The sequence below is a fragment of the Schistocerca serialis genome, chromosome 2 (assembly GCF_023864345.2).
Source record: "Schistocerca serialis cubense isolate TAMUIC-IGC-003099 chromosome 2, iqSchSeri2.2, whole genome shotgun sequence".
NCBI classification, from domain to species: domain Eukaryota; kingdom Metazoa; phylum Arthropoda; class Insecta; order Orthoptera; family Acrididae; genus Schistocerca; species Schistocerca serialis.
Window position 1 is genome coordinate 247,857,368 of NC_064639.1, and position 125,907 is coordinate 247,983,274.

General features: G+C 41.1%; 1 protein-coding gene across 2 annotated transcripts; it reads left to right on the forward strand.

The window, feature by feature from the left end:
* The first annotated feature begins 60,542 nt into the window (after nucleotides 1–60,542).
* Nucleotides 60,543–118,899, forward strand: LOC126457003 (transcription initiation factor TFIID subunit 3-like). Of its 2 annotated transcripts, XM_050092971.1 has the most exons (3): nucleotides 60,543–60,967; nucleotides 102,564–103,101; nucleotides 113,743–118,899. In XM_050092971.1, exon 3 carries the CDS (start codon nucleotides 113,839–113,841, stop codon nucleotides 117,025–117,027), a length of 3,189 nt encoding a protein of 1,062 aa, XP_049948928.1. In that variant the 5' UTR covers nucleotides 60,543–60,967; nucleotides 102,564–103,101; nucleotides 113,743–113,838; the 3' UTR covers nucleotides 117,028–118,899. The 2 variants fall into 2 exon arrangements, with proteins under 2 accessions (XP_049948928.1, XP_049948927.1); XM_050092970.1 differs by lacking the exon at nucleotides 102,564–103,101.
* The last annotated feature ends 7,008 nt before the right edge of the window (nucleotides 118,900–125,907 follow it).

Below are 125,907 nucleotides of genomic sequence, written 5' to 3' on the forward strand. Positions count from 1 at the left end.
TCCTGTGTGGCCACTGCTGCATCATCAGCATATATGAACATTCGTGTCCGGCGGCTGATGGGAAGATCATATACGGCTGTAGTATCGCACACAGAAAGTATAAAAGAGCAGTGCATTGGTGGAGCTGTCATTTGTACTCATGTGATTCACGTGAAATGTTTCCGACGTGATTATGGACACACGACGGGAATTAACAGAATCTGAAAACGTGGAATGATAGTTCGAGCTAGACGCATGGGACTTTCCATTTCGCAAATCTTTAGGGATTTCAATATTCCGAGCCCACAACGTCAAACGTCTGCCGAGAATACCAAATTTTAGGCATTACCTCTCAGCACAGATAACGTAGTGGTCGATGGCCTTCACTTAACGACCGAGAGCAGCGTCGTTCGCGTAGAGTTGTCGGTGCTAACAGACAAGAAGTCTATGTAGGACGTACGACGAAATGTAGCGTCAATGGGCCATTCCAGCAGAGAACCAACGCGAGTGCCTTTGCTAACTACACAGCAGCGCCACTCTTAGGCATGGGAACATATTGATTGGACTCTATACGACTGGAAAACCGTGGCCTGGTCAGAGGAGTTCCGATTTCAGCTGGTAAGAGCTGATGGTACAATTAGTGTGTGGCTCAGACCCCACAAAGCCGTGGACATAAGTTGTCAACAAGGCACTGTGCGACCTGGTAGTGGTTCCATGATGGTGTGGGCTGTGTTTACATGGAATGAACTGGGTCCTCTCGTCCAACTGAGCTGATCACTAACTGGAAATGGTTTTTTTTTCTTTATTGTGTGACTTGTAGCATATATTATGTCACAGTAGGAGATTATGTAGAGAATTGGAGGATAGCAATAATGGTTTAGTCGAAGTTGACATATGTCCATCTACAGCGTCAGGACATTTACTGATGAAGGCAATAAAGCCGAAATAAAGTTATATACTAAAATAAAATATCAAGCAGTCCACTGTCTTCTAATTCTCTGGAAATAGTTGTTGGGCTACTTGGAGATCTTTTGTAGCCATGCATGGACTTCATGTTCCCAAGCAATGATGGAATATTTATGGATGACAATGCAGCATGTCCCCGGGCCACAATTAGTTTGAAGAACATTCTGGACAATTCGAGCAAATGATTTGGCCACCAAGATCGCCCGACATCAGTCCCATCGAACATTTATGGGGCATTAACAAGAGATCAGTTCGTGCACAAAATCCTACACTGGCTACAATCGCGCAATTATAGACGGCTGCAGAGGCAGCATGACTCAACATTCCTGCAGGGGACTTCTAACGACTTGAGTCCAGTCCATGCCACGTCGAGTTGCCGCACTACACTAGACAAAAGGAGATCTGACACGATATTAGGAGGCATCCCATAAATTTTCTCACCTCAGCGTATACTGAAGTTTCCTGTATAGTTTTATCTTTTGTAGCACAATTCCTACAGATTGGTGGACAGTTTTAGCAGGTGTAGTAGACGTATACAGGGTGAGTCACCTAACGTTACCGCTGGATATATTTCGTAAACTACATCAAATACTGACGAACCGATTCCACACACCGAACGTGTGGAGAGGGGCTAGTGTAATTGTTTAATACAAACCATACAAAAATGCACGGAAGTATGTTTTTTAACACAAACCTACGTTATTTTAAATGGAACTACGTTAGTTTTGTTACCACATCTGAACATATAAACAAATACGTAATCAGTGCCGTTTGTTGCAGTGTAAAATGTTAATTACATCGGAGATGCTGTAACCTAGAGTTGACGCTTGAAACCTCCGACGTTCAGTTGCGTGTTGTAACAAACACGGGCCACGGTCGGCGAGCAGCATCTGCAGGGACATGTTTACGATGATGACCGTGTTTACGAGTGTGGCTGTAGTGCACTGTTGTGGATTGGTCTAGCTGTCGCAGTGTCCGCATGTAGCGCTTGCTGCTATTGTTATTCTGCATTCGTCTCCGCACGCAGACCAACTGTAGTACACCGTGTTACCAGACGTCTGTGATAGTGTAGTGTTGTAGGAACTGTGACCAAGGTGTATTCGAACTCTGAAAAGGCGGAGATGACACTCATCTATGGCGAGTGTCGACGAAATGCAGCTGCAGCCTGCAGGGTGTATGCAGAACGGCACCCGGACAGAGAGCATCCAACGTGCCGCACATTGCAAAACATCTACCGCCAACTGTATGCAACAGGTATGGTCGTAGCACGCAAACGGGTCCGTAACAGGCCCGTCACAGGAAAAGCGGGTGCAGTTGGTGTGTTAGCTGCTGTTGCCATGAACCCACACATGAGTACACGGGCCATTGCGAGAGCCGGTGAACTGACAAGGGGAGGCCGCCAATTGTGAAATTCAGATTCGATTCGTATTGCGCATAATAAAAGCTCGTGGCCAGATGTGTAATGTGGCAAAGCACCAAGATGCACTTCTCAGCCGCTGTCGAGAAAATCGACAGTTAAAAGAAACCGTTGCCGTGAAATACTCTCTGCGATTCATGATTTCCTACAGCGTCGTGGCGCAGCGGTAAGCGCTCGGGTTCGTAATCCGAAAGTCGCCGGATCGAATCTCGCGCCATTTTAGTATTTGTTTTTTGTAATATATATATATATATATATATATATATATATATCGTGGGGTCTCTACTCTAATTCGAACGTTTGACTTACACTATACGTATTCGTTTCGGAATATCGTTTCTACGTCTTCCGTTAACTACACGTGTAAACATTATCAAGACAATTAATAACATTTGTGAAATACAACTTTGTTTGCGGAAAACATAATCATGTTCGCAGTCGCCAGTTTTTCCACGACAAACGACTTTCAACAACTTATTATATGCATAATTGTAGCAACTGATTGCCGGGAATTTTATATATATATATATATATATATATATATATATATATATATATATATATATATATATATTGTGGCAGTAAGCGCTCGGGTTTGTAATTCGAAGGTCGCCGGATCGAATCTCGCACCATGCAAAATTTTTTTTTTTAGTATTTGTTTTTTGTAATTCAAATATATATATATATATATATATATATATATATATATATATATATATATATATATACTAAAAATACTAAAAAAAAAATTTTGCATGGTGCGAGATTCGATCCGGCGACCTTCGAATTACAAACCCGAGCGCTTACTGCTGCGCCACGACGCTGTAGGATATCATAAATCGTAGAGACTATTTCACCGCAACGGTTTCTTTTAACTGTAGATTTTCTCGACAACGGCTGAGAAGTGCATCTTGGTGCTTTGCCACATTACACCTCTGGCCATGAGCTTTTATTATGCGCAGTATGAATCGAATCTGAATTTCACAATTGGCGGCCTCCCCTTGTCAGTCAAAGTAGTGGCATGCGCATACTGCATCGTCACCGCTTTCACCCGTTTCATGTGTCGCTACATCAGCAATTACATGGTGATGACTTTAATCATCGAGTGCAATTCTGTCAATGGGCATTAACAGAGAATGCGTTGCAGTTCTAACTGTTTACCGATGAACCGGGTTTCACAAACCAGAGGGTAGTGAATCTATGGAACATGCATTACTGGTCCGTGGACAATCCTCGCTGGCTCAGACAGGTAGAGCGACAGCGACCGTGGACTGTAAATGTATGGTGCGGAATCATTGGCGACCAACTCATTGGTCCTCACTTCATTGCAGGGGCTCAAACAGCTGCAACATACATCGCGTTTCTACAGAATGATCTGCCAACGTTGCTCGAAAATGTCCCACTGGAAACGCGTCGACGTATGTGGTATCAGCATGATGGTGCACCTGCACATTCCGCAATTAACACTAGGCTGACCCTTGACAGGATGTTCGACGGGCGTTTCATAGGACGTGGAGGACGCATAAATTGGACAGCCCGTTCTCCTGATCTTTTACCTCTGGACTCCTTTCTGTGGGGTACGTTAAAGGAGAATGTGTACCGTGATGTACCTACAACCCCAGAAGATATGAAACAACGTATTGTGGCAGCCTGCGGCGACATTACACCAGATGTACTGCGGCGTGTACGACATTCATTACGCCAGAGATTGCAATTGTGCGCAGCAAATGATGGCCACCACATTGAACATCTATTGGCCTGACATGTCGGGACACACTCTATTCCACTCCGTAATTGAAAACGGAAACCACGTGTACCTCACCCCTCATGGTAATGTACATGCGCGTCAGCGAAAAAGACCAATAAAAAGGTGTTAGCATGTGGACGTAATGTGCTGTTCCAGTCTCTTCTGTACCAAAGGTCCATCACCGTTCCCTTTGGATCCCTACGTAATTCGGTGCTCTCCGATACACACGATCGAACAGCGGAGGAGTGGTACTCAAGCGTCAACTTTAGGTTACAATATCTCCGAATGTAATAACATTTTACAATGCAACAAACGGCACTGATTACGTATTTGTTTATATGTTCAGATGTGCTAACAAAACTAACTGGGTTCCATTTAAAAAAACGTAGGTTTGTGTTAAAAAACATACTTCCGTGCATTTTTTTATGGCTTGTATTAACCAATTACACTAACCCCTCTCCTCACGTTCGGTCTGTGGAATCGATTCGTCAGTATTTGATGTGGTTTACGAAATATATCCAGCGGTAATGTTAGGTGACTCACCCTGTATATTGAAAGATTCCTTGTAGGTTTATCGTTTGCAAAAGCCTGCATACAAGAGCTGTGATGTTAAAATAGTGATTTAATTGCATGCGTGTTTAATTTTGTACATACAGGGTGATTACAATTAAAGTTAGACGTTCAAACCGATGTAAAAATAACACGACTGGTCAGAATGACGTCAAATTGCAACGGAATATTATCGGAGAAGGGGGAAAACGTATGGCGGAAGTAAATAAATAGTTATAAAATGTAGCAATAGAGGGCGCTGTAAGCATTATAATTTAATACTGTTTAACGTCCCCTTTGAACAATTATACATGACTGTGCTTAACCTGACACACAATATTTTTAGCGCAACGCAATCTGACTTTCAAAATTCCCTACAAAAGAATGGCCCTGACTAACATTAAACTATACCTTTCACAAATCACTTACCTCACAAAAATCTTCGCTGCTCAAGCTACTGCAATACAGCGAGTGCCACTACTGCCAGCTAAATAAAAGATTCAAACTACGGAAGGCACTAACTACTGATAGGGATAGTTAGCAAATGAAAGATATTAATAGAGAACGAACAATGTATTTACCTTGATATCATCATATATAAATATAGCAGTTCATGACAAATTACAAAACTCCGCCATCTCTCTCCCCCACATCCACCACTGCTGGCGGCTCACCTCCAACTGCGCAACGCTACGCGCTGTTCACATCCAGCTGCCGCTGCCCAACACTACAATGGCAGACAACAATGCAAACTAGCCACAGACTGCACACAGCACAGCCAGTGATTTTCATATTGAGCGCTACGTAACGTTGCCAATAAGAAAACATAAACAGCCTACTTACATAGAGAAAACATAAACAGCCTACTTAGAAAACATAAACAGCCTACTTGCATAGAGAAAACATAAACAGCCTACTTACATAGCCCGCATGCTCCCCACAAAAAATTTTACAAATTGGTTTGGGCAGTGGCCAATACAGATTTGAAAAAATTTTTCATAATTACAATAACAAAGAAATTAAATGCACACACTTATTGATACTATGTTGGTCAAAAGCTCAAATTTTCTCACAGTCCATAAAGACAGTCCTGATCATTCATCACAGTAAAATTGCAGTGTTTTTCTCAAAGTCTGAGCAGTAAAGGAAAATGCACACAGAAGTAGTGGATTTCCATGCAATCTTGAAGAAGTAGTGTTGTCCTTCCAACGGAAAGACAGTGCTGACTCGACATGCAGACAGGTAATGGGCAACAACAGAGTAAACCCACAGCAGAGTCAGTCGACGTTTGGAAGAATATTGGTAGGTAGGTCATCACAGAGCAGACCCACTGTAGTCCTGGTAGAGATTACGGTATTGGTGGGCCACCAGAGGTGCAGACCCACTGTAGTCCTTGTAGAGATAATGGTAATGGTGGGCCATCAAAGATGCAGACCCACTGTAGTCCTTGTAGAGATGGCCAGCAGCCATCTGTTGCGATTGTGCAGGTGCACATTCACCATCGAAGAGTCTTGCGGAGAATATAGCAAGTCCATAAACCACCACTTGTGCACTCACAAAGTTTTTGGAATTGTCCTTAGCACCAGCAATGCTGTTATCCAGTCCCTTGCTGAATTATTAACACACGTGCAAACACTAACAGTCCCTACTTCTCACATATTGTCCATATACTATGACCAACAGAAACGTGTGCAGTGAAATGTAACTTACAAGTTAATAATAAGATGAACTGGTGTCAATTACAATTTTATAAATTTACAACATGAAAATACAATTACAAAGGTACAAAATACATCATTAAAGAACATAATAATACAGATAACATTTGTAGTACAGGCTTTACAAAAGAATAGAAATAGACATATACATCAGTGTTACAGGAATTATGACATAAGTAAATACATAAAGATCACAAGAACTTTTGAAACATCACCTTCACATGTGAGCAACAAACCAGAATAAATAATGTCTAAGCATATTTACAAGGTAAATAACATATTATTAATGCAAATTATATTTGAGGATAACAGTATTCCTCATCGTAGTGAATGTAGCTTAATATTAAAAGAAAAAAAAATTCTATGAAACTACACAGAGACAGGAAGAAAACAAATACACAAGGGTACACAAACACATAGTGGGATAACACCAATAGGAAAGGACAGGGTTCGTTTTCAGTGTAACATGTGGTACTGCAGTCCAACCCAAAACTTCATATATCTTTCCTCTTATTTCATCCTTTGTTTCCACCAAAAAAAATTCTATCTAAGCATGCTTTCTGTATTTATATGTTCACACATTTCTTACCTCAACATTTATTTCCAAGAAAATCCTACCTAAACCTGTTTTCTGTACTTTTTTTCGTATAACTTCTCAATGCATTTCTTCCAATTCATCGAAACTCATTCTCTTAGAGGCTACCCCCTCTTAAGCTAACTTAAATCTACTGAGGTCAGATGCTAAACTAAGGAACGAGTCAATGCAGCAGCACAAAATAAGTAACACAAACAACAATGACCAAAAAAATGGAAAATTGCAAAGCAAGCTACAGTAAATCTAAATTATCAAGCAATGCAACATTACAACTAATATGAGCCAATGTGCAGCAACAAGAAAAATAAATGAGTAGTAAAATTGGCTTAGCAGAGTAACACAAAGTCAAATTCAGTAACACTACGCCTGGCAAACAGCAGTAACTTATACCTAAACATGACACAGCTCAAGCAGAAAAAATATTACAGTAAAAACAACAATGCAGATAAGGGAAATGTATATTCACATCTTAATATCTATGTAATTAAAGTGGTGCACCACAAGAAGTTATTCTACCAAAAAGTTACCAATTACTTGAAAAGAAAATTATGAATGCAGTTCCTGTGAAGGTAAATGTCATTTTGTGCTCCCTCATTTTTTTAAAAAAATTATTATTTACTCGATCTGTAGACAGAAAATATTTATATTAGTACATCTATAAAATTTTATTTTAACCAATGCTGCAGTGCAGCTAGAAACTAGATATCAAATGAAATAAGCAACTATGTACAAAGCAAAGCATAAGAACATCATTCAATAGTCATGTGGCATTTCATAAGTAGTAAAAAAATCTCTCATCTAGAAAGACAGTAGTCATAGTCAGGTGTGTAGACAAACTATTTCTTGTCATTTCATTAGGCATTTCAGTAAATATCAGAAAGTACGATATGTTTCCAAGTAATCAGCGTGTCGGATTTGCGATGCTTTCTCTAAAGGAATGACAATGGCCAGGATAATGGCCTCCCTTTTTTTTTTCTTCCTGTGCTCTGAAAGGCACGCGCTAATGGCTTTTTCTCCAGGCGTCCGACACAGCTGGGTGCCCACGACGCATTACGTGCAGGTGGTCACTTAATTTTCTTACGGAAATATTTACGACAACAGTTTCCGCTACAGTGACAGTCTCATATAAAAATATTTCACAGGTCAAGAATTAGCGTTGCAAATCTGTAGAAAAAAAATCCTATAAATATAAGTGTCCAAATAAAATATTCGTCAGCATTGTGATACAGTCACGAATTTATGCACATTTCATAACTCTTAAAGTACGATTCTTGGTTTCCAACAACCTTTTCCACAAATCAGAGTCCCTAAACACTACTCATTATTCCTTACCTCATTATACATATACATATTCGTCAACACTTCTTCAATATTTCATCATGAGAAATACGTAGCATAATAAACATTCCTCAACAACATAATACACATCGTCGTCGTAATAATAACATCATAACACCTCAGTCAAATCTCAAAAACGTCGTAGCTTTCTGCAATAATTTCAAACCCTAAAAAAAAATATTCTCTGCTCATTTCAATAATGTCATCTACCTCAAACGTACTTTAAAATCATGCTCCCTTACCAAATATATCATGCAAAGCTCTCATAGTATCACAATGGTTCCGAAAAAATATGAGCATTTCACAAAGTACAGACAAAATACAATTTCATAAGTGTGAAGTTATCCAACTGTGTAATTGCGTAAACATGTGTCACTGATATAATAAAAAAAAGTTTAGATAGCTGTGTAATTTGTGTGTTAGAGAAATATGGTACCGATGTGTAAAGTTGTATAAGCAAATACCTTATTAGCTAGGGTTCCTTGTGGTTGCCACACACATGGTACACAAAGTAAGCGTGTACCCCCCTGAGGATTAATGTAATTATACCCTCAGGTGTTACAGATTACAGCAATGGAATGAAATGTATCACGGAAAACTTTCTTTGTAATTCAAAAATCTTTAAAAATAAATGTTTCAAGTACAAAATTAATCACTCAAATACGTGTACTGTAGCGCTAAATGTGCGTCTTGTTGCAACATAATCTGTGTGGAAGTGTCGTAGTTATCCTCCTCCGAAAGCTAAGTTCTGCAGAAGTCAATGTACTTACCTCATAATACACAAAAGTGAAATGCTTTGCGTATAAATGTCTTAGTTATTACACTTATTGCCGTGATGAGGAAAGTACTGTGCTGTAACGTATTGTTGTGCTACGGAAAAGGCAGTCTCATTGTAGCTATACCACAAAAGTTACTACTAAAACCTGTTTTACTTTCCAGAATAAAACAGAAAACTGTGTAGATATAAAACAGAAACACTGCAAAAGCAACATTGTAAATGGTCACTCATTAGTAGCGTCGTGATAAAATCGTGTAGCTGTCACATAAACTAACCACTGTGCCATCTGGTATCTCACTGAAAGTACTTAAAATCCAGAATATATTTTCAAGTAAACCAAAATGTTGCATTAAAATCTCATTAGCAGTACTGGTAAATGTTCTAAGTATGTAAGCCTTATAGTCATTCCATAATCGTGCAACTAACAAGCAAAAATGTACACATACAATAACACTGTGACGTCTGTTCACTATAACAGTGCATTCGTCATTTCTGTTTCAATAAGTTCTCTTGGTTCTTGACTGGATATCTAACTTCAAACATTGTTGCATGTTAACAGATTCTAAGTCTGACAAGCATACTAGTAATGTAAAGTGAAAAGTTTTATGGCAATGACAAAGTTAAAAAGCAGATTATCTTTCAATAAACGGTTTTACATGTGAAATGTGGTGTAAACCTTTACTCTTCCTAGTACGCAGAGTTTCAACTTCAACGCAATTATCATGTGGTATACGTCGGATTCTGTAAGGTCCATTGTAAACTAGAAAGAATTTTTTGACTCAAGTGTTTCTTCTTATGTGACAATGAATGACCTTTAATGAGAACTTTCTGACCAATATATAATTTCTTTGCATTTGCTTTACCGTGTAGTTCTCTCCTTTTGTCTGCTGCAGATTTTATATTTTTAAGAGCCAAATCAATTATGTCTTTGTGTCGAAGTTTACGTGTATTCGGGAAAGGTACAAGCTCTCTGATTCTGTTCGGTGGTTCTTCATTCTTCAGTACAAGAGTAGGTGGTAAAGCAGTGGAATCATGAGGCATTTCATTCAGCACATTTTGAAATAAGTGTAAATATCTGTCCCAATGCTGATGCTTTCTGTGACAATAAAGTCTGCAAAGCTTATTGATTTCTTTCATAATCCGTTCAGACGGGTTACAATGTGGTGAGTACAATGAAATAAAAACAGGTTTGATTTTATGATTCCGAAGCATGCGTGACCAAACAGCAGATCTGAATTGAGGTCCGTTATCTGAAATGACTTTGCTAACGTGTCCAACTTCACGTAAGAAATTTTTAACAAAGGCGTTGGATACAGATCGTCCAGTGGCTTTACGTAACGGAGTGAAAGAAACAAATTTTGAAGTAAGTTCAACAGCGACTAAAACGTACGAAAATCCATTAGATGTTCTGACAAGCGGTCCCAAGAGATCAACAGCAGCAAATTCTTTTAATTTAGAAGGAATAATAGGAAATAACGGAGCACGATGTGAGACAGTAGATAGTTTCGCCTTTTGACAAAGTTTACAAATAGACAAGACTCTTCGAATTCTCTTTTCCATATTGTTAAAATAACAAGTCGTTCGAAGAATATGATAACATTTTCGTGGACCAAAATGTGCGTAGCTGAAATGAAGGTACCAAATGAGCTTATTAACAAAATCGTCAGGAATGCAAAGTACCCATAGCTTGTCATCAACAGTGCAGCGTTTGAACAGTATGTTGTTTCTAACCAGATAATAATGCCGACTCTGTGTGTGTGTCTTTTCATGCCATTTGCTCTTGATGTCTTTCCAAATCGGATCTTTATCTTGTTCATGAGCAATGTCCTTTAAAGATGTGGTGATGAAGTTTTCAAAGGCGACTTTCTGAATGTAAAGAATACTGAAATTTTTCTCGAGGTTGCTTTCTGTGGTACTTTTCTCAAGCCCAGCCGGTGCGCGTGACAGTGCGTCCGCAACAATGTTCTCCTTGCCGGGAATGTAGACTATTGTGAAGCGGAATTCTTGAAGAAACAATGCCCAACGTTTTAACCTGTCATGATTTAATTTTGAAGACATAAGAAATTGTAATGCACGATGATCACTGTATACTTTTACGTGCTTACCAGAAAGAAAGAAACGGAATTTGTTAAATGCCCAAACGATAGCTAAAGCTTCTAATTCAGTAACGGAATAATTTTTTTCAGATTTTGTTAGCACTCGGCTAGCAAAAGCAATGGTTTTCTGAATGTTAGTGTCATTTTCTATGGCTTCTTGAAATAAATGGGCACCAAGACCGACTTTAGAAGAATCCGTGCTAAGGCAGAAATCTTGTGACAGATCTGGATGAGCTAAGATTGGCGCGTGAAGTAACGCTTCTTTCAAAGAATTGAATTCCAATTGTGCTTGTTCGTCCCAGTTCCAAATAGTATTTTTTCCAGTGAGAGAACAAAGTTTTGGTGTAACAAGAATTTGCATATTCAGAAAACGACGGTAAAAATTTACGAGACCTAGAAAACTGCGGACTTGTCTTTTTGTGGATGGAACTGGAATGGCTCTGATTGCTTCTAACTTTTCAGGATCCGGCTGAATGCCTTCAGAAGAAATAATACGTCCCAAAAACTTCACCTTTGTCCTACCGAATTCAGACTTTTCCAAGTTAACTGTAATTCCAGATTCTGCAAAAATACGTAACAAACTGTTGAGGATGCGATTATGTAGTTCCCATGAAGCTTCTGCTATTAGAATATCGTCCACATATAAGGTGATGTGACGTTTTAAGAACTCAGGTAATATGAAATTTAGCCCGCGAATGAATGCTGCTGAAGAAATGTTCAAACCAAAGGGAAGTTTCCGAAACTGATAACAAACGCCGAAACAAAGGAAAGCTGTGTATTTTCTACATTCTGGATGAAGTTCGATCTGATAAAAGCTGGATCTGAGATCAATGGAAGACAACACTTTTACACCATTAAAATTTTGAAGAAGTTCTTCCAACGTTTGCGGCCTGTCTGTTTCAGGAATAATGATCGTATTGATTTGTCTCGAATCTAAGACAAGCCTGATCGATCCATTTTTCTTCTCAACAACATGTAATGGATTTTTGTATGAGCTTACTGCAGGCTCAATAATGCCCTCGTCAAGCATAGATTGTATTTCTGTTCTAACACGGTCCCTATAATGTGCTGGAATTACATTTGGTCTAACACAAAATTTCGTATGCTCACGAACACGAAATTGGTATTGAAATCCCTTGATTGTTCCTGTTTTATGAGTAAAAACTGTGGAATGTTCTTGTAAAATCTCAAAAAGGTCCTGCCTATCAGTGTCATTACAATTCTCAATTGTTTGAATTTTATTCTGAATTAACTCATTAATTTCAAATATGCCGTCGATATCATCCCTGTCAGTTCTTGCAGAGTGATTGTTAGTGTCTAGTTCCGTAGAAAATTCCGAACTGTTGTCCAACAGAAGGTAAAGCCGATTGATTTCTTCGTCATGGTTTGAGAGCCAATCTTCAAATTTCAAAGCTATTGACTTACCTTCCTTCTCTAAACTTATTTCAGCATCGTGAAAGTTTAAGATTGCTTTGAATTCATTCAAAAAGTCTACTCCCAATATAATTTCCGTCGACAATAATGGTACAATAAGAAAGTTCGTAGAGAAGCTGTGGCTTTGACAAAAGAATTCTAAGTTGGTTTGTTGGCGTACATCTACACTTTTTCCAAAGATTGCACCTTGTAATTTAATCTTTCGTAATGGAAGTGTGGGGCAATCGTTCGATTTGTTGCATTTGCTAAAGGCTGTTTCACTAATTACTGAGATGGGACTGCCAGAGTCAAGTACTGCCGTAAATTTTACGTCATTTACAGTAATGTGAATCACAGGATATGCAATGTTATTAAGTTTTACGTCGTGTTCCTGGAGTAAGATGTCCCTAATGTCTTCCATTTTTACGTAATTACTAGCTACGGCAGCTGCGTCATCAGTTTCATAAGTACGTTTTGTTGCTGCCAGCGGTGTGAATCATTGCCTATTGTCTCTTTGTTGGCGCGCGTCGTTATTGGGATTTGGAGACCTAACTTCTACAAATTCACCGTGACGAGAGGGCCCTGCTCTGTTTGAATCCCGCCAGTTCTGATGCATTTCAGGTCTGTCGTTACAATCATATTGTCTGTCGTCATGTCGGTAGATTCCATAGTTTCTTTCTTGTCGGTCACATGGTGGAGAATTTCTCCCTGAATCGTAACTGCGCGCTGGTCCGTTGCGTCTAAAGTTAGTCTGTCTCCCTTGATAGTATTTATTTTGGTTCCCATATTGTCTGTTTCTCTTATTGTCTCTGTGATAGTCATTACCACGGAGAGGTGATCTTTCCCTGTAGTTATTACTACTCTGCCAACGGTTGTCATACGGGTGGTGTCTGTTTTGGTCACGATTTGTGTTGTGAGAATAGCCTTGTCGTGTCAAGTTATTACTTCTTTCATCGCAGAATTGCGACGGATGTGACCTGTAATTGTTGTGTTCCTGGTTTCGCATTCCGCGATTGTCAGTGTCAATTTCTAATTCTTGTAAAAGTCCCTGAAATGCTTCAATGTCGTCTTTGCAACGTCCTGCCAAAATAATATGTCATAAATGTTCAGGTAATTTGATTAAGCAAATGCGGATATGTTCTGAGGGGCTGTATGGGCTTGACAGGTACTGATTCTTGTGCAACATGTCTTCAAAATATTTCACAAGACTGGAGAATTCAGATTGTTCGAAATGTTTCATCATTATGATGCCATGTTTTACTCGGTCTTGTGTGGCTTGAGACCAATATGCTGAGAGGAAGGCATGGTAAAATTCTCCTTCACTGTGGCAATCGTGAATGACCGATCGCATTCTTACAGCTGGTTCATTCTCTAAATAGCCACACATAAATTCTAATCTGTGTTCTAACGACCAGTTGGGAGGAAAACAATGAGAGAATTGATGGAGCCATGCTTGTGGATGAATGTCGTTGCCAGAATTCTTAAATGTTTTGAATTTACGTGTAGTAATGAACAGCTTATAGTCAAAATCGTCATGTCGGCGAGTCGCATGTCGGTCATTGTTACTTCGTTTCAGCGGTTCCATCTCAAAATCCAATGCGCCTTGCCAATTTCTTTCATAATTTCCGAAGTGTCCTGTGTTATTATTTTGTGGTTGTTCCGTATTTCTATGTCCCTCTTCCCGTATTGGAGCGCGAGTGTCCTCTGAAATACGTAATTCTTGTATTACCTGCGTCAACTGATCTTGTACTTCCCGGATTTCTCTTTTGTACTGTGTATTGATTTGATTTTGATTTTGTTTGAATTTTCTTATTTGTTCATACTCTTCTGTGTCAGTGAAGGCTACGGGTCTTGTGTCATTCAGATCATCATCTACCTTTGTAGATAAGTTAGTGACCTGATCCGAAAGTTCGGCTACTTTCTCCGATAGTGTACTTATTTCCTCAATGTGTCTTTCTGAACCAATTTTCAGGGTATCTACTGTGTCCTTTAAGTTTTCCTGAGTTCTTGCAAGTTGCGTAACCGAATCGGTAGATGCAACTGAGTCAATTTTAGCTTGCAAGGTCTCATGATTTTCATGAACAATAGTTTGCAGTTCTTTTATGGCTGCTTCGTGATTCTGTAATACATTTTCATGACGCGAAAAAATAGGTTGGAAATGCTCACAAATTTGTGTTTTTACGTCATTACAGACCTTTTGACATTTCGATTCGATGTTATGTAACTCAGTGGTTAAATCTTCACGTGTTTGTTCAAGTGTAGTGTCTAACTTTTGAAGATTTTGTTCCATTGTGTCTAACTTTTTGAGATTTTGTTCCACTGTGTCTAACTTTTTGAGATTTTGTCCCATTTGTCTCTGATTTTGTTCCATTTGTTGCATTAATTGCAATAATAATGTATTAGTGTCTGGAATCTGTTTCTCTACGCTTTTCAGCAGTGCATTTGCACCGGCAACATTCACATTTTGACAAGCAGAAAATGCGTCTTGACTTATTTGAGAAAACGGTGATAACCCAAAACCTGAATCTACAGTATTTGCGAAATTGTGTCCTGTCATTTCGGATTCCTGAGGCGAGCTGTTGCCGACCGATCGATCGATAATGCTTCACTGTTCACTACCTGTTTCACTGTCTACACCATTGTTTGCAGCCCGCTCCATTTCCCTATGCACAATTACCAAATTACTACTTTGAACATCAGTTAATTCATTACTCGGTGGCGCTAACACACTGCTTTCATTTTCACTGTCATTTCTCAGTTTACTTTGGAGCCTAGTATTACGTTTTTCACACGCCATTATTGTCACAATATTTCACACGACAACACAGAAAAGCACAATTTGAAGAGCAAAAATAAGAGAACACATTAACATAACACTGAAAATAATATCTAGTTAATTGCAGCTGCGAAATACTTGGTGCAAATCTACATGCATGCCACAACTGTTTTACTGTACAACAATGAAAGACTGCAACTACAAAGGAGATTTTCTCTACAATTACGCGCTAGCAATAAACAAAATCTACACTAATTACACAAACTACAACAAAAGATCAGAAGATTCCAGTGAGGTATCCTCGGCTAAGGGTCGACATATGTAACGTCCCCTTTGAACAATTATACATGACTGTGCTTAACCTGACACACAATATTTTTAGCGCAACGCAATCTGACTTTCAAAATTCCCTACAAAAGAATGGCCCTGACTAACATTAAACTATACCTTTCACAAATCACTTACCTCACAAAAATCTTCGCTGCTCAAGCTACTGCAATACAGCGAGTGCCACTACTGCCAGCTAAATAAAAGATTCAAACTACGGAAGGCACTAACTACTGATAGGGATAGTTAGCAAATGAAAGATATTAATAGAGAACGAACAATGTATTTACCTTGATATCATCATATATAAATATAGCAGTTCATGACAAATTACAAAACTCCGCCATCTCTCTCCCCCACATCCACCACTGCTGGCGGCTCACCTCCAACTGCGCAACGCTACGCGCTGTTCACATCCAGCTGCCGCTGCCCAACACTACAATGGCAGACAACAATGCAAACTAGCCACAGACTGCACACAGCACAGCCAGTGATTTTCATATTGAGCGCTACGTAACGTTGCCAATAAGAAAACATAAACAGCCTACTTACATAGAGAAAACATAAACAGCCTACTTAGAAAACATAAACAGCCTACTTACATAGAGAAAACATAAACAGCCTACTTACAACTGGTCGACTGAAAATGACAAATTAATCATACAACAATGCCTAAGGTGTACGTTTGACGTTAAACAAACTGTACTACGCAGTGTGCACGGGCGTACAAATGTGATACTGTTAGTTACATAAGCCCATCCACCACAGCGAGATCATATCATATCGAATGCGAAAAATCGGTTTTTAATTATCCTAAGGCCAAAAGCCGCATGAAAAGCATCGCTCACATCCGTTTTTAATTGTCCTGAGGTCAAAATCCGCATAAAAAACATCAATCAAAATCAAATCGGATTTTTAATTTCCATGTGACTGGCGCAAAATTTGTTCAATATGCTGTCCACCGTTTTCTTCAACAAGTTGAAATCGTGAAACAGTTTGTTCCACAACTGATCGAAGTGCTCCCGGGGTCACGTTCAGAATGTGTTGCGCAATGCGTGTCTTCAATGCAGCTAAGTTTGCAATCGGAACATTGAACACAACATCTTTGAGATAACCCCACAGCCAGAAGTCACGCGGATTAAGAACTGGTGATCGGGACGGCCGGGCTGTAGGGAAATGGCGGCTGATAATTGTAGATTATCCGAAATGGCGCTTCAGCAGCTGCTTAACTGGATTTGCAATGTGCGGAGGTGTGCCATGTTGCATAAAAATGATCCCATCCACACATTCAGGCTGCTGGAGAGCTGGAATTACTTGGTTGCGCAAAAGACACTCACAGTGCTTACCAGTGGCGGTACAGGTAACAGGACCAGAAGCAACTGTCCCGTCGAAAAAATGTGGCCCTATGATTTTTGATGCCATAAACCAGCACCACACAGTGACTTTTCAGGATGAAGTGGTACTGGCTGATTTGCGTGTGGATTTTTCGTTGCCCATATTCGACAATTCTGGGTATTGACATATCCTGTCAGAATGAAGTGGGATTCGTCTGTCCACAAAATCTTCCACGGCCAATCATTGGCCACTTCCATGTGAGAAAGAAATTCTTAAGCAAAGGTCTCTCTTGCTAGCAGGTTAACAGGAAGCAATCGTGCACGAGTGTAATTTTGAATGGATAGCAAAGAGGGATGTTTCGAGGGATTTTACGCACCATGCTGATAGGTATGTCCAATGTTCGGGCAACTCTCCGTGCACACAACCACTCGTCTTCTCCTGCATTCCTATAGCCTCTGCTTCCACTGACGTCGAATCAATTCGTTACCTCCCTCTACCAGAATGCACACCAAAAGAACCCATCTTTTCGAATTTCCGAATCATTTTCTCCAGTCCCACGGCAGTCATCGGACCAATGCCGTTTTTCAAACCCTTAAGCGTCCGGAACTTCTGTAGAGCGACGTGTGCACAGTCACACAGTCATCATTCTTGTTACAGCTTTGCAAGCAGAGCGCTATCCTGCACTGAGACAAACATGGCGAACGTCGCAGACGCGAAAGGAGGAAAAGCCGTGTACCCGGCGTGCTTATACCAACTTCAGTGGGTCGTGCCTATGACAGGTGTTTTCATTTACGTATTCTGACACATTCAGCACCATCTATTGATCAATTTTCACACATTTTTTGCCATACGTTTTCCCCCTTCTCCGATAATATTCATTCTGACCAGTCATGTTATTTCTACAGTATTTTGATAGTTTAGCTTAAATTATAATCAACTTGTATATTCCTCAAATTTTAATCTTCTACGTCTGAGCATTGCTTGACTCCTGAGAGTCTGTCGTCCTCAATTTCACCTTTAATTGCACCTTATATAGCCGCTCTTTTGAGTTAGTCTTATTTAGTGCTTCTTTATCCTTAACAAATGTACCGTGGCCCGCACCACAATACTAAGCAGGTATGTTGAGATCAGTTCAGTGCTGAATGTCTGAATGATTCTTGTAAACCATATCTACGAGAACATTTTCTGAGTTTCCAGAAAAGCGATCGTCCATAATAGGTGAAGAGTGCACCCCTCTTCGATTAATACATCACAAGACTTTATTTCATAGTATCTGCTGATTACGATCATACAAACAGCAAAAGCCTCCCTCGACGACTACATACAATCGACCCTCAGTTCTAGCTTTCCAGCAGATATTCGATAGTTATAAAAACAAAACCCCTGCCGAGAATCAGGAATATATTACGAAAATGCAACATGTTTCAGCGCAGTAAGCTGCTATCAGGTACGTGCTCCGGATGCTACGTAGGTAATTAGTACACTCCTGGAAATGGAAAAAAGAACACATTGACACCGGTGTGTCAGACCCACCATACTTGCTCCGGACACTGCGAGAGGGCTGTACAAGCAATGATCACACGCACGGCACAGCGGACACACCAGGAACCGCGGTGTTGGCCGTCGAATGGCGCTAGCTGCGCAGCATTTGTGCACCGCCGCCGTCAGTGTCAGCCAGTTTGCCGTGGCATACGGAGCTCCATCGCAGTCTTTAACACTGGTAGCATGCCGCGACAGCGTGGGCGTGAACCGTATGTGCAGTTGACGGACTTTGAGCGAGGGCGTATAGTGGGCATGCGGGAGGCCGGGTGGACGTACCTCCGAATTGCTCAACACGTGGGGCGTGAGGTCTCCACAGTACATCGATGTTGTCGCCAGTGGTCGGCGGAAGGTGCACGTGCCCGTCGACCTGGGACCGGACCGCAGCGACGCACGGATGCACGCCAAGACCGTAGGATCCTACGCAGTGCCGTAGGGGACCGCACCGCCACTTCCCAGCAAATTAGGGACACTGTTGCTCCTGGGGTATCGGCGAGGACCATTCGCAACCGTCTCCATGAAGCTGGGCTACGGTCCCGCACACCGTTAGGCCGTCTTCCGCTCACGCCCCAACATCGTGCAGCCCGCCTCCAGTGGTGTCGCGACAGGCGTGAATGGAGGGACGAATGGAGACGTGTCGTCTTCAGCGATGAGAGTCGCTTCTGCCTTGGTGCCAATGATGGTCGTATGCGTGTTTGGCGCCGTGCAGGTGAGCGCCACAATCAGGACTGCATACGACCGAGGCACACAGGGCCAACACCCGGCATCATGGTGTGGGGAGCGACCTCCTACACTGGCCGTACACCACTGTTGATCGTCGAGGGGACACTGAATAGTGCACGGTACATCCAAACCGTCATCGAACCCATCGTTCTACCATTCCTAGACCGGCAAGGGAACGTGCTGTTCCAACAGGACAATGCACGTCCGCATGTATCCCGTGCCACCCAACGTGCTCTAGAAGGTGTAAGTCAACTACCCTGGCCAGCAAGATCTCCGGATCTGTCCCCCATTGAGCATGTTTGGGACTGGATGAAGCGTCGTCTCACGCGGTCTGCACGTCCAGCACGAACGCTGGTCCAACTGAGGCGCCAGGTGGAAATGGCATGGCAAGCCGTTCCACAGGACTACATCCAGCATCTCTACGATCGTCTCCATGGGAGAATAGCAGCCTGCATTGCTGCGAAAGGTGGATATACACTGTACTAGTGCCGACATTGTGCATGCTCTGTTGCCTGTGTCTATGTGCCTGTGGTTCTGTCAGTGTGATCATGTGATGTATCTGACCCCAGGAATGTGTCAATAAAGTTTCCCCTTCCTGGGACAATGAATTCACGGTGTTCTTATTTCAATTTCCAGGAGTGTATTTTCGATGAGTAGCTATCACATGGGAGGATATCATTCAAAGCCCGCAAACTGTCAACTCGACATATTTTCGCAGTCTCGCTGCCATACGAATGCACGTTACGGTACAAAAGAGCATGGCGAATAGTCCACAAGTCGAGACACGATGCGCACATTTTCGGGAAAGTTAGCAGGTGTAGTCCACACTAACACACCTGCACAGCAACACAAATGTCTCTGTGGCCAATGAATGGTCATTTTCCTCAATTACAATAGCTAGACATAAGGAAATAACCTTAAACAGAACAGTATTCTGCAGTATTGAAGACACCTCAATTTTCTCCATTTTTCAATATCCGAAGTAAAACCCGTGACTCAGCGAGAGCTCTGGCTTGTTAATGCTCTTCAGGAATGTTGACTTATCGATTCTCGTCTCCCTTCTTAGGGGTACCTTATGCCTTTCAGGCTATACGCGTTACGGAGTGTTCAGCATACGATCGGTATCAAATAACAAAATACGCTACCTAATTCGCAGATTTAGGTAGGTAGTGTCGGAAGTCCCATGCGGCTTTTCGCGGATGATGCTGTAGTATACAGAGAAGTTGCAGCATTAGAAAATTGTAGCGAAATGCAGGAAGATCTGTAGCGGATAGGCACTTGGTGCAGGGAGTGGCAACTGACCCTTAACATAGACAAATGTAATGTATTGCGGATACATAGAAAGAAGGATCCTTTATTGTATGATTATATGATAGCGGAACAAACACTGGTAGCAGTTACTTCTGTAAAATATCTGGGAGTATGCGTGCGGAACGATTTGAAGTGGAACGATCATATAAAATTGATTGTTGGTAAGGCGGGTACCAGGTTGAGATTCATTGGGAGAGTCCTTAGAAAATGTAGTCCATCAACAAAGGAGGTGGCTTACAAAACACTCGTTCGACCTATACTTGAGTATTGCTCATCAGTGTGGGATCCGTACCAGATCGGGTTGACGGAGGAGATAGAGAAGATCCAAAGAAGAGCGGCGCGTTTCGTCACAGGGTTATTTGGAAACCGTGATAGCGTTACGGAGATGTTTAACAAACTCAAGTGGCAGACTCTGCAAGAGAGGCGCTCTGCATCGCGGTGTAGCTTGCTCGCCAGGTTTCGAAAGGGTGCGTTTCTGGATGAGGTATCGAATATATTGCTTCCCCCTACTTATACTTCCCGAGGAGATCACGAATGTAAAATTAGAGAGATTAGAGCGCGCACGGAGGCTTTCAGACAGTCGTTCTTCCCGCGAACCATACGCGACTGGAACAGGAAAGGGAGGTAATGACAGTGGCACGTAAAGTGCCCTCCGCCACACACCGTTGGGTGGCTTGCGGAGTATAAATGTAGATGTAGATGTAGATGTAGATTTGTCCATTTGGAGACATGAAGTAACTGTAGGTTACTAAAAATTTGTCTTATAAAGCACCCAATGGCTACTAAACCGATTCGTATGCCAATAGCATTCGTGGAACCAGAGCTTTACTAAAGAAGCAAGCTGCTACACTGAAGAAATTTTCGAGTGATATAGTGTCCTATCAGCAGAATCTAAACTAGCTGTAATAGAGATTTCTCAAAGGGGAAGGGCACGACGTTGGGATCACGGATTTACTTCAGACTTTGTACACAGTATGCAAATAGTAAGGTGTGCTACACTGACAACTCCGAGAAAATCGTAAGATAAGTTTTACGCGTCTATTATGTAACTGTTGTACTGATGTATGTGTGCCGTCCGTAAGAAATCAGTGTGGTCAAGTGGTTCGCCTTCGCGCTTTGCAAGAAGGTAGACGTGGCGACAGCTCGAATCGCCGTGACATTCCTAACCTGCAGTATGCGAAGATCAGCGAGTCAATTTCATTTTTGTAGTACCAGTAAAAAACTCTTTGATGTTCAAAAAATTTGCATCTACACTAATCGCTTTTGCTACATTAGCAAAGTCTCACCACTGCGCAGGTTAACTGCCACATGGGGCCTGCCTCTGCGTCCGCTGCTCGAAGCGTCGAGGTGCAAAGCAACTCCGGGTACCTTACCAGATTGCATGTATAAATGACTTCGCAAGGCACGACAGGCATCCATTTTCAGGAAAATTCTATGCGTTTCTTCGTTTACTTGTCGATAGTTGTAAATATGTTTGTTCTAATAAATAAATGTAAATAAAATATTAAGTAATCAAATAAAATGAAATCCGCTAAAACCTCATGCAAATAAACGTGGTTTTTTAGTCTCGAATGTCATATAAATTAAATAATATGACCAGTGAAGAAAAAATATAGATCAGTTATTATGTTTTAACGGGAGTCTAACCATCTCCTCAGACACGTTTGCTTTACGAAGCTCGAACGCTGACCACATTTTTTTCTTTTCTTTTTTTTGCATTTTGTTCGTTATCGTTCCATGCATTTGATCGTAGCGGACTTCATATGACATCCGTTGCAGTTCGTTGTTGATCCACTTGACCGCTATGAACTGTAACGCTGAGCACCTACGTACCATGTAATAGACGCGTAAAACTTCTCTTGCGATTTTCTTGGAACTACGAGAGTAGTGCACCTAATTACTTGCATGTTATATTGGTTTAATGGTCTAATAAAGGTGTACAAAATTCGAAGTAAATCTGTAGTCCCCAACTTTGTGGCCTCCCCTTGTTACAACTCGCAGTTTCATGAGTGTTTAAGCTATTATTTTCCGGAATTACTGAATAGCGACGAAGGCATCTTGTATCGCTCCTAACACAGGCCGCTAAATGCTTGATCAACATGGAAAAAAAAAGCCAATAATATGAAGCTCAATTTCTCAACAGTAGGAATTATTCATTGGTCTTCAAGAACAACTATTCACGTTTTCACTTTTATGTATTCTTCAATACGTTCTACGGAAACACCGCGGGAATGCATGCTTGAACTGGTTCCTAGCCAATGCTTTGTCACTAAACTTTGAAAAAACACACTACATGCAGTTCAGAACGTGTAAGGGGTGTCCCACGACTATATGCCTAACATACGATGACAAGCAGATAGAAGAAATGGACAGTGTTAAATTCTTGGGATTACAGCTTGATAATAAATGCAACTGGGAGGAGCACACCACAGAACTGCTGAAGCGTCTAAACAAATCTCTATTTGCAATGCGAATTGTGTCAGACATAGGTGATATAAAAATGAAAAAGCTGGCATACTGTGCTTACTTTCATTCCATAATGTCATATGGGATTATTTTTTGGGGTAATTCCTCAAACCAAGCTAAAGTTTTCCAGGCAAAAAAACGTGCAGTAAGAGTTATATGTGGTGTGAACTTAAGAACATCCTGCAGAAGACTGTTTAGAGAACTAGGGCTACTAACTACTGCTTCCCAATATATTTATTCCTTAATGAATTTTTTTGTCATTAAAAATATATATTCATGGAATCAATACTAGAAATAAGAATAATCTCCACAAGGATTTAAGTCACTTAGTCTTGTACAAAAACGTGTGCATTATTCAGGAACACACATTTTCAATAACTTGCGAGCAGCCATAAAAAGCTTAACAACCAATGAAATTCAGTTGAAGAGAAGCCTAAAGGATTTATTGGTGGCCAACTCCTTCTCTACTCCATCGACGAATTTCTCAGTAGAACCAACTGATTTGTGTGTGTGTGTGTGTGTGTGTGTGTGTGTGTGTGTGTGTGTGTGTAAGTACAATATAAATTCTGCACAACTTCAGTGCAGTAATGTGTTCGTTGTAAATACGAGGGCCGTTCAGAAAGTAACCTCCGGTTGATTTAAAAAAATACACCAAGTTAAATAAAAATATTTTAATATATACATCTTACAACTACATCTTTGCACTATTTTTCTACATAGTCTCCATAGCGATTGAGGCGCTTATCGTATCTCTTCACAAGCTTTGAAATTCCTTCTGCATAAAAATCACCCGCTTGTGCCTGGAGCCAGCCTGTGACCGCATCTTTGAGCTCTTCGTCGTCATCAAACTGCTGTGACCCGAGCAATTTCTTCAAATGCATGAAGAGGTGATAATCACTTGGCGCCAGGTCTGGGCTGTAAGGTTGATGGTTGATAACGTCCCACTTGAAGGACACAAGAAGGGCCGTTGTTCTGCGAGCAGAGTGAGGACGGGCGTTATCGTGCAAAAAAACGATACCGGAAGTCAGCATACCACGGCGTTTGTTCTGTATAGCCCGTCGTAACTTTTTTATTGTTTCACAGTACACGTCTTGATTAATGGTCGTACCACGTTCCATGAATTCAACCAACAACACCCCTTTGGCATCCCAAAACACCGTTGCCATCAGTTTTCTGGCAGAAAAATCTTGCGAGGCTTTTCTTGGTTTGGTAGGCGAATTTGAATGTGCCCACATCTTTGATTGTTCTTTTGTCTCAGGGTTCACGTACTTAATCTAGGTTTCGTCACCGGTCACGATTCTGTTTAACAATGGTTCTCCTTCGTCCTCATAACGTGACAGAAAGTCTACTGCAGAAGCCATTCTTTGAGTTTTGTGGTGGTCGGTAAGAATTTTGGGCACCCATCGTGCACAGAACTTACGGTAACCCAATCTTGCTGTCATTATCTCGTGCAAGAGAGTCTTAGAAATCTGTGGAAAACCAGTAGACAACTCCGACATTGAGAAACGTCGATTTTCACGAACTTTCGCATCAACTGTCTGAACGAGTTCGTCAGTCACCAATGATGGTCTACCACTCCTCTCTTCATCATGAACGTTTTCTCGTCCACTTTTAAATAAACGTACCCATTCACGGACAACTCCTTCACTCATAACTCTTGGTCCGTACACGGCACAAAGCTCACGATGAATAGCTGCTGCAGAATATCCTTTGGCTGTAAAAAACCTTATGACAGCACGCACTTCACATTTGGCGGGGTTTTCTATTGCAGCACACATTTCAAACTGCCACAAAAACTAAACTAGCGCAGGTACGACGTTCACTCGACCACGGCTTGATGCTGACTGACCTGTTGAGTGCGTGAACGCACAGATGGCGTCGCTACTCCCCCCACAACCCGCACTGTGACCAATCGGAGGTTACTTTCTGAACCGCCCTCGTATATATAAAGGGTGTTATAGAAAGGTGCGGCCAAACTTTCAGGAAACATTCCTCACACACAAATAAAGAAAAGATGTTATGCCGACATGTGTCCGGAAACGCTCAATTTCCATATTAGAGCTCATTTTAGTTTCGTCAACATGTACTGTACTTCCTCGATTCACCGCCAGTTGGCCCAATTGAAGGAAGGTAATGTTGACTTCGGTGCTTGTGTTGACATGCCACTCATTGCTCTACAGTACTAGCATCAAGCACATCAGTACGTAGCATCAACAGGTTAGTGTTCATCACGAACGTGGTTTTGCAGTCAGTGCAATGTTTACAAATTCGGAGTTGGCAGATGCCCATTTGATGTATGGATTAGCACGGGGCAATAGCCGTGGCGCGGTACGTTTGTATCGAGACAGATTTCCAGAACGAAGGTGTCCCGACAGGAAGACGTTCGAAGCAATTGATCGGCGTCTTAGGGAGCACGGAACATTCCAGCCTATGACTCGCGACTGGGAACGACGAGGACACCTGCAATGGACGAGGCAATTCTTCGTGCAGTTGACGATAACCCTAATGTCAGCGTCAGAGAAGTTGCTGCTGTACAAGGTAACGCTGACCACGTCACTGTATGGAGAGTGCTACGGGAGAACCAGTTGTTTCCGTACCATGTACAGCGTGTGCAGGCACTATCAGCAGCTGATCGGACTCCACGGGTACACTTCTGCGAATGGTTCATCCAACAATGTGCCAATCCTCATTTCAGTGCAAATGTTCTCTTTACGGATGAGGCTTCATTCCAACGTGATCAAATTGTAAATTTTCACAATCAACATGTGTGGGCTGACGAGAATCCGCACGCAGTTGTGCAATCACGTCATCAACACGGATCTTCTGTGAACATTTGGGCATGCATTGTTGGGGATGTCTTGATTGGGCCCCATGTTCTTCCACCTACGCTCGATGGAGCACGTTATCATGATTTCATACGGGATACTCAACCTGTGCTGCTAGAACATGTGCCTTTACAAGTACGACACGACATGTGGTTCATGCACGATGGAGCTCCTGCACATTTCAGTCGAAGTGTTCGTACACTTCTCAACAACAGATTCGGTGACCGATGGATTGTTAGAGGCGGACCAATTCCATGGCCTCCACGCTCTCCTGACCTCAACCCTCTTGACTTTCATTTATGGGGGCATTTGAAAGCTCTTGTCTACGCAACCCCGGTACCAAATGTAGAGACTCTTTGTGCTCGTATTGTGGACGGCTGTGATACAATACGCCATTCTCCAGGGCTGCATCAGCGCATCAGGGATTCCATGCGACAGAGGGTGGATGCATGTATCCTCGCTAACGGAGGACTTTTGAACATTTCCTGTAACAAAGTGTTTCAAGTCACGCTGGTACGTTCTGTTGCTGTGTGTTTCCATTCCATGATTAATGTGATTTGAGGAAAAGTAATAAAATGAGCTCTAACATGGAAAGTAAGCGTTTCCGGACACATGTCCACATAACATATTTTCTTTCTTCGTGTGTGAGGAATGTTTCCTGAAAGTTTGGCCGTACCTTTTTGTAACACCCTCTATATATATACAATAAAAACACACAAACACACACACAAATTTCAAGCTTTCGCAGCCCGAGGTTGCTTCATCAGGGAAGAGGGAAGGAGTGGGAAAGATGAAAGGATGTGGGTTTTAAGGGAGAGGGTAAGGAGTCATTCCAATCCCGGGAGCGGAAAGACTTACTGTTGTAGCGTAGCAAGACAGCCACGCCACGGAAGTAGCCGAAAGGCACGCGTTTAGTTCACACAGGCAAGAGATAGGTCTGTAACAGCATACGTAATGAATGCTATAAAGAAAAGTACGTAACTTCTGGAATACTTAACTTGAATCCATCCTTGTGGTACATCTGGAGATTGTGGCGATACAAGTGAGACTCTTTAGATACAAGCTATGTAAGGCTAATGGCGCCTTGCTAGGTCGTAGCGATGGACTTAGCTGAAGGCTATTCTAACTATCTGCTCTGCAAAAGAGCGAGGCTTCGTCAGTGTGCATCGCTAGCTACGTCGTCCGTACAACTGGGGCGAGTGCTAGTACGTCTCTCTAGACCTGCCGTGTGGTGGCGCTCGGTCTGCGATTACTGACAGTGGCGACACGCGGGTCCGACATGTACTAATGGACCGCGGCCGATTTAAAGCTACCACCTAGCAAGTGTGGTGTCTGGCGGTGACATCACACTTACCTCTCTGCCTGTGTCTGTATATGTGCGGATGGACATGTGTGTGTGTGCGAGTGGATACGTGTCCTTTCTTCCCCATAGGGTAAGTCTTTCCACTCCCGGGATTGGAATGGCTCCTTACCCTCTCCCTTAAAACCCACATCCTTTCGTCTTTCCCTCTCCTTCCCTCTTTCCTGATGAAGCAACTTTTGGCTGCGAAAGCTTGACATTTGTGTGTGTGTTTTTTATTGTGTCTATCAACATACCATCGCTTTCTCGTTTGGTAAGTTATAGCATCTTTGTCTTTTTATATATATTTTTCTCACGTGGAATTTTTCCCTCTAGTTTATATATATATATATATATATATATTTTAAAATCATTGCACTAGTGCTTGTAAAATGAGTTTTTCATATTGTGCTCATTAAAAAAATGACGATCATTCCACTTGGGACCTGTGGAAGGTACATTAGCTTATTAGTTTCAGCTGTAAATATTTGTCATGTATTATTGTTTTTCTGACATGTTCTACATCCTGGAGGACCTCCTCACTACGTATCAATTGGACAGAAAGTAAATCTAATCTACTCTAAAAGTATAGGAAGATGCTACTCGAGACGGCAGGTTGCGCCGGTGTACTGTATTTGACCACGAACGGCCCTGCAAGTGTCAGTCGTCGTCAGAACAGTGGCGCGTGTAGTTGTGTGTTCTGTCGGAGCTAAGTGAATTCCAGAGTGGGTAAGTTGTTGGTGCTCGTGCAGTGGGTGCTTCCGTAAGCAAGGCATTGTGGGTGAATTGGAATTCCGAAACCACTCATCAGTGAAGCAAATGCCTCTAGGTTCTGGCCGAGTTGACGCCCCAAGAGTGAAACATCGTGATGTTTCAGGGGTGATTTGGCCATCCGTATTGTGGTATATTCCATGGGCCCCATGAATACTCTGCACGGTCTTTATTGCGAAGGATTGTGCGACCATTTTGGCTGATGAGGTCCATTCCGTGCTACTGTGTTGTGTTTGTTCACCAGCTGTGGTGCTGTGATCCAAGACAAGAGGGCCCATGTTCACACAGCTCGCACCGTCCAGGGCTGGTTTTTATTTTAGCATAAGGATGAATCGTCGACTCTCCCTTGACCAGCACAGTCACCATATCTCAATATTATTGAGCCTGTGTGGCCTGTTTTAGAGAGAAGGGTGCGGATCGCTGTCGACTTACATCATCGTTAACTAAATTTGCCACTTTCTTTCTGTAATATCACCCTAGAAATCGCACAGAACCTGCATTTATTCATTCCAAGACGACTGGATGCTGTTTTGAATGCCAACGGTTTCCCTGCACCGTATTATGCGTGGTAACGTGTTGTTTTTTGGTGTTTGTATATTTTTGTCCACCCCCTGCCTTCTATACATTATAAATGCTTCCCTCTGTAAGTCGGTGTCATGCACACATGCTTTCTGCACACACTCAAAAAGAACCATTTTGCCTATTATCTACAGGGGTGGACAAAAATACGGAAACACAAAAAAAAAACCACAATACCATGTCTGATACAGTGTACGAAAACCGTTGTCATTCAAAACAATCATCTTGGAATGGATAAGTACAGGTCCTGTATGGTTTTCAAGAGAATCTTATACCATTAGTCTGCAAAACAGTGGCTAGATCAAGTGGTGACGATGGAGGTGGGTGGTGGATAGCGATCACCCACCATTCTCTCCAAATTAGACCACAAAGGCTTAGTAATACTGAGTTCTGGTGACAGCAGCGGCCGGGGGAGATGCGACAGTTCATCCTTGTGCTCACAAAATCAGTCGCGCACGATACAAGCTGTCTGAAAAGGGGCCCTGTCGTCTTCGAACACAGCATCACCATTGGGGAACAGGCATCGTACCATGGCATGGACCTGAGGAGCCCAAATTGTCCATAACCCTTGATAGTAATGTCACCTTGGGGCCCGTGGAATACGACGATATGGGTACCCAAACCATCACCGAACCACCGACATATTTCACTCTAGGCATCAAGCAGGCTTAGACTAAACATTTTCCATTTGTGGGCATTTGCATTACCGATGTGTGGTGCTTGTATTCCAGATCGCCCTAAATTATGTAGCTCTCTTAGTGTTGTTTGGATGCTGATAGGGGGTTGTGAGTGCGACTTCAGTCCTGTGGTGACTTTTGCAGCTGTCATCCTCTTATTTTCGCCACAGCCCTCTTCAGTGACCGTCCCTCATGGTCACACGACACATACCTTCGACCTTGTTGTGACTTAGCGGTTGATGTTTTTCCCCTTTCACTGTATGCAGTATCTATTTTAGATAAGCTGCGTGCTGAAACACCAAACTCTTCGGCTACCTTGGTTATGGAAGTACCCATGTAAGAGCACCAACAACTTACCCACGCGCCAATTCACTTCACTTATACATACACTGTGGTGACAAGTCATGGGATACCTCCTAATTTCCTGCCACCTCTCAGTGGCCGGCGTAGTGCACCAACTCGACGTGGCATAGACTCAAGTCGTTGGAAGTCACCTGCAGAAATACTGGGCCGTGCTACCTCTACACCCGTCAATAACTGCGAAATTGCTGCTGGTGCAGGATTTTGTGCACGAACTGACCTCGCGATTATGTCCAGTAAATGTTAGATGGGATTCATGTCGGGCAATATGGATGACCAAATAATTCTCTCGAATTCTCCAGAATGTTCTTCAAACCAATCTTGAACAAGTTTGGCCAGGTGAAATGGAGGATTGTCATTATTAAAAAATCCATCGTTGTTTGAGAAGTCCATGAATGGCTGCGAATGTTCTCAAAGTAGCCGAACATAACCATTTCCAGTCAATGATCGGTGCAGTTGTGACCTGGCCACAGTCGTCTAGGGTCCAACTGATATGATCATGAGCCCAAGAGAGGCGCTGCAGGCGTTGTCGTGCTGTTAGCAAAGGCACTCGCGTCAACCATATGCTGTCAAAGCCCATTAATGCTAAATTTCGCTGCACTGGCCTAAAATATACGTACGTCGTATGTCCCACCTTAGTTTCTGCGGTTATTGCACGCAGTGTAGCTTGTCTGTTGGAACTGACAACTCTACGCAAACGCCGCTGCTCTCGGTCGTTAAATGAAGGCGTTGTCTTTGGTGACATAATTCCTATAATTTGACGTTCTCGGCACACTGTTGACACTTTGGACGCGGAATATTGAATTTCGTAACGATTTATGAATTGGAATATCCCATCCGTCTAGCTAGAAGTACTACCCCGTGTTCAAAATTGTTAATCCCCGTCGTGCGGCCATAATCACGTCGCACACCTTTTCACATGAATACGAATGACAGCTCCGCCAATGCATTGTCCTTTTACACCTTGTGTACGCGATACTACCGTCATCTGTATATGTGCATATCGCTATCCCTCAACCACTGTCACCTCACCAACTACACAGACCACTGTTCTGACCACGACTAACACTTGCAATATATTGAGGACATTGCGCAAGTGGTGTTTGTGGTAAAATAGTACAGGCTTGCCCAGGATGTGCATTTATGTTCAAACTGTGTTTCTCGCGGTCTTTCCATATTTCTGTTCCGCCCCTGTTATTCTAACGTGATAAAAATTACTGTTAGCGCTTCGATCGATATACAGGGTGGCGCACGAAATGTGATACCATTTTGTTTTTGAATATAAACTTTATTGTCAATACAATCTGAAAGGAACATATACTACACTGAAGAGACGTCCATGGAGATTTCTTCTAACTCAGCACATGCCCAATATGTCCACCATTTCGTTTCCTAACTTCCTTCAAACGAACACTGAAGTTAGTGATTACCCTACGGCACATGTCTTCCGTAATTTCACTGCAAGCTTGAAGAATAAGTCTTCTGAGCTCCATTAAATCACGTGGACGTTTCGAGAAAATTTTTAGGTACCCCCAAAGAAAAAAGTCACATGGATTGAGGTCTGGACTATTGGGGGGCCAATTTTGTCCGTCATTGAAGCGACCTGGAAACCTGAGTGAAATGATCCGCATGTCGAATTGCTCGTGTAAAAACTCCAACACAGTGTTTGCAGTATGTGGCCTTGCTCCATTTTGCATGAACCACAGTCTGTTGAAGGGCGAGGCAGTAGCAAGAAGCTGTGGAATGAAGCTATTGCGAAGCATGCTCAAATAATGCTCGCTGTTCACAGTTTCTTCAATGAAAAAGGGTCCAATAAGTGCGTGACTGGAAATTGCTGCCCACGCTGTAATCCTCTGAGCATAATGTTGTCGTTCATAAAGTACTTGTGGGTTTTCAGTGGCCCAAAAGCGTACGTTTTGTTTGATAACCACACCGTCTAAATGAAAATGCGCCTCGTCTAAAACCACACGTTGTTGAGAGTTTCCTCCCTATCCACCGCCCACGGAGCAAACAGTAGTCTCTGCTGCTTGTGTTCTTCAGTGAGCTTCTGTGCATAGGTCATCTTGTATGGGTACATATGGAGGTCACTTTTAAGAATGCGTTGAACGGAGCGTCTGGATATTCCCAGTCGCACTGCTGCCTTTCTACACGATTTCCCGGGACTTCTCTGTACAGCAACTCGTACCGCTTCAATATTCTCCGGCGAACAAACAGTCTTAGGCCGAGGTCGCTTCGCTTCCAATACTGTTCCTTCCTGTAGAAATTTATCGTACAGCCTGTGGATGGTCTTCTTGCAAGGGACCCATCGTGTGTTAAACTGTTGTCGGAAACGCCTCTGAGTCACAACAAGGCTTTTCGTTTCATGAAATAGTAACACAATTGCCGATCGTTGGTGTGTCGTCAGTCTTCCATTGTCAGCCATTGCTGCTTACTAGTCTCCTAGCGGCAGCATCGTGAATTACACGTCATTTCGTAACTAATTTGTTTTTCCAAGCTATGCTGGTACTGCTGTAGAGATCCCAGCGGGATATCTAATGTGCGTCGTAAATTTTGGCTCAAATGGCTCTGAGCACTATGGGACTTAACATCTATGGTCATCAGTCCCCTAGAACTTAGAACTACTTAAACCTAACTAACCTAAGGACATCACACAACACCCAGTCATCAAGAGGCAGAGAAAATGCCTGACCCCGCCGGGAATCGAACCCGGGAACCCTGGCGCGGGAAGCGAGAACGCTACCGCAGGACCACGAGCTGCGGACGTAAATTTTGAAAGAAACAATTGGTATCACATTTCTTGCGCCACCCTGTAGAAGAGCTTGACAGCAATAAACCTACTGTACATGAAATACTAAATACTGGAGCCAGCAAACCGAATGACGATTCCGCTGTCGCCGAAGCAGGATGTGTATTCTCTACATATATTAACGTCCGCTCTGGTAGCTGAGTGGCCAGCGTGACAGACTGTCAAACCTGGGCCCGGGTTCGATTCCCGGCTGGGTCGGAAATTTTCTCCGCTCAGGGACTGGGTGTTGTGTTGTCCTAATCATCATCATTTCATCCCCATCGAGGCTCAGGTCGCCGAAGTGGCGTCAAATCGAAAGACCTGCACCAGGTAAACGGTCTACCCGACGGGAGGCCCTAGCCACACGACATTTCCATTTATTACATATGTTAACGTTGCCAGCCCCCACTGTTCCAAATACCACCATTAAACATAGGGCAAAAGATCGAAAACACAATCAAGACGTGAACGACGGTGTAAACTGCTAAATGTTAGGAACGAATTCTCCATCTGGAAGATACGGCTGAAAAACAGTTTCCCGTATGTCACCTTTCGCAGCTACAAAATACGGTTTCCGTTGTTGCCCATAGTGGCTTGAAACATATCTGCGGCTGTCTCAGATGGCGAGAGAAGGGAGGAAGCAGTGAATCACAATATTTTGCACACATTAGAATACACATCACAAAACCAGCACATTTTTACCACTGGGGGAACTTATTGCTAAGTACTTTTAGTAATAGATATGAAAGTAACTAGTATGAACTCGGAACGTTCTCACTTTCAGAGAAAGAGAAAGCAGCAGTAGTTACCAAAACTGCAATGAATGTAACAATTGAAGATAACGAGTTGCTGCTTTAATGTGCGTGCAAGAATGACTACCACAGTCACAATGATTCTTCATCTTTACAATCTTTTTACGGTTTCAGGAGAGTGTTGCTGTAATACTAAATTAATTATTCTGATGTGCGAAGTATGTTTCATTTTGTATATGTAACGATATAACGTTATGTACATGGTTCTCAAACAAACAACCAGATCAATTAAAACTAACTCAATAAACAGATCGAATAAGATGAGGCAAGATGTGACTTATCCGCTCCACTGGGCACAACCTATAAATATGTTTCAATTGTTTAATGCTTAAGAGACACACACAACGATTGTGGATTTGCGGACAGCATTTCTGAAATGAACATGTCCTGGATAGCTCACTTTAATGTTTGGAAGTAATTAGGTACTGAAAACAGCAGCCAGTCACACTATTTCTAAGAAGCATTAAGTTACAGAAGCAAGTATACGGAATGTAGGTTTTCACGCCACAGGAGACTCACCATACTCAGACTCAGTTCGACCACGAAAGTCGACTGACAATCCCAACAGTCGAAACTGGTCACGTTCACGTCCTAGTGTAGTCTCGGAGAAGTGTCACATAGGTGCATCTAGTATCTCCTCACCGTCTTTGGTCATGTTGCCTACAGTGATGGCAAAAGTAATCAAAAATAGTAATTGGATTTAATTACAAGTACTTGGCAAATTATGTGCTCAATGACAATTAAAAACTTCATTTTCAAGAAGAATTGAGTATGATTACAGTTGCAAATTACAATTACTATTCAGCTGGTTGCATTAACGACACAGCTTAAGAATGCTAAGTCGGAAAAACAAATCAGCGCATCAAGAAAGAGTTGTGCGACATAAACATAAGTTGGAAGGCGTGTTTCTACATCTGAAAATGATGTCTGTTCAGATTTCGCGCAAGTTGCATGAGAGTGGCGCCAGTAGCTCCACTATGAGGATGCAGATCAAGATTGCTTTAAATACACGCTGTATTGGTCATGAGCTTTAATTACCTTTGTCATTGGACGTGGTGAATTGATGTTAGTCAAGAATGCCTTTAAGGTGACAAAGATCATAATCAATACCTCACTGAGTTTGAATAAGGTCGTGTAATAGGGCTACAAGTAGCTGGATCTCCCATCTGCGATATTGCAGGACTTGGCAGGAATATTGCCACCGTGCATGACCGGTGGCAGCGGTGGTCACGCTCGCCACATGCCACTGTTGTAGCCAAACAAGCTCTACAGAGCGTCAACAAATGCCTTGGCCTGCTCGATCACCAAATCTGTCTCCAAACGAGCACATGTGGAACATCATCGGATAACAACTTCAACTTCATCCTTAAATGGAATTAACTGTTCCTGTATTGACTCATCAAGTACAGTAGACATGGAACTCCATCCCACAAAGTGACGTCCAGTACTGTTCAATACAATGCATTCAACATTCTGGCGGTTACACCGGTTACTAATATACGGGGGCTGGAACTTAAATAGTGGCAACTATTTATTCACAACCGATACAAAAGTGTTACATGTTTGCACCTGTTATTGTCTTTCAAAGTTGTCACCAGCGTTGTGGAGAACCCGTTGGCAGCGATGTGGAAGGTGTAGTATACCGTTAGCAGAGCCTTTTCTGTTGATGGCGCGAATGGAGCTGCCTACTGCCTGTCGAGTCTCTGGAACAGTTCTGAAGCGAATGCTACGAAGCAAAAACTGAAACGCAAATCCAACGAATGGCATCGTTATGGTTCGCCGCGAAAGTCGAAAGTGCGCCAGAGACCCAGTATGGTGAAAGTTATGGTGATTCTCGTGTACGACTGTGATGATGTTATCCTAACGCATTACGTTCCTTCACGGCAGACCGTCAATGCACGGTATTACTGTTCGTTTTTGGAGCATCACCTGCGACCAGCTTAGCGAAAGAAGTGGCGACACGTTTTGCGCAACCCACCCATCATTTTGCACGACAATGCGCGGGTGCATACAGTGCAAGCTGTGGCTGCTATGTTCGGTTGATGGGACTGGGAAGTACTGTATCATCCACCATAGTCCCCGTACTTAAGTCCTTGTGACTTTGATTTGATTGCAGGACGAAGTGGCCGAGCGGTTCTGGGCGCTACAGTTTGGAACCGCGCGACCGATACGGTCGCAGGTTCGAATCCTGCCTCGGGCATGGGTGTGTGTGTTGTCCTTAGGTTAAATAGGTTTAAGTAGTTCTAAGTTCTAGGGGACTGATGACCTCAGATGTTAAGTCCCATAGTGCTCAGAGCCATTTGAACCACTTTGATTTGATTCCGAAGATGAAGGAACCACTTCGTGTCATTCGCTTCAGAATTGTTTCAGAGATTCGACAGACAGTAGACCGCTCCATTTGCACCATCATCAGAACAGGCTCTGCTAACGGTATACTACGCCTTCCACATCGCTGGCAACGGGTTCTACATAACGCTGGTGACTGCTTTGAGGGACAGTAACAGGTACAAACATATAACTCTTTTGTATCGGTTTTGGCTCTGAGCACTATGGGACTTAACATCTATGGTCATCAGTCCCCTAGAACTTAGAACTACTTAAACCTAACTAACCTAAGGACAGCACACAACACCCAGCCATCACGAGGCAGAGAAAATCCCTGACCCCGCCGGGAATCGAACCCGGGAACCCGGGCGTGTATCGGTTTTGAATAAATAGTTGTCACTATTTAAGTTCCCACCCTCATACCAGCATTTCGCATTTTTATCTCGCACTTAAATTAACCTATGATCTTGCAGTGTTATTCACTTACATATGTTAACTAGACAAATGTATTCCCAAAATTTCATTAGTTATTTTTTGGCGTTGCGATTTTTTTCAGTCAATGTATAAAGACTGCATGGAGCAAACATAAAATCCATTATAAGAGAATAGATTGCTTAATACACAAAATTAAAGAGTCCAACATCCTCTACTACAACCCATTCACGTCCCCTTCGCTACTGTATTACCCAAGCCCTCCTCTCACATGTAGCGACTGGTACATTGTTCGACACATGTAATTCACTCACTGATTCTCTTGCGCCCAAAGAAAAGGTGAAGCCATATTCCATGGACCTTGATGATTAGAGATCTGAGTGCTTCACACGTGAAAAAGACATTGAACAGGACAACACAACAGTTAATAGTATATATATATATATATATATATATATATATATATATATATATATATATATATATATATATATTCCGGTGGCGATTGCATGTATCGGCGTGCGGTTTTCGGCCAATCATAGCGGACTATGGGGCACATACGTTGGTACATGCACAATTATCACAACGTTTATATTGACCGAGATAATGAGGCAAGTACATGTTTTTTTAAATGGGACGCTATACTTATTTTACCATCATTCGAACGCTCTGGAAAAGACGCATATAGTGATGTAACGCATGTTGCTATTGCGATTCAAACTTTGCTTAAAAGAGGGCGGATGAGGATGTACCTACGTAGTGTAGGCCGTGCATGCTGCATAGAGCACGGCAACTCGGCCTGCGGGTCGCGCGAGGCGTGTTTACGGTCTGCAGCCGCTTCCGACGGCCTCGACCTTCAATCGCACAATATTTCCCAGCGTCTTTTAAGCGATGTTTGAATCACAATAGCAACATGCGTTAGATCACTATACGCGTCTTTTCCAGAGCGTTCGAATGATGATAAAAAAAGTACAGCGTCCCATTTAAAAAACATGAACTTGCCTCATTATCTCGGTCAATATAAACGTTGTGATTATTGCGCATGTACCTACGTATGTGCCCCATAGTCGGCTATGATTCGCCGTAAACCGAATGCCGATACGTGCAATCGCCCCCAGAATAATGGGCGTGTTACGTCTTACGCGACTCACCCTGTATATACAGGGTGGTCCATTGATAGTGACCGGGCCAAATATCTCACGAAATAAGTGTCAAACGAAAAAATTACAAAGAACGAAACTTGTCTAGCTTGAAGGGGGCAACCAGATGGCGCTATGGTTGGCCCGCTAGATGGCGCTGCCATAGGTTCAAAAATGGTTCAAATGGCTCTGAGCACTATGGGACTTAACATCTGAGGCCATCAGTCCCCTAGAACTTAGAACTACTTAAACCTAACTAACCTAAGGACATCACACACATCCATGCCCGAGACAGGATTCGAACCTGCAACCGTAGCGGTCGCGCGCTTCCAGACTGTAGCGCCTAGAACCGCTCGGCCACCTCGGCCGGCCTGCCATAGGACAAACGGATATCAACTGCGGTTTTTTTTAATAGGAACCCACAATTTTTTATTACATGTTCGTGTAGTACGTAAAGAAATATGAATGTTTTAGTAGGACCACTTTTTTCGCTTTGTGATAGATGGCGCTGTAATAGTCACAAACATATGGCTCACAATTTTAGACGAACAGTTGGTAACAGGTAGGTTTTTTAAATTAAAATACAGAACGTAGGTACGTTTGAAGATTTTATTTCGGTTGTTCCAATGTGATACATGTACCTTTGCGAACTTTTCTGAGAACGCATGTTGTTACAGCGTGATTGCCTGTAAATACCACATTAATGCAATAAATGCTCAAAATGATGTCCGTCAACCTCAATACATTTGGCAATACGTGTAATGACATTCCTCTCAACAGCGAGTAGTTCGCCTTCCGTAATGTTCGCGTTGTCGGTGGCTCACGATAGCAAATATCCTTCAACTGCACTCCTGGAAATGGAAAAAAGAACACATTGACACCGGTGTGTCAGACCCACCATACTTGCTCCGGACACTGCGAGAGGGCTGTACAAGCAATGATCACACGCACGGCACAGCGGACACACCAGGAACCGCGGTGTTGGCCGTCGAATGGCGCTAGCTGCGCAGCATTTGTGCACCGCCGCCGTCAGTGTCAGCCAGTTTGCCGTGGCATACGGAGCTCCATCGCAGTCTTTAACACTGGTAGCATGCCGCGACAGCGTGGACGTGAACCATATGTGCAGTTGACGGACTTTGAGCGAGGGCGTATAGTGGGCATGCGGGAGGCCGGGTGGACGTACCGCCGAATTGCTCAACACGTGGGGCGTGAGGTCTCCACAGTACATCGATGTTGTCGCCAGTGGTCGGCGGAAGGTGCACGTGCCCGTCGACCTGGGACCGGACCGCAGCGACGCACGGATGCACGCCAAGACCATAGGATCCTACGCAGTGCCGTAGGGGACCCCACCGCCACTTCCCAGCAAATTAGGGACACTGTTGCTCCTGGGGTATCGGCGAGGACCATTCGCAACCGTCTCCATGAAGCTGGGCTACGGTCCCGCACACCGTTAGGCCGTCTTCCGCTCACGCCCCAACATCGTGCAGCCCGCCTCCAGTGGTGTCGCGACAGGCGTGAATGGAGGGACGAATGGAGACGTGTCGTCTTCAGCGATGAGAGTCGCTTCTGCCTTGGTGCCAATGATGGTCGTATGCGTGTTTGGCGCCGTGCAGGTGAGCGCCACAATCAGGACTGCATACGACCGAGGCACACAGGGCCAACACCCAGCATCATGGTGTGGGGAGCGATCTCCTACACTGGCTGTACACCACTGGTGATCGTCGAGGGGACACTGAATAGTGCACAGTACATCCAAGCCGTCATCGAACCCATCGTTCTACCATTCCTAGACCGCCAAGGGAACTTGCTGTTCCAACAGGACAATGCACGTCCGCATGTATCCCGTGGCACCCAACGTGCTCTAGAAGGTGTAAGTCAACTACCCTGGCCAGCAAGATCTCCGGATCTGTCCCCCATTGAGCATGTTTGGGACTGGATGAAGCGTCGTCTCACGCGGTCTGCACGTCCAGCACGAACGCTGGTCCAACTGAGGCGCCAGGTGGAAATGGCATGGCAAGCCGTTCCACAGGACTACATCCAACATCTCTATGATCGTCTCCATGGGAGAATAGCAGCCTGCATTGCTGCGAAAGGTGGATATACACTGTACTAGTGCCGACATTGTGCATGCTCTGTTGCCTGTGTCTATGTGCCTGTGGTTCTGTCAGTGTGATCATGTGATGTATCTGACCCCAGGAATGTGTCAATAAAGTTTCCCCTTCCTGGGACAATGAATTCACGGTGTTCTTATTTCAATTTCCAGGAGTGTATATATATATTGACACTAAACAACCATGCATGAGCGGCGCCTATTAGACGGAGGGGGTACGACAGCTGATCAGTTCCAGTCATTCCACCAGGAAGGAGGTACATGGCTCGTGTTGTCTATAGTTAAACCATGCCTACACGGTCAATACGGCGGTTCGATCGCGTCCGCATTGTTACTTTGTGCCAGGAAGGGCTCTCAACATGGGAAGTGTCCAGGCGTCTCGGAGTGAACCAAAGCGATGTTGTTCGGACAGAGTGACATGAACTGTCGATGACATGCCTCGCTCACGCCGCCCAAGGGCTACTACAGCAGAGGATGACCGCCATCTACGGATTATGGCTCGGAGGACAGCAACGCAACCATAATGAATAATGCTTTTCGTGCAGCGACAGGACGTCGTGTTACGACTCATACTGTGCGCAATAGGCTGCATGATGCGCAATTTCACTCCTGACGTCCACTGTGACGGCCATCTTTGCAACCACGACGCCATGCTGCGCTGTACAGATGGGCCCAACAACATGCTGAATGGACCACTCAGGAGTGGCATCACGTTCTCTTTACCGATGAGTGTCGCATATGCCTTTAACCAGACAATCGTCGGAGACGTTTTTTGGGGGCAAACCGGTCGGGCTGAACGCCTTAGACACACTGTCCAGCGAGTGCAGCAAGGTGGAGGTTACCTGCTGTTTTGGAATGGCATTATGTGGGACTGACGTACGCCGCTGGTGGCCATAGAAGGCGCTGTAACGGCTGTACGATACGTGAATGCCATCCTCTAACCGATAGTGCAGCCAAATCGGCAGCGTGTTGGCGAGGTATTCGTCTTCTTGGACGACAATTCGCGCCCCATCGTGCCAGCGTGTTCTTCTGACATGAACCCTTCAAACACGCTTGTGGTAGATTGAAAAGGGCTGTTTATGGACGATGTGACCCACCAACCACTTTAAGGGATCTATGCTGAATCGCCGTTTAGGAGTGGGACAATCTGGACTAACAGTGCGTTGATGAACTTGTGGATAGTATGCCACGACGAATACAGGCATGCATCAATGCAAGAGGACGTGCTACTGGGTATTAGAGGTACCGGTGTGTACATCAATATGGGCCACCACCTCTGAAGGTCTCGCTGTATGGTGGTACAACATACAGTGTGTGGTTTTCATGAGCAATAAAAAGGGCGGAAATGATGTTTAGTTGATCTCTATTCCAAATATGTGTACATCTGTACAGGTTCTGCAACTCTCAGAACTGAAGTGATGCAAAACATTTTTTGATGGATATCACTGAAACAGAAGAAGACATTAAAGAACTGGGAATCAAATAAAACAACATAAACAATAGAGAACAGTTTAGGAACATCATAAAGAAACACACACTTAAACATGAACACACAGAGAACAGAACGAGAAAAAAATGGTCAGAAGAACGCAATAGTGAATGTATGAAGAAAATTTGGGAAGAACAAAGAAAGAAGAAGAAATCATGACTACTCAGGCTCAATCGCTCTCTTAAAAGGGAATAATCGAAAATAACATATATAGCATATGAAACCGAGCTGATAAAAGAATAAATATACAAATTAGGAACATACTCAGTATCCATTTATAGTTTTAGATTACGACTGACTTTGCGAAAAAGCTGCGATTCAAAAGTTTTTAACGGCGAGCCTGGCTCCCTTGTGTGAAAGAATATCTTTGCATACACCAAAGAGACGCTCCACAGGCACACTTTAGGGTATCCCTGCTTTTAGTTTTACAAATAATCGATGTAGTGAACTATGTTGGACGACAAGTTTGACTTCATCTGAATTACTGGGGAAGTATTAAGCTGTCTCATCCAACAGTGTAGCAACTGCTGTTGAAGAAACAGTTGTGAAAAACATACATTCTTTGTCGCTTACTTCTGAGGTTTCGTCATTTTTCAGAAACAATATTTCGCCCTACTCCATCCTACAGATCGTAAGTAATAGCTTCTTCACTCTCATGTTCACCCAAGCGCTAGGATCAAACCTGCTGCTGTGGTTAACTTCTTATATAGCATGATCGGGCCAAACAATTTTTGAACACCTTCTGTTAGATTTTTGTGAGAGATTTGCTGTATAATAAGGAACTATCATTACTTTTTTTTTTTGAGATTCCACAGTAAACATTTTATAGTAGGAACCAGATACCCCATATACATATTCTTTTAGCTTGCAAGATATTCAGTTAGACTGCAATAGGTTTTTTATGACACAAAACGGATATTATTACTTTAAAATCTATTAAACTCTTGTATACAAATGTTTAAGTTATGTGTCTTTCGTACCGTAATTGTAAAACTCACCTCAGTATATTCATTCAGAAATGCCATATCTACTGGTCAAAAGTGTACAAGCCCAGTACTGTCCATGAGGTGGTCTCATGCATCTCAGCTGCACTTTCCTATTGCATATATCAGACGTTTAGCACTGCTGTATGTGCTCTTTAATACTGTACCAGTTGGAATCACAAGCAACTTATGAATCGTCATGAGGGTGGAATCAGATATCACAGTATTTCTTTGTTTATTCATACAGCTTGGCAATATGCAAATGCTGCTCTTGCTATCTTTTTAATATGAGGATCATTCTCTGTTTCTGGCTGCTCTACAGTGAATACAGATGTAAGTATGTAATACGCAATGGGACTATTGGTAAGAAACAAATTGTTTATTAATCATGAGTAAAGGAGGTGGTAGACTCCGGTTTATTAGTAGAATACTGGGGAAGTGCACTCAGTGTGTGGAAGAACTGCTTACAAATCACTCATGCAACCGGTTCTAGTAAGTGTGTGGGAGCCATATCAGATAGGACTAACAGGGTATATTGAACGTATACAGAGAAGGGCAACACGAATGGTCACAGGTTTGTTTAATCCAATGGAGAGTGTCACAGAGGTACTGAAGGAACCGAACTGGCAGACTCTTGAAGACAGATGTACACTATCCCAAGAATGTCTATTAACAAAGTTTCAAGAACTCGCTTTAAGTGATTACTCTGGGGATATACTACAACCCTCTACATATCACTCACAGCCGGTCGGAGTGGCCGTGTGGTTCTAGGCACTACAGTCTGGAACTGCAGGCCGCTGCAGTCGCAGGATCGAATCCTGCCTCGAGCATGGATGTGTGTGATGTCCTTAGGTTAGTTAGGTTTAAGTAGTTCTAAGTTCTAGGGGACTGATGACCTCAGAAGTTAAGTCCCATAGTGCTCAGAGCCATTTGAACCATATTACTCACATAGGGATCATGAGGCTAAGATTAAAATAATTACTGGATGCACAGAGGCATTCAAACCATCATTTTTTCCATGCTCCATATGTGAATGGAGTAAAAAGAAACCCTAATAACTGATACAGTAGGATGTACCCTCTGCCATGCATCTCACTGTGGTTTGCAGAGAGTAGATGTGGATTTAGATGTAGATGTGGAACTAGAAAAAAGTTCCCATTTTCCTTTACTGCTTTCAGATTAAGTGCATGTGCAGCACACTATTGATGAGGTGCCAAGTGACATTGGAATTCATTTACACTTTCATCAAGAATGGGTGCTACTTGAATGAACTCCATCTCTTCTGATTCATCAAATGGCTGAACTACACCTTCATCAGGTTAACCTTAACACAAATAATTTGAAAGTTGATATTTGTAAAAGTGTGCTGATGTTATCATCGCCACATTCCCGACGCCTTTGAATGCTGCGCACAACCTTCCCACGCTGGTACTGCAGTGTGGCGCGACTAGCGCCACTCAGGTGTCGCCCTCTGCCGACTGCCACGAGGGGCGCCGGAGCCAGCTACAGGAAGAATGGTTGCAACCAGAGAGCAAGACAGAGGAGAGGAGCCCCAGACTGCATCAACATACTACACGACGTGTTCTGGACGGAAGATGCATTTGGTCGGTATCGGAGACACCGTGGGTAGTACCGATCACTAACCTTTTTGAGTTATAATGAATTGTGGTGATTGGAATGGTCGTCGCCCAGAGGTCTGAATACGGGGCGTGTTCTATGTGGCTCAGCTCTGGCGTATGTTTAAGAGAACTGTGTGGGACGGGGAGTTCGAAAACATGTCATGCTATTGGCTCTGAGCACTATGGGACTCAACATCCGAGGTCATCAGTCCCCTAGAACTTAGAACTACTTAAACCTAACTAACCTAAGGACATCACACACATCCATGCCCGAGGCAGGATTCGAACCTGCGACCGTAGCAGTCACGCAGTTCGGGACTGCAGTGCCTAGAACCGCACGGCCACCAGTGCCGGCGTCATGCTATTGATTTGACCTGTATTCAGATGGTTATTTTCGTGTCCTTTCCAGAGACAAATTCTTTTGTAACAGTTTGCACTGAGCAAAGATAGACGAATGAGGAGCTGCAGTAATTTTGGTAAGATGAGTGCCTGTGTTATATTCAATTCAGATTGTAAAGTTTTTCTTGGTCAAGATAACATATTAAATTAAATTAAAGTTTCATTGTTAAGTGTTTTTTATATATTGTTTTAAATCAATTATTAGTTTTGACAAAATTTCTGCCACTGTCTGTTACAAAAGACACCACTTTATTTTGAATATTAAAATCGAGATGTTTGCTGTGCATAGCAGCAACCTCAATATCTTTATAGTAAACAGCAGCTGATTTCTTATGTAGTGTCTCTTAATGTGTCCAGCAATCTGCTGTGGTTGTAACTGCATCAACTCTTGACACCTCTACTATGAATCTCTGTTTTTGGTTATTGTACCTTTACTGTAGTTGTGCAGCAACAGCCTGTCTACACATCACTATCCTATATGCTTCCAAACCTTAATTAAATTTAAGAACAACCCTTCTCCTATCAATGAAAATGGCTGAATAGAGTGGCATACAAAATATAAAACCACGTTGCTGACACTTGTTGAGCTGGTAACATTATTTGTGAAGGAAAATGTATATTCTGTTTTCTTTGCACCTGTACTTTGTCTCACGATCAGACTTTTTTCTTCTTCCTTCTTTTCCGAAATTGCTCCATTTTAGATACCTTTGTTTGATGAATTCTTAGCTGTGGAAACAAAGCTTGTATGATTATTCATAAAATGGTTTTATTTTGCCATTTGTTATATTTTTACTGTAATAAATGATAATCATTATATTAATCATTTAGTAACATTTGTAACTACATTATTTCCTTAGTTTGGCAGTGGATTTCTTGAAAAATTGTGGCGTCACTAAGGAGAACATACTTGTATTTTAATTTGTAGCTTTAAGGTAACATAATATATTTACAAACTGTAGTTACTTACTTGTATTGCTTCCTTAAATTAGTTGCCATACACTATGTGGACTTCGAAGATCTATTTACCAGACAAAGTTTACACTTTAGTTATATTTTCTTTTCTTTGGGCAACATTTAACTCAAAATAACTTCTTAAGGAAACGGAACTGCTATAACCTCATTCCCAATGTTTTTACTGTTGCTGACCATACTGTACATCAAAGAAACAATCAGCTTTCACCTTCACTCAAAGCACTCAGCTTTAAGAAAGAACGAATGAGGGTTGCGCCAAAGAATGTACAGGTGACACATCTTTCATCACCTGCAAGATACACACAGAATAGTAAGGGGTAGAAATTATAAAAATTTTATTAACCCAGTGAGATTCATAACTCAAGTCATGCCAGAGATAGAGGCAGAAGGAGGAAGCAAACCAGTACGTCACAAGTGGGTCAGGGCGACGACACTGTCTGCTGAGTAAGGATATGCATGCAGACTGTGACATGAAACTAAAGTAAGCTAGACAAGTATATCGGTTAGCTTATTTGAAGACATGTTGAAAGAGACTCTATCTCTTTCATAAGAGCACATAGTGAGGGACTGTCACAGCAGTTAACAGCCTATTAAGAGAACAGAGTAGAAAAAGGACAATTCAGTCATTGCGAACTGAGCCTTGTGCCATAGCCTCACGCTATCTTCCTTGAAATACTCCAGCTCTCATGAGGCATTGTTCATTGGGATTGACGGCGTTCACAGTAATAGCACTCGATTCCATGGTTATGATGTTGTAATGAATCTATGTCCTAGATGCTCCAGCATAGCATATGAAATAGCCAAATATGTACTCAAGATGATTATGTTCACTGGATGAACTTCATGCTGGTCGCAATCTACCATTTGATGAAGAAACTGTCTTCCACTAACACTCTATGGAGTGCAAGTCAGCAACAGGGCCTCCTGGTATCCCCATTCCAGTTCAAGACTCAGGTGCTGACGCGTAACAAGGGTAGGAAGGAGATCAACTGGGCACACAACAGCTGACACCAGCTACATGTCAGACGGCTTATCAAAGGCCATTCTAGAATTCAGAGTGGGACCAAGTACATTCCAGCAGCCAGCCAGAAATGGTCGTGCTTGCTTGCCGACAGTTGGCTGTGGCATCTGGATCACTGACATCTTCTCCTTGGCGCACAATCGCTGAGCTGACACGACAAACGTCAGCTAGAACCCAGTACATGGCTGAAAGAGCAACAGCCGAGGCTGGTGAGAAAGCATGATGACTTGTAAGCACTGTGAATAAACGACTGAACTATAATAATGTTTAACTAGAATCGAAGACTCTTCACAGGTTTGCAAGAGCTATCATGACTTCATGCAGAGGTTTTGCACTCAGCCCTCTGTGACGACTTACGACAGTTAGGTAACGATTCCAGTGCTGTATAATTACTATTTTATTCAAATAAGTACAATACAAGTAGTAATTAATTTTCTAAAATGTATCGATTACAAGGAAAAATTACATGAATAGTAATTCTTACATGTATTTAAATTACTTTTACTCAGTTACATACCATCACTGTATATATGTGGAAAAAATTTTTAAAATGTTTATGAATCAGAACTCACATATTTTTTTAAGTCATGTTTGACAAAAAGAAATTTACATTTTCAGATATTACCCAGGGTTGAAACCTGAGGTGTAACTTTTCATATCTGCCTCTTCACTTTATAGGAAGTAAACTTCATCAGTGGAAGTTCTCTGTTTCTGTGCTGACATAATTTCCACAGTAGCTATCTTGTCTGTAAAAAACAACGAAATGGGGACACTGTGCTCTGTGATCCAATATTTGTCTTACTAACTCAGAAGAGCTTCATGCTGATGCTACAATTATACTACAAAATATATTCAGATATATAGAAAAGTAGTATGTCAGGCAAAAATGCTGGTTAATGATAAGTTTCTGTCAGAGTCATAAAAGTGCAAAGCAATCTGTAATACAAAGTAATACAACAGGAATGAAATAGTAAAAACACAACCGTGACAACAAGGGAACTACTGACCTCCAACAGATTGCAAATCTCTTCAGGCAGTCCTCAGATGACAATACAAGAAATCTAATAATCAGTAATAATAGAGACAGCAAAAACAGCCACCATAACAAAGTAAATTCTAGCATCTACACAATTTATTCCTATGAAATAGCTCCAAATGAGATCATTCATACAGCAAGAACCTTCAAAAAAGGTCCTCAGGAATTGCTGGTGTTCCAGACTTCATCATAAAGGAGAGTATTATGAACATTCCAACACCCCATGCAGATACAATCAACTCATCCTTCATGACGGGAGTCTTTCCTGCCTGACTTAGAATTTCCAAAGTGATCCTTATGCATAAAAAGGTGACAAAGCAAGTATAGAGAACTATACACAAGTCTCCAGCCTTTCCTGACTGTCTTAAAGTTTCCAAAGTGACCCTTATTCATAAAATCGTGACAAAGCAAGTTTCGAAAACTGTACACAAGTCGCTTTATTATCAGGATTTCTCAGAATCACTGAAAGAAGTGTGTTTTAGATTAGATTGAATTAGATCAGATTCAATTTTTGTTCAACATACCCAAAAAAATGAGATGATTCTCGAGGGTGTGGAACATGTTAGAAAGTATAACATAAAACATTAGAATACAATACTTACTACCCTGATTATTTCTCAGGATATTGTCGAACTAGGTGAATACAATGTGGTAAACAGGAATTTACAGAATTAACACGCTGTCAGAATGAAACATGGTTATACACTATGTATTAATTAATCATACCCAAAATACCTAAGCTTGACTGTTGTGACGAAGTGCTGTCTAAGCTGAAATCTAACAGATACTTTTACTTAAGCTGGCTTAACAGTCTCTGTTAAGACATTTATCTATTGAGTAGGTGTTGCCTATCAAAAAGTCTTTCAAACTCTGTTTAAACCGTGCTTTATCTCAAACCAAGTTTTTATGGTTGCTGGAAATTTATTGAAAATGTGTGTTCCTGAATATTGGACCCCTTTTTGGTCCAAGGTAAGTGATTTTAGGTCTTTATGTAGATTGCTCTTATTCCTAGTTTTGATACTATGTATAGAGCTATTGGTTGGAAATAGAGATGTATTACTTGCAACAAATTTCATTAAGGAATACATATACTAGGAAGCAGTGGTTAGAATACAAAGTTCCTTGCACAGGTTCCTACATGATGTTCTTCAATTTACACCACAAATGATTCTTATCACACACCTTTGCATTCTAAAAATTTTTGCTTGGTTTGATGAGCTGCCCCAGAATATTATCCCATATTACATTATAGAATGACAGTAAGCAAACTATGCAAGTGTTTTTTATATCTGTATCTCCTACATCTGATATCATTCTCACAGCAAATACAGACTTATTTAGGCACTTAAGCAATTCTGTGGTATGCCCTTCCCACCTGAAAAATTTACTGTCGAGCTATACTCCCAGAAATTTAACACTGTCAACCTCTTCTATCTGCATGTCTTCATATGCTATACACAAGCTGGAAGGAAATCTCTTACAGGTTCTGAACTGCATATAGTGGGTCTTCTGCATCTGGCAATGTAACAGATGAGAGGTCATTAATGTACACAAGAAAAAACAGTGGACCCAAGATGGAACCTTGAGGAACACCACATGAAGACTGACTGCTTACTACATAGGTATTTCGGAACAACACCCCTTGTTTCCTGTTAGATAGATAAGACTCAAACCATTTCGCAGCATTACCAGTAACACCATAATTTTCTAATTTACTTAAGACAGTGTTGTGTTTCACAAAGTCAAAGGTCACAGAAAATGCCACTAATCTAATTTATTATCTAATCAAGTAAGTAAATTCTCTCTGTAACTGTAAATAGCTTTCTCTATATTATGTACAATATATTATTTGCAGTCAGATGCTTAAGGAGACGCTTGAACATGGCGTTTTCAGATATTTTTGAGAAAGCTGGCAAAACAGACTATTGAAATTCCTGGACAAGAACAAAATCTTCACTGACACATATGGCTGCCCATATGTTAGTTGGCAGGAGGGGCCAAGACTTGTAAGTACGGATAATTTTTGATATTTTGTAAGAGGAATGATGACTAAATGGCCACTAAAAACTTCCAATTACAACCCAGTTAAAATTTACATAACACCGAATTCTAAACCAGTTTCTTGAAAGAAAAGCACCTGAGTACACTATATTTTTCTGTTGCCTGAGAGCCAGGGATATGAGAGGGACACAAACTCCCCTTGCCTCTGTGCACAGGCACACTTGCTGATGCCCAGTGTAATTTTGAGAAAAATAATCTACTGCTAGTGCCCTCTTTAACTTTTTACGAAATGCTATAGAAGCAACAGCCAAAAACAGGAATGCTACTAGTATTTTGTTAGATGTAAATAACGTTTTTTAAATCATGGACCACGAAATTCTATCAGAAAAGTTTCAAAAGTATGACATTAGAAGTACAGCATTAAAATGGCTTTATGCGTAGTTAACAACTCAGAAACAGGAACTAGCAATAACACATGAGCTAAATGATAGCACTAGAACTTATTTTTCAGATGCAATAATAATGAATACTATGTTTTTAAGTAGCATGTCTTGACACCACTACTTAAAATCTGCAGGTAACTTGAAACCGATGATTCATTGCAAACTATTTCTTGCAGTTTCTGCCTTTGGCTCTACACAGTGCAAAATACAATAAAGGTAGTTTGTCAAGCCATAATTTGTGACATAATAACTGAGGTAATACCCACGACAGCTGAGGGGGACTGGAAGTGAATTGCAGAAGAATTTTGGCAGATGTGGAAATTTCCAAAATACTTGGGTGCCATTGATAATAGACATGCATGACTTGTGGTATCGTAACATAGTGATTATCAACTCTATAAAAAAACCTATTCGATTGTGCTGCTAGCATTGGTAGTCACACAGTGTAAATTCGTTGCCTTGGTTGTTGGAACCTATAGCAAAAGGAGTGATGGAGGAATCTTTGCACATTTGAATCTTGGCAGAGTACTGGAGGCAAATAAATTGGTTGTCCCCAAGAAGAAAAATTTGTGAGGCACTAATATGCAACCACATCACATAATTGTAAGAGACATGGCTTTCTCATATAAAATGTGTCTCTTACATCCATCCCAAAATCACAAACAACATACAACATCGAAAATCAAATTTTAAATACAGTGCCACGAGAGGTTCACAAAATTCCTCTGGCCAATAGCACGAAAATTTAAAATATATTCCAGAAGAATACAGGCTATTCCAGAAAAGTATACAGAATTATAATGGCATGTACATTTTGCATGATTATGTAAAGGACCATGTTGTGCTTTAGTGCCAAACAATGCTTCAGATAAACTAGCAAACATTAATAAACTTAACATGCAAGGTAACCTGCTATGGCTCATGTCATACAATTCAGACTCGTGCCACACTGCTTCAACTAAAATTTCGTCATTCCTCATTATATTATTAAATCTAATAAAAGAAATAACGAAGCAAAACAAGAATCTATGACAAGTAACAACAAAAAATCACAAAGAATGTATAAAAAAGTGTAGAATAGTGACTGATAATGCAAGCACAATGATATGAAGTATCTGCGATGACAGCAAGGCCGTCTATTGAGAGGAAATCAGCTCTGGGGTCATGTGACCAATTATGGGCGATCATGTCACCAATCAAAACTTTGTTCCCAAGAAAAACTGAATGTGCTGTGACATGATATGTGATTGCCAGTGTGAACGGGTCTAAAGCCAGCGTGTGAGAACATCCAAAATTCGATTATTGTGCCATGTCTGGTGTCAGTGACAACAGACTCTCAAATTAAATATTTTCCATATCTAGATTATTGTGTGAAGCTTGTTGAGGGTCACAATGTTTTTTCCATATTTACAACGTTTGCAAAAACATGTCCACATCACACTCACACCTATACACAGATTGCGTAGCGTAATATACAAGTATAAGTACAACTCGCTAATTGTGAACAAAAATTCAGACTTGGCGCCAAAATAAAGTTGTGTTGTATCTCAAAATATATAAGATTTCGTACACAAAACACACATGTTGCTAGTGTCATAGGTTAATTGTTCTATAACACTGAAAAGATACACTTCAGTTGCATATTGGCATGACTGATAGATCTTATAGGTTAAGCAGCAATTATTGACAATCAAAGGTCAGCTGTTTTTATCATAGTTTGCAAGTACAATGGATATTCAAATTAAATATTTCCATATATAGATTGTCTGCATTGCTTAGCAAAATACACATGGATTGCTTTTGGAAATACTGAAATAAATTATAGTTTATTAGATGAACATAGTTCAATCTTGGTTCTATCACATGGCAAAGCAAGCATGAACACCAGTTTAGACTAGATTAGATGTACTTTTTCTGACAATTGAGCTGTATTGCACAGGTCTTCCAGGATTTAGAACATATAAAAAACCAGAATAAAAATTTTTTAATGAAAAACAAATGTTAATATTAAAAAGGAAACATTTCATTATGTTCTGCAAAATTACATTTATTTTTTCACAGACTGCCTTTCGGCTTCTCAGGTCATCATCAGCTGTTGCTCTTGTACCTTCCACAGATCCCAAGTGAAATGATTGTCACGGATGTGGAATGAGTAAAAAAAAAAAAAGATTTCAACACATTTTCATTTACAAGGTAAAAAATACCAAACTAAAAATTATTTTGCAACACTTATTTACAATATTCGTATTACAGCACTGAATTTGGACAGAAGTCACATTGTACTAATACTTGCATTATTTGATGTTATATATCAGTTGATTCCACTCAAAAATCGGTCAATGGAGTAGAAGGAATTGTACATCAATAACTCCTAGGCTCCTCTTTAACTGAACTTTCACTAATTTAACTTACAGCTTAAAGTGTGCTAATCAGTGAGGATTACCAAAGTTAGCATTTTTATTCACTTATTAAATCTGTCAAAAAGTAGTCTCTAAAACGAATATCAGAATCAGTCAAACATTACACTGATGCCATGCTAGGGTATCAACTTAATGTTGCATTTCAAAGCGTCATCTTCTGCTGTCACGCAGTGGAGACCACACCAAATGTCAGTGAAACAGCATACAAACAATTGTAATACGTATTTGTGTAGTGAAGAAATGAGGGTTGTTATGCTTTCAAAACCGTTTAAGATTTTAACATGGGATCCTACAACGATAGACTGACTTTGATATTGATTTAGAGACGAGTTTTTCACTGATTTATACATGTAACTAATATTGTTTATTTTGGGGTAATCCTCATCAACAAGTTTACTTTAAGCTGTAGATTGGCAATAATGTTCATGTGTGTTTTGCAATGTTATACAACTTTTTTTTTATGAATTTTATGTGTGGTACAAAGATCGAACTACACTTATCTAGTATACATAATTCAGTTAAGTACTGTCAGCAAGCAAGATGCATGTATTTTAATAATTAATACAAACAATTTAGATGTGGAAATATTTTATTTGAAGTTCCAGAGTTTTGTAAAATGTGATAGAACAATCGAAATTCGGTTGTCAACAAACACTGTTGAGTTTTATCAGCACTGCCAACATGCAGCAGTTCTTATTATTTTTAATCTGTTAGAATAATTAAATTATGAAAGTAGTGCTGCATACGTTTTGTATTACTGCCAAGTTTGAGAAGTTCACAATCAGAGAACTATAACTATACTTGCATACTACAATAACCAATCTGTGTAAGTGTGTGAGATACACACCTTCATTTCAGTCTTGTCTCATCACTATCTTTGGCTATTTTTCATCTCTGCCTTATTCCACTACCATCTTGGTAGACATTTCATTCACTTCCGTGACACTTCTCTTTGACATCACTACGACATGTAGATTCACTGTTACGACCATTGGGGATGTCTATCGACTTTCGAGGTCATATAAAGTTCTGAGAAATAAGATCCATACTGCGTTTCGTCACTTAGTTGGATTTGTGTTTGGCAGATTTTAAGTTACTATGAAAATATGCTGCTTCAAATATTAATGATCTCTCAACCATATATCATTATTGGTATGATTTATTATAATTAAAAGTAGGACAAAAATATATCAGCAGTTAATATCATCAGAAGGTATACGGCAAAGCCAGAATCATGTATTGCATATAGTGCAGTGAGCTGGGCATGGAAGCTTTGCTTGCCTAGCTCGACCAGTTCCATAATGCAATTTTGTAAACGTTTCTGTGACAATGACACGCTGTTGTCAAAGCTCTGTAGATGGCGATTGTTTTCGTCATCCGCCGCTTGTACTTTGCAGTTGAAAGTTGACGACAGTGGTGCGAGGTGTGAGGAATTTTCTTACACAGTCTCGACTATAGTTATTTTTGGAGACTTCTTTTCCAAATAAGAACGTTTTAAATTAAAGTACATATGCAGACGAAATGTTTTCCAGTACTGATATTGGTACAGGAATGTTCCTCCTGCTGCTTTCTTCTTTTCTTTTCATTGTATCAGTTACTTTCAACAACAAAGAAGAAGCTGGTTTTTATGGCATGAATCACAATATTTGCACAAATTACAATATACTTCACATAATCAGGACACTTTTAAAAATGAAGGCGCTTATTGCTAAGTACTTTTCGTAATACATATGGAAATAACTAGTATGAACTCGGACCATTATCACTTTCAGAGAAAGAAAAAGCAGTAGTAGTTTCCAAATTTCAATGATGTAACAATTGAAGATAATGAGTTGGTCCTTTAATGTGAATGCAAGAGTGATTACAAGAGTCATAATGATTCTTCACCTTTACAATCTTTTTACAGTTTCAGGAGAGTATTATGGTAATATCAGGAGAAAGAAAACTGGCATTCTACGGATCAGAGCGTGGAATGTCAGATCCCTTAATCGGGCAGGTAAGTTAGAAAATTTAAAAAGGGAAATCGATAGGTTAAAGTTAGATATAGTGGGAATTAGTGAAGTTCGGTGGCAGGAGGAACAAGACTTCTGGTCAGGTAAATACAGGGTTATAAATACAAAATCAAATAGGGGTAATGCAGGAGTAGATTTAATAATGAATAAAAAAAATAGGAGTGCGGGTAAGCTACTACAAACAGCATAGTGAACGCATTATTGTGGCCAAGATAGACATGAAGCCCACGCCTACTACAGTGGTACAAGTTTATATGCCAACTAGCGCTGCAGATGATGAAGAAATTGAAAAAATGTGTGATGAGATAAAAGAAATTATTCAGATAGTGAAGGGAGACGAAAATTTAATAGTCATGGATGACTGGAATTCAGCAGTAGGAAAAGGAAGAGAAGGAAACGTAGTAGGTGAATATGGATTGGGGCTAAGAAATTAAAGAGTAAGCCGCCTGGTAGAATTTTGCACAGAGCATAACTTAATGATCATGACTCATGAAAGAAGGTTGTATTCATGGAAGAACCCTGGAGATACTAGAAGGTTTCAGATAGATTATATAATGGTAAGACAGAGATTTAGGAATCAGATTTTAAATTGTAAGACATTTCCAGGGGCAGATGTGGACTCTGACCACAATCTATTGGTTATGAACTGTAGATTAAAACTGAAGAAACTGCAAAAAGGTAGGAATTTAAGGAGATAGTACCTGGATAAATTAAAAGAACCAGAGGTTGTACAGAGTTTCAGGGAGAGCATAAGGGAACAATTGACAGGAATGGGGGGAAGAAATACAGCAGAAGAAGAATGGGTATCTTTGAGGAATGAAAATAGTGAAGGCAGCAGAGGATCAAGTAGGTAAAAAGACGAGGGCTAGTAGAAATCCTTGGGTAACAGAAGAGATTCTGAATTTAATTGATGAAAGGAGAAAATACAAAAACGCAGTGAGTGAAGCAGGCAAAAAGGAATACAAACGTCTCAAAAATGAGATCGACAGGAAGTGCAAAATGGCTAAGCAGGGATGACTAGAGGACAAATGTAAGGATGTAGAGGCTTATCTCACGAGGGATAAGATAGATACTGAAACTTCCTGGCAGATTAAAACTGTGTGCCCGACCGAGACTCGAACTCGGGACCTTTTTCCTTTCGCAAGCAAGTGCTCTACCAACTGAGCTACCGAAGCACGACTCACGCCCGGTACTCACAGCTTTACTTCTGCCAGTATCTCGTCTCCTACCTTCCAAACTTTACAGAAGCTCTTCGCATGAATAATACACCTCATTCTCAAACATTACTCAGACAGCTGTTACTTCAATGTATAGTATAAAAGCTTTACTCAATTGGATTCACACTTTCTTTTACTCTAATTACAAAGTAGAATCATAGTAGTAATTAAAACAAAATTAGAAAATTAAACAAACAAAATCAGAAATAATATAAATAGTAGTTTGACTACATCTCCAACAGTGTTCATCAGCCAGTGGCCTCTATTATATGGCATAGAAACTACATACACTCGAGCCGTGTGACGCCACCTGTCTTGCACTTAACTCATACTGCACACCTGTTCACGAAGCCCCCATCTCAATAGGGACGATTTAGAGGCGCTACGCCTCAATGGGAAAAAATCGCTATACCAAGAAATAATTACTGTGAAGTAATGAAATTTCGGGAATACAGTTGACTATGTAACATATTTAAGTGATTAACTTTTCAAGATCACAGGTTAAGTTAACCGTGAGGTAAGTCAATGCAAATGTGAAATGGTGGTACATTAATAACTGGCGCAACCATCAGGACATCGAATACAAACTTGGAAATGTGCATGCACTGTGCTGTATAGGTGCTAGATGTCGTTTTGTCGGGTGGCATTCAACGCACTTGATCAGTTAATACAAGGACAGTTCACATGGTTTGTGGATGATGCTGGAGTTTTTGCCCCATGAAGTCCCATAGTGCTCCACTGGAAACAGATCTGGTGATCTAGAAGGTCAAAACAAGATGTCGACACTCTGTAGAGCATATTGGTTAACGACAGCTGTATGTGGGCGAGCATAACCCTGATGGAAAGCACTCCATGGAATGCTGTTAATGAATGGCAGTACAAGAAGTCAAATAAACAAACTGATACACAGATATACTGTCAGGGTACATGGGATAGCAAGAGAGTGTTCCAGCTATCATTCGAAATAGCACCCCAGACGATAACTCCAGATGTAGGTCCAGTGTGTCTTGGATGCAGACAGGTTGGTCGCAGACCCCTAGCTGGCCTTCTTCTAACTAATACCTGGCCATCACCCACGAAGGTAGAACCAACTTTCATCAGAAAACACATCAGACCTCCAATGAGCTCTCACTTGACACCACTGAAGTCGCAAATGGCGGTGGTTTGGGGACAGTGGACTGTGTACTACAGGGCATCTGACTCTTAAGCTGACATTGAAGTAATCGATTTGTAATAGTTCGTTGTGTCATTGTTGTGTTAACTGCTGCTCAGATTGCTCCTGTAGATGCAGTACGATGTGCCAGAGCCATAAATCAAACATAGTGATCTTCCTTCTCCGTAGTGCCATGTCTCAATCTGGAGCCTAGCCTTCTTGTGACCTCACATTCTCATGGCCACTGCTGCCAGAAATCGTGTATAGTGGTTACATTCCTGCCAAGTCTTTCTGCAGTACTGCAGAAGGAATGTCCAGCTTCTAGTAGCCCTACTACACGACCTCATTCAAACTCAGAGAGGTGATAATAATGGCGTTTTTGTCGCCTTAGAGGCAACTCATGTCAACTCACTGTGTCCAGTCTCAAAGATAACTAACGCTCGCGACTGTTACAGCATATATTTAAAGCAAATATGATTTGGATCCTGATAGTGATGCTACTATCGCCACCCTTACGCAACTGGTGTGAAATTTGAATAGACATTATGTTTCAGATGTAGAGATACGCCTACCAACTTTTGTTTATGTTGTATAGCCCCTTCTTGGTGCTGCTATTTTTTTTGACAGTGTATTTTTGCAATATAGAAAAACATGGCATCTGATTGAACTGTCTACATCTTTTAAGTAACTTAGATGTGTAGATACCGCTGTAACACCTGAAATGCACCGCAGAACAGTTTACATGTGGAAACATTTAAGTCGAGGGTCCGCTGTACCTTACACCAAATGTAGGCATAAAAATGGAATTAAATGCATTCTTCCAGTAGTTGGTAGTAATTGTGTAATGTCTTAGTGAACATTGAATTTCATTTGCCATAAGATTGATCAGCTAGTTTTGCTACATCAGGTCATTTAGTCTTAACATGAAATGTCAACTGTCTGTGTAGCATGTTGTTTTTCAGCCAAATGTGTTTTACGATTATTTAAGTGTGAAGCATTGAGGCATTTAATTTGAAAAGCCACAATTCCTTTTTAGGTATCAATTGTGACAGATGTGTGTGTGTGTGTGTGTGTGTGTGTGTGTGTGTGTGTGTGTGTGTGTGTGTGTGTGTGTGATGGGGAGGGGGGATAACATTGTAACACTTGAAGTAAACAAAAAGTTGTAATCTCCTTTAAAGTTCCATCCCAAGTCATTGTTCTTGATTTATTCAGAAATTAATCTAGCTTACCAATAAATGGGAAGTAATAAAAGCGACAGCTATTAATTTAAACTTTGATAGTTTCATGGCAACGATCTCAAAGCCCTTCTCAGTAGTCTGCTAATAGATGACATGGCAATGAAGTGATGAAGAGATATGCTCGTAAGTGTCAGTGTCCCCACTTACCAGTTCTTCTAGTTTCCATTTCCCATTCCCATTCAGATGTCTTGTAAAACACCATCTGTCAATAGCATCAACAGAAACAAAATTCATATTCGACCCAGCATCTGACAGTAGTGGTCAATCTAACTTCATAATGATCTGACTCACAGAGCTGTTCAACTGGGACAATTATAATGCCTGAAAACATGAACAATCTCGTTATTTGTGTGATTCATTTCCGAGAAAAAATTTTTAGAGTACAGAAGCGTATAATAAGAGTAATGTGTAGTGTAAATCCAAGAACATCATGTCGAAACCTATTCAAAGAATAGGGCATACTAACTACAGCTTCTCAGTATATTTATTCCTTAATTAAGTTTGCTGTAAATAATACACCTCTTTTTCCAACTAACTGCTTAGTACGCAGTATCAATACTAGGCATAAGACAAAATACATAAAGATTTAAAATCATTTACTCTTGCCCAGAAAGGAGCCCAGTATTCAGCAACGCATATTTTCAATAAGTTACCAGCAACCATTAAGAGTTTAGTTTCAGACAAGGCACAATTTAAACATAATTTAAAAGAATTTTTGATGGCCAACCCCTTCTATTCCATCCATGAATTACTCAACAAGTGCAGTAGACCATTTAATGAAAATTTATTATACTATAATTTTTGACACTACTTGGTTGTAACAGCCAAGTAACTACCTACTGCGTGAATGATGGATGTATGGAAACAGATGTAAGTCTTAAGTCTGTAAATAGTGGAAGTTTAATTTTAAATCTTGTACATAATTTGACTGTTCTTAACTGAGGATCATTGAAATGAATAATTTGCTTTATTTTTTGACAATAATTGGTTGCAATAGCCAAGTACCTAGTTACTGTGTGAATGATGGACTTAATGAAAGCAGATGTAAGTATTAAACCTGTAAATATTAGAAGTTTAATTTTAATTCATGTACATAATTTTACTGTTTATTGACTGAGGATCATTAAAATTAATGAAACTCAAGTTTTTCTAATTACATTTATGTAATGTGATTAACTAACATGTTTCTCACCCAGAAGGATCCCATCTTTTGTGGGTCTTGGAATGAATGATTAATCTAATCTAATCTAAACTCATCTAAGCTATCTTTTAAAGGTCATCCTGGATATTATTGCCTTGGTTCATAATGTTAAATAAAAGTTTTCTTGAATGTATGTTTTTTTTGTGAAATTTCTGGATATTTATCATTTCTTGTCAAACAACTTTACATATAGAGGGAAAGCCCTGGCTTTTGTGAACTCGGCACATCAATAATCATTAGGAGCACCCAGAATGATTACCAGAGTTGCAAAAAAAGTGCAAAATATAAATTTGTAGGCCTTTGTAATTAGAATATAGCTCATCTGCTTCACAGATATTGTCATCAGAGAGTTCCAACCATGGAGGTAAAAATAACCTCCATGGTTCCAACACTTAACTCAGCGAGTTTATTACTTTCATGTGTAGGGCTAATATTTACAAATTATCTTTGCTTTTTTCTTGATATTTTGTACTTTTGCACTGTGTTTTTTAAGACAAGGTGGAGGATTTTCCAGTAGGCTACTACTTGCAGTGAACTTTTAATTCCTTATTGTGAAAAGCTAGTCATTGATCATCTCTTCCTCGTGTAAAGCTGGGTTCACACACACAACCACAGCTTGTGGTTTTCTGTAGTGGAAGCGTGAACTACAGTTCACAAAGGACGCCACAAATTCTGTGTACTTGCACATCTTTCAGTATGGCAATAATTTGAATCATATGTGCAGGTATCAGTGCATCTTGTGGCATTAGAGCTGTGACAGGAGTTAAATAACAGGAAGATGAAACCCAAATATGCCATTGGAAAATAGGTTTCACGCAGGCACAAATCAGGGGCCGCAAACACATATTTAAAAAAGGTGCTGTACGCTATGTCAAACTATCCAACAGCTGGCATGTAAACATCATCTGCAAACATGCCACTCTTCCGAGATTTTAGAATCATATTGCATTCGTCGACAAAGGCATTTGGAATTACTAATTTTTAGTTTAACATTTGCCCCATCATATTTAGGGGCTATTTCCAGCTTATAATCCACAATTTATACAGTGGTTTGTCTTGCCAATCACGAAGTTTATACGACTGATTTTTTGGTTAGATAATAAGTTTATTTATTTATTCATCCAAAAATTTTTAAGGTTGTAGGATACACCATTGGTGTGCAAATATTACCTACACACACACACACACACACACACACACACACACTGCTACAGAAAATCAAATATAAGTTATGAGTGAAATCACTTCTTCATTTATAATGAATAAAATATTCTACTAAGAGCCGACGGAATAGTCTATCAATAAGCTCCGAAACTGTGCCTGTCGAATACTGTTTTCACTTTTTTCAGCAATAAAAGGAAAATATACTGAAACTGAATGGAGTACAGTACAATGACTCCTCAGTATCTGTCTTAACTCCGACACAATGCTTGTGTTTCGAAATACAGCCACCGGGGAGCGGTGGTGGAAGGAAAGTGGCGCCGCAAAGTTGAACTTTTGTGGCATGACAAAAGTTGCCGCTCTCAAGTTGCGCCACTAAAAATTGGGAATTCACGTATGAAACTACATTACCACTACAGAATACCAGTAGCTGTCGCGACACTTTCATTGCGTGTGCGAACCGGCTTGAGTCACTTTTATCCCAAATGCTACCTACACTTTCTCTCATTTTGCTATAGTTTCAGTGTACCTGGTCTCAGTCACGTCAACGCCACGCAAAGAGCGATCTTTGGCCAAATCTAATGATAGCATTGTGTGAATGTGTTTAGGAAATAATATGATTTATCATCCACTGTCTGTCATTGGTGAACTTCTTCCCATCGTTTGACCAGTAAACTATCTCGAATATAGTCAGGAGTCTGCATTTATGACTCGATCAGTGAAACTATATTTCCCTTCTTTAATTAAATGTGAATCTGGGAATTCCTTTTTATGCTGTTTGACTATGCTGATCAGAGAAATTACTTGTTACATGCATCATATCTATTTAGAGAAAGACAGTTGAATATTTATTGTTTAGAGGCGTGTTGTGTTTGCGGTTAGAAAGATGTTGAACGAACAAGTTGAAACAATTTTGGGCTGTGAAAAATATTTGTAATGAGGACATAGGCCAAAACAAATACTACTATAAATTTTAACTCTTGTAACAAGACGAGCTTGGTATATATCCTATATACTTTCCATCCCTGTCGAGGGTTTAGTGTGGAGTTTGGTATTCTGTTGCGAAAGTTTGGAACAGTTTTCAGGCAAACAATATGCAGGAATCTGTAAAACTTTAGATTTTTAAAGGTGTGTATCCTTGCCGTGACAATTTCAGAAATAACAAAGCACACATACGTGATGGCCTTGCTGTTGGTAGCCGTGTAGGATAATGTTATCTATGAAGTTGCATATTCGTTTCAAAACTGGAACACATGGTGTTAATAATGTGATATGAGTAATATGATATTTGATAGTATTCTTGGAACTGCAATTGGTTTGCATGGCAAAGATATGCCAATATCTTATATAAGTGATTATCGCTGCGGAGAGTAAGGTAAGATGTTAATCAGGTTCTTAATCTTTTATTAGTAACAATTTTATTATTGTCTTCGTTGCTTGGTTATGATTGAACTCAAAAATGCTGTTTCAGTGTTGGTAAAAATTTCGTGAAATTTGAGAATGTAACCTCTAACAATGCGGGCAAGTTCATCCCTCCAATTAATTTATTTTTCGAGAGATTACGCAATATGTATTAATGGTGGTAAAGTGGAGTCTTAATTGAGAAATAATTAAAATGGAGACAATGTGAATGTTAGACGACAGTTTTGTCAACAGATCGCACCTTAACCATTCTCATTTACCATTCGAAAAGGTATATATACCGCACCTATTTTGTATGGAGAGATGCTGGACTTTGTTGGTGTACGTGCTTGAATTTTGCAACAAATTATTTTCGACATGTGATGCTCTAATTTTGATGCATCTTAGGTCGAGTGTTACATTGCGTTATCAAGAGAGGAGTTTGCTAATTCGCAGAGATTATAAAGTGACCCTGTTTTAAATCTTTTTACTTTCGAATCAGATTGTTGTTAGATTTTGCAATTCCTTCATTGCACTGGTTTCACTTAACACCGGCAGTACCATTGTGTTTCTAGTTTTCTATTGCACACTACATTCTGTGCCAAGGTTAGTTGTTCGAATTATTAATCTATGTTTTTCGATTTCTTCTGCATTTTGCAGCAAGTTAACAACTTCTATGACTTAGACCTAATGAAATTGTTAACTTTATCGTTATAAGGAATGCCGTAGACATCTTTCTTAACCTTTCCGGTATCTAAGTTTCTCTGTTGAACTATAATTCATGACTGTTATTATGTTTTTAATACTGATACTGTGGTATCATAGTTTATGTTGCTGTAGAAAGACAAGGGAATGACCAAAAGTACCATGCCTAATAAATCATGGTGGTGTTGTACTTCACCTTCCTGTTGTGTGTCATCTTATACTTCATTCTGAACAGTTTCTTGTTGTCAGTATGACAACAATCGTTAATGACTTCTGATCTGCTAGCAACCATTTGACTTTGAGCATTAATTGCTCCTCTTGTGAGGAAGGTGTAGGCCTGTACTCGTTCAGAAATTCCACCAAGGTAGATGTAGCAGTCTTTGACAGTATATTGTAGGTTGGTGTGTTTCCTACAAGGTTGTTGATCCATAGCATCAGTGTGTTTTACGATATAGATCTCTTAGTTTTACTGAATATTCAGGTAACTATTTAAAGTGTTGCAGAGAATTCTGTAGTACTTAGGGTACGAAAATGTGTTGAGCTAGGAACAGTGAAAAACCACTATACGATTCCCTGAAAAGAACTTGGACAACGCTAAAGTCATATGATATATACAACCACCAGTGAAAAATATTATAGGCTATTGGATTTCTTGAAGGCAGGAACACATTTTCTGTGTGTTCATAGAATATGGGACATTACTAACACTCCACCTTGTTTTTGGTGTGCTGTTAGCTGATATTGTAGGAATTATCTCTTACGAAAAAACAACAAGCAGAGCTAGTTTACAGGCAGCATTTACTGTCAAATGGTCAGGTTTTCTCAAAAATCATTCGGACACTGTAATAAACTTCATACACCATATGTGTGATCACTTTTTCTCCCTTCAGTTGGAAAAAAATGCACTTTCTTATGGCCTGAAAACTGTGTGCAGTATTTGCTATTTGCAGTTTTTTCCCCCTCTTTCAAAAGCTGGTCTATCCCTGGGAACTAGCTGTAAAAAATTTTTGCTCAGTGAACAATTTCACAAGATGATGTCAAATTCTGTGTCATTCTCTTTTCTCAAAATTGACATATTTTAGTATATGATTTATACCATTTTCTGCCTGGTCTTCCACTAGTAAATGGGTTTTGTCTCTTCTTTTTACATACTAGTTACTATACACTGTCCAGCAGAATTTTGTGTAGTGCTTTAGCAGTCAACAAAAGTTGCTGGACTAAAATATTTCCTTTATCCTCAGCTGGTGTTGTGAAATAGCAAAAATTGACACTTCGTCACCCTTGGCATACCATTATCTTTGGCTTCAGTAGACATTTGGTGCCTCCCTGGATAGCTTTTATCGCCTGTTCATTTTTGTAGCTTGTAACTTCTCTTGGCCTTGAACCTGGAACAAGCTGCATCAGTTATTGACAGCCAGGTGTTCCAGTCCTCTGAATCTTGTTAAGCATTTCACATTCCCTTGGTCTTGTCGCTGAAACTGTTTCCATGTTTTGATTGGCCATGTCAAAATGAAGGGAGATCGCATTTTTATATAAATTCATGGGTCTTAACTTCGAATATACTCGCCTCTGTAGTTGAGCTGCTAACACACATTTGTTCAGTTGCATTCGACTTTGAGGTAAGCCAGTTAGAATCCTTATGGTGGAAGAAAATTTCACTGCCAGTGTTTGAAGGTCATGAGAGAGTTGGCGTCGTGATGTTCGTGATCACCAGTCTTTGCACCTTTGTGTGGGTGATATATACTGTTAGTAAATCTAACAAGTGAATGTTACATATCTTGCATTAAAGAAGAGCCCTTCCTTAACATTTGTCTCTGCAAAAATAGTGAAAGTTGCTCTCAGAACATCATCAATCACTTAATAATTTATTTCCCTTACAAAACAACTGAGCAATAAAAATCTCATAAACGTTTAATTTAATCGTTCAGGGATCATCTTCAAATAGTATAGGATCTGTCATGGTAATACAGTGAAAATCGCTCAAAATACACATACAAGTAGGATTTATAGATCTAATTTTAAGAAGTAGGGCAATCGGTCAGTCACGGTCTTGTTGAAATGATTTAGAAAAACAAATCGGGATCTGTTCAGAACAAACTCCAACCTCCCAAATAAAGGTTCATTGTTTTAACAACTGCCCTTCCTCATTTGGTTGACACACAGTGACTGCTGGAGATTCCTGCACCATGAACATCTTGGGCAAAATCAAAGATTATGTATCCACCCATCGGCTTTGACCTGTGATGTCATTGAGATGGTGGACATACCTATTTTAAGCTATGGTGATCATGGCATCACTCATTACCCACAAAGACACACAAATATTACGAAAAATATTTAACCTGTAACTAGTGGGACAACTGCGGGAATTTGAGGATTTTAGACATTGACAAACAAAATATATATTGTCCTAATACTGATGAGATACTAAATAAATGCTAAGCAAAAATGAAGCAATCAGAATCCTCAATAGTCAACAAAACCACAATTTTAGAAAAAGTATCAGAAATCTCACTTATCGTATATACTTTAAACAAGGTCCACGATACCATGAACACATGCACAGATCTAAAACCCAGTGCCAGTAATTTCACTTGACTATATATCTAAAACTGTCTGTGGTACCACAAAACCAAACTCACTCATGTAACAAATATTAAAAACCAAAACTCACAAATCTAGGTAAAACAAACTCCACAGTACTTTCCACTCACAATTGAACATAATCACCAGAAACTAGCAAAATCCAGAAATTCATAAAAAAAGTGCATTAACACCAGTTTTGGTAAACAGGAAGCACATAATTATGCACATAAACATACTATACATTCTACAACAAAAAATTATAACCATGAAAACAGTCAACACACAAGTCTAGCATCAGCAAAAATGTCAACAGCACAATTTCTTGAATGGTCAGTGTAGACTACTTGGAATAGGAACTGGTCCAGATAGAAAGCCATGTATTGTCCTGTGACAACGCCACATATGCTGGACCCAATCCATAACTACCGAAATATACGACATAAAATGAGAGCTGCATGCATACGCACCCTGTACTAATAATTCCACATCTGAAAACAACTCTTAATGCCCACAACTGCCAACATCAAAATACATCACTAACAGACTGCCACAAATTCCTCAAATATTATTGTCACAAATAGCACTCAAGAAGTGGAATAAATCGCTAACAGCACTCGCAAACAACTTAGAAACATATGTAACCCACACTAGAGAATGCTGCCACATAGTCCAATACACCTTCTGCAAACAGAGTCCATTTTAAATGTGCTGTGCCCCTGTGGACTTCACACAAGACAACAGTTACGTCACAAGGTGAAACAAAATTCCTGTTCCAAAACCTGGAAAGGACAAACATCTCCCCTCTAGTTGTCGCCCCATATCTCTCACGAATATTGTGTGTAAGGTTTTGGAGCATATAGTGAATTGCTGTTTAGGCTGGTGGCTGGAGTCCCGAAACCTTTTAACACCTGTTCAATGCGGTTTCCGAAAGCATCATTCTGCTGTTGACTATCTTGTTGCTCTCTCTACTTATATCATGAACAATTGTCTCAGGAAACGCCAAATGGTAGCAATGTATTTTGGTCTGGGGAGGGCATGCAATACCTGTTGGAGGATAGGCATCCTCCGCACACTGTTCTCTTGGGGCTTTCGAGGTCAGCTACCCCTTTTCATTAGTGAATTTATGACAGAGCACGGGTTTAAGGTGTGGGTGAATACTACTCTCTCCCGTTCTTTCTCTGAAGCAAACAGGGTGTCCCAGGGTTCCATGGTAAGTGTTGTACTGTTTGCTATCACCATAAATCCAATTACGGATTGTCTCCTTCCCAGTGTCACGGGATCCCTCTTTGTCAACAATTTTACAATCTACTACAGCTCTCAATAGACCAACCTTCTTGAACGACATCTTCAAGGATGTCTCGATCGCCTCCACTCGTGGAGCATCGAATCCGGCTTCAGATTTTTTTCGCCGTCTGTGTAAATTATGGGTGTCATACGGAGTTTCCTCTGCCTTCCTTACATCTAGGCCTTGTTGACCTTCCGTTCGCGCACATCGCCAAATTCTTGGAATTTACATTGGACAGAAAACTGTGCTGGTCTTCCCACGATTCATATCTTTCAGCTTATAGCCTGCGATCCCTCAACACCCTTTGTTTTTTGAGTGGTAACTCCTAGGGAGTGGACAGAATGGTCGTCCTCCGCCTCTATCGCGCCTTAGTGCTCTCGAAATTGGACTATGGAAGCATAGTTTACTCCTCCGCATAGCCATCAATTCTTCGGCATTTCGACTATGCCCTCCATCATGGATTGCATTTAGTGTCTGGAGCTTTTTACACCAGCCCCATGGAGAGCGTTTACGCTGAAACTGTTGAACCTCCGCTGTCCAATTCGCGAGCTGTCCTACTGAGTCATTACGCTAGTCATCTGCCTTCCATGCCTGCTCATCTGACCCATGCCCTTTTTTTCGACGCCTCCTTGGATTTAGGGTATGCAGGGGCTGCTCTTCCTCTCTTCTATCACCGGGAGTCTGTTACGTTCTCTTTTCTTCCACTTTCCTAAAACTTTCTCGACAAATGGGGGCACGGTGCCACCGTGGCCTTGTCCCCAGACGTGCCTTCTTCGTGACCTTTCTCAGCTTCTCAAGGATAGTACCCCCCTTCCCCCCCCTATAGTTTATCATCGGGCATTTACTGCTCTGTGCACACAAATGGAGGATGCCACATTTATTTACACTGACGGCTCAAAGACCACATTTGGTGTTGGGAGTGCCCATATATGTTTTGGCGACACCCCCATTAGATTTCGGCTTCCTGACCAGTGTTCAGTTTTTACTGTGGAGCTTAATGCTGTTCCGCAGACTGTCCAATTCATCTGTCGCCATAAGCGGCTACAGTATATTATATGCATGGATTCGCTCAGCTCTCTTCTCAACCTCCAAGCTCTTTATCCTGTCCACCCTCTGGTTCTCCGGATTCAGGACTGCCTCCACTTGTGTGTGTGTGTGGGGGGGGGGGGGGGCGGGGCATCTTCGTGGCATTCCTCTGGATCCCAGGGCACATTGGCATCTGCAGAAACAAGGCAGCCAATATAGCGGCAGCAGTCTCTCTTCCTCGGCCCGCTGTTCGCACAGTTCCCTTTGCCGATCTGCAGAGCGTCTTATGTCATCGTGTTGCCCTTTTACGGCACACACATCGGTCTACACTTCCCGATAATAAATTACAGGATGTAAAACCTCTTCCCTGTGATCGGACCTTTTCCTCCCGGACTTGTCATTGAGAGGAGGTAATTTTAACTAGATTCCAGATAGGGCACTATCTTTTTAGCCATCGACATCTTTTAAGTGGCGATTCTCTGCCGCTTTGTACTGTGCTGTGGGTGGTGAGACACCTTTTACTTCAGTGCCCCTATTTTAATCCGCTACGCGCCTGTTTACAGCTGTTGCCTGATATATCTTCCCTTTTAGCAGATGACACGAACTCAGCCGATCACGTCCTTGAGTTTATCAGTGTTAGTGAGATGACATTGTTTCGCTCCCATTCATGCTGATTTAACATGCTGTTTTTTTACACTTCCCTGAGTCACAGAATGGGTGCTTACGACCATTGCAGTTTTGCGCCCTAAAACCGTAATCAGAAAAATTTCTCTTGACCCCTTTGTTGCTATGCTCTTTGAGCTAATTCCAGTCTGTTTGGATAACTGATGTCGGGCCTGTGAATGTGCAGTTATGCCACATGCACGTCTTCTTGTCCTGTTCTGAATCCACCTGAAGACCTTAGTCGGCATCACATTATGCTGACTAAGATGTTAAACTCAGAATGATACATTAGTGGTGTACACTATATGTTTTTGCAAAAGATTCCCTTGTAATAGCATTACATTGTGATCATGTATTGTAGTGTGACAGGATGTTTGTTATCCCCTTTCAGTGTTAACATCTGATGCGGGTAGTATTTAATTGTATAGCATTCGTTAGTTGTGAATGTTTTAGGTTACTTTTAAATGATGTGTTTAGCACTTTTTTCTTCTTCTTCTTCTTCTCATATGGTATTTTGTTGTACAATTTTATTCCCTGATAGAAAATGCTGTTTTGGGTTTGTTTTTCCTTTATAAATGTAAGTCCAAACCGAATTTTCTTTCTTGATCACGGGGAGAATTATTAATGGAATATTGAGTTGTGTCTTCCTTTATATACTCAACAGACTGGTAGATCTGCTCACTTGGTGCAGTAAGGATACCTATTCCCCCCCCCCCCGCAAAAAAAAAGAGTAAGTTAGTTCTGTACAGTAAGCCAGACTACTGCATCTAGTTAAATTCTTATGATCCTTTCAAGCAGTTTTAAAAATTATCCGTATTTTGTGCCTCACATTTTCATAGTAAGATATGAATGTACGTTAGAATATTGTGTAACCACAACATTGGCTTTTAAAAACTAATGATAGAACTGTAACAACATAACATGCTGATGAAATTTTTTACAATTTTTTTTTTTTTTTTTTATGTTCATTCCATGTTATGGTTGATATTTGTCCCTAAAAACTCTGTTCATTGTGGTACACAATCTGTAGATTTCTCATATATGCTTAATGCAGAAGTGCCTACTATTTGTTTTCTTTGTGTTAAATGTTAATTTATTACATACTTCTCAATTGTAAACTCCTTCAGAGGTTCATTTGTTTTCTCTTATAATAGGTCTGCTATTTTAAGTCACTATGAAATTGAGATCATCAGAAAAATAACTCTCTCTCCATGTCTAATACTTAAAAGTTATTGATATATATTAGGAACAGAATTAGACTCGGTAAACTACTGTGAGGTCTCAGTAAACTATCGTGAGGTACGCCTATGTTTGTGTCTTTCTGGTCTGACAATTGTTTAGTTAAAATATTGTCAGCAGTTATGATGTGCACCCTCTCTGCTATTTTTCACAGAGTTTTTCACGTAAGACTGGAACAACCAGTTCCCCATACCTCTCACCCCTATTGCTTCTTGATTTTTTAGCAGTATTTTGTGGTCAACAGTGCCATAAACCTTAGACGAGTCTAAGTACATATCTTTAACACAGTAATCCTTGTCAAGGATTTTGACCACTTTTGTTAAATCTGTAACCGTCGATATTGTTCTCCCACTTCAGAAACCAAACTGTTATTTGTTAAAAAGTTTATATTTATTCATGCAACTCACTTTTCAGAATGAAGACCATAGTGAAACTGCATGTTTGTTAATGAGGCTTGCAAGCTGTTGATGCACACCTTCAGCACAAAGACTGGAACCTCGTCCATGCCTGCTAACTTAATTTCTAAATTGTCTTCCTGACTTCACACTCTGTGTAAAACATAATTGCCGTGCTAGGTATATGTGTCATTGTGAGTGCTTCATGTGTGTTGGGAAGATTTGGCTGCAAGTTCTCTGGAGGACTAGAGAATTATTCATTTAGAAAATCTGCTGATTCCTGAAGATTTTCTTTTATATTGCCCTTATCTGTGATTTGTATGTTGTTATATTTGTCTGTCATTCCCAGTGTCATGTTTTATGGCATTCCACACTACTTTGTTTCTGTTTCCTGCAGAATATATTTATTTCTGATTTTTTTTAAGCAAGCAGTACCCTCATGTATGCTTTTTATACTTGATACGTATCAAGGGCATTACAGAAGTGTCAGATTCCACCTGTCTGCTTTTACCCATGATATCATTAGTATGGCAGAAACGGCTAGTTTCCTTGTATACAAAATGGTGACAATGACATCACTACATACACGTACCAGCAGCAGATGCAAACAAAAATAAAAATGACACAATAACATGTCACTTAAAAAATAAAATGAAATTAATGGGACAGTTGTGAAAAATGGTTGGTTTTTGGCAGGGACACACGAAATATACAATAATAGAAAAAAACCGACCGTCCCGAAACAAATTACATCAAAAAAAATTTAATTGCAGCATTCTAGTACACCAACAAACCACAGGAATCTGCTATTTCCCTTGACCTATATAGCTCAATCACAGATATCCGTAATGAAAAACCAACATCTACAACTCAGAAAAGTGGAACCAAAACCTCAGCTCAAAAACCCAAATATCCCATATTTACTACTTCAATTAAAATAAAACTGACTGTCCATAAATATACAACAGACAGAACACCACAATTACTATAGAACGAAATAAAAACAAAAATTACTTATCAACAGACACCCCCGGAAATACCACATATGTTGGCCACAGTGTGCATGCACTCGTACACACACCAGAAACAAAAAATAATCCCCTAAAACATCCACAATCTGCCACCCATAAACCAACCCCATCCACTGATATTACACCTGGAAAAAACACCACCAGCAAAGAAACACGGAAGTAAATCAAAATCAGTCACATCTTACAAAAAAACTAATAGCAGCCAGACTGGTCCTCTCCAATATAATCTTTAAACGCCACCCCACCCCATAACCTGCCCCATTAACCCCACAAACACCCCATCCACCACACACACACAACCCCCTCAACTAACCACGCTCAGCCTATATGTACATCTACCCACAGCCCTCAAAAAAAATTTTGAAAAATACAATAATTATCAGGGATACTCTCTGCCAGCAATACTCATCTAAATTGGATTGCAGGTTGGAAGACCCCCATCACTGATTTAATTGCCACCCAAAATCTCTCTATAGTGTTAGTACAAGTTCTAGTGTCATAATCCTTAAACTCAGTTCTGTGGTTAACTACTAAATGCTCACTGCCTCTCTTCCCCAAACCCATATAAGTCGAAATTGAATCAGAAATTATAGTACTATCTCCCTCGATACATTCCTCAATCAGACCCACCAGTTCCCTCCTATGACCCTACAAAATCCTAAAAATACGGTCACCCTTCCCACCCCCAAATAACAGCCGTCCACACCCACAACCCAGCTCAAGACCTCTGAATAAACCTCTCGATGAAAAGAAAACCAATCCAAAACAGTTCTCTCACTCATACTAGTCTCATGCATATAAAAATTTATAGTGTACCGATAACAAAAATAATAAGTAAGGAGGCCAATCACCCACATGGCCAACCTAGCTTTCTCAAATCAGGTGCCACATCTTATCAGCTGCCAGAAATTGTCATGCCAACAACACCACATATATGTGCCCCTGGTCCGAGCCGCCGGAAATCTCGTCAGCCTCGTGTTGTTGCCACAAACGTGAGACATAACATATTTAACAATAAGACCAAACATCTGCAGAAACTGTGACAGACATCATATCGTCACCCACCGCAGATTGTAATGATACACTCGTGAACTTCACTAACAAAAAAGCAATAAAGAAATTAGCTTCTTTCTGCACAACAAACACCAAACTAATCAGACCTAACAAAAATGCCAAACACACAAACAAGAAAACATTAATAACTCACTGAAAACGCTTCCATAATCCACGGTATCACACCAACTACCTAAACTCAAATAAACATATTTACAATGACAACCAAAAATCAAATGCACCAAATACCACTTGTTAAACTCAGCTCGGTCACATCCATCGCCAGAGAGCACCATCAAATACAACACAACGTCTACAAACACATCAACTCAGAAACACTGCGCCATAGTGACGTCACACACACCACCACCATTACATTATGGGTCAAAGCAGACTGGTGGAATCGGACACTTCCATTGACCTGAATCTAGGAATTGTGGGTTAGTGTAGTGCTTATGTACAGAAGTGGGAAGTAAGTGTGTGGGAGGCCTTTCTAATAACCACAGCCACTGTGGTCGAAGTGCCTACTTTTGGAAATGTCTCCTAAAATTAATTTAATCAATATGCGGAATTTAGAGAACTTAGGATCTACATTCTTTTTTCAAATATGCATTACTCTGGGTTTGATTTGCCAATACCCTAGAAAAAGTATGTACTTTTACTTTCAGACAAGATCCTTTTATAGACCTGCAGTTTTGTTTTCTGGCGCTACCTGTATGTATGTATATGGTCTAAGACTGCTGCTGTAGTATTTGATATCCTAGTAGTAGCGTTAGCCTTCTTGCCATGCCAAAATGCTTAAATTTGTCTTAATATTCATGTATCCATATCCTGTATTAGTTTTGGGCGCTGAAGATCTTCCCGGGACTTGAGTTAATTTATTGAAGAAAGTATCTTCATTACCAGTAGGTGAGTGGTGTGCTCACACACACACACACACACACACACACACACACACACACACACACACATATACAAATGAGTAACTTCTTATAGGTGTTTAACTTTGTTAATTCAACAGTTATCAATTGAAAATCTTTACACTAACCGTGATTGGATGTTCTAAAGAGCAACTTGCACATTCATATGAAGTACCACCATGTGCTGTATTTGTCTCCACTTCATTGTTCTGTTATGCATACCACCATCCTCCTCAAAGACCGTAACCAACTCCAAGTGCAAGTTGCTTATACTGTGGTCAGTTCATTGTCTTGGGCTGAACTGTCTGCTTAGAGCTACATTTCTGCCTTCCCTATTGCAATGAACCCTGTTGACAGACGCTCAGTCAGGTACCTGAACGACCAGCGGCCCTCAACAGTGCATTGCCTCTCGCGCTCTTATGTTCCCAGTACAGATGAGCTCGGCTAGTCATCATGTAAGCAGAAGGGGCGGCGTAAGTCTGGCATGATGCATGGATTTGCCCCACGCTGATCTGCGGTACTCTCACTAATTAATTCTATGAACTTTTTTTCCCAGTTCTGTAGGGGGTGTAGGCCATGCTTAGTGTTACTCAATCTCCCAATAGTGTCCATCAGCAACAGTGCAGTGTGAACTTAGTCAGCATTCATCAGTCATCTGCAGCGCCTCATTGACTTGCCATACAATGCTGGCAAGATGTGACCATATGTGTAACTGGAACAGCTCAACCATGCTAACATTGGGTGCTATCAGTTATGGTCCTCAGGGCACCACCTGTGTTGTACATCCTATACCTATACAGGCAGTTTCCTGTCCCACCCTCTTAACAAACTGATTATATTTAGCGATCCTAAAGGTTAGTGCACAAATGTGGCTATTTGCGGCAAAAAGTATTTAAAAAAGGTGAGGATGTGTATAGAACGGAGTTCAGGTAAACAAGACAGACATTTGTGCAGAGCTCAGGTTTCCAGCTCTGTGCCAGTCTTAAAATACCATGACAATTTGACAAGTGTCGTACCCACCATCAGCATTGATAAGGTATCCAAAATGTGAAATGTGCAAAAAGAACAAAAATATAATACAGATTTATCTTTCAACCAAGGACTTAAATGACACTTGTCCTTGACTCGCCATCTTGCCAACCCATCCTGCTACCATATAGTAAGACATAAAATTTCCTATATACATACAAAAGCGAATGATTTCACTTCCTTTACTACTTACCAAAACTTGGAAGTGACAAAGACTGGAGCACTGTCAAAAGGCTGGTGCTTCTACTTTATATGTGTTGCCAAGTCTCGCTAATGTCCTAATCAATGGTGTATAATCCTCATTGAATTTATGTAAATTGTGTGTGTACCACATGTTAGGCTATTTTAAGATTGCAACATAAGCCATTGTGTTGTGTAGTACCACAGTTACAAAAAATTGGTTGCAAATGCTCTTAACCTGACTCAAAAGAACTTAAATTGACTGTAAAAAGTGATGTAAATATAGCAGTAGCGGTGAGAAAGAAAGGCAAAAGGAGACAGTGTAAGTGAGAGGAGAAAAAGAGGGAGTGTGCCGCATATAGATAGCGGCAGTGAGAGGAAGTTACTAAGAATGAAGGCTTTCAAAGAGAGACTGGGTAAAAGGCCGCAGAATGTTCCATCTAAAAGAGGATGAATATGTTCGTCTGCCAAAATTTTTGGTGAGAAAGGCAGAATGAGGATTGGGGTAGGTGGTTTCCAAAGTTTCTGCCAGTTTTCTAAAGATGAACGTCTTCATCTTTTATGTGCTTCGACACAAGCATTTTTCCAATGGTGATGTACGTACAGTTCCCCCTGACCCCCACCCCAATGATGTAATGTAATTTTTTAAGGGCCTTTGATAGCTACTGAAATGAGACTTAGTATAGATTTCCAAGTGAAGAATGTTAGATACTGAACACTGCCTTTTCCTAACCTGTTGGCCAGACTTGTCCTCGGTTGTTTGCTCAATAAGACTGTTTCAGGATTTTGTTGCAATTGAACTTGTAGTACCATGTGAGTTAAAATTCTGTAAACCATGCTGGATTTTGGCGAAATAAGCTTATTTTAACATACTAACAACAGAAAGGAAAAATAAGTTTATAAGTCAAGCGAAAATAACTTGCCGTTATGTTGCAATTTCATCTTAATTCGTTAACCCATTGTGTTTTTAATAAGTGGTTGACTTGAATTACTGATTGTTGTGGCACAAACTGTTAATATAATCATTTGCAGACTTGCCATCTGTATCTTACAAGATCTGCTTGTGAGTGACCTTCAGCTGTTGAACTGCACCTCCCTACCATGGGGTGGCCACCTGCAGTGGAACCCCCACTGCTGCTGTTGTCCCCTTCCCTACACCACACTTTCTGTGCAAGCCCCCCCATCCCCCCACCCTTGCGGGTCCGAAGGCTAGAATCCACACCACAGTTCCTGAGCGAGGCCCCCAGCCCCCCCACCCCCACCTCCCCCCACGGGTCCGATGGTTAGAATAGGCCCGAGGTATTCCTGCCTGTCGTAAGAGGTGATTAAAAGGAGTCTCAAATGTTTCGGAGTTCATGTGATGGTCCCCTGTCGGGTTTGACCTCCATCTCTCTAAATTTTCCTGGAGAGTGAGCCAATTGGGGAAGGGCGCCTTACGTGGTGCATCGTGTCTATCGCGCATTGAGATCTTTAACCCACTTTCTCGTCATCGCGTTGCAGTCCCACTCATTCTCCATCTCTTGGGCGAGGTCACCTTCCTGAGTGCATTTTCCACCATGCACTATGCAGTGTCGCTTTCTGTGCCGACAATGACCATGGACTTCTTAGCACCTCATATTCAGCACGGTAGTCAGTCCATTGTGGGGGGGGGGGGGGGCGCCTTGTACCCTGTTGGTTGTAGGCTCCTGATAACACAGCGATCGCTCTGCTGATGCCTGCGCTGTTAATTCCCCACGTATGCCATGGAGTAGATGCCCATCTCCCTGGGGCATTGGGAGTCCTGGGAATGGCCATCCTCCTAGGTGGCCCTTGTTGAGGCTGGTTGGCGCTTGTGGGGAGGCCCCCTGATCGGAGTGGGTGGCATCAGCACTGATGACACACCTGGAAGTGTAGTACGTCATCTCTTGCTGGTGGTCCGCTGCGAGCAGTCTCTAAGTGGGCAAAGTCTAACTTCAGTGCTAAGAAATATGACCCCAAACCATTCCCCTTCCTGGCCACACTGTGGGAGGAACGCCAGGTTAAGGATGGCAATCAAGCTTATTCGCCCAGGTACCTTGTATGTACGAGAGTTGATGGGGACTTCTTCATGTCCATAAAGCCTCAGGTTTTTTGTGGAGCATTTGGAGGACACGTTTGGGGAGGGGGAGGGCTTGTCCAAAATGCGCTCTGGGTCAGTCTTGATAAAAACAGCATCCTCTGGCCAGTCACGGGCATTACTCCCTTGTGACAAGGTGGGGACCTTTCTGTTACCATCACACTCCATAAGAGCTTAAATATGGTCCAGGGTGTCATATTCCACAGGGACCTTCTTTTGCAGTCTGCCCACGAGCTGCACACCAATTAAAAGCGGCGAGGTGTTCATTTCATCCGGCGTGTCAATCTGGGTCCAAGGGATAATCAGGTTGCTACTGGTGTCTTCATCTTGCCCGAGAAGGTCAAGGTGATGGTCTACCGCTGTGACGTAAAGCCATATATCGCTCCACCGATGCAGTGCTTTAAGTGCTGGGAGTTCAGCCATGTCGTCCCGCTGTACTTTCAACATCACATGTTGAGATTGTGGATGTCCATCACATCCAAATACTCTACGTGCCCTGCCTCCCATCTGTGTCAACTGCGGAGAGCATCATTTACCTTGCTCGCCGGACTGCAGAATTTTACAGAAAGAGAGGAAAATCGTGGAATATAAGACCGTGGACTGTCTGACCTACACTGAGGCTAAGAGGAAATTTGAGCACCTACACCCTGTGGCTATGACCACCTCTTACGCCGCTGCTACTAGAGCAGTTGACGCCCCATCAGTTCCTCGCATTCCTGTCGCCACTCAGCACCAGAAGACTACACCTGCCCCCTTGATGGTGGGTGGCACTTCTCTCCCTGTTCCTCCCTCGCCACCCCTACTTCGGGAGCAACACCCCCTCTCCCCCCCCCCCCCCCCCCCCCAACCCAAATATGGGGGATACCAGTCCCCACTTCTGAGCCAGAGAAGCGTAAGTCTTCTTCGGCTCCTCTCACTAGGAAGGGGTCGCTTGGGTCACTCCCTTCCCAGGTTTCTGCTAATGGGAAAGGTGACACCACCAGTGGCTGAAACCCCAAAAGCAGATGGTCGTAGGGCTTCACGCTCATCCTCAGTCCCTGAGACTGAGTCAGTGAAGTCCTCCCAGCCAGGGAAACCCAAGGAGCAGTGAGAGAAATCCAAAAAGAAGGTCTCCAAGACCAAGGGAGTCCCGGTGGCACCCACACCACTGCTACCTACAAACTCTTTGTCTGCAGATGAGATGGAGATTCTGGCGTCTGCTTAGGACCTAGATCTCGCTGGACACTCAGACACAATGGATGTAGACTGCTCAGGCAAAAAGTCAGTGGGAGCAGGTGACCCTGAGGCTGAGCTACGGCAACTGTTAAGCTTTACACCTGATTTCTGCATTGCCCTCCAGGATACCTCGTTCCCGGCAATGTGAACCCCTGCCCTCTGCAGCTGTAAGGGATACTACAGGAACCGTAGCGACTACAATTGAGTGTCAGGTGGAATTCGCTTTTATGTCCTAAACTTAGTCTGTAGTGAACCTGTGCCCCTTCAAACCCCTCTTGAAGCTGTGGCTGCCAGAACAAGGATGATGCAGGAAGTAACTGTCTGCAAAGTAGATCTTCCTTCAGATGATGCAGTATCCCTGAATGTATTAACTGCATTGATTGACCGACTCCTTAAACCTTTCCTACTTTTGGGAGATTTTAACGCCCATAACCCCCTTGTAGGGTGGCACCATGCTTACTGGCCGAAGCAGAGAGGTCAAAACTTTACTGTCTCAGTTCGGCATCTGCCTCTTAAATTCTGGGGTCGCCAGACATTTCATTGTGTCTCTTCGTAGTTACTTGGCCTTTGATTTATCAGTTTGCAGCCCAGGACTTCTCACATCTGCCCACTGGAGAGCACATGATGACCTGTGTGGTAGTGACCACTTCCCATCCTCCTGTCATTACCTCGGCAGCAGGCCCACGGACTCCTGCCCAGATGGGCTTTAAAGAAGGCGGACTGGGAAACTTTCACCTCTCCTGTCACCATTGAATCTCCCCCTCACAGTAACATCAATGTGATGGTTGAGCAGGTGCAAACAACAATTGTTCCTGTAGCAGAAAACACGATCCTTCGCTCTTCAGGGTGCCCCCAATGAAAACCAGTCCCTTGATGGTCACTGGAAGTTGCTGTAGCAATAAATGAGTGTTGGCGAGCTCTACAGCGGCACCCTTCTCTGGAGCCCCCTCATAGTCTTTAAATGTCTCCATGCCCGCGTCGCCAACTTATCAAACGAGTGAAGCAGGAGTGTTGGGAGAGATACATCTCAACCATTGGGTGCCATACGTCACCTTCCCAAGTCTGGGCAAAGATCAAACTTGTTTTCTGGTACCAGACCCCAACAGGTGTTGCCAGTGTTAACATAAATGGCGTGTTATCTACCGACACAAACGCGATTGCCGAGCACTTTTCTGGGGACTATGCTCTAGCTTCTGCATCAGAGAATTGCCCCCCCCCCCTTTCCCCTCCCCCCGTGCTGCCTTTCGCACTCTCAAACGGTGGTTGGAACGGAAAGTCCTCTCATTCACTACACGCCACAGTGAATCCTATAACGTTCCATTTACAGAGTGGCCTTGCATATTCCCCCAACACAGCTCCTGGGCCAGATCGGATCCACAGTCAGGTGATTAAACATCTCTCATCTTACTAGAAGCGACATCTCCTCATCATCTTCAATTGGATATGGTGCGATGGCATCTTTCCATCACAATGGAGGGAGAGCACCATCATTCTGGCGCTAAAGCCCTTTAAAAACCCACTTGATGTGGGTAGCTATTGACACATCAGCCTCCCAATGTTCTTCGTAAGCTCCTGGAACGTCTGGTGTGTCGGCAGGTTGGGTTGGGTCCGGGAATCATGTGGCCCACTGGCTCTATGTCAGGGTGGCTTCTGCCAAGGTCGCTCTACCACTGATAATCTTGTGTCCCTCGAATCTGCCATCCAAACAGCCTTTTCCAGATGCCAACACCTGGTTGCTATCCTTTTTGACTTGCGCAAAGCGTACGACATGACCTGGTGGCATTGTATCCTTGCCACATTGTATGAGGGGGGGCTCCAGGGCCTGCTTTCGATTTTTATCCAAAATTTCCTGTCGCTTCGTACTTTCCGTGTCCAAGTTCGTGCCTGCCGTAGTTCCTCCATATTCAGGAGAATGGGGTCCCGCAGGGCTCTGTATACAGTGTTTCTTGTTTTTTAGTGGCCATAAACGGTCTAGCAGCAGCTGTTGGGTCATTGGTCTCACCTTCTCTGTATGCAGACGACTTTTGCATTTCATACTGCTCCTCCAGTACTGGTGTTACCAAGTGGGGCCTACAGGGAACCATCCATTCACAAGGCACAGTCATGGTCTCTAGTCCACAGCTCCCAGTTTTCAGTCGCGAAGTCGTGCATCATGCACTTCTGTCGGCATCATATCGTTCATCCGGAACCAGAACTTTACCTTAACGATGATCCATTCACTGTAGTGGAGACATATCAATTATTAAGACTGGTTTTAGTCGCCCAATTGACTTTGATACCTCACCTTTGTAAGCGGAAGTGCTGGCAGCACCTCAGTGCCCTCCACTGCCTGAGCAACACTAACTCGGGTGCAGATCGCTCTACACTGCTGCAGCTCTACAGAGCCCTTGTTCAATCACACCTGGCCTCTGGGAGTCTGATTTATGGTTCAGCGGCACCCTCAGCGTTGCGTTTACTCGACCCAGGGCACCACTGTGGCTTTTACCTAGCAACAGGAGCTTTTTGGACAAGTCCGGTGACCAGCCTCCTTGAGGAGGCTGGAGTACCTCCATTGCAGGTTATACATGCACAGCTGCTGGCCAGTTACGTTGCACATGTTCATAGTTCTCCTGCACATCTGAATCACAGTCTCCTTTTCCCACCCATGGCGGTTCATCTCCCGCATCGGCGACCCAGGTCAGGGCTTCGAATTACGGTTCTTGTCCGATCCCTCCTTTCTGAACTGGAGTCCTTGCCTTTAGCACCTATACTTGAGGTCGATTCACGTACACCTTCATGTTGTACACCTAGGCTGCAGCTTTGCCTGGACCTTTCACATGGCCCTAAGGACTCAATTAGCTCTGCGGCTCTGCCATGCCACTTCCTCTCGATTCTTGACATGTACAGAGGCCACAAAGTGGTTTACACAGACGCCTTGATGGCTGATGCTCATGTCGGCTTTGTGTATGTCCATGGAGGACGTATTGAACAGCATTGCTTGCCCGATGGCTTCAGTGTTTTCACTGCCGAGCTGGTGGATATATCTCGTGCTCTTGAGCACATCCATTCATGCCCTGGCGAGTCGTTTATTCAGTGTACTGACTCCTTGAGCAGCCTACAAGCTATCGACCAGTGCTACCCTTGTCGTCATTTGGTAGTGACCATCCAGGAGTCCATCTATATGCCCTGGAACGGTCCAGGCGTTCAGTGCTGTTTGTCTGGACCGCAGGTCACATCGGAATCCGAGGCAACGAACTTGCCGACAGCCTGGCCAAACAGGCTACGCGGAAACTGCTTAATGGAGATGGGCTTCTCTGCAACTGACGTGCGTTCAGTAGTACGCTAAAAGGTTTTGCGGCTTTGGGAGACGATACGGCATAACCTCAGCACGCACAACAAACTGTGTGCCATTAAGGAGATTACAAATGTGTGGCAGTCCTCCATGCGAGCCTCTCACAGGTAGTCTGTGGTTTTCTGCCAGCTCTGCATTGGCCACGCTTGTGTTACGCATGGCTACCTCCTGCGCCGTGATGACCCACCTCAGTGTCGGTGCGGCGCCTGGCTGACAGTGGCTGGCCCATATCTTGTTGAGCTATCCGTCTTTGGTTGCCCTGCAATGGACTCTTCAGTTACTGGACTTGTTGCCATTAATTTTAGCTGACTGCGCCTCATTGGCTAATTTAGTTTTATGTTTTATACATGATGGTGGGTTTTAACATTTTTTATAAGTTTCAGCGCGTGTCCTTTGTCTCTTTGTATTCTCCACTCTAATGCTTTTAGGCTTGATGTTTTAATGTGTCACAGAGTGGCTGGCTTTTCCTTTTTATTCTCATCATCGGCCAGCCATGGTCATCTGCTCTCTTGTTTTTACCCCTTCTACATGTTTCTTGCTTCTCTTTGTGGTTTTCTTTTCCTGTTTTATCCATAGTAGTGTTGGTTGTCCTTCTGTAGTTCTTATGGTTCTTCCTTTCTCCTTGTATTGTGCTGTAAGTCTCCTTTCTTTTCTTCTTTCGCCTGTGTAATTATTTTACCAGGAACAAAGGACCAATGACCTCATAGTTTGGTCCCTTACATGCCCCCCCCCACCCCCCGCCCCCTCCCGCCACCCCCTTTTAAACCAACCAACCAATCTCTGTAAGTATGAGGCAAGGTAATTTTATGTACACTGTAAACATTTGAGCAACATTTAAGAGAGATCACCGTAACTGAGGAGTGTCTATTGCGACATCATTAACAAGACTAGCAAAAATACATGAAGTAGCTATAGCAGTGTCATCTGGCGAGGCATGATTGACTGCTAGTCACACACACACACACACACACACACACACACACACACACACACACACACACAGTGCATGTGGTGTCAGAGAGTGTGCTGTCTGTGTGTAGAATTAGGAAGACACACAGTCTATCAGAGTTTGACTGAGAGGGAAGATTGTGATGGCTCAGAGGCTTGGCAAGAGCATTTCGGAAACTGCATGACTTGTCGGATGTTTGAGGAGTGGTGTGATGAGTGTCTTTGATGTGTGGCAAAACCAAGGTGAAACCACATCCAGACATCACGGGGTTGGGCAGCCACCCCTCATTACATTTGTCAGACGTCGTAGGCTGGGCAGACTGGTAAAACAGGACAGGCAGCAAATTGCGTCAGAACTAACATTAGACTTTAATGCTCGGCAGAGTAAAAGTGTGCCTAAACACAAGGTGCACAGAACACTCCTAACAATGAGCTTCCACCGCCAATGACCTATGCGTGTCCCAATGTTAACACCAAGACATAGGCACCTACGACTGAAATGAGCACATGACCTTTGGCGCTGAACGTTGGTGTTGTGGCAGTGTGTTGCATGGTCTAATGAATCTCAATACCTTCTTTATTATGCTGATGGAAGGATGCAAATCCATCATCTTCCAGGGAAACAGCTCTTTGACACATGTACAGCAAGATGGAGACAAGCTGGCGGTGGCTGCATTATGCTCTATGGAACATTCACATGGCCATCCATGTGTCCAGTGGGACACATGCAAGGTGCCATGATGGCTGAGGAGTCATACACCATTTGCAGACCACATACATGCGTTCATGACGATAATGTTTCCCGACAGCAGTGGCATTTTTCAACTCATGCACCATGTTGCAACACCAGGAGTGTGATGGAGTGGTTCGAGGAACACTGGTGAGTACCAGTTGATGCACTGGCCCTCCCAGCTCGCCGGATCTGTAACTGATTGAACACATCTGAGCTTGAGTGAACATGCCGTCTGAGCTCATCGCACCTTTCCCAGAATTTACGGGAATTAGGTGACAGAAGATGTGGTGCCAGCTCCCTTCAGTAACTTAACAAGGCTACGATGTGTAGCTGCTGTTGTGTGTGCCAAAGGTGGATGTACTGGTTGTTAGGTAGGTGGTCATAATGTTGTGATTGATCGGTGTATACATCATCATGCACAGTCCACAACATGAGAATTATAGAAAATAATCCAAAATTAAGTTCCTTTTTTATATTTACAGGCACAGATCAAAAATGCTGCAGCGCACCAAGTGTAATTAGGAGTTAAATTCTGGTCCACAGTATGCCAGCTAAAAACTGCTTCCACTCTTCTTTGTCCAAATATCATGATGGATTTTGTTGTGATTCATTGTAATCCAAAGTACTCTTATTATTTTGCTTTACGATGGCTACACAAACAATGGTTATCTGTTCTTGTAACAATAACAAATCCTGTATGGCAACTGTGACATCACTTGTGCAAACAAATAGTAATTGTGTCGTAAAAATGTATCCAAGCTCTGAAAACCAATGTGTAGTGGGACACTCATAGTAGTTTTGGGTGAGGATAGTTTGTAGAAACAACCTTGGAAATGTTCCCAATGCATTTCTTTGATAAAATCTGTCAGTTTTCTGTACCTTTTAGGCAATACAGACACATCTTGTCACGAGTCATCCAACAAATCTTTAACGTGTTATTGTTTAAGTAAAATATAATAGGCTGTACAGTGAAAGTCTTAACCCCAGCAGTATCCTTGGACTTTGTTTCGAGGGTAAGATTAACTTCCACTAGAGTCTATTGATACTGGGCAAAAGTTACATCTGACTATTTTGTCATTGAAGCTTTCTAATGATTTAAAAGAAAGAAACTGTCAGCAATGTTTGCAGCACACGTGATTCTTTGTATACTTGTATTCTGATGGTTGAAATTGCACAATTAAATTCAGTGGTTTCGTCTTCATGAGTTTCAACAATCCACAAACTGTATGCACTCACGGAGCTTAAAGGGGGGAAGGGGGGGGGGGGGGGGGGGTGCTACAACTTAGTGTGGTAGGGAGAAGTGTTACATTTACTTGTGCATGCATTGCATAAACTGCTAACAGACATTAGTTTTAAAATTTCAACTTGCAAAATAGAGATTACTAACTTCATCAGATCACTAAAAAGTATTAATTATGCTGATGATATTTCTAATAGAATATTAACCCAGCGAGGATATGAAGGGTCATATTGGCTCTGTTTTTCATTTATAGTTTTTAAGTATTTATTGGCACTTTTTAAGAAAAGATGGGGATTAAATTTATGAATTATTTATTAATTAAAGAATTTTCATATAAACACCATTAAGTGTACAAATGCTTTATTACTTAATTTTTACATAAAGTCTAAAAATAACCATTTTAACAGCTCTTAACATTGCATATTTTTTAAAATCCTACAAAACCATACATTCTCATCAGTAATTCAGATTTTAGCTAAATATTTAAGAGATAAGATAAATCCTTTTTGAATGCAAAATGAACAATGAACTTTTGACATAAGCTGTTAATCATCTCTTGCCATAGCACACTGTCGGCAGAATGGAACAATGTGTTCTTGACAAATGTACTTGGGACTACCTTCACAGACTTGTGGTGTCTTACGATGTCTAGCGTAGGGGACACTCCTTGACATCTTTTTTGTATGCCTCTGGCTCTGACAGTCAATTCTTGGGCCGATTCTCCGCTAAATTCTCTGATTCTCTTATGCAAAGTGCTTGGTAGTTGCGGTATTTCTTGTCGGGCACTCAAGTGTTCGCTGACGAGCATACAGCCTAGTGTTTTTATGAAATTCGACACTATTGGTTTTTATTGTTATTTGATTGCTGAACAATAGCAGCATTTATGCTGGCCATATTCAGTATTGTGTAGAACTCAGTCTGAGGCCATTTTTTTTGAGTTGCGGCGTACATCATAAGTCGCTGACAGCTCATCTGCAACGTCAACTCCACCTTTCGTTGAATTATAAAACATGTTTATTTTTGGTTTCTTTTTATCTCCTGTCGATTCATCAGTTTCAGTATTTGTGGTGGAGACTGGCATTTTCACCGCCATCTGTTGTAAAGCGATTTTCACTGTCTGATAATTCCACCAGCGAACGACGTATATGCTCAGCCTCTTTTTCTTCGTTGTCCATTTTGGCTAAAAACACCAAAAAACATGAAACATTCATGAAAAAAGTTAAATGTAAAAATGGCACACGAATAGTACTTGCGGTTGTGGAAGGATAAAAAATACCCTCCTACCTTTTGAACTCGTTTACCTACTTTCACAGATGGAAGCCGATTGAGTGCGTGCGCACATTAGGGAGGGTAGTTCAGTAATTACAGCTACTGTGGACTTCGACAATGTGCAACTGAGCAACAAAGAACTGCCAACAAAACAAAATGAGCAGGGTCAAATTGACACTGTTACATCATCGCCGGGTTTAAAGATTGTGTTGAAATGATGGGGCTAGTCTCAATCTGCGACTTGTGGCACATTTCCTTAAATATTTAAATATGATATAGAAATAACCATATTTAAAAAAAAATGGGATAAGCAAACTACATGTAATTGTAAACCTCTTCTGCTTCCGGTCTCCAAAAGTGTATGGGAAAGTGGCCTCATTTAACTGTGCTGAACTTTTTAACTGCTATTCAGCTTAACTTTCATAAAGGATTCTCACAGCTATAGAAAACATCAACAGTGGGTATAGAACAGAGCAAAATAAGAAAAATTGCTCTGTTGGTATATTCAGTTATCATTCCAAAGGTTATGCATGAGAGATCACAAAATTGTACTTGGCAAACTATTGTTAGAACATACTATAACAAATACGCCACCTCAGTTTACCACTAGCCCATTCTTTTGATGTGCACTTAAATTTAAATAAAATATATCATTGCTGTGAATTTTATGTTTTAACCTGCTTTCTGTACCTAATACACTGGTGTGCAAAACTTAAGGATGAAAATAACTTTCACATGATGTCAGTGCCAGTAACATATTAAGAACTGCTTCACCATAGTGTATAAGGTAACTGAAAGAAACACAGAATGAGACAAAAGGAAATGACATTTTTATTCAAAGACAGTAATTACATTACAACGTTCATGGGTGCATCATGTATCCTCATATGGTGAAAGGTGGTGGCACGAACCCTCTTATGGTGAGAGGTGTGAACATGTAATGCAGGCAGGAACATTATCAAACATGATCATTTTTGTTGGTCAGGGTCTTAGAAAAATATAATTTCGATGTGCAGGTACTTAAATTTGGCACATCAAATATTTAGCTGAAATTCCGTTGCAACCTCCTCCTCCTTTCTTCTTCTTCTTCTTCTTCTTATTATTATTATTATTATTATTATTATTATTATTAACTTCAGTGACATTATTCTAGTCACTACACAGTTGTGGCCGAGCGGCTCTAGGCGCTCCAGTCTGGAACCGCACGACCGCTACGGTTGCAGGTTCGAATCCTGCCTCGGGCATGGATGTGTGTGATGTCCTTAGGTTAGTTAGGTTTAAGCAGTTCTAAGTTCTAGGGGACTGACGACCTCAGATCTTAAGTCCCATAGTGCTCAGAGCCATTTGAACTACACAGTTGCTAGAAGTATTTTTCCGTGGTGTGATGCATATGACAGACCGCATTTTTCCAGTCTTGAGACATGACATTTTTTGGGTTGTGAGGAGGAGGTGGTCAATGTAACATTTAAATTGGGTCCAGATCATGTTAAATAAATAAAATAAATATCAATTCTATTGGTTTGAAATTGCCAAAAGACTGTATGCCATTATGTATTTGCAGTTGTCAGTTTCTTACTTGAGAACTGTGTATTATGGAGAGAGATTAGATTCTAAGATCCACCACCACTGTGCTAGCTGTAGCTCTCGTGTCATGAAGAGAGTGGTTGGGAGCATTATCAAACACAATTGTAGACAGTGTAGGCATGTAACACGCAAACAATTTCTCTTGACTGACCTCGTGTAACTATCCTCTGGCCGAGAGAGTGACATCAAACATTTCACCCGAATGACAGTTGATGAATTTGCTTCTGATATAGTTCAGTGTCGCACAAGAAAAAATTGTAGTAACAGATAAAATAATAATTAGTTCCTCGGCCCTGGATTCAGATGGAGCTCTACCGAGGTCTGAAAGATTCCGTTTCCATGATAGTGTTCAGTTTTTTTTCCGCTGACGGACTTTTATGGGAGTTTCGGGATGCTGTTGTTTTTTACACCGATGGCTCTAAATCTGCTGATCATGTGGGATAAGCCTTCGCGTCCTCTGTTGGCATGGAAAATCATCTCCTGCCAACTGCATGTGGGGTATTTACTGCAGAATTAACGGCAATTTCCCAAGCCCTTACCTTTATTAAACAGTCTCAACTCAACTGCGTTTTGTTATGTACGGACTCAATGAGTGGCCTTCAGGCTATTGATCGGTGTTTTTCCTGCCATCCCTTGGTCTCGGCCGTCCATGACGTCTTGCTGATCTTTATCATGCTGCTTGTTCCGTTGACTTCCTTTGGGTCCCTGGCCATATGGGTATCCCAGGTAATGAGCTTGCTGATCATTTGGCTGGGGTAGCAGTCAGCTACCACCCCCCCTCCCCCCCTTAACCCCTCCTGTGGAGGATTCACGGCTTCGTATCAAATCCCACTTCGCACAATCATGGGCCAACTCTTGGGAGGCTACCTCCCTGTCTAATAAACTTTGTGCAATTAAGGTGACACCTGTCCCGTGGCGTTCTTCCTTCTGCCTCTCCCGAAAGGACTTGACCACCCTGTGTCGTCTCTGCATCGGCCATACCAGGCTGAGCCATGGTTTCCTTTTGTGTAATGAGCCACCTCCACTTTGTTGTTGTGGAGCCTTCCAGTCAGTAGCCCACATTTTGGTGGAATGTCCCCTTCTTTTGGCTCTGCGTACTAAGTACAGACTACTCCACACCTTACTTTTAATATTGGCAGGCGATTCCCGGATGGTTGAACTGGTTCTCTGTTTCCTCTGTGAAAGTGGTTTTTATTTTCAGTTCTAAGGATTTTAATCTCCCTCTGGAGTAGCGGCAGGGCAGTGAGGGTTGGGGTGTCTCCCACTGTAAGCTGTGTTTGGAGATTCCTGACACATCTCCTTGGCCAAGATCCTCTTTTTCTCTCCCTTAAACTCTGTTTTTATCGCTTTTTGGATTTGGTTAGTCTCCTTTTACAATACACACTTTTACTTTCTAGCAGTTGAACACTTTTGAATAGCAGGTAGTCTCGCCTGGACTGCATCAGAGGTGGGATATTTCCTGCCTCTAGCATAGTCTTGGGGTTGCCCACTTGCTGATTTCCCTCCTTTTTTCACCATTAACAACACATCACATTTACAAGATGTAAATCCGTCCGAATGGACCATCTGTGAAACAAGGGACTGATGACCTTGCTGTTTAGTCCCTTCAACCCCAATCAACCAACCAACTTTTTCGTATAAGATCAGCCTATTGGCACTGAACCAAAACTGCATGGACTTCTGGGATTCATAAGTTTATACAGACCCCCCCCCCCTCCCCCTCAACATTGCTCACTTTTTCCTCTCCCCCCTGCAGTTCCGGGGTTTAGAATAGGCTCGAGGTATTCCTGCTTGTCGTAAGAGGTGACTAAAAGGAGTCTCACATGTTTTGGCCTTTGCGATGGTCCCCTGTAGGTTTGACCTCCATCTTTTCAAAATTTTCCCAAAGAGCGAGCCAATTGGAGAAGGCGCCTTACATGGTGCATCATGTCCATCGTGCATTGAGATCTTCATCCCACATTCTTGTCATCACATTTCAGTCACGCCCATTCTCAATCTTTTGGGCAAGGACACCTTCCTGGGTACGTTTTCCACCCTGCACTACGTAGTGTTGCTTTCTGTGTCGACGATGACCATGGACTTCTTTGCACCTTATATCCAGCACTGTAGCCAGTTCATTGTGGTGGGGCCGCCATGTAGCCTGTTGGTTGTAGCCCCCTGACTACACAGGGATCGCTCTGCTGAAGCCTGCACCGTTAACTCCCCACGTATGCCAAGGGGTAGATGCCCATCCCCCTGGGGCATTGGGACTCTCGGCAATGGCCATCGTGCCAGGTGGCCTTTGCTGCGGCTGGGTGGTGGCTGTAGGGAGGGCCCCTGGTCGGAGTGGGTGACATCAGGTCGGACGACACGCGATGAAGCTTAGTCCATCTTCCCTTGCTGGTGGTGAAACACCAGCAGTCTCTAAGCGTTCACAAGCTCAATTCAATGTACAGAAGTACTTCCTCAAATCCTACCCTTCCCTGGCCACACCATGGAAGGAACGTCGTGCTAAGGATGGCTGCGGATCTTATTCGCCCCAGTACCTTGTGTGTTCAAGAGCTGATGGGGACTCTTTCGTGATGATGAAGCCTCAGTTTTTTGTTAAACATTTAGAGGACAAGTTTGGGGAGGTGGAGGGATTGTCCAAAATAAGATCTGGGTCAGTCTTGATCAAAACAACCGAGTCACGGGCATTACTCGCTTGCGAAAAGCTGGAGGATGTTTCTGTAACCATCATGCCCCATAAGAGCTTAAATATTGTCCAGGGTATCATATTACACAGGGACCTTCTTTCGCAGTCTGACGATGAGCTGCGTGCCAATTTAGATCGGCGAGGTGTACATTTTGTCAGCCGTGTCCCACCAGTGTCTTCATCTTGGCCTTAGAGTGTGATACATTGCCTGAGAAGGTCAAGGTGATGGTCTACCACTGTGATGTAAAGCCCTATATCCCTCCCCCAATATGGTGCTTTAAGTGCTGGAAGTTCGGCCATATGTCTTCCCGCTGTACTTCCAGCGTCACATGTCGATATTGCGGACGCCCATCACATCCCAATACTCCATGTGCCCCACCTCCCATCTGTGTCATCTGTCTGGAGAGCACCATTCACCTTGCTCGCCAGACTGCAGAATTCTCCAGAAAGAAAGGAAAGTCATGGAGTACAAGACCCCGGACCGACTGACCTACACTGTGGTTAAGAGAAAACTTGAACACCTTTATCCTGTACGTATGACATTGTCTTATGCTGCCACTACAACAGTTCTGGCACCATCAGCTCCGCCAACCCGTCACCTCTCACATCTGAAAGACTACACCTGCTCCCTTGGTGGTGGGAGGCACTTCCCTCCCTGTTGCTCCGACACCACTTACTTTGGGAGCAAACCCCCCCACCCCCCCCCCCCACCCCCAACCATCAGGGACGTCGGTCCCCACTTCTAAGCTGGAGAAGTGTAAGCCTTCTTTGACTTCTCTTGCTAGGAAGGGGTCCATTGGGTCACTCCCAACCCAAGTTTCTGCTAGTGGGAAAGATTGCACCCACCAGTGACTGAAAAGCTCAAAAGCAGCTGGTCGTAGGGCTTCATGCTCATCCTCAGTCCTGGAGACTGAGTCAGTGAAATCCTCCCAGGTAGGGAAAACCAAGGAACAGTGAGAAAAATCCAAAAGACCCCCTAAGACCAAGGAAATTGCGGTGGCACCCACACCACCGCTACCTACAAGCTCTGCGTCTGAGGATGGGGTGGAGATTCTGGCGTCCACTGAGGACCTGGATCTCGCCAGGCCCTCAGACACAATGGATATAGACTGCTCAGGCAATAAGTTGGTGGCAGCAGGTGACTCTGAGGTGTAAACTACCTCATTGAATGTTCCATGCCTTCCTAGTCTCACAAAGACGTCATCCTCCAGTAGAATTGGGGCCGTTTTTTTCCACTGCCTGGCTGGAGCTACGGCTACTGTTAAGCTTTACACCTGCTATCTGCATTGCCCTCCAGGAACCTCATTCATGGCAATGCAGACCCCTGCCCTTCATGGCTATAAGGGATATTACAGGAACCGTAGCAACTATAATAGTGTGTCAGGTGGAGATTGCGATTATGTCCTGAACTCAGTCTGTAGTGACACTGTGCCCCTTCAAACCCCTGTTGAAGCTGTGGTTGTCAGAATATAGATGATGCAGGAAATAACTGTCTGCAATGTATATCTTCCTCCAGATGGTGCAGTAGCCCAGGATGTATTAGTTGCACTCGCTGATCAACTCCCTAAATATTTCCTACTTTTGGGAGATTTTAATACCCATAACCCATTGTGGGGTGGCACCATGCTTATTGGCTGAGGCAGAGATTTCGAAACTTTACTGTCTCAGTTTGACCTCTGCCTCTTAAATACTGGGGCCGCCGCACATTTCAGTGTACCTCATGGTAGTTACTCGGCCATTGATTCATCAATTTGCGGGCCCGGACTTCTCCCATCTATAAACTGGAGAGCACAGATGACCTGTGTGGTAGTGACTGCTTCCCCGTCTTCCTGTCACTGCCCTGGCGTCAGGCCCACGGATGCCTGCCCAGATGGGCTTTAAAAGAAGGCGGACTGGGAAACTTTCACCTCTGCTGTCACCATTGAATCGCCCTCACACGGTAACATCGATGTGATGTTTGAGCAGGTGACAACAACAATTGTGTCTGCGGCAGAAAATGTGATCCCTCGCTCCTTAGGGTGCCCCCGGCATAAGGTAGTCCCTTGGTGGTTGCCGGAAGTCACTGAAACAATTAAGGAGCGTCAGCGAGCTCTATAGTGGCATAAGCGGCACCCTTCCCTGGTGCACTTCATAGCCTTTAAAAGGCTACGTGCCCGCGTTCACCAACATATCAAACAGTGGAAGCAGGAATGTTGGGAGACACACGTTGTGACCATTGGGTACCATACGTCACCTTCCCAAGTCTGGGCAAAGATCATACATGTTTTCGGGTACCAGACCCCAACAGGTGCTCCCAGTGTTAACATAAATTGCGTGTTATCTACCGTTGCAAATGCGATTGCTGAGCACTTTGCTCGAGCCTCTGCATCGGATACTTACCCAAGCCTTTCGCACACTCAAATGGCAGCTGGAAGGGAAAGTCCTGTCATTCACTACGTGCCACAGTGATTCCTATAACGCCTCATTTACAGAGTGGGAGCTCCTCAGTGCCCTTGCACATTGCCCCGACACAGCTCCTGGGCCTGATCGAATCCACTGTCAGATGATTAAACATCTCTCATCTGACTACAAGCGACATATCCTCGTCATCTTCAAGCAGATCTGGTGCGATGGTGTCTTTCCATTGCAGTGGCGAGAGAGCACCATCATTCCGGTGCTCTAATCTGGTACAAACCCACTTGATGTGGATAGCTATCGGCCCATCAGCCTCACCAACGTTCTTTGTAAGCTGCTGGAATGTATGGTGTGTCGGTGGTTGGGTTTGGTCCTGGAGTCACGTGGCCAACTGGCTCCACGTCAGGGCGGCTTCTGCCAGGGTCGCTCTACCACTGATAATATTGCGTCCCTCGAGTCTGCCATCCGAACAGCCTTTTCCGGATGCCAACACCTGGTTGCTGTCTTTTTAGACTTAAGTAAAGCATACGAAACGACCTGGCAGCATCATCTCCTTGCCACATTGTATGAGTGGTGTCTCCGGGGCCTGCTCCTGCTTCCTGTCACTCCTTACTTTCCGTGTCCAAGTTGGTGCCTCCCATAGTTCCATCCATATCCAAGAGAATGGAGTCCCGCAGGGCTCTGTATTGAGTCTCTCTATTTTTAGTGGCCATTAATGGTCTAGCAGCAGCTGTCGGGTCCTCTGTCTCAACTTCTCTGTATGCAGACAACTTCTGCATTTCATACTGCTGCTCCAGTACTGGTGTTGCTGAGCAACGCCTATAGGGAGCCATCCACAAGGCACAGTCATGCATTTCTGTCGGCATCTCACCGTTCACCCGGAACCAGCATTTTACCTTAATAATGATCCACTCACTGTAGTGGAGACATCGATTCTTAGGTCTGGTTTTCGACGCTCGTTTGACTTGGCTTCCTCGTCTTCGTCAGCTTAAACGGAAGTGTTGGCAGCACCTCAATGCCTTCCGCTGCGTGAGCAGCACCAACTGGGGTGCAGATCGCTCCACGCTGCTGCAGCTTTACAGAGCCCTTGTTCAATCCTGTCTTGACTATGGTTCGGCAGTGCCCTCAGCATTGCGTTTGCTCGACCCATTGCATCATTGTGGAGTTTGACTAGCGACAGGAGGTCTTAGAACGATTCCGGTGACGGGCATACTGGTGGAGGCTGGAGTCCGTCGATTGAAGATCAGAGTGCTCAACTGCTTGCCAGTGATTGTACACATTCACAGGTCTCCTGAACATCTGAATTAACGTCTCCATCTCCCGCCCACGGCAGTCCATCTCCCGCATTGGCGGCCCAGGCAGGGCTATGATTGCGGTTCCTTCTCTCTGAACTGGAGTCCTTTCCTTTATCACCTCTACTTGCGGTCCGTTCATACACCTCCATGGTGTACGCCTCGGCTGCAGCTTCGTCTGGACCTTTTGTGTGGCCCTAAGGACTCCGTTAACCCTGCCGCTCTCTGCTGTCACCACCTCTTGATTTTTGATTTGTTCCGTGGCTCTGATGTGGTTTACACCAACAGCTGAACCTGATGGTCACGTAAGCTTTGCCTATGTTCGTGGAGTACATATTGAACAGCACTCCTTCCCATATGGTTGCAGTGTTTTCACTGCAGAGCTGGTGGCCGTATCTCGTGCTCTTGAGCTCAACCGCTCGTGCCCTGGCGCGTCATTTCTCCTGTGTTCTGACTCATTGAGCAGCCTACAAGCTATCGACCAGTGCTACCCTTGCCATCATCTGGTAGTGTCCATAAAAGAGTCCATATATGCCCTGGAACGATCCCGCTGTTCAGTGGTGTTTGTGTGGACCTCAGCACATGTCGGAATCCCTGGCAACAAACTTGCCGACAGGCGACGTGGAAACCGCTTCTGGAGATGGGCACCTCTGAAGCTGACGTGCATTCTGTCTTATGCCACAGGGTTTACCGGCTTTGGGAGAAGGAATGGCGTAACAGTACATACAGCAAACTGCGTGTCATTAAGGAGACTGCGAATGTGTGGAAGTCTTCATCGCAGTCCGCTCGCAGGGAATCAGTTGTCCTCTGCCGGCTCGGCATGGGCCGTACATGGCTAACGCATGGTTACCTACTCCATCGCAAGGACCCACCTGTGTCGCTGTGGTTCCCAAATGACAGTCGTCCACCTCTTGCTGGACTGCCCAGTTTTAGCCGCTCTGTGGCAGACTTTTAACTTTCCCAGCACCTTGCTTTCAGTGTTGGGCGACAGTGCCTCAACAGCAGCTTTAGTTTTACGTTTTATCTGTGAGAGTGGGTTTTATACTAGCGCATGTCCTTTGTTCCTCTGTGTCCTCTACCCTAGTGCTTTTCGGGTGGAGGTTTTAATGTGTTGCAGAGTGTCTGGCTTTTCCTTTTTATTCTCATGGTCGGCCAACCACTGTAATCTGCTTTATTGTTTTACTCTGTTCTGTTTCTAGCGTCTACCTGTTGTTTTCTAGTCCTCATTCGTTCCTTTTAGTGTGTGTTGCCTTTCCTTCGTTCTTGTGATTTTTCCTTTCTTTCCGTTTTGTGTTATATGTCTTGTCCATTTTATTTTCACACTTCTGGCATTGATTTATTAGGAACAAGGGACTGATGACCTTGTAGTTTGGTACCCCCCTCCCCCTCTTTTAATCAAACCAACCAACTAACTAACTATTTCCTCTCTGCAGAGGTTAACAATTATTTTGTGAATACGTGTGTGGTGAGCATGGAGCTCTGAGGCATCTACATCTACATCGGTACTCTGCAAGCCACCACATGCTGCGTGGCAGAGGGTACCCTGTACCACTACTTGGTGGTCATTTCCTTTCCTGTTCCACTTGCAAATAGAGTGAGGGGAAAAATGATTGTCTGTGTGCCTCCATATGAGCCCTAATGTCTCATGTCTTATCTTTGTGACCTTAAGCGCTATGTATGTTGGTGGCAATACAATCGTTCAGCAGTTAGCTTCAAATGCTGGTTTTTTTTAATTTTCCCAGTAGTGTTCTCGAAAAGAATGACGCCTACTCTCCAGGGATTCCCATTTGAGTTCCTGAAGCATCTCACTTAATGTGTTCTTTGAACCTACAGGTAATAAATCTGGCAGTCCACCTCTGAATTGCTTCAATGTCTTCCTTCATTGGTACAGGTCCCAAACTCTTGAGCAGTACTCGAGAATAGGTCACACCAGCATCCTGTATGTGGGTCTCCTTTGAAGGTGAACCACTCTTTCCCAAAAATAACCCAATAAACTGAAGTCAACCATTCGCCTTCCCTACCACAGTTCTCACAAGCTTGTTCCATCTCGTATCGCTTTGCAAGGTTATGCTCAGATATTTAAACAATTTGACTGTGTCAAGCAGGACACTAGTAATACTGTATCTGAACGTCACAGGTTTGATCTCCCTACTCATTCACATTAACTTACGTTTTTCCACATTTGGGGCTAGCTGCCATTCATCATACAAACTGGAAATTTTGTCAAAGTCTTCTTGTATCATCTTACAGTCATTCAACTTCGACACCCTACCGTACAACACGGCATTGTCAACAAGCAACCACAGTTTGTCGCCCACCCTATCCTGTAAATTATTTGTGTATAGAGAACAACAGCAGTCCTATCACACTTCCCTGGGACACTCCTGACGACACCCTTGTCTCTGATTAACATTCGCCGTCGAGGACAACATACTGGGTTCTGTTATTTAAGAAGTCTTCAAGCCAGTTACATATCTGTGAACTTATACCATATGCTTGTAGCTTTGTTAACAGCCAGCAGTGGGGCACCATGTCAAATGCTTTCTGGAAATCTAGAAATATGGAATCTGCCTGTTCCCTTCATCCAAAGTTCTCAGTAGATCATACGAAAAAAGAACAAGGTGAATTTAGCATGAGTGATGCTTTCTAAAGCCATGCTTATTTGTGGACGTAAACTTCTCAGCCGCAAGAAGGTTTATTATATTCAAACTGAGAATATGTTCAAGGATTTTTCAGCAAACAGAAATTATGGATATTGGTCTGTAATTTTGTGGGTCCGTTCTTTCACCCTTATTATTTGAGTCACCTGCACTTTTCTCCACTTGCTTGGGACTTCGTGCTGAGTGAGAGATTCATGATGAATGAAAGCTTCTATCTGGACCAGGTAATTTATTTGCTTTTAAATCTTCGGTTGTTTCTCTATGCCAGGAATGTGAATTACTATGTCATCCACACGGGAGGCTGTCCACTGGTCAAATGACATTAAGTTTGTATGATTCTCCTGTGTGAATGATTTCTTGAACATCGAATTTAAAACTTAAGCTTTTGTTTCGCTATCTTCAAATGCCGCACCAGACTGGTCAACTAGCGGCTGAATGGAAGCATTAGACCCGCATAGCGATTTTACATAAGACCAAAATTTTCTCGGGCTCTCTTGCAAGATCTTTTGTTAAGATCTGACAGTGGTAGTTGTTCTATGCTTCATGCGTGGATCTTTTCACAGATGCGTGAATCTCTACTAATTTCCACTTGTCATTTGTGTGTTCCCTTTTGAACAGAGTGCATCAGCCTGCACTTCCACACCATCCTCCATGTTTCGTTATTAAACTGTGGTGGGTATTTTCCATTCTTTGTCCACTTAAACAAGGCACATAACTCTCCAGACCACAATTTATAATGTGCTAAAAGTAATTCCTCTACATCCATCTTACTGGAACTAAGTAATGCCAATTCACTGTCTAAGTGAGATGCTAATAACTGCTTATCTGCTATATCTAGCAGACACACACTCCTAACCTTCTTGACTGCTTTATTAATTTTCATAATCATAGTTGCTATAATGACATAATGATCGCTAATCCCTGTTTCTGTACCAGCATTGTTTTTAAGGTCCAGCATATTTGTAGCTACCAGGTCTAAAGCCATCGGCATACAGGACTAGGCAGCTAACGTTGATATGCACGCAGAGGGATATCCCACATCACAAGACATGCACCACGCAGCATGACCTTGTGGATGTGATTTTGCACTCCTGCACTCTCCATCAGCAGTTGTTGGATTTATTTGGCTCACGAACCATACAGCTTGTTCACAAAAATGGATGCACGTAGAATACCGACCTTAGCTCTGTTAAAACAAACATTTCCTTTCCTGGCTGTATGACAGTCATGTTCTGTGGTATACATAAATAAAAGTTTTAATATCCATGAATATGTAACAAAACAAAAATGGATGCATGTCCACTCGGGAAAGACATCGGCTTATGAAAGTTCACCAAATCAGACCCACTCACTTCTGACAGTGAGTGCACTTATATCACAGAATTTATTTCTGTTAATTTCGTATCAAACTCCCACAACTCTCTGGAAAATGTGGAGGTGAAAAAAAAAAATGGATGTAGTGGGGCATGTACCCACGTCCTGTCCAAACTACTGCTGGTTCTTTGTCACAGTGCCTCAACCAACAACGCTAAGTTGAAGCACGCCTTATGTATATCACCTTTTTTGTATTTTATTTGGAGAAATGTTGTTGATTCTTAATTATATAATATATCATAATAACAACATGTTTTCACCCATCTTAAATGGGTCATTGATTTAAAATGGCTTTTTCTCATTACACACGAGCTATAACTTGAAAATAACTAAACATGAAAATTCTTTAACCACCAGTATGACTTTACGGCCATTTTATTATAGCAACTCTTACCAATAATGAGTCATCTCGAGACATTCAATATGCTGGTGCTTAGAAACAGCATATATTCATAGGAGGTAATGTATAACATAAAACACATCGAATGTGGGCTTCCTGCTGAACACGGCACGTACAATATGGCATCTTGCTTTCTGCTTGTCATAGGAAGTGCTGTTGCTTCCTATTGGTTCTACTTTACGTGACAAGTTGCTGAAATATCACAGAACTTATTGTGTTTTTCACGTGACTAAATGCTTCTCAATGAGAAGTAGCAGAAAGTGACATAACAAAACTCGTTCAGTGCCACCTCAATGTTACATAATTCATCCCGTGTGCCAATGACTTAAAGATATTTTCATTACGTGTGGGCTGCTGAGCTAGCTGCTCAAGACAGTTTTCAGAAAACGTGTTCAGAAGTATTTCACAAGACCGTCTTTTTGGTGCTTGAGCCTACTATCTGACTGCACCTTCTCACGTAATCCATCTGTAGGACACCTTCCCTGTCAGCAACCTGGCTTTTCTTTTGGACACAGAATAAGCTTACTTTTCTTTCTTACTGTCTTTTCCACATCTGTTGACTAACTTACGTTTGGTCCCCATAACCAGTTTGACCTCCAGTTTTATAGTAGAGCGTATCAGGTATGTTGTGACACACATTCCACCCACTATGCAATTCTGTCTTGATCTCATTTTTTGTGAAAAGTCTAGTTAGGTGCTAAAGATTAAACACATTAGCCAGGCCGTTGTAGGGTGGTCATCAGGTACCTGCAGTTGTAGCATCCTCACAACAGGTGGAACAAACTGTTCGTGCAAGAGCTGCATTCCCTCTCCCAATGCACATAAAGGATCCCAGTCTTAATTGGGGTATGGATGCTCAAAGCACTGGTTACAGTGCCAGACAGCCATTGCTGTGACAGGGTGTGGCCCATAGCAAGAGTCTTCGCTCAGAGTGGGTGACACCATTACGGATGATCCACAATGAAAAGTATCAAACTTTGTATGCTGGCAGCTGCAAGACCCCAGCAGCCTCACCAGGCTGAACATATCTGTGAAATGCAGAAATGTGAAAGTTCAAAAGGTTGAAGTAAATTCAATAGAGGTGAAGAGAAATGTCTCCTCAACACCTAGTTTGTCCGCAAACTGGTGGGAGGTTCTTTTTTACTGCAAAGTCATTATTCTTTGTTAAAAATATTGAAGAAAAATCTGTGGAAGTAGCATCCATTAGCAAAATGCAGAGTGGCAGCATCCTTATTAAATAAGCAACAAGTGATCAGTCGCAGACACTGCTCTCTTGCGCGCGCGCGCGCGCGCGCGCGCACACACACACACACACACACACACACACACACATCCAGGGTATTATTTTTCATCAAGATCTCACCTTACAGACATTTGAAGAACTGCATGACAAACTTCACAGAATGTAGCATCCATTATGTTTGACATATCCGATGGGGCCAGGGGATAGCAGAGTGTATCAGAGAGCCACTGTATTACCTGAAAAGATCAGACTTACCAATCTGATGTAAAACTATACTCTCCATCGCTCCATGTTCTTGTTTTGGACACATCTCACTGCAACAATACCTTTATGTGGTGACAGCAGATGGTTGAAGTAACAGAACGTTCCATGTGTCCAACTGCCAATATACAAAGGCCATCCAGAAAACGAAGAACATTTGGTATTCAAAGATACTCATTAAAATAATAACAATAATAATCATCCCCCGTGGAGGCCCGGGAAAAGAATAGGCCTTTGGTATGTTCTGCCAGTCGTAAAAGGCGACGAAAAGAACAAACCACTAATAGGGCTAACCCTCCTTTTAGTGTGATTAGTTGGTCCAGGACAGAACTAAAGAAGCCTCTCACAAGCGCCGACATGGTCGGGGACGACGCTTGAACCCTATGCCCGCCCACAATGGTAACGACACTGCTAGCCAACTGGAAAATGATTTAAATCCAAATAGAGGTGTTTTGCAGGATATGCTTCCTGCAACCACCATAGAAGGAAAACAAAGACAGAGGATGAGATGGTCAAATGAAGTTAATTGATACCTCATGTTCTGTTATTACCAATCAACAAACCTAGGAACCAACACAACTGGATACAGATCACAAGTATACACAACATTTATTACCAGATACCCATAATTAAAATTTTTAACAGAACAACGTCTAGCTGATCAGATTCGTGTAATAATAAAAAATAACAGGATACCCCAGTCAGAATTAGAAAACATCAAACAACAAGTACAACAAATACTGGAACAAAATAATGTGCAATCAGAAGAAGAAGAAAATACAGTAATGGACTCAAACATTCCAGAGCAAACAAACAATGAACAACACACATCAATTAAACAATCAGAGGAAAACAAAATCTGAAGACAGCCACCAAAACAAGCACAAATAGAACACGAAGTGACACATGTTAGATATAGAAGAAAAATTTCAGGTGACACATATAGAATACAAAGACACAAATACAGACATTAGACCATTGTTGCATAGACCACCAAATAACCTACAAGTCGAAACAACAATAACAACTATCAACGCAATCAAACACAACAAAATAAATGAAAACACAACTATTGAAGAGTTACAACTACTGGTTTATATAGGAGCACTCACTACACTAAATATACACACTAGGCAGAGATCAGAACCAACCAACACACAGAAGAAACCCACAAAACCAGCATGGCAACACAGGCTACAGATCAGAATAGAAAAACTGAGAAAAGACATGGAACAGCAAACACAATTTATAAGAAATGAAATATCAGACAAAAACGAAAAAGGTTAGGTATAATCTCACAACAAGAAGCGATAGAGCAATTAGATGAAAAGAAGCAGAAATTACAAGCATTGGCCAAACGACTTAGAAGATACAAAAACAGTGAAAATAGAAGGAAACAAAAACCAAACATTCAACACAAACCAAAAGAAATTTTATCAGACAATAGATAACACACACATTAAAATAGACAACCCACCAAACATAACAGACATGGAACACTTCTGGAGCAACATATGGTCAAACCCGGTACAACATAACAGGCATGCAACGTGGATACAAGCAGAAACAGACACATACAAGATGATACCACAAATGCCTGAAGTGATAATTTTGCAACATGAAGTCACCCAAGCAATTAATTCTACTCACAATTGGAAAGCCCCAGGAAAAGATAAAATAGCAAATTTCTAGCTAAAGAAGTTCACCTCAACACATTCACATCTAACTAAATTATTTAACAGTTACATTGCAGACCCATACACATTCCCTGATACACTTAAACATGGAATAACTTATCTGAAACATAAAGATCAAGCAGACACAGCAAACCCAGCTAAATATCGCCCCATAACATGCCTACCAACAATATACAAAATATTAACTTCAGTCATTACACAGAAATTAATGACACAACACAGAACAAAATTATAAATGAAGAACAAAGAGACTGTTGCAAAGGAGCAAGAGGATGTAAAGAGCAACTGATAATAGATGCAGAGGTGACAATTCAAGCTAAAACTAAACAAAAGTAGATCCTAAATTGATACAGTTCCTAAACATAGTAATGAAAAATTGGAAAACCGCACCTAATATCCAAACAAATTCAAATAATATCACATCACAGCCAGTACAGATTAAGCGTGGAATATACCAAGGAGACTCATTAAGTCCTTTCTGGTTCTGCCTTGCTCTGAACCCACTATCCAACATGCTAAATAATACAAATTATGGATATAGTATTACTGGAACATACCCACACAAAATCACACATTTGCTATACATGGATGATCTAAAACTACTGGCAGCAACAAATCAACAACTCAACCAATTACTAAAGATAACAGAAGTATTCAGCAATGATATAAATATGGCTTTTGGAACAGACAAATGTAAGAAAAATAGCATAGTCAAGGGAAAACACGCTAAACAAGATGATTACATATTGGATAACCACAGCGACTGCATAGAAGCGATGGAAAAAACAGATGCCTATAAATATCTAGGATACAGACAAAAGAAAAGAATAGATAATACAAATATTAAAGAAGAACTAATAGAAAAATATAGACAAAGACTAACATAAATACTGAAAACAGAATTGACAGCAAGAAACAAGACAAAAGCTATAAATACTTATGCTATACCAATATTGACCCACTCATTTGGTGTAGTGAAATGGAGTAACACAGACCTAGAAGCACTCTATACACTTACATGATCACAATGCCACAAATATAGAATACATCACATACCTTCAGCAACATAAAGATTCACATTAAGCTGAAAGGAAGGAGGAAGGGGATTTATTGACATACAAAACCTACGTTATGGACAGGTAGACAATTTAAGAAAATTCTTTATAGAACGAACAGAAACGAGCAAAATGCACAAAGCAATCACTCAAATAAATACATCGGCTACACCACTGCAATTTCATAACCACTTCTACAACCCTTTAGATCACATAACATCAACAGATACGAAGAAAGTAAATTGGAAAAAGAAAACTACATGGCAGCACCCGTATCATATAACACAGCCACACTTCGATCAAGATGAATCCAACACATGGCTAAGAAAAGGCAATACATACAGTTAGATGGAAGGATTCATGATTGCAATACAGGATCAAACAATAAACACCAGATATTACAGCAAGCATATTATTAAAGATCCCAATACCACAACAGATAAATATAGACTTTGCAAACAACAAATAGAAACAGTAGATCACATAACAAGCGGATGTACAGTACTAGCAAATACAGAATACCCCAGAAGACATGACAATGTAGCAAAAATAATACATCAACAACTTGCCATACAACATAAACTAATAAAACAACATGTTCCCACATACAAGTATGCACCACAAAATGTACTGGAGAATGATGAATACAAATTATACTGGAACAGAACCATTATAACAGATAAAACACCACGTAACAAACCTGACATCATACTCACCAATAAAAAGAAGAAATTAACACAACTAATATCCATACCCAATACAACAAATGTACAGAAGAAAACAGGAGAAAAAATTGAAAAATACATCCAACTGGCTGATGAAGTCAAGGACATGTGGCATCAGGATAAAGTTGACATTATACCAATTATACTATCAACTACAGGAGTCATACCACCCAATATCCACCAGTACATCAACACAATACAGCTACATCCAAACTTATATATACAACTACAGAAGTCTGTAATTATTGATACATGTTCAATTACCCGAAAGTTCCTAAATGCAATGTACCGTATACCGTACAGTTGAAAGGAAGTCACGCGTGATCAAGGTCTGCGTCACTTTTCATTGTTAACCAGACATAATGTCTGAGAAAGGAAAGAATAATAATAATAATAATAATAATAATAATAATAATAATAATACAGCATCTGAATGTACACGTGTTGGCACATAGTTCATCTACTTCCCTTGGTAGTCACCTTTGAAGTAAGCCACTTGATGTACATTGGCACCAGTTTGTATATACCGTCTTCATACCATGTGCCTGCCTTGCTGTTCAAACCAGTTCCATGTGCAAAACATGTACCAGCAAAGTCCTACTTGAGTTTCGGAAACAGAAAAAAGTCAGTCAATGCCAGGTCTGAACTGTAAAGAGGCTGCTCGATGTTCTACTGGAATTTCTCATGCAGTAGGCTTGTCTGCCAGGCAGCATGTGGAGGTGCACTGTTGTGCACTAGGAAAAACTCTTGCTAGAACTTGCCTGTTTTGCAGTTCTGAATAGCCTGACAGAAATGTTAAAGAGTAGTACAGTATGCATCACTATTCATTGTTGTCTTGCAGGGTGTGAATTTACCAAGTAAGGACCCTTCACCATCCCAGAATATAGAATCCGTCAGTTTTTGAGTTGGTGCAGTTTGTTTAAACTTGATTGGCTTCTGTGGCGACTGAGGATGATGCCACACCAAAGACTGTTTCTTCATCGTGGGGGTGTTGTGAGAAGCCCATGTTCAATCTCCTGTAGCAGTATAGTCAATGAAAATGTTGCCGTCTGTTTTGTAATACGCCAAGAACACTAATGCAGCCCCCATCCCCCCAACTTTTTAGTTATTAATGAGCATACGAGTCACCCACTGTGCAAAGATATTTGTGGTATTCTAAGGAACAATTTCATGCACAATTGAATGAGACACTTCTTGCAGTGTTCATGCGTGTCGCTAATAGTGAATCATAGATTCTCTCGAATGATGCAATCTATCTTTTGTTTCAGTGCATTGGTGATGATGGAGGTTACTGAACATCGGTTCTCCCATTCTTAAACAGTATACACCATTTTCGGAGAAGGGCTGCATTCTTACACCTTCGCCATAAGTGGTAACAAGTCTGTGGTGAATATCACAGGGTCTAATGTTTTCCACCTTCAAAAAAGGAATATCACCTTGCACTTCAGTTGGCGGGATTTGCATTTAGCACTGCCATGGTCACAGATATTTCTGCACTTACCATGTGACAAGGTCCAATTTAACAACCACGTGTGGCAACTGTCCACTTCAGACTAACACCAGGATCCAGTGAGCAGCTGCCACAAGACATGTGCACAGACTAGAAGTGCAAATGTTCTTTACTTTCTGGGTGGCCCTCATATATAAACTGAGGAGAGGAACATTCCCATAATTCTTTGAACTGTCTGATGCTAAAGAAAACAAGTTGCAGGAATAAAAAACCCTTGACTACCTTTTGCATTCTGAGGACAAGAAAAATATGAATAACACCATCCAGTTCAAATGACCATAAATGATGCAAACATGGTAAGTATGCCCCTGTCAGGTGGTCTGTAAATTGATACTGGTGGACATTTTTAGTGATAAAGTACCACACAATACAGCATTAGAGGTTGTGATTGTTTACACACAGACAACTACAGATTTTACTCTGTGTAATGCCTGTTTTTCACCACACAAGGAGATGAAATAACAAGAGACAGTTGAACTGATCTTGTCCGCTACCTCCACCTTTTCACCTTGGTGATCCCGTAACCCAGTGTGGGGTGGTAATAGAACATGTAATGAAAGTACTCTAGTTGAAGAAATAATCACAGACCTTGGCATACCTGTACTGCAAAATGGGTAGAGCAATGCCCATTTCCAGTTGCAGGTTGCTTACCTAACTACTTCCAGGGCAACAAAATTTTGATTTCCAGTATTTCAAATAATGATTGACCAAATTTAAATGCTGTCATAGTCTGCTCATTAAGAGGTATGGTCTTACATTAAAGGTCTAACACAAAAGTTGAGTGCTAAAGTTCGAAAATGTCTGTGTGTCTTGAGGCAGTGTAACTCAGGGCACGCAATATTTTGCCAACTATTCATCCATTATTTGAGAGTGAGAGCACTTAGTGACTTCAAACAAACTTTACATTCAATTTCAAACCTTTTCTGAACTTTTCACTCTTGCATGCCTTTGATATCAAATATTTAGTACATTAACTCACTTGCAAGGTAATCATGTATTTGAAGTTGATTTGTATGTGGGAGTTAGATTTTTAAAGAATCAGTGAATGGGGGGCTGAATGCTATTTGCTAAAGAGTGGCACACCAACCCATTTATCAAGGCAAATGGAACTTATACTGCTATCGATCTTTTAGTCTGTTGTTCTTGGCAGTCTCTACAAGAGTGGTCACTTCCTGCTTGTCATATGTCTCCACCTGTAATTAACCAACCAAATGCCCTCAGTGATGGGCCTTCAAGAATGTGACTGCCGTACTTTAAACACCAGTGCTACTAACGAACAAAACAGTGAATAGGTAATACACAATAATACTGCTTCAGTGCTACACACAGTAGAATTGGCGATTCCCCAGGAACTCGCTGTTTTCTTCATTGACTTAAGGAAGGCCAATGTGGCCTCATGGTGCTACCACATCCTTACCACATTGTACAAGTGGGATTATAGAGACCCTGTCCTGATTTCCATCCAGAATTTTCTCTTTCTCTGCAGTTGCCTGTCGGAGTTGGAGTGTCCTACAGCATTCTCCATTTATAGCAAAAGGGAGTCCCACAGAGGTCCATGCTCAGTGTAATCCTTTTTCCAATAGCAAATAATAGGCCTGAAGAGGCTGGGGGGCCCTTTTCTCAATGTCTGCGCATCCAAATGACTTTTGTATTTACTATGTATCTATAACCATGAATTTTTCTGAATGACAGCTGCACATTTGTCATTAGCAAAGGACAATACTGGGTTCTCACTCACAGATTTAACCTGGAACTGTCCATCCGCACACTGAACTTTACTTTTGTAATGAACTGCTCAATGTGATTGTCATATCATTGTTGAGGGTTTTTAAATTCTCAGTTGACATGGCTACCAGATATTTGCCAACTTAAAAAGAAGTGCCAATTAAAACTCAACACTACTGTCTGGAGACTACTACACCCTCTTGCATCAGTACAAAGTACTAGTCTTGTCCCGTCTGGATTTGAGGTGCCTCGTGTATGGATAAGCAGCTGTTCAATATAACAGCAGTCAGATCCAGTTCACCACTGCAGGATTTGACTTTCTTGACATAATCTCCTTTGAGGGATATACATTTGATCCAGCACTCCACCAGCTTTTTTCATCCCATCGGAAAAATAGGTTCTGTCAAACTCCACAAAATACTCATCAACTACAACCATCACTACTTCATTTGAGAAAATTTGTTCCCAGCAAATCAAAATTTCAAGTTAGGAAACAGGGAGAAAAGTCAATTGGGGCTAGTGTGGTGAATACGGTGGATGAGGAACCAATTTAAAACCCAGTTCATGCACTGTTGCCATTGTTATTGATGGTGTGTGGGTGGTGAGTTATCCTGCTGAAAGAGCAATATTTGCATACCAACCTTAGTCATTGTAATAGGCTCCAGTTATGATTTTACCTTTCCCCAAGTAATCTACAAGGGTTATTCCTTGCAAACCCCAAAAAGCAGTGACCATTACCTTACCAACTGATAAAATTATTATCTTTGCCTTCTTCGGTGCACGTTCACCAGCATTCTTCATTGTTTCGACTGCCATTTTGACTCTGTAGTGTAATGATTGACCAAGATTTCATAAACAGTCACAAATCAGCACAAAACGTCTTTTTAGGATTGTGGTTATACATCGTGAGAGATTGTATTGAAATGTTGTGCCACATGTACTTTTCATTGACTGAGCAATCGCGGCATCCACCTCGCACACAGTTTCTTCGTAGTCCATTCTCCATGCAAGGTGTTATGCACTTGCTCAGTGAGATGCCTACAGTCTTGGCAATCTCATGCATTTTTATTCGGCAGTCTGCATTACCAAATCATGAATTTCATCGATGGTTTCCTTTGTGGTGACCTCAGTTGGACGAAGGGAGCATGTTTCGTCTTCAGTGCTTGTCCAACCATGTTTAGCACAGAACTCTCTTGTTCTCCATTTTCAATCACAGTGGACACACCGAGCAATTTGGACAGCTGTCAATGCTGAACAGTATGCTGTACATTGTTGAGATTAGTTACACAATCCTGGAACAATCGAACTTACCAACTGTGAAGTTCCATTCTTTCTTGGAAATTTACCAGTCTTATCAAACCACCCTCGTTGTCTCCTGATAGAGACTGGGATTCATCGTCCTACAGATCCACAGTTACCCTGTACGCCCAAATTACTATTTACATTCCCCTCACAGGGGGATTTACCTCCCACAAGGGTGACCTATGCCTGGTGTCCTAACAGCAGTTTACCTGGAGTCTCTTCACCCTGACCTCGGTTTCCTCTTGTCAGGTTACCTTCTTGAAACCAACCTCCCCTACAACAGTTGTGTGTACTTCATCCAAAGATCTGGCTGAACATTTCAGTTGGCCTGCATTTTGGCATTTGTTTCTTTCAGTTCTTGGTGAATTTCATGGTTCAATAGTCATCTGTAGTGACAGCGCAGAGGTCGACAATTAAATCAGTTATGCCTTCACACGTTCCGGGGCACATTTTTCAGCACTCGCTGCTGTCCGGGTGTAGTGTGTTTACATTACAATTAGTGGACATTATCAAAATTCTCCTCTACATTTGCACTCATGAAAATTTGCTAATCTGTTGTAACACTCCAAGCAGCTTACTAGCCATAAGCCAAATGCTATCCTTGAAACCTGTTGGTCTTGACATGATCATCTTTCTTGTGTCTACAATACTTGTTGCTCAATTATATTCTTCTGGGCCCCAAGTCACATTGGGATTCCTGGAAATTATCTTATAGACCAGTTAGCAAAGGAAGCACTGAGATAGAAACCCTGGAGATGTGGATACTGCGATCCAATTTGCAGTTGACACTATGTATTCTTCTTTTGGAGGCTTGAAACGGAGAATGGCATCACTACTAACAAGCTGTGTACCGTAAAAGGTGCCACGAATGCATGATCATCTTTCTTTGCCCTTTGTGAAGGGTATAACCTCTGCCGATCACATGCCAGCAATACCATGTTTAGTCCCTTTCAGCCTCCCCAAAGAATTAAATTCATTCATTACATTAGTATCATCTGCAAATGTAATTTAGATGCAGTGTCTGAGGTCTGTATATCGTTTATGTTAATAAGGAACAAAAGGGGTCCTCCACACCATCTTGCTCTTCACCTGTTTAACTTTTTTGGTGACAGATACTAATCCGACTTCATGATTAGAATGAGCTGATGCAAGTTCCACTACTTGTGTTGTATTTTGGATATATAGGAATTGAACCACTTACTTTTTACTATTTTGATTCCAGTTGCTTCTCTCTTATCTCAATTTGATGACCAACAGTATAAAAGCTTTGGAAAGCTCAAAATTAGTTCCTACAACTATCGTGTTGTTTACTAAATTTTTTGTGTGTCTAATCCATTATTTCTGTTTCTTTACATCTGCCAGTTTTGAAAGTCATGTTTATTACTATTAAATAGCTTGTGGTCATTTAAGTAATAGATTTGTTGTTTCATATGATCTCTCAAGGAATTTAGAAAATGCTGGGAGGAATAATAAGTTGATAGCTTTTAAATAAAGTTATCACCTGAGAAATGGTTAATGTCTCAGGATCTACTCCCTCATTTGTGTACCAAGGATTTTGCAGTTACTGAAGCACTTTGCATAATAAGTGACACTGGTATTTCATCTGCATCTGCTGGCTGTTGCGTTTAAGGTTTTCAACACTTTTGCTGCTAAGCCGTTCGCCAGGTGATGTGGACTTCTATATGCGTACTGCTTGGATTTTCCTACAGTGGTATGGACACCTGATTGTGTCCTGAGCCGCTGACCTCTCACTGCTGTGGACGAGTTACTTCAGTATCTCATTGAACAAAAAACTTTAGAGTATTTATCATACAACATATGTGCCTCAGTGCATGTGATTTGCAAAAAACCTTGTTTTGACATCTTGAATTGTTTGAGATAATGCTATTGTTATGACCACGTGATTCATGATGTGCAAGGGGGTGAAAATGTCTTATCTACATTTAATTCACTGCAATGTACGAGCTGAATCAACCATATGCAACATTTAGGCAATGCGTTTTTGTCTCTGTAAAATCTTTACAGTGTTGTTCTATGTTGTACTTAATTTGAAGCAGTATAATAATAACTACAGCATATAACAAAAAAAGAAGAAAAAAAATTCAGTCCCTTATCAGTCGAAGCAATGCTTTACCTAATGTGGTGCATTATAATAACTGACATTTAGCGGAAAAAAAATTAGTCCTTTATCAGTCGAAGATATCAGACGGTGCAAAACTCCTTTTTTTTCCACTTAATAATATTTGAAAAATTGGGTGATACGTATTTCACATCAGCTGGAATGCTGTCTCTCAGCACAGGCACCAGCATTTGGCAAGCAGTACAGTCATAGCAAAAGCCGCCTAAGTGTGGAATGCAAAGAGGAACTCTATAGCATTGAAGTGGTTAATTACCTTTACTTCTTCATTTTCACTGATTGGAACTAAGCTTATGATGCATTAGTTAACCTTTTTTCAATCAGCCTTTTACTATGGTGACTGCTAAAAATGTCTTACAGTTTATACATTGTTTAAATTACCATGTATCATGCTGCATTCAATTTAAAAACATGAAAAAATGCCACTTACACACAAAAATGTGTAGTTTGTTATGGTATATCCAGATTGTCACACTTCTCCACTGTAAATTGTTTATGTAAGTGATGAAGTAAAGAGCACTTCTAAAAAATAGTAAATATTAATTTAATTTGATTTTGTTTCAACATAATTAACACTGTACTTGCTTTAAAGGAAGCTCACTAATGTTTTTAATATCTATACAAATTTCTGAGTAAAGTGACACAAGAAAAAGGAATTTTTTAATATTGTTTACAAAGATAATAATTGGAAAGTTAACTAATACGTTCAATGTATGCAGTTGTGTTTTGGAGCAGAATACGTTTTACCAAACCATGGAAATGCCTTAGATGGTGTTGTGCTCCTGTGTGAAAACAGTGTAATTCGTTTGCTGAATCCCATGTTCTGTAAGCATGTTATAAAATCTCCTACTGCAGCCAATGTGACATCTGATGTCTGCTTGTGTCTGTATATGTGTGTGTGTGTGTGTGTGTGTGTGTGTGTGTGTGTGTGTGTGTGTGTGTGTGTGTGCGCGAGTGTATACCCGTCCTTTTTTCCCCTAAGGTAAGTCTTTCCGCTCCCGGGATTGGAATGACTCCTTACCCTCTCCCTTAAAACCTACTTCCTTTCGTCTTTCCCTCTCCTTCCCTCTTTCCTGACGAAGCAACCGTTTGTTGCGAAAGCTAGAATTTTGTGTGTTTGTTTGTGTGTCTATCGACCTGCCAGCACTTTCGTTCGGTAAGTCACATCATCTTTGTTTTTATAGTGGACAGAGTAAATAGATATAAATTACTTAGCTGAATGATTTCTTGTGGTGACAATTAGTTGAAGTAACACTCCACTGAAAAATAAATTCAAATATTCAGGTGCAGAATATCCCACACTGTTGGCATGTGCTTTGGTCCAGGCATATTGTGAGATGGATGTGGTAGTGGCTGTTGTGTTTAACCCATTATATCCCAGAATAAATTTTTTTTTTTTTTTTTTTTTTTTTTTTTTTTTTTTTTTTATATATGTATATATATATAAAATTTCAGATCCACTACCCCCGTGGATTAATAATCACAGTATTGATGTTAGTTTATGATGATAGTCGTCAATTCATAAATCATTTTTACATATGATATAACATACGGTGGGCAGTAAGGGGTAGAATTCCTTACACAATTTTATCACAAGTAATATGTTGAATTTTTCATGATTATCATTCATTACACAAATAAATGAAGAGATAGTACAATAATAATACCTAGGTATTGTAATGTTCATTTTATTTATATTTTAAGGTTAAAGTATTTATTTATACATCAAGTAGACATGGCAAATCTATATAGTAGAACCAACAAAATAACTACTGCATTACATGAATAAAGTAAGACTTGCAATAATAAAGGACAAATGATAAAAATAATAGTTCATTAGACAACTTAGTCTTCTTACCACTGTTGATACAAAATGAAACTTCACTTCGGATGGAGTCTCACATTGCATTTTACACAGTAGAATTTTGTACATTTACCACACTGCCCACATCTTCTTTGTGTGCTCTGCTCATGAATCGTGTGTCCAGCATTATCAAATCTTATGTCTTTCACCTGTGACAGAAATCTTGGCCTCACAACTCTTAGCTTTTCAATGTTGGGTGAAGTCAGAACGGATAGTACAATATGTTTGGTAAATTCCATTAAGCTTACATTGTTATTTAGCTGCTGATATAGAATCCACATATTCAAAACAGCACCATTTAGGCAGAACCTGATCATTGGCCAGCACCATTTCTTTGATCTTATTCGAATGCGATGTAGACTTTGTAGATCGTCAAAAAGATCTACCCCTCCCATGTGGCAACTAAGGGATGGCTGTGGTATGGAAACCTTCTTTCTTGATTGTCCATTCCACCGCCAACTTGTACTTTCACCCAATACACTTTCATCCCGTACATTTGTCCCCAGAGTCACTTGACGATTGTCATTCCATCTTAAAAGTGTGATAGTATTCTATGTATCATGTAACACAAGAGTAGCACCTCATGGTGCCTTCTTTATATCTGGTATGGGTGCCTTATCCAAGCAGTCATTTCTCGGGGTTTCTATGCATTTGATTCAATTTGAAGTAAGAGATTCAAGTAGGGGCAAAGAGTTAAAGTAATTATAAATCTACACTGTGCTGTTGCGAGGGATGTAGCCCACAGAGAGCTTTTCAACTACAGTATGCTCCAGTGGCTTATGGGGATCTCTTCAACTTACTCCAACATATGGCTTAAATTTGATGATATATCCATTAAACCAAACTAAAATAAACTCCGAACAGGCCTTGGGAGGCCCAATGGTACCGACCGGCTGCCATGCCATCCTCAGCCCACAGGTGTCACTGGATGCGGATATGGAAGGGCATGTGGTCAGCACACAGCTCTCCCGGCCATATGTCAGTTTACAAGACCAGAGCCGCTACTTCTCAATCAAGTAGCTGCTCAGTTTGCCTCACAAGTGCTGAGTGCACCCCACTTGCCAACAGCGCTCAGCAGACCAGATGGTCACCCATCCAAGTGCTAGCCCAGCCCAACAGCGCTTAGCTTCAGTAATCTCACAGGAACCGGTGTTACCATTGCGGCAAGGTCATTGGCTGAGATATCCATTAGATGTAGTAAACACCATCATTTGAAACTATAGTGAATTGGCTTGCCTCTTATAATCTGTTTCATGAAGTGATGGCCATAATAAGGCTCCATGACCTCATCCAAGGAGATGTTTGACTCTAGAGGCTGTATGATATCTTGAAATGTTTTATTTAGATGTGAAATAATGGCTGAACCTTATAGACTTAATCTTCTTTTTTCAATGCTGTCATTATCATTAACACAGAAGAGTCTATGAATTTTGTCAAAAGTATTTCTGGAGATAGAATTCGAAACAAGGTCATTGTTTGTGTCAGGTCTGGTCTCCCAGTACATACGTCTATGCATAATCTTACAATATTCACAATATTCGGATAACAGCAAACTAGCAATGTATTTGTGGATGTCGTTATGACTTATTTGTATGCCGTGTCCTTTTTGAACAGCATATTTACTCTCTCTCTCTCTCTCTCTCTCTCTCTCTCTCTCTCTCTCGTCAGAATCTCAACCAAATCAGCATCAAAAACTTTCCGAAAAAGATCTATTGGAGTCGAGTTCGATGTGGGGAGATGTTCTATTATATCAGGTGTAGGATCACGAGATACACCAATTTTTGGTGAAGAGCCTAGTCTTCTATCCAGTGTCTTGTTTTCCTAACTCGAGACCACTTTCGCGATTTGGAACAGCAGGGATTTTCCTCTTAAGTGGATGAAGATGTAACATTTTCAGCAAGGCTGTCAGTATTTACTAATCTTATCCCAGCAGTTTGTCCCAGAACCTTCTTCCCTAAACCAGCACCTATTGCATCACTACCTGATCATCATCAGTGTCCACACCATCATTTGGCATAACAAGTACAAATTCTAGCTCCTGACATGTATCAAACATGTCTGACAAAGTTTCATCATCATCTGTGGAGAACAGGATATTTAGAACTTCTTCTGAGTCCCACTCCTTTTCCAAATTATATCTGAAATAAATCGGACCAACTGCAAGAAAATGACCCCTTATTGCCCACTGTATGATATTTCATACGTAAAGACATAAGTAAGTACCACAACAAAGCATATAAAGTACTCTTTTCCAGTGTGTGCTTATATATTGCATTTAAATATTCAAATTACTAATCGTAATAATATGAGCGAAATTATGAACCTGCACATCATACTTTTATTACTTACCAACTGTCCATGATGAGAAGCAGCAGAGTCAATACCACTAGAACAAATGCTTTCCACCAGGAAATAAACAAGCCTGATCTCCACTGCTACTGTTAGTTTAAATGATGGAGTTTCAGATTAACAGTAAAACATAAAAAGGAATATTTCAGTTGTTGACTGAGAGCTTCTGAAAACAAATGTGCCTGAGAAGAGCAAGTGTATGATGAATCATTCAATGGGATATAATGGGTTAAAGTGCAATCACTTCAGTGTATCGTGTATTTTTCATTCTGTCTTCTGTTTCAATCAGTATATCAGCAGGAACATGATTTACTTTCTGAACCAAGATGATTCCCTCACTCAGCTGCAGCCTATTTGCCATTTGATCTGTGGTTAATTGAGCTAGAGTGCCAACCAAACTTCAAACAGAAAAACTGTTGCTTTAGTTGTCCACAACCAACAATGTAGGGTGAACCTTAGACAGTGCAATTAGTGCTGACGAAAATCAGAAAAATCATTAAACAAATGTCAGGAGAAGATCCTGAGATGAAAAACGAAATATCTTCCTTTAGAGTCTCCTAAACTTTTTTTTCCTAAGCATTCTGTTGATGGAGTTATCAAAATTTTGACATTCACAGCTTCAGGAAAATCATCCATCCAAAATTTGATGGCTTTGAATTTGTGTGAATGCTGCACATGAATACAAATCTTTGTCATTATACCAGGCTGCTGTTTGTAATAATAGTTGTTACTGGATTACCTGGTTCTTGCCATTACTTTATCATTCCCCCTATTATATTAACCCTCCAGCAGATGCACTTTCGTACAAAGTACGCCAACCACAAATAATATTGTCTTCTGCTGTACCATTTTCGCTTTACAAATGTGAGCCCATACCTATTCCTTCATTGTTGCTTCAGCTAACCCAGTGATTAGTTGTGCCGCCCCAACAGCAATAATATAAAATACACTGAGTGCTGGGTGGGAAAAGATGTATGATGCGTGCAAGAAAATTACCTAGATTCTGAGCTAGCACCACAATCCAACAATGAGGCAGGTCTATACAAGATAATTAGCAATCTAATAACTGATTGGCTGTGATCTGATACAACTGCGCTCTTTAATGCATAGTGTGTCATTACTGTGGGTAAGAGTTGTATGCAGTGGCATCAGAGAAGTATAATGAAAGTTTATTTTATTCTTTTTAATTAAACAGTGATTTAGCTCATACAATGTAAATTTATTTTGTCATTGTTTAACCTTTTGATTATTCATGTCCCACCCCCATTCAATGCAACACTGTATAGTAATTGCAGTTTAAGTTTTCAGAACTGTAACTATAGTTTCAAACTCTCATACAAATGTTCAAATAGGAATTGATAACTGTTTGTGTGTTGAATATTTGATTATGCATTTGGAATCCTAGAAGAGCCCATTATTTTAGTTTACAGTGAGAACAACTTTGAGCTCTTTCTACGTTAAAGAAATTTCCCTGTCATTCCTTTACTTATCAGAAATAAATATTGTTGTAAACTCTGTCTTGATGATGTGTGTGTGTATGTAATTACTATGATTTTCCAGAAAGAGGCACTGCGAAATTTTATGAAGAAACATGGCACACACATTCGTTAGTGCCAGTTTGCTGTAGCTCCAAGTGAATTTGGAGGAGTGACTGCGATGGCAAATGTGTTCGCAAGAAAATGTCTACGAATTGTTGTTGCTGCACTTTGCCAGACGATTGGTTGGAGGAAGATAAAACCAACATCTATGGAAGTACTGATCGATCTTCTAGAACATTATATCAAAAGCCTTGGTAAGGGAGCTCATGAGTATGCTGAACAACGTGGTTCAACAGTTCCAGTTCTTGAAGATCTTGCTCTTGCTCTTAGTGATGCAGGAGTTACTATCCCCCCTCTAGAGGAGTATATTCATGAAGTTGGCCAAGTTCCGTGGCCTGAGAACAGTGGCACTACCTCTTCTGGTGCAGTCCCAGTCTTCCCAGTGCAAGTGCCTTCCCGCCGTAATGGAGTGGAACAACATCTTCAGTTCTTCGACAGTTGGGCTGAATCAGAAGATGAATGCTGTAGCCATCTGGTACCACCCACACAGCATACAGATTCAAATGTTGGTATATATCCATCTGAAGTTTCAGTTGATGTCACAGGAGGATCTTGTAAGGCTGAGGATATATCCAGATCAACAGACAATATACCTCAGGCATCACAAGCCTCAGTGGTGGCGATGACAGAATGTGGTATCCTCTCCGCATCACGTGATGGTAGACAGCCATCTGCTCGCAGGCCAACTACACCACCTCGATATTCGCCATCTCCTGACAGACAGCGTGCTTTGAGTGGCTTCCATACAAAGAAGGAAAAGAAAAAAATTAAAGGGAAGGAGAACACAGGAGTTGGTAAAACAAAAATCAAAACTGTTTTAGGGATGGGTAAGGTAAGACCTCCACCTGAATGTTCCTCTGGACAAAGCGTTGACTCAGCTTTTACTTCAAGATTTTGTGACAAAACACAACCATTCAATTCACAAAAATACATTAATTCTAAGGGGAATCCATTGAATTCTATGACTTCAAAGGATATTCTGCATCATTCTCATCATGTGGATAAAAAATCCTTAACCCTTGCATCAGAAAAAGAAAGAAATCCTAAGCCATTACAATTACCTGGTGCAAAGCATATTTCAGCGGACAATAAATTGGCATTCAAGCACAATATGCAACCTGTGCCTGGCGCTACATCTTATAAAGATAGTTCTGATTTTGGACCGGACACAACTGTTAATAATCTGCTACCTCAGTGTAAAAAATTAGGGGATAAACCAAAGTCTGAACCACTTGAGAGTTCGCAGTGGAGCGATGTTCCTATTAAAAAAGAACCTATGGATGTAAATCCTGTAACAAGTGATCAAACTTCATCTACTCTTAATTCAAATAATTTAATGCCTCAAAAGTCACAAATTAAGACTGAAATTACAATTAATAATAAGGAAGGAAAGAGCTCATTAGATGATGGGAGTCTCACATGCACTCCAAAAGAAATTGCTAAACCTTTGTTATTGACAGATCCCCAATCAGTAAAGACTGTAGATAAGTCTGAGCCTATCAATCACCAAAGGAACAGTCCAAAGTGTGTAGGTGGTAATTCTGCTGAAACTCAGTCAAGTGTTGATCCTATTGAGAATAAGCAACCAAAAATTACTAAGGTCACAGATACTGCTGTTACACCATCTTCGACATATAAAAGCAATAGCTTAGCTACAGTTGTGGATATGAATATCAACGAGAGAAATAAACCTGTATCGAAGGAAGGAACTTCCCATCTTCCTGTGCCAGCTGATAAATTAAGAGAAAAGCAAGATAAAAAGACTGAAACTGCAACACCGTCAAAAAAGCTGCTTAATTCCTCTGCAAAATCATCCACAAAAGAAGCATGCACAAGCAATAAAGGGAACCTTTCTAGTAAAAAAGCAAAACATGCTGGATCATTTTCTAAACTCCCCCAGAAAACAGGTAGCCAATGGGATACTACCTTAGATAATCTATTTGCTCCAGACATTGTCCAAAAGAAGAAAAAGTGTGACATTGTCAAGGACAAAGATCATAAATCAAACACTACCAAGGGAACAGATCTCATACGTGCACAGAAGGTACCTCCAGTTACAAATGAAGTACAGAAGCTGCACAGTGATAAAGGAATCTCCCAGCCCCCAGTTGTGAATAAAGTTGTGGGAAATGATACAACAAAACCCAACAAGACAAGTAAGGTAATGACACCTGCTAATATGGACATTAAAGGAAAGGAAAAAGAGTGTGTTTCAAGTAAGAGAACATCTTCTGTTACAACAGAAGAGTCATTGTCAAAGCATTCGCATAAAAGGGTGAAAGAAGAAATATCTAGTTCAACTAATATGCCCACTTGGCGTGTAAGGGCAGCTCTCATTTATAGCAGTAGCAGTGACTCAGAAATTGATGTGGTGAAACCAGCTAAAGCTTTATTTGGAACACCATCAGCTGTAAGAATCACAGAAACACCGAAAACACCACGTACTCCAGATGTTCCTACAGGAATCTCTGTACATTCTAGATGTAAAAAAGTTATAAGTGATGCCCAAGAGGTACAGCTTGGCTTAGATTTAGGCACTCCCCCACCTGCAAGACCACCAACACCGGGTAAAGTGACACCTCCTGTTGTTGAAATAGGCAGAGAGAAGCACAAACATAAGAAAAAGAAAAAGAAGCATGAAAAGAAACATAGCCCAAAGAAAGAAAAGGTACAGTTTGATGGAGATAAGGTTCACTCAAAAAGTGATCTAGTGGCTGCAGAAGGTCTGATGCAGTTGACATCATTCTCAGGTGATAAACGGTCTGGTGATCTGTCGCACAAAGAAACTGTTTCCGGTGTGAAGAGAAAACACAAACATTCAGCACTGACAGAACACTCCAAAAAGCGCCATGGGTTGTCAGCATCATTACCTGTGGCACCATCTTCACCTGTTGTTATTCCTTCTGTCTCGCAACAAACCTCGCTTCCCAAAGTTCAAGTACCAGTGAATGGCCTTCCTGTAACTATTTCAGATGATGGTCCTGTTGGATTCTATTTTGATGAATCTGGCAACCGTGTTTGGGTGTGCCCTTCATGTGGTGGACAAGATGATGGTAGCCCAATGATACGCTGCGATGACTGCTATGCATGGTACCACTGGGCATGTGTAGGAATTGACTCTGCACCAGATGAAAATGTTGATTGGTTTTGCTCATATTGCTTTTCCAAAAATGATAGGCAGATGAAGAAACATAAAAGTTCTTCAGTCCACCGTAAAAAATCTCATAGCAAATCTTCGAAAAAATGATATACTCATGTACCTGAAGAAATTATATTAACACTTTTGAAGGGTTTAAGGTCATGTCTTTTGCTTAAAAGTTAAATGCAAATTCTGTTTTTTAATTATGTGAGTGAAACGGATACATATATATCATCTATGGTGTAGAAAGGTGAGTTGTGAAAGTTGTTTTCAAATCATTTGAAAAATTGATTTCATTTTGTTAAAAGCTGTAGTAATGCATCCTTTTGACGTATTATTTCTGGCTACTTGAATTGTGTGATTTTTTTTTTCTGTTGCCACTGTGATATTCCTTCCAGTCCATCTGTATTATTAGTACAAAACCTGTAAGTCATTGCTATGAAGAAAGTATTTTTGTGAGTGCAGTAATTGTAGAATTTACAAAAGACTGAACCTTTTAAAAGTTGCAGATTGTTTATCCATCATTTTACAGCTTTTGATGGTTTTTTTTGTCTGCATACTTCATAATTACCTAAATTTTGTACAGTGGTTATTGATTTGTAACTCTGACTGATACTGCTAGATGTGCCTCTAAGGACAACATAAAACTAAAACAGAGCACTAATTCAGTTATTTTATGTATTAGAATGGTGATTATTTTCCTGTGCATGTTATGCACCAAAGAATTTTGTACTGTTACCTATGAAAGCAAGCTTTAAAGATAAAACTTCCTCTGATAAGACTGTATTTTTATATGTTTCCATTGTCATTTGCTATAATGGTTTAATTTGTGTATGTGTTAATGAAATGTGTTTGTAATCCATGCCAAAATGTTTTGTAATTAGAAAGTGTGTGCAAAACCTTGCTTATGTTAAGAAATAAACTGTTATATTTGTGTTTTAATTGTTATTTGTAGTTGTACTGTGATAAAAAGTGGATATTGTTAAATATGTCAGAGGAAAGTTAAGTTTTTGTACCATATTTGTTTAATGTTTTGGTACATTGTTACAGAAAATATAAAAAGTATTGTTCAGATATATTCAGCAATAAGGTAATAAACATAACTTTAGTCTTAATGTTCTGTAAGATAGTCATTATGTGGCATAAAAATATGCTGGCACTTACGTACTTTATAATTAATTTGTGTATATCCAGAGATTTATTTATTTATATCCTACAACATGGTAACACATTACATTTGGGTCGATTAAGGTCCCAGAATAATACTTTTTAAGAAACCTAAAATGTTTTTGTGAGAACCCCTAAAAACTGGAAAGTAAACAAGAACGTCCTGGTAACAATTCCAATTTCAGCCATATTTGCGCTCTCTCTCTCTCTCTCTCTCTCTCTCTCTCTCTCTCTCTCTAAAACACACACACACACACACACACACACACACACACACACACACACACACACACATATGTCTGTATGTTCAGTCACTGGAAATCAACCAAATTTCTTCAAAAATATTGGTGTCTTCATTATTTAGTTATTGTCAAAATAAAGTGGCTTATACTTTGTGATGGCTGTTCTGTAAAGTCAGTGTTCACATTTCATTTGGAGAGCATTAATTAGTTTGTGATTCATCTTTGTTGTGACTGTAAGTTTACAGTTCTTACTCTTAATTATGGATGCACAATTTTCTTACATCCAGACTTTAGTACAGGATTGAAGAGATGTCACTGGTTTATAAGAGCAAGTTGCAGGTTTTAGGGGACCTGTCAGCTGATTGGATAATTCTTAATTTTTCAATTTTTAACTTGTGGCATTATATAAGGCCCATAAATTTAATTTCCACACTGTATAGCTTCATATTCTGTGTATGGATTAGATGGTACTGTCTTTTTTTTTTTTCCATGGCAATTAGTCTACCAGGATAGAAAGTTCTTGGTGGTGGTGGTGGTGGTGCCCAACTTGGCATTTCAATAAATCAGTAACCAAGCAGGAAAAACATAGCGTGTACTGCCTCCATTAATGCAAAGTAAACCTGATAATTCAGCATCATTTGGTGTGTCTTAAAAGGCCTGCTGGTTTTTTGTTTTAAAAATAACTTTAAATGCTCTGCTACGCACTGTATTATGGGTTGCGAAGTATAAGATATAGTTTTTTCTAATGACTTTCAGCCACAATATGGTGTATTTGTTAAACATAACAAAATGAACACACACAAAAAAGATAATTTTTATATTGCAACAGTTTCTGAAGTGGCAGCACCAACTTGTTCCTTTCTGAAGCATTAGAAATTGAACGAAGAAAGGGGTGGGAGAGTATTGGAAATAACTAAGTTGGTCTAAGTTAAAAATGACTTGTTTGCTGCACTTTTTGACTACTTGAGATGAACTCGTACAACATTAGAATGGTATTTTCCCTATTTTAATTCAAACATTAAAGAATGGCCTCAAAATTCTTTCTCCTCCCAAAAAGTCATTGAAATGCTGCACATTCATACCACCAGAAAACTGAAATAAAATAATTTCATTGTATCCTTATTGTTTGTGTTAATATTTGGTTCTGTTGAAAAGAAGGTAGTCCAAATATTGTACCTGTGCACTGTAATGAGAAAGTGTTAAATATTTGTGTATGTAAAATTTAAAAGCACAGGGTAAAATATCTATATGAAGCATTTGTAGAGTTTAACATGCTTACTGTCACAAGGCCGGTGATGGCGCAGCAGAGGCACCTGTTGTGTACAGAGATTCCAGGTAGCAGTTAATGTGTTATACTCGTACAAAATAATTTAAAAATGGTTAAGTGTTTGCTGTGATTGGAATCGTTGAGGTACAGACTATGAAATTGTTATATTATTCCAGATAATGATAATCTTCAGATAATGAACTACACACATTTCAATGTACTACTCATTTATTTCCAAAGTAGGGCCATTTTTGACACTGATGATGCAGAACAAGGATCTGTGCTTCCATAGCAGCAGTTGTAAGGCCCAATAGCCTGAAAAGATGATACATGATTTCAGATTTCTGCAGATACAATAAACATTTACTCAGTCACAAATATAAACATTGGTTAATGTCCAGAATTGAAATTGTCAAAATTTATAGTATATTTTTTAATATACAGTGATTAGGTAATTTTTATGCTTTTTGCTTCATTTTTCCTTTAAAGTGAATTTGGCTGTGTTACACAATTAAGAAGCCTTTTGCAAAGTTAGCTAATGTTCTTTTAAGTTGTAATGGTGCTATTCACTGTTGCATAATATAAAAAATTTGTGTGACTCTCAAAGACCATCTCCACCTCCTCGTGGTGAGAGTTGGGGGAGAGCAGGTGGCCAGAGTATCATTTTTAGTTGAATTCTGATCACCTGATCTCTGCTAACGGAGCTCTGGCATTTCCAGTGATAACTGAGTACACACTCTCTCTCTCTCTCTCTCTCTCTCTCTCTCTCTCTCTCTCTCTCTCTCTCTCTCACACACACACACACACACACACACACATGTACAGCAGATGTTTTTTCACAAAAGTGTGCAAGATAATCACTTCATGTATCTTTATGATAATTTCATAGCCATAACCTAACAAAAAAATTTCTTTCGTTTACGGAGTTCCGTGCATTTGAAGGAAAGTAAATATGTATTTCAAAACTCGGGCAATTTCTAGTATACTTTGTCATCCGTACTTGGATATAGGTTGGGTGAACAAGGACATTTGCCAAAGTTTCTCCTTCAATTTTAAAAATTCTAGACTTAATGTAACTGATTCTGTCTGGAAGTTCTGCTATTTTGAGAGCAAGGCGGAAATGATAAACAGAGAAATGACCGGAGGGTGAGGAGTGATACACTTTTCATGGATGAAACATTTAAGACGTTTTGGTAGATCTTTGAAGTTTATGGCACAACCAGAAGTGATACTAGGTTTACTGACATACTGAAAGATTGTACTTCTCTGGTTACTGTATATCCCACATTTAGACCTATTTATTTATTCTTTGCTTTTGTTAAATACTATTGATGAGTGTCTTTATGTTTAGTGTGCTTAATTCACTCATTATTTTAAAAAAATTTAATCAGCCAGTAAGTACAGATTGTGTGAAAGCCTATATCTGTATCTTCCTCCGTCATGTATTTCATTACTAAGAAGGGGTGACATGAAAAAAAGACAATGATGTTTACCAGACAATTGTGTGAAAGGTTTTGCGGCTGGATATTGGATTTCGGAATTAGAGATTGAAATAAAGTTTAGGTCAGATGCGAGGATCGGATAGAAAGAAGCATCTTACTTGTGCAATGACATCAGTACGTGAGACTATCTGGAAGACCTGCAGTCTTATTGCAAAAATATTAACAGTTGTGCCATTGCCTGTTAAACAAAAGGGATGCTTTGACTGTGTTACTTGAAACTGAAATAAGGACAAGATAATTTTAAGGCATCAGAGTTTGAAACCCCTAATTAAACATTCGAGAAGACAAGGTTCTTAGATATTTTGGCCGTTCAGTTTGCACTAGCAGCATTGACAACTTCTGCTGGTCAAATGTATCTCTCTATTGACATACAGCGACAATCTCTCAGTTTTGTTAATTAAATTATTAGAATGGCTGATTGAGTTCACATAAATATATTTTATGATAGTTGAGTAAATATTACACATTGCAAAATGGTCACCGCACCTCTAATGGAAAAAGATGTCTAATTGTAACTAGAGGTAAAACAGAAGGTGTCTTCTTCATGGCAGTGAGTGAGACAAAACAATCTTTCGTTTATTTAAACAAAATATAACACAGAATTAGTTAAAGGTTCTTATATGCAGCTCATCGCTGCTTTATTGACACGGCGATGTTACAAGCCCTAATGCCACACTGTGGAGAGGCAGTGCAGTTACCTGTAGGTTTTGTATAGTTCTTTCCAGTAGTTTGTTACCATTCTCACCAATGTTTGTAAACAATTGTTCTTGCCACCAACTGAACAATGGCCAACAAAATACTAATATGGGTAATTAAAAAATAATCAGAAACTGATTACCTGCTTTCTGCTTTCCACATGCTGAAATCTCAATTAGCTTACTGAACAATAACTGTATAGTTTCAGAAACTTAAAGAGAAATTTAGCTAGATCTGCCGTAGAGTGGCTAAAGACTTAATACTCAGTTAATAAGAACTCCTTCATGGATTAATAAATGCCTGTTAGTTCAGAAATTGCCACTTGCAGAGAAGCCCTTTGCAGTATTTAACTAAGAGTTTGTTGTATTTGAAGTAATTTATAAGCTATGTAAATTCCCTAGTTCAAGAAAATTAATCAAAAGCTATTGGTAGCTTGGTGTGCATCTGGTTCTGATGATATTCTATGTGCCACACAACTGGTACACACTAATGTACAAAGTTCTTAATAACCGACTGGCGGTTAAAATTACTGTGCAGTATCCAAATAGTGCCAAACAGTGTCAGTAAGCTCTTCACTATGTGGCAACAGTTACGTCCATTATCTGTCTCCATAAACTTTTAAAAGTCCATTCATCATTCAACACTACTACCATCAGCAGATGCTTCTCTCACAACCTGAATTTTATGACTGGGACACCTGCCTGTAGCAGTCCTATACACACATCAATATTTGTTTCAAACACCTGTAAGCAGGGTGTTTGTAAACATTGGGGTTGAGAAAATATATTGAACAAGTTAATTATAAAATGTAATGTCTCTTGAAAACATCACTGGGTCTATCTGTATGTCATTCACTATGGGTAGTGCCATATTGCAGGAGTATTACTCGAGATGTTTGTCACCTGTATGTGACATATTATGGCTTTTTGGACAAAAAAAAAATTCTAAATTAAAGCATAGTATCCCTTATAGGCAGTGAAGCAATATAATCTGTTCCTATCTAACAGTCACCAGTGATGAGTGATCCAAAAATATTGGCTTGTTACAGGCTTCCTAATCTTGTTCCTACAGTAATGATTAAAGTAGATAGGTTGGTTGGTTTGGGAGAGGGGCCAAACAGTGAGGTCATCAGTCCAATTGAATTAGGGAAGGATGGGGAACGAAGTCAGCTGTGCCCGTTCAAAGGAACCATCCTGTCATTTGCATGAAGCGATTTAGGGAAACCACGGAAAACTATCATGATGGCCGGACGCGGGCTTGAACCGTCGTCCACCCAAATGCGAGTCCAGTGTGCTAACCACTGCACCACCTCGCTTGGTAAGGATTAAAGTGTGCTATGGTTTTGTGACTAGGGAGGAAAGTGGTGTTACTGAGATGAATATTGCACATTTCTTTTAAACTGCAATTGTATCAAAAACTCAGGAAAGTTATGACTCTTAGTAATGAAACAATTCTAAAAATATTTGTGCATTTCTTTGTTGTTGTTGTTGTTGTTGTTGTTGTGGTCTTCAGTCTTGACTGGTTTGATGCAGCTCTCCATGCTACTCTATCCTGTGCAAGCATCTTCATCTCCTAGTAACTACTGCAACCTACATCCTTCTGAATCTGCTTAGTGTATTCATCTCTTGGTCTCCCTCTACGATTTTTACCCTCCACGCTGCCCTCCAATACTAAATTGGTGATCCCTTGATGCCTCAGAACATGTCCTACCAACCGATCCCTTCTTCTAATCAAGTTGTGCCACAAACTCCTCTTCTCCCCAATTCTATTCAATACCTCCTCATTAGTTATGTGATCTACCTATATAATCTTCAGCATTCTTCTGTAGCACCACATTTCGAAAGCTTCTGTTCTCTTCTTGTCCAAACTATTTATCGTCCATGTTTCACTTCCATACATGGCTACGCTCCATACAAATACTTTCAGAAACGACTTCCTCACACTTAAATCTATACTCAATGTTAACAAATTTCTCTTCTTCAGAAACGCTTTCCTTGCCGTTGCCAGTCTACATTTTATATCCTCTCTATTTTGACCATCATCAGTTATTTTGCTCCCCAAATAGCAAAACTCCTTTACCACTTTAAGTGTCTTATTTCCTAATCTAATTCCCTCAGCATCACCTGACTTAATTCGATTACATTCCATTATCCTCGTTTTGTTTGTGTTGATGTTCATCTTATATCCTCCTTTCAAGACACTGTCCATTCCGTTTAACTGCTCTTCAAAGTCCTTTGCTGTCTCTGACAGAATTACAGTGTCATCGGCGAACCTCAACGTTTTTATTTCTTCTCCATGGATTTTAATTCCTATTCTGAATTTTTCTTCTGTTTACTTTACTGCTTGCTCCATATACAGATTGAATAACATTGGGGAGAGGCTACAACCCTGTCTCACTCCCTTCCCAAACACTGCTTCCCTTTCGTGCCCCTGGACTCTTATAACTGCCATCTGGTTCCTGTACAAATTGTAAATAGCCTTTCGCTCCCTATATTTTACCCCTGCCACCTTCAGAATTTGAAAGAGAATATTCCAGTCAACATTGTCAAAAGCTTTCTCCGAGTCCAGAATTGCTATAAACATAGCTTTTCCTTTTCTTAATCTAGCTTCTAAGATAAGTCATAGGGTCAGCATTGCCTCACTTGTTTCAATATTTCTACGGAATCCAAACTGATCTTCCCCGAGGTCTGTAAAGAATTCGCGTTAGTGTTTTGCAGCCGTGACTTATCAAACCGATAGTTCGATAATTTTCGCATTTGTCAACACATGCTTTCTTTGGGATTGGAATTACTATATTCTTCTAGAAGTCTGAGGGTATTTCGCCTGTCTCATACATCTTGCTCACCAAATGGTAGAGTTTTGTCAGAACTGGCTCTCCCAAGGCTGTCAGTTGTTCTAATAGAATGTTGTCTACTCCTGGGGCCTTGTTTCGACTTAGGTCTTTCAGTGCTCTGTCAAACTCTTCACACAGTATCATATCTCCCATTTCATCCTCATCTACATCCTCTTCCATTTCCATAATATTGTCCTCAAGTACATCACCCTTGTATAGACCCTCTATATACTCGTTCCACCTTTCTGCTTTCCCTTCTTTGCTTAGACTTGGGTTTCCATCTGAGCACTTGGTATTCATGTAATTGGTTCTCTTTTCTTCAAAGGTCTCTTTAATTTTCCTGTAGGCAGTATCTATCTTACCCCTAGTGAGATAAGCCTCTACATCCTTACATCTGTCCTCTAGCCACCCCAGCTTAGCCATTTTGCACTTCCTGTCGATCTCATTTTTGAAACGTTTGTATTCCTTTTTGCCTGCTTCATTTACTGCATTTTTATATTTTCTCCTTTCATCAATTAAATTCAATATTTCTTTTGTTCAAGGATTTCTACTAGCCCTCATTTTTTTTACCTACTCGATCCTCTGCTGCCTTCACTACTTCATCCCTCAAAGCTACCCATTCTTCTTCTACTGTATTTCTTTCCCCCATTTCTGTCAGTTGTTCCCTTATGCTCTCCCTGAAACACTGTACAACCTCTGGTTTAGTCAGTTTATCCAGGTCCCATCCCCTTAAATTCCCCACCTTTTTGCAGTTTCTTCAGTTTTAATCTACAGTTCATAACCAATAGATTGTGGTCGGAGTCCACATCTGCCCCTGTAAATGTCTTACAATTTAAAACCTGGTTCCTATATCTCTGTCTTACCATTATATAATCTATCTGAAACCTGTCAGTATCTCCAGGCTTCTTCTGTGTGTACATCCTTCTTTTATGATTCTTGAACCAAGTGTTACCTATGATTAATTTATGCTCTGTGCAAAATTCTACCAGGCGGCTTCCTCTTTCATTTCTTACTCCCAATCCATATTCAGCTACTATGTTTCCTTCTCTCCCTTTTCCTACTACCAAATTCCAGTCATCCATGACTATTAAATTTTCGTCTCCCTTCACTATCTGAATAATTTCTTTTATCTCATCATACATTTTTTTCAATTTCTTCGTCATCTGCATAGCTAGTTGGCATATGAACTTGTACCATTGTAGTAGGCATGGGCTTTGTGTCTATCTTGGCCACAATAATGCGTTCACTATGCTGTTTGTAGCAGCTTACCCGCACTCCTAT

Coding starts and splice junctions, on each gene's coding strand:
- LOC126457003 (XM_050092971.1), top strand. CDS start 113,839: ATGGCAAATGTGTTCGCAAGAAAATGTCTACGAATTGTTGTTGCTGCA.